The sequence below is a fragment of the Rhinichthys klamathensis genome, unplaced genomic scaffold, assembly GCF_029890125.1.
Source record: "Rhinichthys klamathensis goyatoka isolate OS25496 unplaced genomic scaffold, OSU_Roscu_1.1 h1tg000033l_1, whole genome shotgun sequence".
Taxonomy (NCBI): domain Eukaryota; kingdom Metazoa; phylum Chordata; class Actinopteri; order Cypriniformes; family Leuciscidae; genus Rhinichthys; species Rhinichthys klamathensis.
Window position 1 is genome coordinate 68 of NW_026606582.1, and position 144,179 is coordinate 144,246.

General features: G+C 41.5%; 3 protein-coding genes across 5 annotated transcripts; 2 read left to right on the forward strand and 1 right to left on the reverse strand.

Moving 5' to 3' along the window:
• The first annotated feature begins 12,642 nt into the window (after positions 1-12,642).
• On the forward strand, positions 12,643-28,486 carry sntb2 (syntrophin, beta 2). Its single transcript, XM_056245755.1, has 7 exons — positions 12,643-13,399; positions 17,334-17,535; positions 17,919-18,126; positions 20,599-20,741; positions 20,944-21,140; positions 22,215-22,393; positions 28,263-28,486. Exons 1-7 carry the CDS (start codon positions 12,853-12,855, stop codon positions 28,353-28,355), a joined length of 1,569 nt encoding a protein of 522 aa, XP_056101730.1. The 5' UTR covers positions 12,643-12,852; the 3' UTR covers positions 28,356-28,486.
• A 2,096-nt stretch (positions 28,487-30,582) lies between these two features.
• On the forward strand, positions 30,583-46,047 carry vps4a (vacuolar protein sorting 4 homolog A). 2 transcript variants are annotated; one of them, XM_056245756.1, is made up of 11 exons: positions 30,583-30,781; positions 32,807-32,918; positions 35,509-35,653; positions 35,743-35,804; positions 35,901-36,020; positions 38,080-38,236; positions 38,317-38,465; positions 39,289-39,370; positions 39,565-39,784; positions 40,951-41,091; positions 45,686-46,047. In XM_056245756.1, exons 1-11 carry the CDS (start codon positions 30,761-30,763, stop codon positions 45,785-45,787), a joined length of 1,311 nt encoding a protein of 436 aa, XP_056101731.1. In that variant the 5' UTR covers positions 30,583-30,760; the 3' UTR covers positions 45,788-46,047. The 2 variants fall into 2 exon arrangements, with proteins under 2 accessions (XP_056101731.1, XP_056101732.1); XM_056245757.1 differs by lacking the exon at positions 30,583-30,781 and adding an exon at positions 31,845-31,937.
• A 1,836-nt stretch (positions 46,048-47,883) lies between these two features.
• Positions 47,884-95,905, reverse strand: cdk10 (cyclin dependent kinase 10). Of its 2 annotated transcripts, none has more exons than XM_056245759.1 (13): positions 95,672-95,905; positions 94,558-94,630; positions 94,349-94,420; positions 77,365-77,467; positions 77,160-77,241; positions 69,177-69,244; positions 66,906-66,958; positions 64,832-64,901; positions 64,679-64,738; positions 60,341-60,464; positions 48,764-48,903; positions 48,506-48,558; positions 47,884-48,206 (listed from the first exon to the last, which is right to left on the reverse strand). In XM_056245759.1, the coding sequence occupies exons 2-13, from the start codon at positions 94,592-94,594 to the stop codon at positions 48,112-48,114; spliced, it is 957 nt and encodes a 318-aa protein (XP_056101734.1). In that variant the 5' UTR covers positions 94,595-94,630; positions 95,672-95,905; the 3' UTR covers positions 47,884-48,111. The 2 variants fall into 2 exon arrangements, with proteins under 2 accessions (XP_056101734.1, XP_056101733.1); XM_056245758.1 differs by lacking the exon at positions 95,672-95,905 and adding an exon at positions 94,727-95,035.
• Positions 95,906-144,179: the final 48,274 nt, after the last annotated feature.

A 144,179-nucleotide genomic window follows, 5' to 3' on the forward strand; every position in this document is an offset into this window, starting at 1 on the left:
ACCTTCATTATAACATTAGACAAAAGTTGCAACAATATATCAAATTATATCCAGTCAAGTCACCTTTATTTCTATAGCACTTTATACAATACAGATTGTTCTCTTACGAGAGGTTCTCTCGTATTGCGTAAGTGTAGCTTACGCTACGGGAAAGATTCATCTTCTCGAGATATTGAAGCCAAAAAATTATCCTTAATTTTGTATTCATTGTCAACGCAGTGCAGCAGCTAGCAGACCTAGAGCAGGCCATTTCGCGTGCTCATTGGCTGCCCTGCTGGCATCTGCTGCAGCCTACCAGTGAGCCCCGCGTGACGTCACGCCCAATAAAGGGCGCTCGCGCCTTCATAGCGTCACAACCCGCCAGAATGGGCGTGGCTTAGCGTATAAAAGAAGGGGCTGGAGGCTGACTTCCCTGATTTTTCGACTCTTCAGCGAGCTCTCCGCATCGCTGGATCAGAGAGAAGCCACCGCCGCCGTCGAACAGCGAACAGCCAGCTTAGGACAGCGCTGAGGAAGCCGGCCGTCTTCGCCACCTTCAGCCATCCGTGCGAGCTACGCTATCCGGCGACGTATCCTTTTTACATTGCAAAACTCTATTTCTAAAAGAGCGCGAGCGTCTTTTTAAAGATGCTTCGCACTTCCTGCGGCTCGTGCAGAGCCCCGCTCAGCGTTGGAGACCGCCACGTGATCTGCGCTCTCTGCCTGGGCCTGGAACATGCAGAGCTCGCCCTCGCGTCCGGGGGCTGCGAGCTCTGCGAAGCACTTCCGCTGTCGACCCTACGGGCTCGACTCGAAGTCTTCAACCCGGATGCAGCCGCTCCGTCCTCCGTGGGACTGCGCAGGAAGAAGCGCCGTTCCCTGAGGCAGCCGGAGCCCGTGGCCACAGCGACGCGCTCGCCGGAGGATCTCCCTCGAGCCCCGCTTTCGCCTTCCCCTCCCCGTCGCGTCTGAGGAGGAGGCCGAGGAACACGCCACGGGAGACTGCTGCTCCATCCTGGCATCGGACAGCAAGGAATGGTCGCTTCACTCTGGCTCCTCGTCGATCCAGGAATCCAGCCGTTCCCGCGCTGGAGCTGACGCGGAACTTATGCGCCTGCTGACGCAGGCCGTCGACCGCCTCGGGCTCGAGTGGTCGCTGCCAAAGGAACCCGCGCCGAACAGGCTCGACGGCAGCTTCAGCGAGCAGGCCCGCTCCGTTCCTGCCGGAACTTCATACGGAGCTGACGAAGTCTTGGAATGCACCATTCTCCTCGAGACTTCAGTCCCAGGCCTCCGCGTCGCTCTCCCAAGTGGACGGCGCCGCCGAGAAAGGGTACACGGCTATTCCCCCTGTGGAAGAGACGGTCGCAGCGCACCTTTGCCCGCCCTCCGCGAGATGGCGGTCTCGGTCAGCCCTCCCGTCGAAAGCCTGCAGAGCCACCTCCGCCTTGGTCGGCCGCGCATATGCCGCCTCCGGCCAGGCCGCGTCTGCTCTCCACTCCATGGCTGTGTTACAGATCCTGCAAGCCGACCTCCTCCGTGAATGGGATGAGAAGGGCCGGGATCCAGCTGCGGTTACAGATCTGAGAAGCGCGACGGATCTCTCTCTCCGTGCCACCAAAACCGCAGCTCAAGCCATCGGACGAGCCAGGGTGCTAGAGACAGGCCGAACGGCAGGACGGTGTATTGATATACGTGACCGTCGAAGGCGAATCTCAAAAATTGCCTGTGAGGGGGTATTATCTGAATCTGAAAATAGGCATCCTTCAGATCTAGAGAAATAAACCAGTCCCTCGGGTGAACGTGCGCCAGGATTTTCCTGGTCGTAAGCATTTTGAACGGTCTTTTCACAAGCACTTTGTTCAAATGTCTCAGATCTAGGATAAGTCTGAAGGCTCCGTCCTTCTTGGGTAGAAGAAAATAACGGCTGTAAAAGCCTGACTCGCGAGAGACGAGTTGACTGTAACAGAGAGGCACCTCTGGTTGACGCTCGCGGATATGAGGGAAGCTGAGCGAGCCACCTTCCTGAACGCGCCGCTCCCCCCCCCCTGGTCTCTTCGGCCCAGCGGTAAACGGGATCGTTGACCGTTTTTCTGAAGTGCAAAAAACCACGCAGGCCATGAACCTCTTCCTGCCGCGACGCTCGAGCTCCGCTACAGGCCGCTCTCGCGAGAAACAAAGCCAGCCTCCTGTACGAGCTAGCACCCAGCGTCCAGCGCAGCCCCAGCCTTCGCAGCGACGTCAGGGCGGCTGCCCTAGGTCGCGCTCAGACAGCCGTCACAGACCGCCGCCGCCCCCCAGGGGGCCTCGGCAGAAGATCACGCTGAAGTCTGAGCACGCAAAGTCCTCCTAACAAAGAGAGAGAAAAGACGTGCGTGTCCCGCCACGGCCGGACCGCCGTCAAAGCTTATTTCCCTGTCAGTCCCCTTCAAACAGGCTACTGCAGTGGTTCTTTTAGCAGCCAACGAGCAGGCACACAAACGCCGTTTTTACGGCGACCCAGAGAAATCTCAAAAAGAGTATTATGTCTGGTCCGGCTCACGCCGTCAGTGTTTTAAGTGTAGTGAAAGTGCCCACGCCCCAGTGTTCACCCCTACACACAAGCACTTCAAATATCGTGTCACCCACAGAGCACACTCTCATAAAGCGCAGAAAAGCCGCTCGAGTGTTGAATATAAGAAATGTGTCCACAGGTCTGTGCCCACTATCTGGCCGCTCTGTTACACGGTCAAGAAAGCAGGTTATGAATGTAAGTCCCGTGCCCGCCAGAGAGCGTTCACGCTTACTAACACAAACCTCCCCCCGGGCGCCGCCCGCGCGTTTAAGTGCTATCACAAAACGCAGGGCGTTAATAAGCGGCTCACATAGCTGCGTGGGAATCTATCCCGGGGATTTCAGAATGGGTGCTGAACACAATAAAGCAAGGCTATACACTTCAATTCATTCGCCGTCCCCCGCGCTTTCGAGCCCGGACCGCGACGATAGTGAATGCTGAAGTAGCACACCTACTTCACGCAGAAATAGCAAAGCTGCTGTGCAAAGGGGCTATAGAAAAGGTGCCGCCTTCTCTGAGCGAGTCAGGCTTTTACAGCCGTTATTTTCTTGTACCCAAGAAGGACGGAGCCTTCAGACCTATCCTAGATCTGAGACATTTGAACAAAGTGCTTGTGAAAAGACTGTTCAAAATGCTTACGACCAGGAAAATCCTCCCGCACGTTCACCCGAGGGACTGGTTTATTTCTCTAGATCTGAAGGATGACTATTTTCAGATTCAGATAATACCCCGTCACAGGCAATTTTTGAGATTCGCCTTCGACGGTCAGGTATATCAATACACCGTCCTGCCGTTCGGCCTGTCTCTAGCACCCCGTACATTTACGAAGTGCATGGACGCGGCGCTCGCCCCCCTGAGAAGTCAGGGGCTGCGAATAATGAACTATCTGGACGATTGGCTGATTTTGGCACAGTCAGAGACAGAGCTGCTATCTCACAGAACAGTGCTTCTCAGTCACCTGGAAAGCTTTGGTCTCACGGTCAACTGGACCAAGAGCTCATTACTACCCAGCCAGTCAATTTCCTTTTTAGGAATAGAACTGGACTCGGTGACCATGTCGGCTCGTCTATCGGCACAGCGCGCGCTCCGTGTTCGCCACCTAGCGGAAGGACAGAAGGACAGCTTTCTTCTTTCCAGAAGGACAGCTTTCTCCCTTTGAAAACATTTCAAAGGATGTTGGGCTGTATGGCATCAGCTGCAGCGGTGCTCCAGCTGGGCCTACTGCGCATGCGCCCGCTCCAACGCTGGTTGAATGCTCGCGCGTCCCGCCGAGCTTGGGTTTCTGGCGGTCAGAAAATCAGAGTGACTCAGACCTGCATAGCGGCTCTGCAGCCCTGGTTAGTGGCCGACTGGTACCAGCTGGGAGTGATGATGGGAACCATCTCTTATCGGAAAGTCATTTCGACAGACGCGTCCAACTGGGGTTGGGGCGCGCTGTTCGAGGGCAGACCGGTCTTCGGCCAGTGGTCAGACTAAGAGAGGTGTTTTCACATAAACTGTCTGGAGATGATAGCGGTCGAGAATCATACAGGACCAACATGTTCTTGTCCGCTCGGACAACATGTCTGTGGTATCCTATGTAAACCGCCAGGGCGGTGTCAGATCCAGAAATCTCTGCAATCTGACGGAACGCCTCCTTATTTGGTCTCAGATGCACCTGTGCTCGCTGAGGGCGGCGCACGTGCCTGGCCATTTGAACGACGGCCCAGACAAACTGTCCAGGGACAACGTTCCCCCAGGGGAATGGTCCCTGCACCCCCAAACGGTCCAGAAACTGTGGCGCCCATTCGGCAGGGCGGAAGTCGACCTATTTGCGTCAAAAGACAACGCTCAATGCTCGACATTCTTCTCGAAGGACGAGGACGCGCTGGCCCAGGTTTGGCCCAGCCTCCGGCTATATGCTTTCCCTCCGGTCTCTCTGTTACCACAGGTGATCAAGAGAATCAGGGAAACGCGCCACTCGGTGCTCCTCATAGCCCCGCGTTGGGAGAATCAGATTTGGTTCCCGGAGCTAGCACGGCTGTCACAGACAGCTCCGTGGCCGATTCCGGTGAGGGCAGATCTCCTCTCTCAGGCTCGCGGCACGATCTGGCATCCCCATCCAGAGCGCTGGTCTCTGCACGCATGGTTGATCAACGGGTACTCGTTGCCCTGCCAGAAGGAGTAATGAACACGATCCCGCAGTCTAGAGCCCCTTCCACGAGAAGGATCTACGCGTCTAAATGGTCGGTGTTCTCTGGATGGTGCACCGACAGAGGTCTGGACCCGCGGACATGCGGGATGGCGCATCTGCTCTCCTTCCTACAAGAGCTGTAGCTGTTGGATAAGGGAAGGTCCCCTTCCACGCTCAAAGTATACGTGGCGGCCGTGGCAGCGTTCGCAGAATCGACGCACGGCCAGTCATTAGGAAGACATGAGTTGGTCATCCGCTTCCTTAGAGGAGCTAGGAGGATGAACACGCCGCGCCCCCCGTCGGTTCCCATGTGGGATCTTTCACTGGTCCTAGAGGCCCTGAAAGCTTTTCCCTTCGAACCACTAAACTCCGTGGGGATGAAATATCTATCACTGAAAACCGTCTTTCTGACTGCACTGTCGTTAGTAAAACGTGTGGGGGACCTGCATGCGCTGTCTGTCAGCGCATCGTGTCTTGAGTTCGGGCCGAATGACTCTAAAGTCATCCTCAGACCTAGACATGGCTACGTTCCTAAAGTGATGGGCACTCCGTTCAGAGCGCAAGTTATCTCGTTGTCAGCTCTCCCAGCATCTGACAGCGAAAGTGATGTGAACCTCCTCTGCCCTGTCAGAGCGCTGAGGTTTTACATTACGCGCTCCGCCTCATTCAGGCGTTCGGAACAGCTGGTGGGTCTCATGGTGGATGCTTGGCGCGCACGGCGTTGACAAAGTGTTCCCGTAGCGTAAGCTAAACTTACGCAATACGAGAGAACCTCTCGTAAGAGAACGATACTCGGTTACTAACGTAACCTCGGTTCTCTCTAGAGAGGGAACGAGTATTGCGTAACCGGCCGTGCTCGCGCCACGAGCGACTTCGCTTCAGTCGTCGAAAAACCAGGGAAGTCAGCCTACAGCCCCTTTTTTTATACGCTAAGCCACGCCCATTCTGGCGGGCTGTGACGCTATGAAGGCGCGGGCGCCCTTCATTGGGCGTGACGTCACGCTGGGCTCACTGGTAGGCTGCAGCAGATGCCAGCAGGGCAGCCAATGAGCACGCGAGATGGCCTGCTCTAGGTCTGCTAGCTGCTGCACTGCGTTGACAATGAATACAAAATTAAGGATAATTTTTTGGCTTCAATATCTCGAGAAGATGAATCTTTCCCGTAGCGTAAGCTACACTTACGCAATACTCGTTCCCTCTCTAGAGAGAACCGAGGTTACGTTAGTAACCGAGTATCGTTTCAAAGCATCTTTACAGAGATAACAGGAAAATAATGCATTTCGGCGGTTGTTCAGCTGAAGTCAGTTCAGTGTTGGTTCAGTTCGGTTGTAAAGATCATCAATTATTAAATTAGTTCATCTATAAAGCAGTTCTGCACAAAATGATGTCATCGTCCAGTTCAGTTCTCATACAACAACAATACAGTCAGATCAATACTATTGTTTAATATTAATGTAATGCCTAATTACCCTAAAACGACCATAACACGATGACACAGCTCGAATAATACACAAGTTTTAACAGGAATGAATGGAAGTTTTTTTTTTTTGATACAATTTTAAGCTTTATAATTTTACCTCCAAATCTTCCAAAAAAAAACTTGTCCCCAAGTGCCTCACTGTAACCTTGATTTGTGCTTTTCTTTAAAGCAAAAGGGGTGTCAACTTTTTTGTGTGTAATCAACATTATGCCACAAATTCAGACGTAAAATTGAATTTGTTTCATAATTGCTAGTCTTTTCACTGTTATTGAACTGAATCAACACTGAACTTGAGCTGAATAAAGACACCATTGTCTTCTGTAGAGCTACTTTATAGTTCAATGGAATTTGTTTTATAATTAAAGACTTTTTCAATACTAATACTTTTGGTAACACTTTATTTATTATAGTGTCCTTGTTACACGTTACATGTAGTTATTTTAGTAATAGCTATAAATGATGCATAATTGCATGTAACTAACCCTAAACCAAACCCTAACGCAAACCCTGTAGCAAGTTCATATAGTTCATTAATATTGTCACGGTTCACCGTCTATCTTTGCACTACATTTCCCAGAATCCTCTTTGGCGCACCTGCAATCACTCTCCCCGGATTACCAATCACCTGCACCTGTTCACAATCAACAGCCCCATCAACCTCTGCATATAAACACTCACCACAGCCTCAGTCATGGTCAAGCCTCCAACAGGAACAGACCATTACCCCAGTTGCACCAGTTCTCTTATGCTGTCAACACCCGACAAGTAAAGTATACTCACCTGTGGATTACTAACCTCTGTGTCCTTGTTCCGATGTTTCCAGAATCCTTGCTTGAACCCGTGTATCCTGAGAACTAGTATTCCTCCTGAGTTCAACCTGCTTGTGGCTTCATCTATAAGAGAAAAGACAAGTATCACTGAACTGTGTTGTTTGACATTGGATAATCTGAAGAGGATCTACTCACCTGGAATCCTTCTCGCACCGTAATCTTCACCGAATTCTCCCTTGAACTCTGAAAGACTCACCATTGCACTTTATTCTAATTAATAAAGCTTTATGTTCATTCACTTACCTCTGTCTCCGAGCCTGTATCCTGACAGAAGGCTTGACCATTACAAAAAGAAGGCTTGACCATTACAAAAAGAAGAAAGGAAACCGAAGATGACCGAGCGGGAGAGAGAACATCCATTTGCGGGGACCCGGTTGGCCATATTTCGCGGGACCCGTGGAGGCCGCAGTAGAGGAGGTGGTCGAGTAGAAGCCCGACACCACTCTACATTCTGGCCTCTTTTCAACCCTGGGTTGGTGATGTCCAGTCCAGGGCTCCATCCGCCACCGTTCCCGTCTAGCCCAGAGCCCTCGCCGCTGGTCCGACCCAGCCCAGATCTTCATGTCACGCCAGCAGAGCCAGTCTTCCAGCCAGAGACCGTCCAGGCAGAGACCGTCCAGGCAGAGACCGTCCAGCCAGAGACCGTCCAGCCAGAGACCGTCCAGCCAGAGACCGTCCACTCAGAGTTTCGTTCCAGCACAGAACCAGCCCCAGGGGTTCCTCGCTTCCCTGTTGTTCAGCCTGAGACTCTCGTGTGGCCCCGAGCCCAAGCTGGTTTCTAACAGTAGGGACTTGGGGGCAAAACTGGCGGATCCGGCGCTCCAATCCGTGCGATCAGCGTTATTAGAATCAGTTTTCCCTCTCCGATCTTCAGTCCCAGGTCTTACTTCCACATCCAGCCCAGAGTTTCCTTCGCCGCTGGTTCCGTCCAGCCCAGCCAAGCCCTCACCGCTGGTTCCGTCCAGCCCAGCCAAGCCCGCACCGCTGGTTCCGTCCAGCCAATCCGAGCCCGTCGCCTGCCCGCCAGAGCCTGAGCCCGTCGCCTGCCCGCCAGAGCCTGAGCCCGTCGCCTGCCCGCCAGAGCCTGAGCCCGTCGCCTGCCCGCCAGAGCCTGAGCCCGTCGCCTGCCCGCCAGAGCCTGAGCCCGTCGCCTGCCCGCCAGAGCCTGAGCCCGTCGCCTGCCCGCCAGAGCCTGAGCCCGTCGCCTGCCCGCCAGAGCCTGAGCCCGTCGCCTGCCCGCCAGAGCCTGAGCCCGTCGCCTGCCCGCCAGAGCCCGCTGATCCTGCGCCAGAGCCCGCTGATCCTGCGCCAGAGCCCGCTGATCCTGCGCCAGAGCCCGCTGATCCTGCGCCAGAGCCCGCTGATCCTGCGCCAGAGCCCGCTGATCCTGCGCCAGAGCCCGCTGATCCTGCGCCAGAGCCCGCTGATCCTGCGCCAGAGCCCTTTCCTGCACCCAAGCCCACTGATCCTGCGCCAGTCCTGTCCAGCCCAGAGTTTCCTTTGCCGCTGGTCCTGCTTAGTTCAAAGTCCTCTTCACTGCTGGTCCTGCCCAGCCCAAGACCCTCTTTGCTGCCGGATCCCCCCTTTCCTGTCAATTTTCCCATTAAAATTTTGGGGGGGCGCCCACCCGAAGGGTCTTCACCACCGTGGCCGCCTGAAGGGTCTTCACCACCGTGGCCGCCTGAAGGGTCTTCACCACCGTGGCCGCCTGAAGGGTCTTCACCACCGTGGCCGCCTGAAGGGTCTTCACCACCGTGGCCGCCAAAGGGTCCGACAGCTCCGCCGTGGCCACGCCCACATCCAGCTCCGCCCTGGACGCCCGAGGGTCCGACAGCTCCGCCCTGGACGCCCGAGGGTCCGACAGCTCCGCCCTGGACGCCCGAGGGTCCGACAGCTCCGCCGTGGCCACGCCCACAGCCCGCTCCGCCATGGCCACGTCCACAGCCGGTTCCACCCCGGTTCCCCAAGCTACCAGCTCCGCCCTGGAGGCTTCCCGTCCCTGCATCACCATGCCCTCGTCAGCCTCCAGGGCGCCCACCCTCCCACCCCTTTGGATGTTATACGGCGCGAGGACGCGCCTTCGGAGAGGGGGGGGTTCTGTCACGGTTCACCGTCTATCTTTGCACTACATTTCCCAGAATCCTCTTTGGCGCACCTGCAATCACTCTCCCCGGATTACCAATCACCTGCACCTGTTCACAATCAACAGCCCCATCAACCTCTGCATATAAACACTCACCACAGCCTCAGTCATGGTCAAGCCTCCAACAGGAACAGACCATTACCCCAGTTGCACCAGTTCTCTTATGCTGTCAACACCCGACAAGTAAAGTATACTCACCTGTGGATTACTAACCTCTGTGTCCTTGTTCCGATGTTTCCAGAATCCTTGCTTGAACCCGTGTATCCTGAGAACTAGTATTCCTCCTGAGTTCAACCTGCTCGTGGCTTCATCTATAAGAGAAAAGACAAGTATCACTGAACTGTGTTGTTTGACATTGGATAATCTGAAGAGGATCTACTCACCTGGAATCCTTCTCGCACCGTAATCTTCACCGAATTCTCCCTTGAACTCTGAAAGACTCACCATTGCACTTTATTCTAATTAATAAAGCTTTATGTTCATTCACTTACCTCTGTCTCCGAGCCTGTATCCTGACAAATATTACTCAGTACTTAAAAGTACAATTACCATAACAAGGACACCGTATAATAAAATAAAGTGTTACCATAGCCGACTTTTATTTTCTGTGAAGCTGTTTTTAAACAATCTGTATAAATAAATGTGAACTGTGATTGAGCTTAACTTGTATTAAACAGAATCCCTAGTCATATCTTTTGCTACGTGACTGGAGATCTGTCATTATACAGAATATGTCATTATTTCGTGCGTGCGTGTGTGTGTGTGTGTGTCGTGGTTGTGTGTCTCTCAGTAGGGGGTCCTCTGTGTTCGGCTTCATCCTGAGAGAAGTGTGCTCGACTGCAGTCCACACTGTACGCCGCGGGCTGCAACCTGAGAGATGTGTGCTCGGTGCACTAGTTCCTCCAGTCGCAGAAGCTTGGACTTCATCAACAACACACCAAAACGAAATAAACGGACAACCTCGACATATACACAACCACATCACAGCCATGTGTGAGTGTATCAACAGATGTCTGAATCGAAGCCTCTTCACAGACTCTATACGAACTCCCTCAGAAATATTCTCCGTGTTAGACGATGTGAATCATTTCTGCCTGATCACCCCTCCTGCACTGTGTACATCTGCCCACAATACTGTCTGTGTAGATTAAGCGAGGCAATGCTTCACCCCCTTTAGAAGAAAATGGTGCAAAAGCTGTCACTGGGATGGTACCCTTTATAATATGTACACTTTTGGTACCAATATGTACCTTTGAGGTACTAATATGCACTCTTCAGGTACAAAGGTGTACCTTTCGAAAGAATAGCGCCCCAGTGACAGCTTTTGTACCTTTTTTTTCTGAGAGTTTTATGGTAAAAAAAGACAATCCTTTTGCTTGATTTTTAGCTTGAAAATGATTATAACTGATCCAGGACTGTCCATGCTTAGCAGACATCCTTATACAGGACATCAGCAAATGCATATTTCTAATAGCAAATGTATTTTTATGCTATGGGACTGGATCTATTTAGCACCAGAGTGTTATGTAATTACCTTGGGACTGGTTTGTGAAAGTGAAGGTGAGAATGAGGCAGATAATAGTATCTTATTCTCAGTGGAATAAAGTGGCCTTTCGATCCGCAGCTCGAGCTCATGTCTAACTCACTCTTATTTTGTAAGGTCTGCAAGTCTGCAATAAAACCAATGCCACAAAACTGCTGTTCTCTCCAATGTGCTTTTTTCCTGTTTCAGAGGAGACACAAGGGCCACATGTGGGTGTATTTTCTGATTATTGCGTTATATATTATTATATGTGTTATTGAAAAAGACTGGATGAATATCTCGTCTTTAAGCCACATTTTACCCCAAAATCAAAAGAAGAAAAAAAACTACATTAACTTATTTTTTGCTCAAAGATAACGAAAGATTTATTAATTTGTGGGTTTCTTTGCACACATACACAAGTGATGAAAAGGATTTACCATTTATTAACTGTAAATAAATTAACAATCTGTACATGAAAGCTGAGCCGAGCCATTTAGAGTATGAATAACACTTTAAAGGAAATGAGAACAGTCAACATCTTTTACTGAGTCAATATTATTTAGAGCTGAGCTGACACGTATGTGTTATATTGACCAGTAGATTTACCAAACATTTAACTTTAACACAACAACGCTTAGTTTCCTTCAGGCACAGATAAAAATAGATATTATGAATGGGACCATGATCGGCCAAACAAAATCTTACTGAAAGCTTTTTTTTTTTTTTTTTTTTAGATATCATTCTGTTTAGATTTATGGCTTTGATTTTCTCACAGTTTTAGAGTAAAATGTGTTTTGGAAAATATATATTTCATATAAAAATTGTGCAGTTTTCATCACAATAAATGTACATTTTAAAAAAACTTTTTTCAAGTTCACTTTTTAAACCTTTTTTTCACTTCAGCAATAATCTGCCAAGTGTCTTCTTTAAAAAGAGATCGAACTTAATAAACCCCAAAGCATTCAAGATTTATGACAGCTTAAGTTGGAAATTTCATTTTCAAGTCCATGCTCAAAAAGTGAATAATGGATTATAACTACTGCATAAATATAATTTAGTACCATGAAATCCCTTAAAAATACAAAATATTAAATAAAAATCATTACCGAACTAAAATATAGTACAATCATTTAATTGAAATACAAAAAAAATAATTAAAAAATCTGTCATTTTGTATTGTACATCCAAAATATGTTATTTGTTTATACATTGAGTTCTGACACCATTAAAGACGTTGTAATAGTCTATATAGCTAATATAGTCATGGTTTTCTCCAGAGATAGATATATAAATTAACTAAATTAATAACTTTTTACAACAAAAATGAACCATCACTGAACTAACTTAAACTGGACTATGATGACGCTATTTTTTTTACAACAAACTATGTTGCATTATTTTCCTGTTATCTCTGTAAAGCTGTTTTGAAACAATCTGTATTATAAAAAGCGCTATATAAATAAAGGTGACCTGACTTGACTAGTCAGTATCAATCTACTAATGCCTAAATAATAAGTTTCTTGGCAACAGCAACATATGTGTTAGGCTAATGAATTGTATTGCTTGGCAGATTAAATTATTTATTTGGTGCATTGTTAATATTAATTATTTATTTTTCATTAATTGAGCACTAGTGTATTTTACCTCATAACTATCGGTGTCGTTTTATAAAAAAATATTAGATTTGAATAAATTAATTTTCAATGAGAGAGGCGGGGATTTAAAAAAAAGTTTTTCTATCCAAAAGAAAAAGGCCAATAGTAAATAAAGCAATAAGGCCATTAATACGGCCATTACAATATTTAACCAAAATCAATCTACAGTGTTCTCCTTCCCCTGGTTAATCTCTGCTCAGCACAAACTCCAGCGGATTGTTGTCACTGGCTGTAGTGGGGAGGGAGGAGACATAGTTGTAATTCCCCGCCCCTCTCATGAATAATTAAATAGATACAAATCTAATAGTTAGCTCCCTTGTCCGATCTAAGGATGTTTTTATTTTAATAGTTTCTTCGTGCAGTGATCACAAATTCAAAGCGCTGCAGAGATAAAGCGATGTTTTAACTTATTAACAGACATAAAATCCGATCCTCTCGCTTCCTCTGGGGAAATGTGCGTGTGAGTGGGTGTGTCGAGAGAGTTTAAACTTTATGATGAGTTAAAGTTTGATCATGGCCGTGTGGACCCGCGCGGAGAAACAGGGTCATCTGGACCTGCTCCTGAGTGACCGCTGGGTCCGGGTCTCCGCGGAACTCACACGGGACACTCTCACACTGACGGCGGAGGGCGAACCGGGCGGGCCCGCGGGATATTCGGAGCACAACTCGCATTTAAGAAACGGCGTTTCCAATGGCAACGAACAGAACCGAGATGTTTTTCAGAGCCGCGGGCAATACGACAGCCCTGGTCGGTTCAACGGGACCGGTTCAGACTCAGAGTCCAGCGGTTACTGTGACCAGGCGGGGCCGGAGGGGGTTCGGAGGGTTCGGATAGTCAAGCAGGAGTCCGGCGGACTGGGGATCAGTATTAAAGGGGGTCGGGAGAACCGCATGCCCATCCTCATATCAAAGATCTTCCCCGGTTTAGCGGCGGATCAGAGTCGAGCCCTGCGCGTCGGCGACGCGATCCTGTCCGTCAACGGCAGCGACCTCCGCGACGCCACGCACGACGCGGCGGTGCAGGCGCTGAAGAAGGCCGGGAAGGAGGTGACGCTGGAGGGTAAGACGATCACTCGAGCCGCGGGGCTTCAGCAGGGCCGCACGAAGCGTCTGATAATGAGTGCCTAAACACAGTTGATCATTAGTTTAGGCATTATTTTGAGTTCAAACTGTTTTCAACTAGTAAACAGTGGTTAATTTTACTATTTTAAAAGAAAGATAATTCAGGTTGATAAGAGGTCCGAGTTACATTAACATTTGAAAATCACTCGCAGAAGTTTTGAAACTTATACAGAAGTACATGACTATGTCTTTTATGGTATTAAGCAGATAATCTATCTTGCTCCAATAGCAGATGATTATTAATGTTATTGTTTGCCCAAACATCCGGTGGGAATGGGATATAGAGAGAGGGAGATTGACAGTTGTACTTTGTACTTGGCTATCAAGCTAATCTTTTGTGTGAAGACATCTCTGTTTAAAGATTGTCATCATTTTTAATGTCTACAATTCCTATTTTTTTTATAGAATGCTGCAGTAGGCCTATTTATTATCAATTATTTCTCCGTGCACACATTTAATTTATTTTGTAATAAATGTGTCCTTGTTATCTTTAATCAAAACCAATTACATTAATTTAGTTTGCAACACCCACTTTCTACAATCCAATCGATTCTCAATGGACAAAATCAAGTTCACCCTACTTCATGCTTTTTATTGTTGTTGTTTGTTGATGGAAACATGGCTATTGACACCGATATAACAAATCGATTTGATTTCAAATCACAAGCTCTTGATTTCATTTTGATTTGTTTGGTTGTATATATGGTACAGCACATGTTAGTTTTTCATTAGTCTCTTAAAGAATTTTGTAAATATGCATATATGCATAACTCATTCCAAATCAAATAGACCACCACCAGTGCAACACAGAGATCTGGAGACTGACGGTGAAATATGTGGAACAGGTCCGCATGAGATGGGCTCTGCTCACAGTCACACATACATTATCCTCTGTGGGACTGGCCTAATTAAAATCTGAATTATATTTGATGGTCCTGGTGGATCTAATGAGATCTTAAAATGGCTTAGAAATGATCCAATGATGCTGCACGATACCAGTACTGGAATATTCCATCGAAAAACTGAAAAAGATATGCATTTAGGGGCGGCAGTGGTTCATGTAGGTTGTCTACAAACCGGAAGGTTGGTGGTTCACTCCCCGGTTCCACCTGAACAAGTGTCGAGGTGTCCATGAGCAAGACACCTAACCCCAGCTGCTCCCGACGAGCTGGATGGCGGCTTGCATGGCTGACACCGCCGTCGGTGTATGAATGAGTGTATGAATGGGTGAATGTGAGGCCAAATGTAAAGCGCTTTGGTGGCCATTGGGTCTGTGAAAGCGCTATATAAATGCAGTCCATTTACCATTTACAACATCGAGATGCTGTGTGACATTATTACACTGAGGTGAATCAGCAATGAGTGATTAATTCAGCTATGATTAGTGAGAAGGTGAGAGCTTTCAGAAGGAACAGGATACTGGCACTGACTATAATTCTGGAATTAAGAGAAATATATCCAGCGATAATTAGCAGCTTTCAATAAAAACATAACCCAGGACCATGCTTGGGTGAAATGTTGGTAGTTCAAGAATCAGTCTTCTAGTTTGAACCCACAACCTTTGGGTTATTGACCGAATTGGTCGCAAATAGGTGTTGTTGCTGCTAGATTTAAAAAAAAAAAATATTGGAGGGGTTTTAATCTGACCATAGGGTTTGAATTTTTTTTTTTTTTTAAACAATTGTGAAGTAGCTTTTTTGCTGCTTAAAAATGATAATTTTTCAGGGAATGTAACGCTCATGTTGCCAAAAATTGGTCATTATTATTAAAAGTAAATGGCTTTGCCAGTGCAAATTGCTGTCAGTCAGTGTGAGTGCACATCAGAGGGATATAGTCCACCCAAAATACATGAAAATCATTTACTCACACTCATGCTCGACTTACTTTCTTCCGGAGAACACAAATGAAGAAATTGGGATAATGTTTCCATCTACGAAACACCAGACTGTTGATGTTTGAGAAAGCACAGCCACCCTCATTCTTGCCCTGCAAATACTTGCACGCGTTCATCTATCCAAACTGAATTCCTCAAATGTCTTTGGCCCAGCCAAGTGTTTTTCTGCTCAAGCATCATTAAGAAACTATGTTCGTGTGTGTGTCTGTGTTTTTTCTTCATACAGTCCTGTATGTTCAAACTTCTGTAACAATTAGCTATATGCTTTAGCTTTCCAAACATTTAAATATAATGTAAGAATTCAAGTATTTTATGTCGGTCATTGATTTTAATGTGGCTTTTGGATCTTAAAGATGTTAAGCTTTCCAATGCATGCATGCAAACACACAAACACACATCATAAAAAGTAACTACTGTACATTCCACAAAAAGAAGCGAAGTAAAGCAGTTTTTAGGGAGTAATGCAATATTGTAACACATACAATTTAATAGTTGCATACCCCAACACTAGGGGTGTAACAGTACACAGAAGTCACGGTTCCGTACGTTCTTTGGTTTTGGAGTCAAAGTTCAATACGAGTTCGGTCCAACAGGAAAAAGCAACAAATCCGCAATGCTAGGTTTCTTTTCACTTATTTTGCACAGACAGTAGTGCACATTACAGTTTGTTCCACCTAGCGGCGTTTAGTCCCCCCTGAGGTAGTGGTACGTTTGACCGAACTGTTTGCTTGTCTTTATTTCTTATTGTATAGCTTCCTTTACTTTATACTTCTACTTTAAGTGAGGGTTAATGGCGCACATCCAGCCGGTTGTTCTCTCAGAATAAACCCCCGACAGGGTGATGAGGACCCCGACGCCAAGCGGAGTTCAAGTTCAAACTAGACGGACATTTAAGTGATACGGTATACAGTCATAACACTTATTACACTGCATTTCACCACATAAATAATTATGGAGATAAGAGATATTGATTTCAGATTAAACTGTTAAAATCGCACCTGTTTGTTATCCTTTAATCCAACAGTGTACTAAACAATAGTCACAAAATGGCACCAGCTGCGTATGTATGAAACGAGAGAGCGAGTCCACGATACTGGATGGCATAATTAAATAACTACACAAAATATTGATTTGACTGAGTTTTAATATTTTATTAGCTCACCAAATGCAAAACTTCCACGAAGAAAAAGCGTTCCTAGCGAGCGTGTAGCGCTGCTGACTTCAGTGACCCGGATGAGCCTGTGCTTCTGTGTTCAGCGGCTGTTATCAGGGAATAACACACCGCCGGAGGGCGCGATTGACTTATCTGAATCAAGTATTCCACAGAGCCGTGTAATAATAATGGGTATTGATCATTAAAACTGACATTTAACAAAAAGAGACAGGGTTGTGTTATTTTATTTTATTATACATGTCCGCAGTGAAGATCATCAGTGAGGATAATCAGTGGATTGCCTGTGACTGTTCGTCGTCTGACTGTGTACACCGAATACATGTACCGTTACAACACTGAATATATATTTATTCCTAATATCTTTATTATTAATCCGTATAGTATCTTTATTCCGTTCATTTCTTTTGTTTAAAATAAAAAATGCATGACATGTACAATCATCCTCAATATAAATATCCACATCCTTCCAAAACAATTTCAAAATTTTCCAGAACATGCTCGAAAATAAAAACTAGATTTGAAGTTGAACTAGATTTGTCATTTTTCCTTATTCATGCATGTCTCTCTTTGGTAATCTAATGCTTCAATAAACTTTAGGCAGTAGCTACAATACGTTTATATAATGCAGTATGTATGAAATGGATTAGTGTGTGTGTGTGTGTGTGTGATTAGCCCAGGGTTGTACAGTGCAACCTATACAGTATGTGATGAAATGAGAGCCTTGTCAATGAATGCAGTGTTTTTCTTTTGGATGTTCCTGATTTTGAGTTGTCAGTTAAGGGCGGCTGTATGTTTTGTGTGCAGTGAAGTACATCAGGGAGGTGTCTCCGCTCTTTAAGAAGTCCTCTATGAGTGCAGATCTGCCTTGGGATGGACATCTTCAGTCTCCAAACCTCAGCGGCAGCGACGAGTCGCCCAAGAGCAGTGTAACTCGTGACAGAAAGGTCATCCCACTTAAAATGAGCTTCATCAGCCGAAACCTCACCATGCCTGACCTGGAAAACAGGTGTGTGTGAAGTGTAAGATTACAAAAGTTACCAAAAGCAGGATTTTGTTCCTAGGGGTGGCTTTGTCATTCTACCGTAGCAGCTACATTTGAATTTGAATCTCATAAAAACATATCCAGGTTATGTTTCACACCGAAATGAACTCTAGCTTGCTGTGAATTATTAGTTCAACCAAATATTATTCATGATATTACAATAATGACAGTATTTGCTTATTACAAATAAAAATAGTGAAATAAATACATAGAAACTCAGGTATTATTTTGTACATTCAAAAACATGATACTTAACTCATTACTTTCAAGAAGTACTGATTATATAATTACTTGTAACCCTAGCACTGGAATGATAACCGTTTTCAGTAATGCTGTGTTTCGCACAGGTTGTTGGAGCTTCACTCTCCGGACGGCCAGCACACTGTGGTGTTGCGGTGTAAAGACGGCGCCACTGCTCACTCCTGGTTCACGGCCATCCACACAAACATTGCTGCCCTATTGCCACAGATGCTGGCCCACATCAACTCCTTCTTGAGCAACCCTAGCGCCAACACACACTGCACGCTCAAACACATCGGCTGGCTGGCAGAGCAGGTATCTCAAACACACATATATACACTGAATGTCTCTGAGGTCAATCATGACATGCAGCTCAAAAAACATGTCAAGTAAATGGTCACTTTACCAAACCTTTTGTGATCCTCATTAACATGTACAAATAATAGCTGATACAGTCTAGTAAATGTAGATATACCATTTTGGCTTCTTTAACTCTTTCCCCACCATATTCACAAAACTTTAATGGCCCCCAGAATATTTTGTTTTATGAATATGTAAACTAAAAGTCAATGTTTCAAAAGAAAGAACAGCATAGAACCTTTTTTTCTAGCTTCATTTGTTCTTTTTTTTTTATATCTGCACTTGAATGTGGGTAAGTTTCATATAAAAGCAAAACATAACTACATTTTAAAGCTGAGAAAATCGTGTATTAGTCAAAGACTTCCATCTGGTTCAGAATGATGATTAAAACATAGATTGAGTAGATCGAGTCCATCATCAAAAGCTTGCTCCGTCGTGCATCTCTTTGTGGGTTCGACATCTTCCTCGGTAGGGCTGGGTGGTATGATCACAATTCTTTTTCACAGTAAGTATAGTCATTTATATGTAGTTATTCTGGAAAATCGATAAAAAGGGCTTTATATAATACATAATCTCAAATACTTTAGAAATTAAATCACTTCACCTTGTTTGATCTTTCTTTTACACTGTAAATTATTTATTTGGTTTACTATATTTATATATTGATAAATATAGTAAACGAAAACACTCAACTTTTAGATGAACTGCCCTCAACTGATTGATATTAAATACAACTCGTTGGTGCAATTTAATTTTGAATAAAGTGTTGCTGAATTATTTTTAAATCTCATGTTCTTGTTTTACTTCATCAATCAGTTTATAATATCTAAATACTTTATATTAAACTATTCTATTCTTAATAAATGATATTTACTTCCATTTAATTTTGTAGGATATTAGTAATATTAGTTATATTGTTTAAATGTGTTCCCCGGGACAGTTCTGCTTATTATACTGTGTTTTTAAGGGGCTTGTTTTGCTCTTTTTTGTGATAACTGGCAACCTTTCACCTTTCACCAAGAGAGGGACGAGTTCAGAAGTAACTAGAAGGAGCTGTATGCAAACTGAACAGAAGCTTCTGTTAGTCTTGACTAAGTAGTTTAATTTATACACACCTTGTAATCTGCGTCATTATTTTACTGTAACCCTGTGAAGACTGACACCGCCGCTCAGCCTTTCATATTCACCTCTCAGTGTGTGAGCACTTTTGCATCATTAAAATGCGATCGGTTAATTTGAGTGTCAAGTTGAGAGATATGTGTCGAATCAAAGGAAGATTTTATCAGCTGGTTCCAATCAGTGGCCGATTGGAGTTAGACAAATATAATGTGCGCTGTTTCTCAATATTTAGTAATTTTGCCTCGGATACAGGATTATGTATATGGAGGTAAAATAAGGCCAAATGTTTTTGAAACAAAAAAGCTTGTTGAATTGCACTAATTGAAAAAAATATGCATTGCAATAAAGTGCTTGCATTCTTATAAAGGGCTTACATTTTTATGTGCTGAAACTCAACATGGTTTAAGCTGTGAATATTCAAAACATTTCACACACATTCTCATTATTAAAAATTCAATAATCCGTACTCACCTTTCAGATTTCACTTCCAAAATATTAATTCTGTTTAGAAATACAACCTATAATATTCGACAGGCAATTTTCGGTCAATTTTATTTCACTTTACAAATTCGCTTCTACAAATTCAGTGGTTTAAATTCAACAGAAAAATTCAACATTTCACATCCGGTAACTGCAGGAAAAGCAGAGTTATTTATGTACTAGAGTTGTTTATTTGATCAAATATCAAGAATCTTGAAGGTGTGCATCATGCCTGACACCTACATGAACACTTTACAGTTAGTTTTATGACTGTAAGTCATTCTTCTTAAATGCTATTGAGGTTAGAAACGTGTATATGTCAATGTCGTATGTCACTTTAGAGACGTCTCAAACGAATGTATATCACTGGGAAACACTAAGCATGAAACTTTGCGCGTTAAATTCATATTCTGAGTCCATCTGATCATGAGCTGAGCACGCATCGCATCAGATTATATATTTATTTAATTAAATCACAGCCTTTTGCAAATTGATGATGGCACCTAGCCAAATCATGCATTAATTTTTAGTTTGTTTGACATGCTTTGCCAAAGCAGTAACGCAAAATACAACATTAGAGACCTTTTATGTTATTATGAGAAGTTTAAAAATACTTTTGAAACCAGTCTATCTAATGAATGGGAAACACTGGTGTGTGTGCAGGTGAAGTTGGATATACAGTACTTGTATATCGAATTTTTTTTTATATAGAGCTGTGTGATAATATATTTGCATATAGTAATGTTCCAAGCAAGACAGATTTTTCCTTTGCATATGGAAACAGTATGGATTATGAATTCAGTGGCTGATTGTTGTGTTTGTGTTTAGCTTGAGCTGGATGGCGGGCGGCATCAGCACAGACGTGTCATCATGGCGCTCACGGAGAAAGACATCTTGCTGTTCCAGTCAGTGCCATGGACGTATGAGAGCTGGACCTCTCCTCTCTTAACACACCCACTACTCGCCACACGGTACAACTGTAGCTTTAGCAAAGTTTTAAGCATTCGTAATTTAGTATTTCCACCCTATCTGTGACCCCTCCATTAAAACAGGCTACTTAGCATCTTTTTTAAATTGTCTTCCCAGCCTTTTATTAAAATATAAATAAGTTTAGCCTCTGAATAAACTCACACTGTTCTGCCTTGGCTGTTTTGTGTTTGGCTCTGTCCACAGGCTTGTTCACTCAGGCAGCGTCCGCAGTTCTCCGGCTCTGGGTGCAGATTTGGTGTTTGCTACACGTACAGGCACAGGTCGAGGAATCGAGTCTCATGTGTTTCGTGTGGAGACACACTGGGATCTGTCCACATGGACACGTGCACTGGTGCAGGGCGGACATTCGGCTGCTGAACTCATCAAAGAGGTTTCCATAGGTGGGTGTGTATGTGTGTGAATATACAAATAAGAAAGCAATCCACCCTATGCTAAGACCCACTTTAAAAACTTTACAGACCAATCCTACCTTAGCAAACATGGCCATCCCTGTATTATTATTAGACACATTTGTATTGTTTTTGTCATTATGTAAGTCCATAGAAGTATGAATCATTTTGGCATGAAATGAAAATTCACCTTATCGATTTTCTAAATTCATGTTATAGATCTTATTGTGAATGATTCATTTAAGTTTCCTTTTTTATTTTGACCTCATAATCATGAAAAAGCTCGATCTTCTGGTGAAACTGACAGACTTCACTCTGGTGACATAAGCAGGACTTCTCCAATCATTTAGTCCACTTAAACCCCGCCCCTGCAAGCTTGTGATCATTTGCCTCAAGTTTTGAGTGCAACACCCACATCTTAACATCCAATCAACAACAGCCTCGGTTGAAATGTTAATAGGTTAATGTTTATTTATTTAGTTTTGATTGTGGTTATGATGGTTTATAAATGTTCTCTGTACTCATACCAATTGCACTGAAATGATGCAGGTTTTAATCACAAGACTTTTTGTAATTTAACAATTAATGAGTGACTGAATTAAAGGACAGATAAAATGCATTTCATTCATTCATTCATTAAAATGTACTTTTAATGTTATACACTGAATGGATATTAATCTTACAAGAACCAGAATAAAGTGTAAGTCACACTTTATTCTGGTTCTTGTAAGATTAATATCCACTCAGTGAGTACAACATTTTAAGTACATTTTATTGAGAATTCTGTTTTTCTTTGAAAAGTCCAAATTCATTCGCGTGGGATGTTCTGTAACACTTGTCTGAGTTACCATGGGGCTTATATTAGCACAGGGATAACTGAGTGGGAAAAAAGCTGGATTGAGAGATCTTTATTTTCCTGTGGTGTGGAACAATAGCTGGCTGGAGGAAATGTTGGAAATATTAAGTGTTTTCCTTCCTGAGTTCCAGCCAGGTAATGAAATATAAAGTCACATTAATTCACCCTCTCATGGTTCATATCTGTGTATGTTTGTCTGCACTCCTCAGGCTGTGTGTTGAACGGACAGGACGTTTGTCTGATCCTGCATTATGAAAGAGGTTTCACCGTGACACGGGAATCTGGTGAATCTGTGCTGTTCCACTTCCCTTATGAGCGGCTCAAAATGTCTGCGGATGATGGAGTCAGGAATCTTTACCTGGACTTTGGTGCTCCAGAGGGCGAAATGGTATGGCATGAAATACATTTACCTGTGATGATGTCGTGAGATGGACATACAACTCTGAAGTCCCTAATGTCATTAAGAATGAAAGTCTTCTGGTCTACTCTGACTTCTGATCTATTGAGATATATATGTATATATATATTTAGGGGAGTAACGGTACACAAACATGACGGTTCGGTACGTATGGGCATTTTAACTGTGTGATAAATATAAGCAGTACGGCACAACGGTTCATATGTTCATTGTCTCTAAATTATGACCAGAAATGGATAAATATTAAATCTGCTGTTTAAATCAAATAAAGAATCAATGTAGAAGAATAGATATTATGTGCAAACAGCGGCAAACTCTGTATATTTGTGCAGTGTGCGCATGTCAAAAAATCTATTCTGATTTGTAGCTTGTGACAACATTTGTTTAGCGTTCATGTAAACACTACATTCAGATTCATCAATACATAATCAAGTCATAAACACTCAACAATCCTAAGCAACTTGTGTTTTTGTTGTTGCTCACTCTTTTTTTCCATTTTCGGCAGCAACTTTTCATATTCTTTATCCTGGCTGAAACACTTTTGTTTCAATCTATAAGAATAATATAATCAGCCTATGTTATAGTTTAAAGTTAAAGGTATTAATATTAATAAGTTGAGTCTTATGTTTATTTGACAGTGATTTCACATTTCTTGTTTACAGCTAAATACAATAGAAGATTAACACATTTATTTGTACCATTTTTATTTCTAAAATATTATATAGTTTTATAGGAGGAAGGTTTCAGAGACTTGGCAAATACATTTTTCAGACGTTTGTAGGTACAAACATTTGTTGTGGACGTTCTTGGCAGTTTTTCTGAGGCTTTTATATTGTTCATATCGATATCGTAATTCTACCGTATCGACCGAAATTAAGAAATATATCATGATATGAATTTTGTCCGTATCGCCCAGCCCTACTCTAAATGCATCCTTAGTTTCCTGTGCAATGAAGGAAATTCATCGCGCACCAGTGACGACAGGATTTTTTTTTAGAGAAATTGCCTAATTACAGGTTTAAACAGAAACATATAAAAGTTGAAACACTTATACATATGTAATGTATCTTATCTAAATATCTAATGATGCAAATGTAAAAATAAAAACATCCTTTAAATAGGTTCACATGTTGACATATCTTACTAAGATGCAATTATATATAGTTTATATTCTACTATATACAGAGATGGACCATTGTGAACATATTTAGACAGTTTGTGAACCTGTTTTGTTTTCAGAGTTTAATATAACTTTCTAAAAAGTCCAGTACAAACGTTACAGTCGCTCATCAAGGGCAGCTGACACAGTTGCTAGGCGACAAGAACAATCCTCCGTATGCCAGACCGTCCCATTTAACAACGCTTGTTCCGACCTTCATGGCCTTCGAAGTCTGTGTCCTTTAAAGAACGCAGCCTCTGAACTGGGACACAGCTATAGTCTTGCATCCATTTTGACATGCTTTTCGTCAAATTAATGTGTGCGTTATTTGAGAACGGTTTGTTTTATCAAAAAGCTTTTGATCATTTTTTTGGCCAGCATGTTCTGAAGATGATCAGAGCCAATTTTACTGAAAAATTAATGAGCTGGATATGAATCTAGGATAAATTTGAAAAATGTATTTTATTTATTTTCTGTGGACATTTTTTTATCAAATCATCTTGAGAGGAAATCGGAGGAGACATAATTTAGTTTTTTAGCCCTTAGGATTCAAAAGTTGTTAGCATAAACATGAGAGCTACTTTGGACAGTTGGTGGCGCTAGAGGGATTGAATTAGAGACTAGGTTAATGTTGATAGTGCACTCTATCATGTGATCATAATTTACGCTATATGGTCAAAAGTATTGGGACTCTTCATTTTTTAATTTAGTTGTTTCAATCAAACCCATTTGTGATAGGATGCCACCCTTGCAATAAGTCAGTTCGTGAAGTTTCATCCCTGTTAGAAATTCCACAGTCAACTGTGAGTGATATTATTGGACAGTGGAAGCATTTAGTAACAGCCACAACTCAGCCAAGAAGCAGAAGACCACGTAAAGTCACAGAACAAACTGGTCATCGAGTGCTGAGGTGTGTGGTGTGTAGAAGTCACCAACTTTCTGCTGATTCCACTGCTAAAGAGTTCCAAACTTTTATTGGCATTAATATCAGCACAAAAAAACTGAGGCGGGAGCTTCGTGGAATGGGTTTCCATGGTCGAGCAGATGCATGAAAGCCTCACATCAACAAGTTCAATGACAAGCGTCGGATGGAGTGTGTAAAGCACATCACCACTGGACTCTGGAGCAGTGGAAACTTGTTCTGTGGAGGGACGAATCACGCTTCTCTGTTTGGCAGTCTGAATGGTCTGAGTTTGGCAGATGCCAGGAGAGCGTTACCTGCCTGACTGCATTGTGCCAAGTGTAAAGTTTGGTGGAGGAGGGATTATAGTGTGGGGCTGTTATTCAGAGGATGGGTTAACTTAGGACCCTTACTTCCAGTGAAGGGAATCTTAATGCTTCAGCATGCCAAGACATTTTGGACAATGCTATGCTTCCAACTTTGTGGGACAGTTTGTGGAAGGTCCATTTCTATTCCAGCATGACTGTGTCCCAGTGCACAAAGCAAGGTACATTTAAGACATGGTTGGCTGAGTTTGGTGGGGATGAACTTGACTGCTGACCCACACAGAGCCTCAACACCTGAGATGAACTGGAACGGAGATTGCGAGCCAGGCCTTTATGGAGTTAATATTGTGCCATAATTAAACAAACAAATCCAGCATTTTGCAAACAAACTCGATCTGCTTTGCAAAGTAAAAATCGACTCGACTCTACTCGTGTCCCAGTAATTTTGTCCATATAGTGTGTGTGTGGACTCATAATCAACATTTCAATTTAGATGAATCGCATGTCATAGGATATCACGGACAATTTAAAGAGCATATTGCAGGTAAAAAAAAAACCTAAATTAATATATAACCTTGTATGAAAAGTTAATGCAGGATTTAAAATGTTTTAAAACGACATAAGGTTTCTTGGACTGCTCGTAAAAGCTTTTTTTTTTTCAGCATCGTGTCATTTTACGTCACGCCAGGGAGCCTCAGCCTCAGCTCAGTGCAGAGTAGGCTGGTATTCAGTGAGAGCGTCGTGAGTCAGTGTGTTTTTGGTAGTTTTTGTATTTCAATTTATCATCGTCATGGTAAATTATTGTGTTTGTGGAGGTTGCAAAAACTCCAGCCTGTCAGGACATCGAGTCCACAGGTTTCCATAACAAGAAAAAGGACGGTGCTGTATGTCTTTCGTGCCTGGTGCGGTTTGTGCAGGTGAAGAGACGGGATTTCTCTTCCGCATCGGCTTCGAGAACCGCGGTCGTGTGTAGCGTTCACTTCAGATCGGAGGATTATCATCCCGGCGATATGATGGAGTTCAACATGGGATGCCAAAGCAAGAATATTGATCGTCTTATACTGTACCAATGGCATCAAATAGTGTGATATAGGTAGTCATGCCCTTAATAGAGGCAGCTGGTAATTGAAAAACAAAATTACTCAGGTTGTTTAAATATTCAAATCTTTAATTTTCTGTTTATGTTATAACCCAGGTGAAAAATATGTATTAAAATTGTACTTGAGTATGTTTTTAGTAGAATACAAATATACTCAAGTATAGTTTTTATACATTTAATAGTATATATCTATCTACCCTAAACATACTAATGTCTGCTGGCCTGATATACGATGGTAATAATCTGTACAATATTGTGAGCACAGTGTATATCGTTAGCGAACAAGCTATCGTATATCTATAAGCTAACACTGGTCTCTCACCAAGACACCTGTCCTGTTCTCCACTGGTTCTCCTCACACCACAACTCAATGTGTCTCTGACCGTTCTGTCTAACATTAATCCTGGCCTGTCCCTACTCTCTTGGCAGCATAGCAGGCTCATAATTGTATGGCTGTGGTCCGTCATACGAGCAAGTATTTCCTCAGCGTCCGAAATGTCATTGCGATCCATTGTTTTCCTGTTGTTTGAATCGACCGCTCTCCCGCCCGTTACGTCACGCCCGCCACGCCCAGACGCGGAAGTAAAATTTTCTCACAAAAACGACTCCAGAAACTTCTGTAGCATATTTATAAGTATATTTGAAAGAAAATCTAGTTCCTACATTATTTTTCTATACATTGACTCGTTTGGTCCTCTAACCTGCAATATGCCCTTTAAAATGAATGTGAAGATATCATTTGCAGCTCAAAGCTTTATTTACCTGAAGCATTTATCTTAAGGTCCTTTTCATTTGATCATTTATTTCTATAATATGTAATTATAATAAAAATAAACTTTATTTTATATAGAGCCTTTAAAGCAGTTTCTTAAGGCACTTTACTCAATAAAAATACAAAAAGAGGAAAAAACACAGATAGAAATACAAAGTATACAAAAAACAAGAACACACTACAATACAAAATAATTAAAACCCCCAAGAAAAAGTTAACCAAAAAAAAAAGTGTTTTTAGATTGGATTTTAAAATGCTTAGATTTTGTCCATCTTTAATATGAGAGTCTAGGAGCATATGATGAGAAAGCCCTCCCGTACAGATCGCAAACCTTTAAAACAGTGTTTTTGAGTAGGGATGCACGATGATGTCGGGACAACATCGGTATCGGCCGATAAAAGCTTAAAATGACCATCATCGGCATCGGCCGATATGAATATTTCTGCCGATGAGTCTTGCCGATAGGGTGGCGTGTTTCCTATGCGCACGTGACGCGAACGAAGCATGAGCGCCAGCAACTTAAACTTCCAACTAGGGGTGTGCGTCTCACGCGGTTTTTGATCGTGGACGATTAAAATGTCTCCACGATCTGCTTTTAAAGAAAAATCATAGTATCGTGCATTCTATCAGTTCAATTCTGGCGCCTTCATCTCAACATACTGTACAACGCGACGTACATTCACATCACATGTAAACGCAGAGGTAGAGTTACACTCACGGGACACCGCAATTCACAAAAGTTCATTGTTTGCATGTGCGTCAAAGTCTTGCTAGGTAAACATGTCATTCACGTGCTGATGCGCTGTTCTAACATCCGCTTTTCTGAGCGCGTTACACCCGACGCTCACAGGAACTAAAGCCGTCACAGCGCCTGCATACTGGACTAATCTTTCGAGTCTTATTGCGCTGATACTGTCAAATACACACACGGTTTACATAAACAAAGTTGGTTATGTCTAAAGTGAAAGCAAACAGAGAAAATCTGCTTGTCAAATGCGTGTATATTAGACGCGTCGCGTTACTCGCGTGCAGTTCTTAAAGAGACAGTAATAATATTCTGCCGCTTGTCTTTAAAGAGATACTGCACCCAGAAATAAAAATTCTGTCTATCTAATGTTGTTTCAAACCTGGATTCATTTCTTTCTTGTGCTTAAATATACTATGGAAGTCACTGAAGTACAGCAACTGTTTGGTTAGCCACATTCTTCCAAATAACTTTTATAATTTCAACAGAAGAAAGAAACTTGAGAGAGTAAATGATGACAATTTAAATTTTTGGGAGAACTATCCCGTTAATGTTAATAAAACAACAAAACACAGAGGAAATCACTCACTGCTCTTGACTGAGAACATTAATAGAAGCTTTAATAAGCTTTTTTTGCACTTAAAAAAAAATACAAATATATCGGTATCGGCATCGGGCAAAATTAGTTTGAAAATATCGGCATATCGAATATCGGCCAAAATCCTATATCGTGCATCCCTATTTTTGAGTGAACCGTTGTGCATAAACACTTAATGTGAAATGTTTTGTAGAAAGGAAACTAAAGTTAGGACTTTTTTCTTTTTTTCTCTTCTGTAGGTGTTTGAGCTTCACTCGGGGCCGAAGCCTGTGGTCTTCGTGCTTCATTCCTTTCTCTCCGCCAAACTGGCTCGCTTGGGACTGCTCACATAAAATCTACAGGAGATGATCGAGGTTCATTTATTTCATTGGTTTATTGACAGCTACTATTTTACTTAAGCAGTGTTTTCATTGTTCCACTTGTCCTCTAGCCGACATATGTGTTCAGTTGTTGTTGGTGTTTGTGTGTGGCTTTCTAAAGCAGAATACAATCTTATTTTCCTCTGATCAGGAACACCAGTTGTGCCTTTTCATCTAGAGTCAACAAGCTTTTACAGATATTTTTTGAGGCTTAAGATCACAGTAAAGCTTTGCAAAATAACCAAAATGAATATTATTCTTGTATTATCTATGTTGTTTTTCATGTAACTCTTGTATTTATGTTTATATGTATTGCATGGCAAAGACTGTTACATCTATGTGTTATAATCTTAAGGAATGTCGTTTGAAAATGGCAGTAACAGACTGCTGTTCATGCAAATATGGAGAAAATGAAGCTTTAAATACATTCTCTCATTACTGACCAAAAATAACCTCCCTAAAGCTAAAATTCTCCTCTATAAGGTGTTGAATAGGATTAATTAAGTTCAAAGAATATTTTGAAATCAATATAAAGTATAGGAATGTTTTATATCTGTTATATCTGAACTATTTGTTCTCATTTATGACCAAACCAGCTCCAGGCCTTGATTATTTTTGTCCTTTTCCACTGTACATTAATGTACTGCTACTCGATCCGCATTAGATAAGTGATTAGTCCTCATTACGGGATTCCCAACTCACTAGAAATCTGCAAATATCAGACAATTTTCTGATTTCCATGTTCAGAAACTTTGAAATGAAAGAAATTATGGAGAAATCATTTCTATAGTAATTTAAATTTTTTCTAGATATAATTAGCTCTTAAACAACTTAGCCTTTCGTGAGTACAATCTTTATAAAACAACTTTTATTTGTCCGGTTATCATGCAAGACTGAGAAGGTCGTGGGAATTGGTTGGTCAGAAGGTGTTATTAGCACTGATATATGTGGTTTGTTTTGGCAAATTTGCTTCGTCTGATCAGTAATATCAATTATAGCATCATTATATATTCTTTATTAACATATTAGCTTTTTATGTATTGCATGTAATGCAAACTGAGTTTGAGCTCATTATCTCCTGTAGTAACCAATCTTTTCAGCCTTTAGACTTTGTAAAAGCAATCACAGACGCCATATTGGGGCAATACTGAAAACATTCCTTCGAAACCTTCGTTAGACAACATGCAGAATGGAGGCAGTGTGTTTTTGTAAGAAGAGAATATGAACAATATGACAATGTATAGAGGTATTAATGTCTTTTAGATGATTGTAAACCGCATTCCTTCACAACCGTTGCACAAGGTTAACCGAAGCAATATTTTAGCACAAGAGTCACTCCACAAGTAAGATGGTTAGGTCCTTTTTTTCTTTTTTAAAGGACCACAGATACAACCTCTGTGATGTGTTTAAGTGCCCTTCAACTTTTATAGTCTATTGTACGTACTAATACAATAAATATTTGAAAATGAGAGGGAGTGAATTTGTGAAAATTCAAGTGAATTCTTGTTCACATGGAGACCTTCTTGGTTTCTTCTAAAGTGTCTATTAAAGTAAAAGATGACACTTTTGGCTGTAATTACCGATTGTGTTTCGCTCTCTGAGGTTGGTGATCCCTCATAGTTTTGGACCTCTTATGTGCTGCCTCATTATTTTCATTAATGTTATGATGTCAGACCTCTTACTGAGACCCATTGCATTGTGCATTGTCTTAACTATGAAACTGTGTTAAAAACACTTGGCCAGGTTAATAAATTGCACTTGTGTAAGTGATATGTTTGGACCTGTCATCAGCCTAATATTTGACATGACAATGAATGTACTTTATAGACCCATAGATACACGCCTCATTTCATTATTTGTGTTGGGTTTTGAGTCAATATATTGATTCTTCTTTATTTTGAGGAAATGTTTAAACCAAAGTTCACTTGTGGCAGCTTGCAGTACACAATCAAATGCAAAAAAGCTAATTTGTTTGTGCGTGTATGATAACTCAAAGCCTGTAACCAGAAGCTATGCATTATGTCTGTATGTAGATTTCATATATAAATAAAACATCCTAATTAAAGGAGTGATATATTATATTCAATTCCGTTACATGACATTACTAATATTATATTATATGATATGATATTATATTATGTGATATTAATTATTAAGCTATGGAACAAATGTGTACAGCCTTTGTTTCCGGGGACAGTACTGTAGTGAACACTAGATGGTAGCAACTTCCTTTTCTAGGCTTACTTGTACCACATAATGAACCTTCATTATACTATTTTATACTATTTTACTGTTGTCGTTATTTAACGAGCAATTTAAATATATTATAAATAGTAATAATAGGACGCCGTACTGAAACCGCAGGCGCGTGAGATGAAATGACAACGTCAACACTACAGGTGAGTTTACATTAGCTTTAGCTTTAGCATATCCTCATCATTATTTAATAATATTATTTACTGAACATTGGCTGAGCAAATAATCTGTAATTACTGCTCGTTCATAATTCACACAAATTAGGGGCTTTGAACAGTTGTAAACATGATATCAGAAATCGGTGGAGATATTGGAAAATAACAAGCTACCATATAAACAAAACCTCGTTTCAGTTCATATTAATTTATAAGATATTGAATTTAAGGCTGAACTGCATTTTGGAGCGCTATCAAGCGAAATATATTTGTAAATGTGCAATGCATTAATGCTTTTATTTTTTGAATGGCTGATGTAATTATATGACCAGTAATTTAGGCCTTTCTATCTGTCAATCTGTCGTTCTACAATTTAATGACAGCAAATCAAATGTACACACTACATGCAATTGCTGAAATTAAATAAGCATTTACACGTATTTAAAATTTTCTTTACACAATATTTTCACTCCGAGAAAATAAGAATAGAGAGACAATATGTAACCCCATTCTACAAAGCTGTTGGGTTCTGACACACTCTTGTCTATTTGGAAAAGGGCCATATATAAAGGTAATACAGTGTAAGTTAGATGTACACAGAATTTCTGAAACTTAATATACACAGAAATCCTCCCAAAACATTTTGAAAAAAGAAATTGAGCATAATTTGCGAGGCTAATTTCTTTTTTAACTGACACTTTGATTTAAGACAAAATTTGGACTGAGACAAAAAGTTGGGTGAGTATTGCTTCCAATGTATTAAAAATACCTGGCTTCTGGCTTAGAATAGACTTTTTAGTGTCAAGTCAGGTCACCTTTATTTCTATAGCAGCTTCACAGTGATAAACAGGAAAATTAGGCTATGCATTTTTTGGCTGAAGTCAGTTCAGTGTTGATTCAGTTCCGTTGTAAAAGATCATCAATTATTAAACTAGTTAATTTCATTTATAAAGCAGATATGCAAAAAAATTATGTCATCATCCAGCTCAGTTCAGTTCTCATACAACAGCGTCAGTACAGTCAGATCAATAATATTGTTGAATATTAAGTGTCTATCAGGTGACAGAATGGAGAAAAAACCTTGGGAGAAACCAGGCTCAGAAACCAGTTCTCCTCTGGCCAACGAACGAACACGGTGTGATAAGTGAGAATACTTCTTTACAAATGGGTCTGTCAGTTATGGCTCCAGGAATAAATTGTTTCATTTGACCATTTTTGTGTCCAAACCTGATTATTTTTGTCTGCAAAGAGGAACGTCTGATAAACAAATGATGTTTAAACTAGGAGTTTGCCTAATTTCTCTCAATCAAAACAATTGCATAATTATAAAATTGTATATTAGACCCAAAAAATTTACCCACAGGATTTTTTTTTGTTTGAAATTTGAAAAAGTGTATTTTTGAACTCAAAATTCAAGATTTTTAAATGATTGTTTATGTAAATAATTTGTTACATTTCTAGTTTCAACAGAATTTGTACTGTAAAGATAAGCAAGCCAGAGTTTTGTTTTGTTGGGAAAGAACTGTGCAAATACTATCTGGTCTTATAGTATGGTCTTAATATAACCAATACAAATGTGTAAAGTTTACCACCTCTCACATGTAGCCTCACAAAGAGCCTAACATCTTTGGGATTTAACTATCTAGGCCTGGTCTTAAATATTAATATACTAATATGAAAGTTGTTTCTGGAGGTATAGGCACACCAGTTTTCCTTTAATATACTTATAATCTTTATTTACAGTCAAATGATTTTGCAAGCTTTATTTTTAGAACTTGACTCTTGCTTCAAATACCTTCAAGAAATAATAAATTTCTTAGAAAATATTTGATATCATTTGTTTTTCTCTAACCTGGAGGGGAAAAGAAAAGATTAAAAAAAAAATTCATCCACGGACCTCTGGCTGAATTGGCCTGGATTGACTGTTTATAAATAATATTTTGGTCTGTCATTTCACCGAGCCTTCAGTAACTCTATTTCAATCAATAACTCTAAGTGTCTTTTCTTTTTCAGAAAGCGATTGAGCTGGTGACTAAAGCCACAGAGGAGGACAAGGCCAAGAACTATGAGGAGGCGCTGAGACTCTACCAGCACGCCGTGGAGTATTTTCTGCACGCCATCAAATGTGAGTCAAGCTTATTGCTGAACTACATCTGAGAGAATGCTATTCAAAATTAAATCAAAATGGACCCTGTTTACTCTCTAATACACATTCCTGATCTTATTTTGCACAGTTAAAGGTGCAGTAAGCAATTTCTGAGAAACACTGCTGATATTTGAATATCCAAACAAACACACCCCCCTCACTTAGTTTCTCCGCCCCCAAATTAACCAACATGCAATGCAACACAGTCTCCAGCAGCAGCTCCAGACAAACAATGACACTCAAAGCTGTGCTGTTACTATAGCTAACTTTACAACTACAGCATAACTTGTTTCTGTGAAACAGACATAGCAAAATCAATGTTACTCACGTTTGAACTAGAAACAAAGTAACCTCTGAGTCCATTTTCCTGCTCTCTAACGTCTCTCTAGCGCTGGAAAGCTTTTCTTATATAAACGCGGGTCCTAAAGCTCTTGCCTGATCATAACTGCGTTCACACCGGAAGCGGATAGCGCGTCAAATTCTTGTCTACCGCGTCTAGTTTGACGCTTGACAACTTTGTGTTAATTCGCGCGTCAAGAGTGAAACTGACGTTGGCGGCCATCTTTTTTATTTTGATCGAGCATTCATCGGGAGAGTCACCGCTCTGTATTTGCTCTGGAGAGCAGAACAGCGGCGTAGGGGTCATCGTCGCCGTATTTGTGTCCACCAGACCCTTCGGAGGCGAACCCAGTTTGGCGAGTTTAACCATTTGCTCGCTCCAGGAGCTGCGCCTGGATGACGGCCGCTCTCAGCGGTACTTCCGCCTGTCCCGCGCCCAGTTTGATGACCTGTTGTCCCGCATCGGAGCGAGGATCACCCTCGCCCTCACCCACCTAATATGTCATTTATTTTTGTGTTGATGATAAATGGAGCCAGCCTCCAAAAGTGATTAACCTGTCCTGTGATTTTTTCTCTCTCACACAACACTGTCCAGACGCGAACTTATGCACTATAGTATGTTGGTTGTCTTTACATTATAATAATATTTCATATAATCTAGATATGGAATAAATAGCATTCAATACAAAATGAATGTCTCATATATTGAAATCAAGTTTTATGTGATAAAATATTTGCTTTGTTGTGCATTAGAACCACACAGGCATTTAGTCATATTACAAAATAATTTATTGAAGCATCCGGATACCTCACCACGTGACAGCAGCAAGCAGCTAGGCTCCTGATTGGTTAACGCGGCGCGAATTGACGCCAAAGTTCAGATTTTTCAACTCGGGCGGCAGACGCGAATTCGCGTCAAACGCGTGAATGCACAAAAAGCACTTAAAGTCCCCGTGAACCGGAAGTTGCAAACGACTTTTCTCCAGTGTTGTGACGTATTTCCGAGAGAAACGGAATACTAAATGAGGCAAAATAGTGGGCGTGGCTTTTTTTCCCCAACTAGCACCTGATTGGATCTAGAAAAGTAGGTGTTTTCATGCAGCCTGTCTACTGTCAGTTGGAGGGGCGTGGTTACGGATGTTAAGCAGACACCCAAACTGTCAAACCTACGTCATCAGGGAAGGTCCTCCAATGCAGAGGGGAGGGGAAATTTCAGATTTTGATTAAAGATTACGAAGCCAAAACATTTCTTTGTGTGGATTGACTTACATGGATGAATTGTTCACCACAAAACGGTGAATTTAGGCAAACAAAGTAAGTATGGTCAATTTTGAATTCATGGGGACTTTAATAAAATCATTTGCGCGTAACACGCCAGACGCTCAATTTGCGCCATTCGCGCGAACTTGACACGCGAATGAGGCGTATTCGCGTCTACCGCGCCGCGATCTACGCCTCATTCGCGCTGCAGGAATTTTTTACGCGCGTAACGCGTCTTTGCATTGACTTAACATTGAAATCACTTGCGCCTGACGCGCTATTCGCGTCCGGTGTGAACGCACCATAACCCTTCTCTTTCCAATACTATTTTTGACCTTTTCTCTTTGGTTATATCTCAGTTAACTCTCTATCTGCAGTCTTTCTACAAATGTCCTGCTGGACTGTATTCGCCCCGACTGCTGTCTGGCCTACGGGAGTGTTTTGGTGCTTTTTACACAGCCAGGACTATGTACAGACACAATATATTTTTTTCAGCACACACATTGAACAGACATCTAGCAAATATTCACAAAATTGTTTGTTTGGGTTTTGATTCGAAGTTTTCAACAGCGTTTCACTTACTGCACCTTTAATCGGTGCACAATATTTAAAAAAAGAAAAAAAGTCTCCGCTTCTGACACACCTGGGCCTCGTGGGCTACTGTAATGTTAAATGGCAGATAATGAGAGACTTGAAAAATAAGTGTTACCATTTGGAAGGTAGATGCCAGTGTTGTTTTGAGACTCCTGCAAATCCACTGCAAACTCATATCAAAAAGGCTTGTAAGGGGCATTTCATGTTTACTTAAGTCATAAATTATTTCCTTTCTGGCATTTTGGGGGTTTAAGTTTTTTGATGAACGTTAGATCAAATTGTAATTACACTTTCTCAAGATTCTAAACGTGTAAATGTAGCATTTCTTACGAAAGATTTTAAGAGATCAGGCACCTTTGATCCTTTTGTGTCTCAGATGAAGCACACAGTGACAAGGCAAAGGAAAGCATACGTGGGAAGTGTATGCAGTATCTGGACAGAGCCGAGAAACTCAAGGACTACTTGAAGAACAAGGACAAACAGGGCAAGAAACCAGTGAAGGAAACACAGAGCAATGACAAGTACGCATTTATTATTTGTTCTGCTGGATGTTGTTGATGAATTGAGTATAGTGCATCCACTCACACTGATTGTGTGTGTGTGTGTGCAGAAGTGACAGTGACAGCGAGGGAGAAAATCCGGAGAAAAAGAAACTCCAGGAGCATCTGATGGGTGAGTCCGTATGTCTTGCTTAATTTTTGTTAATGCAAAACAATACCCACCTGCTGTTTTGATCATAATGATGGAATGTTATTGATGTTTCTTCAGGTGCGATTGTGATGGAGAAGCCCAATGTGAGGTGGAGTGATGTGGCTGGACTGGAGGGGGCAAAAGAAGCCCTGAAGGAAGCTGTCATTCTACCCATCAAATTTCCACACCTGTTCACAGGTCAGTCTGTGTCTTAGAAATCAAGAAAAATCTTAGCGTTATGTAGTGGTTTTTTATCAGGAGAGACCGAGGACGATTATAAACACACAGCTTTCTTTCTTGTATTAGATTATTTTTCATTTTAAATCAGAGGTCTTCAAATATGCCCCTGGGGACCCACTGTCCTGCAAAGTTTATTTCCTGCTTCAGCACACCCGTCTGGGGTTTTTCAATCCTGAAGAGTTTGATTGGCGAGTTCAGGTGTGTTTGAATAGGGTTGGAGATGAACTGTGCTGGACAGTGGCATTGTGTCTGAATATGCCGCCTTCCATACTGTATAGTAAAAGTGAAACTGGCATGTGAAGGCCAAGTATTGATACTCATACCCATACTCTGAATTTGAGTAGTGAACAGACACACAGCAAACCGTGGACACACACATACCCGGAGCAGTGGGCAGCCATCTTTTGCTGTGGCGCCCGGGGAGCGATTGTGGGTTTGGTGCCTCGGTCACTTCCTGCCGATATTCAGAGTCGAACCCGCAATCTTCCGGTTACCAGTCTGACTCTCAAACCATTAAGCCACGACTGCTGAAAAACAGTGTGTGAGTCGAGTAGTATGTCCAAATTCAAAGAATTCACAAAACAGTAGGTGAAAAATCCCAGAATGACCTACTACTTCTGCCGAATTTCTGAAGTGTGCATTCGATGGACATGTTACGGATTTGTGAATGGCAGTAAAGCGACACAACCGACGCTGTAGGTCACATGACAATGACAACATTGTGTATGTAGTGTCTGAATTTCATTCATACTATATAGAACATATTTTTTTAACGGTCACAAAGTAAGTTTCAAACCAAATGTAGTACGTACTATACAGTATGTGATTTCAGATGCAGCACGGGTCCTCAGGAGCAGTGTTGAAGACCTCTGCTCTAAATATTTAAAGTCCCCCTGTTTTATCCCCCGTAAAACTCATCTTTGATCACCAAAATGACATTAAAAAAAAAACAAATTCCTGTGACAATCTCAGTCTGCCTTCTAACAATCATCAGAAACGCTTTGAACAATGTCAGTGGAGAAAGGCATATTTGTTCATCATAACATCGTAATATACATCATACACCCGCTATATTACTGAATCTACCCGATTTTTCATATCAACAGAAAAATACACTGGGATGAACTGCTTCTCTCGAGACTCCACCGCTTAAGAGAATAGTAATGATATGCTAAAGCCCGCCGGGACGTTGTTCTGATTGGTTACAAGGTAGTTTGTGACGTCAGAAACACCAGCGATTTCAAACCGCGTATTTGAGACGGTCTTTGGTTCACTGCAGTTTTAAAGAGAAAATACTCAGCAATGCTGTTGACATGAATTTGGTTTGTCTTAAAGCATAATAAAAACACCACATAGACATAAACAACATTAAAAACTAGATTTTTACCACAGGGGGTCTTTAAATGTGCAGTTTCTGTTGGCACACATGTACACTAACACTACCATTCAAATGTTTGGGTTCAGTAAGATTTTTAAAAATAAATTATTATACTTATTAAACAAGGATGAAGGATGTCAGTGAAGACCTGTAAAAGCTGTTCTTTTGACTTTTCTGTTCATCAAAGAATCCTGAAAAATGTTTTTACCACATTTCCCAAAAAATATTAAGGAGCACAGATGTTTTCAAGTGTGATGATAATAAGACCTGTTTCTTGAGCAACAAATCAGCATTAATATGATTTCTGAAGGATCATTAACACTGCAGTAATGGCTACTAAAAATACAACTTTGCCATCACAGGAATAAATAACATTAGCATAAATTACATATTAAATTAAAAAAACAGTTTTTACTGTTTAAGCATAAAAGAATAAGAGACTCTTTAATTTCAAAAACATGAAAAAGTCCTTGGATGGTAGTGTATGTTTCTTATAAATAATCTGTGTTATAAATGAATATGGGGTTTTTTTGTACCTTGATGTCCTTGTCATTTTTAAGCTCATTCTTTTAATGATTCAAGATGCTGTTTTTTTTCATTCTTTTAAAGACTATAATCTGTGTGTACATTGTGATGCAGGCAAGCGCACCCCGTGGAGGGGCATTCTCCTGTTTGGGCCGCCCGGCACTGGGAAGTCTTATCTTGCCAAAGCTGTCGCCACCGAGGCCAATAACTCCACCTTCTTCTCCGTGTCTTCATCTGATCTCATGTCGAAGTGGCTCGGCGAGAGTGAGAAGTGAGGTTCAGTCTCTGCTCTCGTGTCTGACCGTCTGCGTGAGGTGCAGGACTCTCTGAACCATGTGTTCTGTCTTCCAGACTGGTGAAGAATCTGTTTGATCTGGCTCGCCAGCACAAGCCCTCCATCATCTTCATCGATGAGGTGGATTCTCTCTGTGGATCCAGAAATGAGAATGAAAGTGAAGCTGCTCGGAGGATCAAGACGGAGTTCCTGGTGCAGATGCAGGGTGAGAAACACTCGACGGCAGTGTGTGAGCAGTGAAGAACTAGTTCAGTTGATGCGGTCGAGCAGCTCTGTTGCTCAGCAGTTGAGACGTGTCGTCGTCATTTTGCACTCCCAACACAAATGACAATATTACTGTTGCTGGAGCATCTGCATCGCACAGCAGACACCGTAGATTGACACTAAACCCTTAGAACGGTCAGATCATGTATCATTTGTTAGCATTCTTAATATATTCTACAGTATATAGTAAATGTATACCATGGTAAAGAAAGTTATAAAATATATATTTTTGCATCACAGTGGTTCTAGTAAATTTTGATATTTCAAAGAACTTCTCGATTTGTTTTTATTATTATAAAAAAATGGGTTAAATGTAGTTATTACTACATATATATAATTACGCTACAACAATGAGAAATATTAAGCAACTACATGTACTTACTATAGGGTTAGGCTAGGATTAGGTTGAGGGTTAGTTACATGTAATTATGCATAATTTACTGTTGTTACTATGGTAAGTACATGTAACAAGTAACAAGGACACTGTAAAATAAAGTGTTACCCACTGTGGCATTCAAAACTTAGACATTTTTGCACATTCACTCATTAATAAGAAGAGACTGATCAGATACAATATGGGGGGGGGGGGGGGAATACGAAAGGTGTATACAGGTTTTTAATGTAGTAGGACTTAGCGAATACATTTTAAACATGATAAAAAAATATATATTGACCCACATACAGAATGTTGCAGGATTTCCTCATAATTTGCTATAATCTGTCTTGACATTGTGTAATGGTTTGCTGGCGTCTCTCTTTGGCAGGTGTTGGTAATAGCAGTGATGGGATATTAGTTCTCGGTGCTACTAACATTCCCTGGGTCCTTGACGCTGCTATTCGCAGGAGGTCAGTGTAATGAATGTAAAAACAAAGATCATGTTTTATGTCATGATCATGTCTGTTACCTTAAATTATATGTTTATCTCTGTAAAGCTGCTTTGAAACAATCCATTGTTAAAAGCGCTATTTAAATGAAGATGACTTCACCTGACTTGACTTTTAAAGCAGTGTTTAATCTGCACTCCCCGTGGTCTGTGCAGGTTTGAGAAGCGCATCTACATCCCCCTGCCCGAGGAGCCTGCGAGGTCGGCCATGTTTCGCTTGCACCTGGGCAACACTCCTCACAGTCTGACCGAGGCAGACCTGCGGCAGCTGGCCCGCAAAACAGACGGGTACTCTGGAGCCGATATAAGTGTCATAGTACGAGATGCTCTCATGCAGCCGGTCAGGAAAGTGCAGTCCGCCACGCACTTCAAAAAGGTAACCAGTTATCAGCGGTTTCATCAAGTTCATCAGGTATGAAATAAATCTGTTCGGGGTGCAATAGATTGCAGTGGATCCGTGATCTCATCATAGAGTGAAATTTTATCGTTTGGACGTGTTTTGTCTTGCCAATTTACACATTCACAATTTTAAACGCGGAAGAAGAGGCGAAAATCGGGACTCGCGCGTTATCTGTGTGCACAGCCACCCAGAGAGAGAGAGACTGTTACACTGTTTATTTAAATTTAAGTTGTTATAATATTTTCTTCTAATATTTTGATGTTTTCTTTATTATTTTTCTATGTATTCCCAGCTTTGGCAATATTGTATTATTTACAGTCATGCCAATAAAGCACTTTTGAATTGAATTGAATTGAGAGATGCATTACAGATAAGCGCTCGGACACACACGCTCAAAATACCCGTCTCAATCCCCGTCTCGGCAAGTATTCTCTCGGTTATGTCATAAGTGAACAGTTGTGAAAGAAACCGGATGCTTGTCAGTTTATTCAGTCTTAAAGTGAAGCCTAATATTCCTGCTGATGTCTGTCATTAATGTTAATAAAACAATGAAATACAGCTTTACAAAGATGAACTTGTTTAATTTCTACAGTGAACAAAGGGTGTTATTTTACGTTTAGGATTAACGTATATATAATTTTTTTTTTTTGCTGACCTGAATAATGATCCGAACCATGGCTCAAAAACCGTAAATGATCCGAACCGTGAGTTTTGTGATCAGTTGCACTAGTTCCAGCTATAAGCAGCTCTATTATTCTACTCAATTCAAATCGATGTTGTTTCAATAACTGTCAATGTTGCAAATTGCGTCAATTATAAAACGACTTCAAAGGCAGCTCTGCAGAAGACAATAGTGGCATCATCCATTCAGTTCAGTTCAACATCAATTCAACTGATGGAATGAGAAGAACTGATGCAAAAGGATGATTGAATTGTACTATTGCGTATCTGGTTTGAGACCGCTAATGAATTAACAACACTGCATTATTGTGCTCTGCATTATTGCATGCATCAGAGGGGAAAATGACTTACTAAAAGACATAATTAGTGTGTGGCTTTTAAATGAAATGTTAAATCTTTAATATCAAACTCGGTGTTCTAGACCTGTAGTTTAAGGGTGTTCTGCTCTGTTTGCTCAACAGGTGCGAGGGCCATCTCGCAGTAACAGCTCTCTGATGGTGGATGACCTCCTGACCCCGTGTTCTCCCGGTGACCCTGAGGCCATAGAGATGACCTGGATGGATGTACCAAGTGACAAACTACTGGAGCCCATAGTATGCATGGTGAGATCAGTTACTTCTTTTCACATGTAGCATGTCTCTGAACTCAAGTCTGGTCTACTTAGCACATTAGAAGTGCTAATTATTTCACACATATATAACCATAGAAATTAAGGATGCACCGAAATGAAAATTCTGGTCCGAAACCAAAAATTCTGGATGCACTTGGCCAAAAATGCTTTTTAAATGAGCTTTTTTGTATAAATGTATTAATATTAGACTTTTTAATGAAATTCAATTATTCTATTCTATCTATTTTAATGACACTGAATTTAAAATGTACAAACCAATAAAAAAAGTACAGTGTGTTAAAAGTAACACACTAAAATTGGACAGAAAATATAGTAACTCTTTCCCCGCCAGCGTTTCTAACAAAAGTTGCCAGCCACCACCAGCGTTTTTGCCCATTTTCACAAAAATTCACGGCCCACAGAATATTTTGTTGTATGAATATCCAGTCCCTCCAGAAAAACGCGATTATGCGATCGCTGAATTCAATGCAAAATCAGCCAAAGTCCGCATATTTATGCGGGGGTCGCATTTTTTCAAATACTCCGCAATTTCGCCGCATAAATTGCTGATTTCCGCGCAAAATATGCGGGGCTTGCATGATTTCATAATCCCCGCATTTTCGTCGCAAAAAAGTCACATATATCTTAGCAGAAAGTTGGAAAATGTTGCGTTTGCTTCACACAAGAGCAGCCACTTCCCCCTGTTGCCATGGGAACGCTATGAAGTGACGTAATTACGCGACGTGAACATCATTGAAAAGCTGTAAAACAGGAGCACACTTTATTTTAAAATATTTCATTTATTCATTTTTACTGAAGTTGTAGCATATTCCTCTAGTAAAGCTACAGAACTTGTTTGACTCAGCAATGTTTTGTAAGTTTGATGTGTTTATTAAGGTCTTGTAACGCGTTGTGTCGGGAAGAAAAATAGGGATAGCTCACAGCTGAAGTGATTGCAGAGGCCAGACAGACTCACGGAGGCGATTGGCATCTCACAACTCGCACTTTATTCGCAAATCGAACTCGTAACTGTCTGTCACACGTTCTACCGTCCACGTCGTTACTTAATAAACAAAATAAGATAAAAGAAGTAGCATCAAACAGAAATTACCCGCACACATGGGGTGTTCGAGGCGCATGGCACATATAATACTGCAGACAGTTAGACAGGGAGCGCGCAGCTCTTAAAGGGGCCACACCTTATTTCCACTCGTTACAGTCTGAAATAAAACAAGATGAGAAATTAAATATTTCCAGCACTTTCTGTGATGTAGTATGCTTGCTTATCATAGGAAGTAATAAGAAAGGACTCTTTACATTAAGGTAGTAGCCTGGTGAGAACAGGGTGTTGGGGGAATCACTTTTTTTTCCTCTTTTTCATCAAACCGCAGTTTTTGCAAGTTCCCGCAATTTTTGCAAGTTCCCGCAATTTTTGCAAGTTCCCGCAATTTTTGCAAGTTCCCGCAATTTTTGCAAGTTCCCGCAATTTTTGCAAGTTCCCGCAATTTTTGCAAGTTCCCGCAATTTTTGCAAGTTCCCGCAATTTTTGCAAGTTCCCGCAAATTTTGCAAGTTCCCGCAATTTCATCGCAAAAAATTGCATAAATATCCCGCATATTCCATCGCATTTTTAAAGAAAACAGGCCGCGTAATCAACGATTTTTGCCCGCAACAATCACAAAAAAACTCCGCGTTTTTCTGGAAGGACTGAATATCTGAACATGCAATATATCAAAAGAAAGAACAGAACCTTTTCTTTTAAACTATAAAAAAAAAAATTATTCTAGCTTCATGCATTCTTTTTAATCAACACTTGGGGAAAAAAAAGCAACATTTTGAGCAAAAAGCTGAGAAAATCATGTTTTTGTCAAAGACTACATCCAGATGGGAATCAGAACGATAATCAAAACATAGATGGAGTAGATCGAGTCCATCAACACCCCAAAGCTTCACAGTCCTGCAGCTCGTCCTGGGTCGACATTTCATTCAGTAACATTCGCCGGTTTTGATTTTTATACGCCGTTTAATGTTGATAATCGTGTTATTTTACATATGCATATGATTACATATGATATTGCTCGTTTCTTCTTCTTCTTCGCATGTGTTTTGATCCGGAGATTCAGTATATATTCAGAAGATGTGTAATAGCGCCCCCTACCGTATAACACGGAAAACCTGAAAATTCTGTCAATGGCGGGGAAAGAGTTCATATTAAATATCAATATATTATTCTTTATTCAGTTCTATGCAACAGAATCAGATTTAACAGGTTATTCTTTTGACCAATTATCCAAATAATGTATAGTCCTATTTTTATGTGAGCAGTGCGTAGCGGATGAGTGAACGAGAGGGTAGCGTCATTTCACCAGCGTTGCCCAGCACGGCTAGACAGTGTGATGGATTTTCTATCCTCAAACCTAACTATTTTAGATTTGTCTCCCTAAGACTAACTATTCTAGTAGCTATAATTTATACGCTAGCGCGTCTAATGACGTTAGCTACGTTCACACATCAGCGAGTCTCCAGTCGACTACAGCATCCGTCTAAATCTCCAGCGAGTCTCCAGTCGACTACAGCGTCCAGAGCTGATAATCTAACTTACTTGTTCTATGCTTGTTCTTGCTGCGCAGCTTTAATGACAGACAGACTTGAGTAATTGTCCTTTAAATGTTCTTTATTACGGCCAGGAGTTCTCGAGCATTTCTCAGAGAATCTCCCAAGAATAAACAAGGCCGGAGGATCTCAGACAATTTCCATTGAGAATCCCCCCGAAAACACGGAAACAACAGTTTTTATACAATAGGGAGGTATGGCATAATGACATTAATTTGATTGGTTATTCCTTCTGTTACTGGGTAAGAATTTCTTAACGATTACTTCATTGATCACAAGTTCTAACTTAGTCATCTGTCTAGTCTCATTTCCCATATTTGTTATTTATACACACAGTCAGGGGTTCGACACACATACATTCATGTAAAATACAGAACGTCTTAGAACATTGTTTTAGAGATTTAGCAGGTTAAACAAGGTCAAATATTAAAACATGGTTTTCTTAATATTCAGCTTAAATTTTCCACCACAACAGACGGGCTACTGCAAACAGAAACAAGTCTACTACTACATAGAAATTTCATGTTGACGTGTTATTTGAGCAGACTTTGGCTTTCTGGCTCTCCAACTAAAGCTGGTGTGTGGTGAGCGTGAGCGCACTGGCGCCGTTGTACTGTGGCTGCCGTCGCATCATCCAAGTGGATGCTGCACACTGGTGCTGGTTGAGGAGAGAACCCCTGATATGATTGTAAAGCGCTTTGGGTGTACAGTAGTACATATGAAAGCGCTATATAAATGCCTTATTCATTCATTCATGAGCATGAGCGGCACATGAGTGGAGCTTCGCATGGGCCGTGAGCAGAATATTGAGCGGACCGCTAGCGCTGAACACTGAGGGGCGCCGTATATTTAAAGAACTGTGAACTGTGAAAGATCTCTTGACTACAGGCGTGCGATATGTAGTCTACAATAGTATTGCAATTGCAATCATTTCAAAAATACTAATAATAATTTCATATTTTAAAGTGCCCCTATTATGTTATTTTAAAGGTTCCTAATTTGGTTTTGAAGGCCTCCTATAAGGTTTACATTCATCCGAGGTCAAAAAACCCTTTCATTTTCTTATAATATACATTGCAGCATCATTTCTTTTCTCAGTGCCTGAAACACTTACTCTCTAAACCCCTTCTTTCCGAGAGCCTGCTCTGCTCTGATTGGTCAGATGGCCCAGTCTGTTGTGATTGGTCGACCGCTTATAGTACGTGTCAGAAACGAAACAATTATTTCATATCTGAACTTCTGCTCTTCCTCAGCACTAGATACACAGCGATACGAACAGTAACGATGGTGTCGGTTTAACCGGAGCAAATTGCACCAGTCTTATTTGTAAGTTCATACAAAGTGGATTTGCTTTCACAGTGCAGAAAAACTCGACATGATGAAAACACAAACTTTTCCAGGCCTCAGCTAAAACTACAGTGTTTGAGGAGGGTCAAAGTAGTTCACAGGCAGCCAGTGAAGACCATAAGCAGACATTATGCAAATCTTTTACACACCTGGGTTTGTGGAGGAAGTTACAGAAGACTGTCAGAATTACTGATGTTTCAGGTTTTCAGAATCGGTTCAATCAGACAATAACTCCATTTATCTGCATTTTGATGCTTGAAGACCTTTTACATTCACACACAACTATATTAAACAGCTATAAGGTAACATCCAAAAAAAACATAATAGGTGTATTTTAATATTCAAAGTTTTGTTTAAAACTTTAATCTCATAGCATTATTTATGCAATTGTAATGGAAGTGTAAATACATCTAAATGCCTTATATTCATCTTCTGTGCCACTTCTGCAATGTGAAAATACTTGTGTAAAGAACTTTTATGTCAAATTCTTACATTTAATCTACAAGATGATACATCTAATAAAGTTTGAAAATGCCCTGGAAATCAGTTTAAGGTGGCAAATACATAGCTAATTTATATACATGTACATGCGCTGTTGTGTAACGGAGTTTGTGTGTGTGTTTGTAGTCTGACATGCTGCGCTCTTTGGCCACCACACGCCCCACCGTCAACAAAGAAGACCTGCTGAAGGTGAAGAAGTTCACAGAGGACTTTGGACAGGAGGGCTGAACCACCAACCTCATGCTTTCAGCTCTAACATCGATTCATATGTAGCTGTCCCAACTCAACCCGGACAACCACTGCAAACTGAACAGCAGGAGCATGTGATTAACATCTCTAATCGCCCCACTCTAACATTAAACTGATTAATGTGATGTTCAGTAATCCAGAAGCATGAAGCTCACTGTAAGTTGTTTTGTTTACATGATCAAATTTGTTGAAGCGTTCATTTTATGAAGTTGTTTTGCGTGTCTGCCCTTTGTTTCGAACGGGCTGAGTATTTATTTTAATTTATTCTCAGTACTTTGGATTGTTTTGAGCTCCTGTAGTGACAGATCACTTTAAGCTTTATCAGTATCTATTGTGTCCAGCTCGGTATTGCAGCACTTTAATTTCTGAACAGATCTGGGTTAATCTCACCGAGACACTGCCTGGGTCACTTTCACCCCTCAATTAAAAGGAAGGAAATGTATTATTTATGCTGATGATTTTTATCTCTACATATAGAAATTGAAATTTGCTTTATGAAAAGTGTCACAATGCAAGAAAACGAAAAAAATCTTAAAAGTACTAAAATAGGCTTGATCTTTTTTATTCATATTGTAAGCAAAGAAAATCAAGCCTATTTTCCAGATTTGTTCCCTTTTGTGTCTGGGGTGAACACATTTGCCCTGGCCATGTGTTTGACAGCCTCACCATCAACATTTCACTGTGTGTTACTGATAGCTGAGGAAAACCACGCTGACCTGATAAAACATGACTTTTAAAACGATGTGTGCAGCTGTATTTACTTCAACCAATCCAATCTGCTTAAAATGGATAAACTGGTCTTCTAACAATAGTTGTTACATTAACAATTTTGATTTAATCAAAGGAAAATTTTCTCTGAACATGCTGTGTATGTTTTCAGAAAGGGAAGATAAAATGTTTCGGAAAAATGTAGAATGCTGTGAAGTAAATATACAAGAATTAAAGGGTCCTCATGGTGTTTTAAACCCATAAGACTTTGGCTAATCTTCTAAACACAAATTAAGACATTTTCCATGAAACCTGAGAGATTTCTGTCCCTTCTAATGAAAGTCCAGGTTACCAAAACTAGAAAGATTAAAAAAGTTTATAAAGGTGTCATAAAACGAATCCATATAAATCAAGTGATTCAATGCAAGTCTTGTGAAGAGATATGATTGATGTATATGATGAACATTTAATTTAGGCTTTTATTCCTGATGAAGACCTGAATGTTGTGCTGTTTATTAATAAATGTTTTTGGAGCTGTAAACTCTGTGCGAACATTACTCTTTTTTTATTCTTATTTACATACACATGCATACATGGAGCACATTAAACATGAAGCGTGTGTGTGCAATGAAAACCAATGAGGTTTGTCCTAGTGTGAGTGTGTGGTCTTTTAAAAAAAATTATTATTAATAAATGATTACATTATATCTGTTCATTAAATAAAGTGTAAAACCTGTACATATGAACATACAATCAATGCCTTCATAAGCTTTCTGGATTTGGTTTCCTGGACATTATATGACAGAATCTTCTCAGGTTTCATTAAAAATATCTTGTTTCGCATTTCTAAGATTAATGACAATATTATGGGTTTGGAATAACACGAGGGTAAGTACATGATAGAATCTTTAGTTTGGGATTAAATGTCCCTGTAAATGTGGTGTACCTATCCACGTATTCATTTTATGTGGCAACCAATTAGGATATTCCACAAAATCAGCATTCTTGCTGATACTGATATTGTGCTGAAGTTATTACATGTGTAGATGTATATATATTTGTTTTACTAGAAAGCATTCATGTGAAATTCATTACTTTCTGCCAAGCTTTATCAGAGAAATACATTCCATTACATATATCCAATTAATTCTGAGAATAAAGCTGCCGGGACACACACCGGATCCATCGTGTCTCGTACACTCAACCATACTTTTCAAATCATAGTTTTTCAAGCTCATTCTAGGCCATTGGTTTATCAAAACTACATTTCCCATGAATTATTCTGTTTCCTACATTAACAAAAAACAGGTTAAGCACACAATCAACCCAGCAAAGGTTACGTTTTTATATAAATAAATCACATTAGATTGTATTTAAAACAGTTTTTTTAATATTTGTACAAAAAAATGCAGCAGCATAATTTAAGTATAACTAGCTTAACAAGGATATTTGTATTATTTACAATGTATCTTGTGTCTGTAAGTCTGAACATGTAATTTGCTAAATACCTTACAGTATAAGAACACATATTTCCATTTGGAAAGTGAAGCTCGTTTGCGATATCTGACGCTGTCACTCATCAGGCTTTCAGAATATCATACTTTGCTTCTTTTGGACTGGCTTTCATTCACAGAACCACCCCGTTTGTTTCTGTGGTGAGGAAACGTGGGCATCAGCTCTGGTTCACACGCTGCAGACAAACAATACAGAGAAATGTGTACGCATTTTTTAATATTAGTTCATGTATTAGTAAATGTTTAAATTAACATGATGGCAGTCAAAGGTTGTATTTGTTAACATTAGTTAATGCACTGTGAACTAACATAATGAACAGCTGAATTTTTATTAACTAACAATGAGCAACAAATTTGTTACAGTATTTATTCATCTTTGTTAATGTTAGTTAATACATTAACAAATGCCAACCAATGAGCCCTTATCATAAAGTGTTACAGAGAAATGTGTAAAACTAAATAAGCCTGTACTTACGCAAGGGCTTTTCCTTAAAGTATGAACTTTCCAAACAATCTTTAGCAGTGGCTCTATAAGAAACAGTGCGATATTAAACAGAATGTAAATAGATGTTTATGGTCCTAAAATTATGTTTATGTGACAAAAATCATGTTCTGTTTGTCACTTATAGATTTAAGCTAATGTAACATTTAAAATACATTTCTAAATAGAAAAAACACATATCTGATTAAAAATAAAGCACCCTAAAATAGTTTTTCCACGTGTCTACTGTACCTGCGCTGTGGGTTGTACATGAACAGAAGGTTGAGCAGTCTCAGACCAGCTTCTGATAACCAGGTGAACTTGTTCTTTAAGTTGTTGTAGGGCTGCTTCCTCAGACTGTACTGCCCAACCAGAGGTAGACGCGAGAATCCCTACAATTCACAACAAACTCCACATTTAAAGACCCCCTGTGGTGAAAATCAAGTTTTTAATGTTGTTTATATGTCTATGTGGTGTTTTTAATATGCAATATGCTTTAAGACAAACCAAATTCATAAGTCAACAGCATTGCTGAGTATTTTCTCCTTAAAACTGCAGTGAACCAAAGACCGTCTCAAAAACGCGGTTTGAAATCGCTGGTGTTTCTGACGTCACAAACTACCTTGTATCAGATCAACGTGCCGGCGGGCTTTAGCATATCATTACTATTCTCTGAAGCGGTGGAGTCTCAAGAGAACCAGTTTATCCTGGTGTATTTTTCTGTTGATATGAAAAATCGTGTACATTTACCAATATAGCGGGAGAATTATGTAAATGATATATATTACCAATATAGCGGGAGAATTATGTAAATGATATATATTACGATGTTATGATGAACTATGGCTACGTTCACACTGCAGGCTGAAACAACCCAATTCCGATTTTTTTGCCCCATGCGACCTGTATCTGATCTTTTCATGACAGTCTGAACGACACAGATCCGATCTTTTCAAATGCGACCCAGGCCACTTGGGTATGTGGTTCAAATCCGATCTTTTGAAATGCGACCTCAATCTGAACGGCCAGGTCACATGTATCCGACCCGCACGCCATTGATATGCGACAAACGTCATAATTCTGCATTGAAGTAGGCGGGAATGAGAAGATAAACAAGTTAGCTATTGTACGATAGCACGCACCTGTAGCTAGCCACTACACTCCAACGCGTTGCACTGTTATGGTCCGCCGCAGACGTGTCTCTTCCCGTGACAGAGTTAATCGAAGGTGCTCAAACATAATCGAAGGTGGATCTGGTCATTCGGAAGTTACTGATGAATTCTGTATTAGTGAAGCCACTCCGCACTCCGCACCCACACAAATAACTTTAATATTGCTAAACGAGCTCCACTGTTGACATTCACGTTTAGCTACTTCCGCAAACAGACGTCGTTGACCGTTGAGTACTCTTCTGCGCATGCGGGTCACTTCTGGGTCATTTCACGTTCACACAGGAGATCACAAAAGGTCGCATTTAATTGGAAATGTGAACGCCTTGCAAAAAAATATTTTTTTTTCAAAAAATCGGATTTGAGCATTAAGCCCCTGCAGTGTGAACGCAGCCTATATGCCTTTTCCCACTGATATTGAGTGTTTCTAACGATGCTGTTTTTTAGAAGGCCGCTGTCCGACTCTGAGATGGTGAACGGGAACATAGTTTGTGTAACATTCGCAACACATTATTAGCTGTTTGATAACGCTAATTAATATGAATAGCCTTTTGCTTGAATACGTTATGTGTCCGACGTTGTAGAGAGCGATACATAAAACACGTTACCGTTCTAATACATTGACTAGTAGACAAGGCTGAATAATTCACTTTTCCACTTCTTCTGATTCAGTTTCTGGTTCAAACATACAGTATATGGTTAAATTAAACCAGTATTTCCACTTGCCGTTGTACAACGTTTACTATAGTAAATTTGACAAGAGTGGATCTCTGAACTCGTGTGATTGAGTGGCTCATTTGCATAATCATGAATCCGCGTATACTAAATGAAGCAATTACCCAGCTAACAGGGAACGTTCCCAGAACATTCACTAACGTTCTTTAAAAGTTGTGTAAATGTTAGTACAAAACGTTATTAAAATAATGTTTTCGGAACGTTCATATAACGTTATTAACGTTCTTGTAACGTTGAGAGAAAACGTTCTTAGAACAATGTTCTTGGAACGTCTTTATGACGTTATTTGTGATTGATGAAAGTTCTCATTACGTTGATAGAAAACGTTCTTAGAACAATGTTCTTGGAACGTCTTTATAACGTTATTTGTGATTGATGAACGTTCTCATTACGTTGATAGAAAACGTTCTTAGAACAATGTTCTTGGAACCTCTTTATGACGTTATTTGTGATTGATGAAAGTTCTCATATCGTTGATAGAAAACGTTCTTAGAACAATGTTCTTGGAACGTCTTTATGACGTTTTTTGTGATTGATGAACGTTCTCATTACGTTGATAGAAAACGTTCTTAGAACAATGTTCTTGGAACGTCTTTATGACGTTTTTTTGTGATTGATGAACGTTCTCATTACGTTGATAGAAAACGTTCTTAGAACAATGTTCTTGGAACGTCTTTATAATGTTATTTATGATTGATGAAAGTTCTCATTACGTTGATAGAAAACGTTTTTAGAACAATGTTCTTGGAACGTCTTTATGACGTTATTTGTGATTGATGAACGTTCTAATTACGTTGATAGAAAACGTTCTTAGAACAATGTTCTTGGAACGTCTTTATAACGTTATTTGTGATTGATGAAAGTTCTCATAACGTTGATAGAAAACGTTCTTAGAACAATGTTCTTGGAACGTCTTTATAACGTTATTTGTGGTTGATGAAAGTTCTCATAACGTTGATAGAAAACGTTCTTAGAACAATGTTCTTGGAACGTCTCTATGACGTTATTTGTGGTTGATGAAAGTTCTCATAACGTTGATAGAAAACATTCTTAGAACAATGTTCTTGGAACTTCTTTATGACGTTATTTGTGATTGATGAACGTTCTCATAACGTTGATAGAAAACATTCTTAGAACAATGTTCTTGGAACGTCTTTATGACGTTATTTGTGATTGATGAAAGTTCTCATAACGTTGATAGAAAACGTTCTTAGAACAATGTTCTTGGAACGTCTTTATAACGTTATTTGTGGTTGATGAAAGTTCTCATAACGTTGATAGAAAACGTTCTTAGAACAATGTTCTTGGAACGTCTCTATGACGTTATTTGTGGTTGATGAAAGTTCTCATTACGTTGATAGAAAACGTTCTTAGAACAATGTTCTTGGAACGTCTCTATGACGTTATTTGTGATTGATGAAAGTTCTCATAACGTTGATAGAAAACGTTCTTAGAACAATGTTCTTGGAACGTCTTTATGACGTTATTTGTGATTGATGAAAGTTCTCATAACGTTGATCGAAAACGTTCTTAGAACAATGTTCTTGGAACGTCTCTATGACGTTATTTGTGATTGATGAAAGTTCTCATAACGTTGATAGAAAACGTTCTTAGAACAATGTTCTTGGAACGTCTCTATGACGTTATTTGTGATTGATGAAAGTTCTCATAACGTTGATAGAAAACGTTCTTAGAACAATGTTCTTGGAACGTCTCTATGACGTTATTTGTGGTTGATGAAAGTTCTCATAATGTTGATAGAAAACGTTCTTAGAACAAGGTTCTTGGAACGTCTTTATTACGTTATTTATGATTGATGAACATTTTCATAACGTTGATAGAAAACGTTATTAGAACAACATTCTCAGAACATACTAATGTTATTAGTATTTTCTGAATGTTATATTTAGGCTATCATAAAACGTTCTGGGAACATGTTATTTGCTGAACATTCTCATAATGTTAAGTACACTTGATGAAGTAAACAGCATAGCTGACTTACAGATTCAGTTAACATCCACAAATGAATAAGCGCGACGATTCAGGGAGCAGCTATACAGTGAACTCTGAGAAAACGCTTGAGCAAACAGTGTGTGAATTGGTTACTACAAATGATGGCAAAGTGCCCGTGCAAAATCAGTTGTTGATTGTGTTTTTAGTAATTGTTGGTTTGGTGTGTTTGAGTGCTCATTGTTACAATTACACAGTAAAAGTTCAGTGACATTTTTATTTGTGCATGGTATAAGCAAATACAGATACTGACATAATGACATACACATAGTTTTTGTCAGAATGTTTATTTTTAACGATATCTTTTGCATTTCTAATCCAAACAATGTCAAACTTGACACTGCACTTACTCATGCCCGTAGCAAGAAACCTGTCAAGTTTGAAATCCATTGGACAAACAGTTCGAGAGATGTGTGGTTAACAGACAGACAGACAGACAGACAGACCTTTCTGTAATTTATAGATATGCTATTCACATTATGTGAAGCACTGTTAAATATATTGAAATACATTTTGAAAATATATTATTTCAAAAATACATTGAACATAAATCTTTTAAATTGTTCCTCATGTTACATCTGTAAATGTGTGTACATATTGTGTATTTTCTTAAAATATATCCATGCCTTAAATCATGTTTAGTTTTTAATAAATGTTTTTTGCAATTTTATTTCTACACCACGTTAACCATTTATATAAAGCTATATAATATTATAGCCTATTATAACCTATTATATAAATGACTTTGTGGTAAACATTGTTTTACACTCAATGCTTCATATTCTCATTCCGTTTACAGTTTGGTGATGGCCATGAGCCTATACACTTAATAATGTTAACCTCACATTTCAGGATATTTTATCTGATTATCAAATAATTCCCTCGATCAAATCTTCTTTAAATGCAGCGTGACTTCTACATTTTTTAATATGCGCGCGCACTGAACATTCGAGTTGCATTTGAACATTTGAACTGGAGTTACCATGGAAACGGGCGGGAGCTCATCTTTGGCTCAACTGACGACAAGCAGCAACTCCGTCTCTCACTGTTGGTTTCGCTAATTTCAGGTAAGTTTAGTCCCCAAAATTACACAAATAGTACATAAAAATGTTTCAGACACATTCTTTCATGGAAATAACACGCTTCCGTTGAATATTTACTTTATAGAAATGGTTTAGTGTCTTCGGGAAACGTCCGTTAGCATCTCAACTGTTAGGCTAACGGTAAGTTAACTAACTTAGAGGTGACGTTAGGTTGACTAGACTTTAGCTGTAAGTTTAGGCTTTAGGCTTTTAATCTTGATTCGAGGTTTTGTAAAGGTTTTAAATGCCATTTATGCCTAGTATTAACATGAATGTCACGCAACCGCTTAATTCACAGGTAACGTTAAGTTAACGTTAGTTTCAAGTCAGTTGAATCAACGTTTTATATGAATATGCTCTTTTAATTTGACGTTAAGCATACAGCCGCACACACATACGTTACACACAGTTGAATAACCTTACTACAAAAAATGTATATTCCTTGTCAAGCTACTTTTTTTTTTTTTGATGGAAGTTTTAATTTTCAGGTGTAACGTTAGCTAATCCTTTACAATGTGTTATTGAACCTTTCCATTGTATAACCTTTCTCCATTGAAACAATCTCCATTGTTAAAAGCGCTATATAAATGAAGATGACTTGACTTGACTTGACCTTTGTAAGCTACATTTTAATATTGTGTGGTTTAGTATTTATAGTACTCAAAGCACAGCCTAAATAACTTAAGGGTTAACATTTATGGAGTAGCCACACTGTTATTATTAAATGTTTATGAAATAATAAATCACCGTAACATCAGTCAATCTGTTCACTTTACAGACGGGGCATGAAGAGACTGGACCACAGACTGGACCACAGTGCTAGTTTGGCACCCCCACACTACTTATATTTAAGGGTTAGTTCACCCAAAAATGAATATTTTGTCAGTAAGTATACACCCTCATGTTGTTCCAAAGACTTCCATTCATTTTCAGAACACAAATTACGGTAAGATATTTTTCTAGGCAATTTCATTCTGCCAGCCCAGGAAGTTAGTAAAGACATTGTTAAAATAGTCCAATGGCGCTTTTCCACTGCATGATACGGTTCGGCTCGGCATGGCTCGCTTTAGCTCGGTTTGCTTTTCCACTGCAGTTAGTACCACTTCAAAGTGGGTGGGATTATAAAGACTGATCGTTTATAGTTTATCCGCTCCTCGGCAACCAACGAGATGAACATCTGCACTTCGTCCACTGAACACTATTCAGCTATTTATTTTTTGGAAGTTTTTTTTCTTTCTTTTTTCTTCAAGCAAGTAGTTTTAAAACAGGTGCTACAGCGGTGACTGTTACGGCCGTTTCACACCGCAAGCGTGAGCGGCGCTTGAGCAGCGCGTCAGCGTAACTACATCGTCACTGCAGCTGCAGACGCGCGAGAGTATTCACACTGGACGCGTCTGTACAGTGTCACTGCAGCGGCTCCAAAGCTACATATATAAGCGAGCAATTCTTTACAAAGAACTATAAATTTGTTTTTAGAAGTTGGTCATTTATAAAATTGATAGTCTTGAAAGTTTGTTATGGGGAGGTGTACAACATTCGCATATTTAAATGGTAAACAACAAAACAACACATAATCTTGTGCCCCAATCTTGTCGTTTCAGTCATACTTTCGATATGTTTACAAAGACTGCAAACTCCACGGATAAAAACAAGCAAATAAAACGCACACTCTTGTTTGATTTGGGTTATTGTGCCAGCCTATGTAGCTGTCTGTGTATTACATAAACTAAAAGAAAGTTTATATATAATATTTTCTGGCTAGTTTACTTTAGTTTAGTTTTTTATAATACACCATGCTTTCATACAAACTGAATAATGCAAAACAAATTTAAATGGGTAGCCTAATCTTCTATAAATATTTTTGAGTCTTCATTTTCTTTTTTTGCCTACTCCAGTTCTTGTTTAAACTCACTAAAAATTATTATGTGCATTTTGGGCACTTTTTGTGTGAAGTCATATTTATTTTGTCCATCAAAAGTGAGCTTTCACTTTAATTGAGCGTCAGCAGCGCAGCAAAAATAGACTTGGCGCCGAAACCCCCGCTTCACTGCTGCTCACGCGCCGCTCCTGCTTGACTCATTGATTAACATGCACGCCGAAAAAAATACGCGCTGCTCACGCTTGCGGTGTGAAACGGCCCTTACTGGCTATTTAAATCTAGCGGGTTTGATGTCTCGCAAATACAATGACGCTGGTAGTGACGATTCTGTCTGACCAATCAGTGATCTGCAGTGTTTTCACGTCACATTTTAGTATCGGTACAGTATGCTTGGAACCTCAACAGAGGTGGTACCATTTAAAGCGAGCCGTACCATGCAGTGGAAAAGCGCCAAAGCGTGCCGTGCCGTACCATGCAGTGGAAAAGCGCCACAAGTGACTTCAGTGGCTCAATCTTAAGTTTATCAAGCGACGACAATAATTTTTGTATGCAAAAATAACAACTTTATTCAACTATTAATTTTCTTATGTGTGGGCCTCTGAGTGAGTTCACAAAATTGCCGCACTACATCGAGACCCATCTACGTCATCTTCTCAGTTCTCGCTGTCTCGTGAACTCTAGGGCTGGGACGATACACCTATCTCCCGATTCAATACTATCACGATACTTGGGTGCTGATACTGCTGATATTAGGATTTTTTTTAGGATTGCGATTCGATATTGCGATTTTTATTTTATTTTTAACACTAGACCATCAGAAAAAGTTAAATCATACACTTATACAGACTGTACAGGCTACATGATGTATAAGATGAGTCATATTTACAAAAACAATTCATCACATCTCTCTGACTTATTTCAGAAGCATCATACGATAGTACTACATTCTCTTAAATAAATGATTAAATAAATACATTTTGTAAGTCACTTGTTAAACAATGTAATCGATAATTATTTTATGCGTTATTTTAAGCTGGTTTAGGGGCCGATCACACCTAAATGCGTTTTTGGCAGTGAGAGGCGCCTTTTTTCAATTGATTCCCTATGGCAGTGCGCGTTCTGTACGCTGTTTATACACCCCAGGCGCCTCGCGTTTAACCGCCGGTTGCGCCTCACGTTTTTGGAGTTAAAAAAAAATCAACTTAGAGCAGTAAATGCGCTGTCCTCTGTTTTTTTTCCACTGTCCAATCGAATGAATGGAGAGGCGGGTCTTCCGTTGTAGTTTTGAAAGCTACTGTTGCTTTGAACGCCGGAGAGTGCGATGATGGAGGATAAACTTGTGGTGCTCTCGGGGGTTATCAGGAGCTTAACGACTTCACAAATCATAACTACCACAATGTTAACAGAAAGTAAACAAAGTTAATAAAAGGCTGATTTGACGTTTACTTGAATGACAGGACAGCTGTTTCTGTGTTTGCCTACCAACAAAAAATGCAGTTCACTGCTCGTTCTGTTTGATTGGGTCAGTGCTGTCGCCTCGCGTTTTCGGACCGGAAAAACATTAGGTGTGATTGGGGCTTTACTCTATTTTGATCGCTATCATAGACATCAGTGTTTATATTTTTTTAAATTTAAACTTTTATCCTAGTACTTCTATTAGGGCTGGGTGATAAAACGATAACAATAATTATCGTGATATAATTTTTCTCGATAAAACGATATCAAGAGGTCGATAAATGTTCGATAATGTGTATGCGCCAAAAGCGGAACGAAACTCATTTGAACCGCGCGCGCCTCACGGACCGTTTATCCGCTCGGCTCAAAGTCCAAATGGCAGCGCAAGCTCACTAGAGCAGACGTGTTTACTCCGATCGTCTCGCTCAAGAGATCCAGTGAGAAACACTTGAATTCAGCGAAGAACACAAATGTCCAGTTTAAATCAGTTTAAAGGCAGATGAAACACCGCTGACAAACAGGAGAAACACTGTGCGCAACGATATAGTCAGAATCTGAATTGAAACTGAATCCATTTAGCCTAGCATGGATTTACTGTAAGGTTAGCCTAGTAATATTAACTGCACCATGAAATGTGGGATATACATATTGAATTGTATAATATTATTAATGTAGACAATGTATTAAATGACTAATGGAATATAATTACAGTATTTAATAATGTATTTAACTGTTAGGCTACTGTTTTTCATACAAATACCATAGAAACCATAAAGTTACATTTTGCCATGATAGTGAGGTGCTATAGGCTGTACCTGGCTTTATCTGTGGTTATCATGATCTAAATGCACGATACTGGATGACCAATGGTTAATTTTAATAAAACTCAAACAGTCAGAATATTACATTTTACCAAATAAAAATGTGGTCCTTAAATAAAAAACAAACAAACAGATGTTACTGTTTTTGTTAATGAACATAAATTTAACATAGTCGTATTAGCTTGAGTTAGGATGTAGATTTACTGTCAACTCACTGTCAAATATGCATTTCGAGACAAAACATGTAATTTGAATATTGCAGCCTGCACTGCAAACTGTGCTGAAGAAATATTTTTCTTTTCAGATATTTATTTTGTTAAGGAAAAATGACAAATGTTTGAATGTTCTACCTCAGATTTTTAAAACCACAACGCTCTGGTTTATACAACTTTCACTTAGGAGCAAAAATCTGCCTTTAAACTTGAAAGAAATAAAGATTTGACGTTTATCGTGATAATTATCGATATCGACTGATATAAAAAAAAATATCGTTTGTGATAATTTTTTTTTGGCCATATCCATAACTTCTATGATAATTTGAACTATTGTATTACAGAAATAATGATACTATTAGGTTGAAAAGACAGTTTGTGAAGCTGTTTCATGACGTCTCTGGGTCAGCACAGCTTTAAAAGTTGCGATATGATTTTGTCAAAGGTTTAATAGACAGACGAAATGGAAACAAATCGCGTGGGTGATTGAATCGAGATCAAGTTTTTTAAAGATGAATCGTGCAGCTCTATTGTATTATCTCTCTGTATATGAGTAGCGCAAGGGCTTTTCAATGCATTCAATCTCACGTCGCTTTCACGCGTCCACTTGAAAGGGATATTACGTTACTCAAAGATAACGACACATTTCATTCTCTGTTGGAACGAAAGTGACTTACTTTGGTCAACCTCGTCTATAAGCAAGGACAAAAATAAATTTAATTTGAATTAATATCGATTCTTTAATAATAATACAAAAAATAAATTTTAAAATTGAAAAAAGAAGAAGAAAAAAAAACGTGATACCTAGGTGAATCTATTTTTTTCTCCCAGCACTAGTGAAGTCACTCAGAGGCCCATACGGAAGAAAAGGAATAGTTGAATAATGTTGTTATTTTTTTATTTATTTTTTTTGTGCACAAAAATGATTGTCGTCGCTTGATAAATTCGCCAGAATGAAATTGCCTAGAAGCCTACGGAGGAGTGAGCCAGCTTTCAGATTTCATCAAAAATATCTTAATTTGTGTTCTGAAGATGAACGAAAGTCTTACGGGGTTGGAATAACATGAGGGTGAGTAATTACTGACAGAATTTTTAGGTGAACTAACCCTTAAAAACGGTTTTCATTTCATTTAAATGTTTATATGAAAATATTTGTTGTTGTTTTTTTAAGCTATAATGTAGCGTTTAAAATGTATGATAATCATGAAATGTTCTACTTTTTGATGTGCTGTAAAAGTGTGTGCTTATAATTCACATGGTTGTGTTAATAAAAAAAATTAAGTTGAACGAATGGTGCAGAATTTTTTTTCTAACCTTAAAATGTAATTTTAACATGAAAGAAAGTGGACATTTTAATGTTCTTTGATTGTTGTATTGTTAATAACATTTTTGGGGAAAGAACGCTGCAGGAACGTTATGCTTACCTTAAGATAATGTTCCAGCAACGCTATGTCAATGTTCCAGCAATGTTAAGATAATGTTCCATGAACGTTATGCTAACCTTAAGATAACGTTCCATGAACGTTTTGCTAACCTTAAGATAACGTTCCAACAACGTTTTGCTAACCTTAAGATACTGTTCCATGAACGTTATGCTAACCTTAAGATAACGTTCCAACAACGTTTTGCTAACCTTAAGATACTGTTCCATGAACGTTTTGCTAACCTTAAGATAACGTTCCAACAACGTTTTGCTAACATTAAGATACTGTTCCATGAACGTTATGCTAACCTTAAGAATGTTTCAGCAATGTTGTGCTTGCTAACGTTCCAGCAACGTTATGCAAACTTTAAAATAATGTTCCAGCAACGTTATGCTAACCTTAAGATAACGTTCCAACAACGTTTTGCTAACATTAAGATACTGTTCCAGCAACGTTATGCTAACCTTAAGAATGTTTCAGCAATGTTGTGCTAACGTTCCAGCAACGTTATGCAAACTTTAAAATAATGTTCCAGCAACGTTATGCTAACGTTCCAGCAACGTTATGTTAACCTTAAGATAACGTTCCAGCAACATCATGCTAACGTTCCAGCAACGTTTTGCTAACATTAAGATACTGTTCCAGCAATGTTACGCTAACCTTAAGATAACGTTCCAGCAACATTATGCTAACGTTCCAGCAACGTTTTGCTAACATTAAGATACCGTTCCAGCAACGTTAAGCAAACTGGACATTTCAACGTTTTTAGAACATTTCAAACCAACGTTCCCACAACGTTCTTAGAACATAATTTTGTTAGCTGGGTACATTCAAGCTAATTTAAGGTATGAAGAATTTTTTTTCCACAGAGAAAAGAAAAAGAAAAGAAATGGTGATCAAAAATTTGTTTTAAGGTATACAATTATTGACTATGGGGGACTTAAATACGTTGATACTACAAGCTAAACGCTTAAAGTATTTTTTCACTTCTAAAACACACTTCCTACATTTATGGATCTCATTTTGAAGCTAAACTCAGTACCGGCCAGATGCTCTCGTTGGGCGTTCCCAACAGCTGTACGATCAAATCCACCTGCTGGATCTCTGAAGCTCCAGGTAGAAGAGGCTTATGGGCAAGAAGCTCAGCAAAGATGCAGCCAACGGCCCTGCAAGAGGAGAACATAGACATCTGTTCATGAAGACTGAAAAGATTCTGCTCTGGTTTTCACACACACACACACAAGCGGTATTTTGATCTCTCTTAGGCGATCCGATCACAATTGGCCAGACAAGACAAATCATAGACCTTTTAACATGCAACTCAAATGTGTCTTCTGTGACTTTCTCTAATCAGATTTTGAGTCTCTGATTGCATACATTACTAGGCATAACTGTCACTGTGTGTTGATAAAGCATTTAAAATGTGAATGTTTTGTGAAGTCCTAAGTATATATGCACTTTTTTGTTGTTGCAATTAGGTGTTTATTTTCATGTCACCAGCCATGTTTAAACCCGTTTAGTGGAGTGGTTGACTGCAGGGGTGGAAAGAGTACTGAAAAAAATATACTTAAAGCTGCAGTCCGTATCTTTTCCTCTTTGTCGCCATCTCTCTGTTCGAAATCTGTAACTGCAGTGATTCGCGGAATTATTATCTTTACGTGGGTTGTAAATCGGCATGAAACAGCGCGGATGAACACAGTGCTTTGAGGCGAGTGCTGCTGTCAGTCACCGCGCTGTGTGGATATACTGTCATACAGAATCACAGATTCACTTTTTGAAAGTTTGACCAACATAAGAATTTTCATAAGAAAATGTCTTCTGAACAAGTAAGTAACATCCATTTTTGTTCTGACCAACTAAGGGGGAAAAAGCATTCGACATGATAAGCTTCGTTAGATTTAATCAACGCGATTTACAGCAACCGTGCAAATTATAGCCTACTTTGTTCTCAAATTGTTCATGTTAACAACATCAGCATTGCGTGACTAATGTTAAATTTAATGTGTTTTATGGTTACCTGCGTAGTTCAGAATTCATATTCTCCATAATAGCAAAACGAGAAAGGCACAACAAAGGAAACTCCATAACTGTGTGAATTAAGAAAACGTACTGTTACACGATTGAACTATTGAAATGTCTTACTTGTTCAGCAGAAAAAAGCCGTCTCTTCTTCCGTTTTGAACCCCTTCAAAACACGGAGTTCACGCACTTTTCAAAAGCCCCGCCGATGTTTAAATCCACTGTGTTCGCATGAGACGGTTTCTTTCTCTTTCTCTAGCCACCTTAAATCCGAAGTACGAAGTCTTTTGGGTTTTATAACTGCTGAATCTCCAGTTGACACTGATGATTGTTGTTTGGATCTTTCTGGATGCCATAAGTTTAATTATGTAAAGTGCTGCGAGAAAAGCCTATACATCTAAACATCTCGTCACGCGCAGTATAGCCGGCTAGCCGAAACTCCTTCTTTATGTGTACGGGTGTGACGTAATGACGCAAAGACATGCTCGAATCTCCCGCGGAAACCCACCAGTACCACTGGAATTAAAATCATTATTACAAGCTAACCGTTTTGAATCTAGCTATGGCAAGCAGATAGTTTTGACCACTGGCAGAATACGTTTTTTTTTATATAATTATTTTGGATTATTTTTAACTTAAAAAAGTTACGGACTGGAGCTTTAAGTAAAAGTACCAATCCATTACTTTACAAAAATTGTAGTTTGGGAAGAGTAAAAGTACTTGTCCAAAAACCTACTCGAGTAAAAGAGTTGCTTATTTAAAAGTACTCATGAGTTGTGAGTATTGAGCTGCGGATTCTCCACCCTTATAATAAACACTGTGATCACTGTGATTCACATTCTCCTTTGTTGAATGATAGAGATTCTTCATTCTTTCTGACAAACTACAGTTTTAATTTTGACTTTTGTAGTATTTGCCTGTTATTTTAGACACAGTTTATCACTGATAACAAGTAATGTATTTTACAAAGACGAAAAAGTTACTTTCAGTATCCTCATCATCATTTTAATTCATGTATAAAAAAGGTAAGTCATTTTAATTAATGAACATTGAAATTTTATGTGCAACAATAAGTCATTCAATATTCATTATCAATTTGTAATTCGTTACTTCACACCCCTGGTTGACTGACAGGTGATCACATGTTTCTGACAATACATCATCTATTTAGTGCTGACCACCTGCAATCAGATCACCGGAGACAGATCTTAACACAATGCGTCAACACGGTCACACTTACACAGTACATACCACAGAAAGACATTCACATTTTTATTTCACTCTAATGCTAAAACTATTTAAGACAATTACTTTATAAATTAAAGCAATTTAAAATAGTCATTTTTAACATAAATCATTACTACTTTTCACCCTTTACGCATTTGAAGTGCCACACGCAGTTTGGAGAGTCTCTGCTTATTTACGATAAAGGGTAAATAAAGAACTGAGGATTTTAAAGGGGGTCTTCCCGAAAGTGTCGTTGTTCATCTAAATGAACAGAAGGTAACTTCGCTTTTAGATGCTGCTGTGTTAGCAGATGAATTTATCTTGACACACCGAAAAGTCTTTCCATCTCTTCGGCCGTCGAACACTCAATTTACTCATTCAAACACTGTGACACAAGATTCAACACATGTATTCTCAGGTGCATCAGGAGACACTGCTTATTCAGACAACAGATCTGCCCCTGGTGGAAGAGGCCGACGTGTCTGTTTTTACTGCCTAGGTCCAGATCACTTCATTGCCGACTGCCAGGCTTGGAAAAAGAAGAATGTAGATGGTAACTCTAGAAATGTTGCTCTTATACAAACGATGGCGTGCTATCAACACGCATAGTTTTTTGGCGTGCTATCAACACGCATAATCGCTTTTCAGCGTGTTTATCAACGCCTTTGACTTAACGTTATATTACTGTATTATGTAGATATATGACCTACCCCAACCCCGTCCCTAAACCTACCCGTCACTGGGGTTAATACCATTTATGAGTGTTCCCCTACCATCCTAGGAAAAGAAATATCGCTCCACAGATGTAGATATAGATTTTGCTTCGTTTCGCTCGGACATTTAACGGCGTACACATACACGCGGAATCACTCGGACGTTTAATGGCGTAGACATACACGCAAAAGATTTCGGCGTGGACATACACGCGGATAGCTCAAAATGCGTATAGATAACACGCCACTTGACTTGAAAGTGGCGTGTATGTTTACGCAAAGTCATGATGTCATGTTGCTTTGATTCTTATATCATCTGGTGTGGTCTTCACTCTGGGACAGAGGAATTGAAGTGTGTTCTTGTTTTTTTTTTTTATGTTAATTTTACGTTTTCTTTCCTTTGTTACTTCTCCTTCCGACCCCTAGACAGTTAGGGAACGTAACAAGTGGGTGTTTCTTATGTATTTGAGGAGCGGAGAAGAGTGTCTTGCATTTGTCGTTGAGTCACAGACAAAATAGCCTGTGCGTAACGCTTCATTATAATGTGAGATTTTGGCCAAATGACAGAAAAAAAAAAAAAAAAAAAAAAAAAACGAGTGCCCACATAACTACAATAATCTTCATAACCTTTAAGCTGATGAAAACGTGATGTGATGGACTGACTTTCTCAGATTCAGCCGTTCTAATGACGAAAAAACTCGACATTCACCAGAAAAAAACGTTGTCTTGGCATATGAGGCCCAAGTTCAGCCGTGACCCGTTGGGGTGCCACAATTACACAGCTGAACAGCTGGTACACACCGCCTCGGCCCCTCACCGCAAAACTTGAATGTGTGAGTGCAAGCACGCTTCCTTATATACCTGCTTCGCGGGGCGGGGTGTGCGATGCAAAATGTCCATTGGCTTGTTTAGTTTACACTCGAAGGTTGATTGGGCTGTCAGGCGAGATCCCAATTCGTCAGTTCAGTTCTGACGTAACGTCTCCATTCCCTCCTTTAGGGAACGGGGGTTACATTGACCTAGACCTTCTTATAATTATAGTCTAATGACAATAATGGAGATGCACTGTTAAATAATAATAGCAGTAAGAGTAATAATATCAAAGCTGATGTAAAACAAAAGGGTGGTAGGTACAGAAGGTGACTTAAATATATAAAAAATATTGATCACACTTTCACATTTTTTTCTTATACCTATTTTTACTGACTTATTTGTTTCCATTTTGTACTCAGTGACCAATGGTACCATTTCCATTGACGGCTGCCTATCTGAAATACTGTCTCGAGACACACAACCAAAAAGCTTATGTCTTTAAAGACTCTCTGTTCCTTCTGCTTCTTTCCACTGTGTCTTGACTAATATCTAAAAAGGTAATCTGATTACACAAGGCTTTGTTCTGGCACTGTTTGTACAGTTCTCACCACATGTCCAGGGCAGTCGTCTGAGTTTTGGTCCCTAGGAGGAGCTCTGGTGCACGATACCTGTGAAGAAAACATTGTCAGTAATGGAAAGAGGGATTTGATGGATTAGCGGGATGATAGAGAGACTAATCAGCCTGAAGTTTATCTGCTTACCACAGAGTGACTACTCGAGGAGTCATGGGCTGTAAAGGGATACCATAAACACGCGCCAGACCAAAGTCAGCTGAGGAAAAAACATCAGACATCCATCACTGACAGAAAACAGAAGTCCACATACAGAGTAGCTCATTGAGTTCCTGATTCAGAATATGTGGGTGAATCTCATAAAACCTGCCAAGTACATTGTCTAGGTCATAGTTCAAGTAGTTTGGGGGGTCCAAAATTGTACTTGTAAGGATATGTGTACAGTGGACAACAACACACAGCTATAGTTAATTAAATGATCTTGCGTCCTCCACATAGTATTTTAGATTACGTATGGGACAGAGGACTTCTCTTACTTAGATATTCAACTGTAGCAAGCCCACTGATCTGCCACTTAACATTATATTGAGCAAAGCCCAACACAACGGCAGATCTACAATATTAGCCTAATACCAGTTCACACATAGGCTTATCGCCATGTTGGTTGTAGTGGGTGACTTACTACCCAACAAGCTGCGGTATTAAACAAGCTAGCAAACAAGCTAGGTAACGTTTTAATAGCCAGTATAGCGGACTCATTACATTGGAAAAAATACATTGGGTATCATCATTATTTTATTTTATTTATTGATGACTCCGCATCATCTGTATTAAATAGAAAATAATCACTTCATCCAATGTTTAAAGTGAATAAAATAAGCCTAGTTCCACAACTACTGAGAACTCTCCCACTGGACTTGTGTGGGTAGGTGAGGTAAGGGTTGCCAGGTTCACAACAAAACCCTCCCAATTGCTTCTGTGGGATTACAAATTTAAGAATCTGTTTAAGATCTGCTGATCTTATGTCCTTACATAACATAACATGAAAAACTAAGGTAGAGTACATTGAATTTAGCATGTAAGGTTACGATGATGATATCAGCGGTTAAGCAAAGTTTCCAGCAAGAGATTCCTGCCAGTCCTGTTCTCTCTATTGTAAGTTAAATGAGTCAGATTACTGAGGCCCCATCCACACTACTGCGTTTTAGTTTAGAAACGGATAATTAAAACGAATACAATCTCCGTCCACACCAGCGTTTTAGCTGCGTATTAGAATTGATCACCGTCCACATTAAAACGACTGAAAACGCGGATCACGTGACCATTCACCAACACTGGGCATGGGTGTGCCGGTGTAAACACAACTTCATTGATAAAATTATCCCACCATGCTCTGGGTTAACCCCAAACCGACGCTCTATGTACGGTCAACGCCGCCGCTGCACACAGGAATTGTCACAGATCGCTCGAATAATAGCTTGACTCCGGCGCATGTAGACGGTTATAGCGCTGTAAAATGCAGAATTTACTTGTACAACAGGGAGGTGCAAACGTAGCAAAAGGTCTCCGTTTTTAAAGGAAAACGCAGTAGTGTGGACAGGGCCTGAGACTCTCACCCTTTGTCTTTAATGGCTCTTGGAGCCCCTGTCCCAGTCTTTGAATGCTGATTGGATTAGGATTGGTAGCACTCTAGAGTCTGGGGTGGGTTCCTATAGCTGTATACTTCATTTGCATGCTTTGTTTAAGGTCGTCACCCAGGTGCTTTGTCTCCATTTCTAAGCACTGCCCTCTAAATGTATATAAACTACAATGTACACAGCCTTAGTTAGACTTGATGACTGCAGCTACCGACAGCTCGTGTTCTCAATAAAGAATCCTGCTGAAGATTCAACCAAGTCTCCTGGTCTTCGCTTCAGAGTTTTTTCTACACTACTCAAAACTAGCCCAAAACTAGCGTTCCGGAGGGAAAAATCTGTTTTTTTTGGCAGGGTTCCCCTGGTATATCCCCTGGTGTCGATTCAACCCGCGGACTTCAAAAACAACCTGGGGCAACACTGCAAAAGTAGCCCAATTCTGCAGGAAAACCGCAGATTGTAACCCTCAGATGGGGTAGGTCCAGACCCTCATGTGATTTCCACCTAGGCATTAAGATAATCAAGCCTACTTGCAAGAGCATTTTCACATTATTCATGCCAATTAAATCACATTTTCCACTCATTCTCTAAATTTTATTAATAAAAAAAGTGTATTTATATCCACTCACCTATCTTAACACAGCCCTTGTCTGTCATCAGTAGATTGGACACCTTCAAATCCCTTTAATAAAAATCATAAGCATCAACATGAGAAATAACGAAATTCATCATTTGAGTTAGGGCTGGGCGATAAAACGATAACGATAATTATCGCGATATAATTTTTCTCGATAAAACGATATCAAGAGGTCGATAAATGTTCGATAATGTTTATGCGCCAAAAGCGGAACGAAACTCATTTGAACCGCGCGCGCCTCACGGACCGTTTATCCGCTCGGCTCAAAGTCCAAACGGCAGCGCAGCGGGAGCTCACTAGACTAGAGCAGAGCAGACGCGTTTACTCTGATCGTCTCGCTCACGAGATCCAGTGAGAGAAGCGCTTGAGTTCAGCGAAGAACACAAATGTTTAAAGGCAGATGAAACACCGCTGACAAACAGGAGAAACACTGCGCGCAACGATACAGTCAGAATGTGAATTGATACTGAATCCATTTAGCCTACCATGGATTTACTGTAAGGTTGGCCTAGTAATATTAACTGCACCATGAAATGTGGCATATACATATTGAATTGTATAATATTATTAATGTAGACAATGTATTAAATGACTAATGGAATATAATTATAGTATTTAATAATGTATTTAACTGTTAGGCTACTGTTTTTCATACAAATACCATAGAAACCATAAAGTTACATTTTGCCATGATAGTGAGGTGCTATAGGTTAGGCTTTACCTGGTTTTATCTGTGGTTATCATGATCTAAATGCATGATACTGGATGACCAATGGTTAATTTTAATAAAACTCAAACAGTCAGAATATTACATTTTACCAAATTAAACAGATGTTACTGTTTTTGTTAATGAACATAAATTTAACAGAGTAGTATTAGCTTGAGTTAGGATGCAGATTTACTGTCAACTCACTGTCAAATATGCATTTCGAGACAAAACATGTAATTTGAATATTGCAGCCTGCACTGCAAACTGCTGAAGAAATATTTTTCTATTCAGATATTAATTTTGTTAAGGAAAAATGACAAATATTTGAATGTTCTACCTCAGATTTGTGAAATGTTCACCTGTTTGGCAAGTGTTTGTCATGATATGTTCTGGCAATAAAGAGGTAAAACCACAATTAACGCTCTGGTTTATACAACTTTCACTTAGGAGCAAAAATCTGCCTTTAAACTTGAAAGAAATAAAGATTTGACATTTATCGTGATAATTATCGATATCGACTGAAATAAAAAAAATATCGTGATAATTTTTTTGGGCCATATCGCCCAGCCCTAATTTGAGTTCCACATTATTCATACTGGATAATCAGTAGTGTCCGTCAAAAGTTTGGAAACATTACAATTTTTAATGGTTTTGACAAAGTCTCTTCTGTTCACCAAGGCTGCATTTATTTAATCAAAAATACAGTGAAAACAGTGAGTAATACTACAAATTAAAAGAACTGTTTTCTATTTGAATGCATTTTAAAATGTAATTTATTCCTTTGTTCAAAGCTGAATTTTCAGCATCATTACTTCAGTCTTCAGTGTCACATGATCCTTCAGAAATCACTCTAATATGCTGATCTGCTGCTCAAGATACATTTCTGATTATTATCAATGTTGAAAACATCTGTGCTGCTTAATATTTTGGAAATTGTGATGCTTTTTTCAGGATTCTTTGATGAATAGAATGTTCAATGAACAGCATTTATTTGCCTTTATTAAATATATGTAACATTACAAATGTCTTTACTGTCACTATAGATAATAGTATGAAAAAATGTATAAATACTGTGTAAAATGTACACAGTAAATGTAAATTCTCTCTCTTTTTTTTAATAATTTTACCACACATTTTTGAATGGTTTTAATGTTTCCACGAAAATGTTAAGCAGCAAAAACTGTTTTCAACATTGATAACCATAAGAAATGTTTCTTGAGCAGCAAATCAGCATAATAATGATTTCTGAAGGATCATGTAACACTCAAGACTGGAGTCATCGTGTAATTTATTCATCACAGTAATACATTACATTTTAAATGTATTCAAATAGAAAACAATCATTTTAAATCATTTTAAACTCTTTTTACTGTATTTTTGATTGGTGCAGCCTTGGTGAAAATGTTGACAGGTACAGTAACACTCAGTAGCAGGGGCTCTTAAATGTAGAAAAGAAAATTATTTTTCACTAAGTGTTCACTGTGCAGTTGATGAAATAGACTGAAATCTCTTACTGAACAGAACAAGCTTTGATTAATATGAGTACGCTCTGACCTGTGAAGAATGAAGTTGTGATGTAAATACTCCAGTCCTTTAAGCAGCTGAAGAACTATACACTTCACCTGCGAAAGTCAAACATAAGATCAATACAGCTGCAAGCAGCAATTCCGGGACCAGAGGACAACAGTGCCAGATCTATAACCAATTAATTCAATTAGAGATAGCATTTCCAATGATAATTGTAATAAACATCTTGCTAGGTGTCCTCGACATTGAATTATTGATGCATTAAATGCAAACGGTTTGACCTATCAGAAATTCTAGAACTTTTAACAAGCATGATCTGAAGATGGTCACAATTTGGTGGTTCATCAAAGTAGGAGCCTCATTCATAAACACGCATACAATCAGATTTGATCCTAAATTCCATGGCTTCCATCCAGCATCAAAAGTGAGGAACAAAACGGGATTTTAAAACCGATGTGAAAATGTTCTTATGCCTATGCCAGCAGAAGAGCATGCATACAAACTTTCTAACATCATTTACTAAAATGTAAAGATAAATAGAGAATCATGTCCAATATGCACTAATATTATTATATGCACACATGAGCAACATTAACTGCTTTGTGATAATTACAATCACTGAAATGAATTCTTTCTGTTTATGAATATTCTTGTGTGTGAATCTACACATGCACACGTTGGCCAGAAACCGGGCCATGATGATGAGTGTCATACTCCTTATGAACCATAAAGCGAAATTCTGTATTCTGTAGATGGAGTCGAAGCGCTTGTTCACTTGAATTAAAAATGAACTGCAATTTATTAAGAGGGATGCAGTTAAGAACTTTTTTGAACGTACAGCTGTTTTATAAATCATTAGTAAGAACATTTCGAAGACTGTCAAACATCCAAATATAGGATGATTTTAAATGAGGCCTTATGTTTTCATTGAAATACTTGTGTCACTTTAATCTGCATGACCCAATGAATTTAAAATGAGGACTTATTTTATAAAATGATATGCTTCCTCTAAATTTCATAGGTACTTTCAGAGCATGGTGCTGATGACACATACCAAAGAGTTGGTAGGGCTGAAGAGCAATATAGCCCAATAAAGATCTTAAAGGGTTAGTTCACCCAAAAATGAAAATGATGTCATTAATGACTCACCCTCGTGTCGTTCCAAGCCCGTAAGACCTCCGTTCATCTTCGGAACACAGTTTAAGATATTTTAGATTTAAAAGAGTTTTCTATGAAGGTAAAAGAGTAGCAATACTCAAGAGCACGTAGATGTGAATTTGAGAACTTGTACAATAAATATTCGTACTTGTATGTGAACATTTACACTCACAGCTCCAATGTGAAAACCTGTAAAATAAAAATCTGAAGTTGAATGTTGAAATTTGCACTCGCAGACAATAGTCACAAACCTGTATTCTGAATTTGACAAGTAGTCACAAATGTGTAAAATGCCATTCACAGAAATACAATGACACGCACAAACATGTAAAGTATATTTGCACTTCTTCTAACATTCAAATTCGCAGTACAACCTCAAATTGGCACTTGCAACTTCTCAAATCTGTCACTGCAAGTTCAAATTTCGCGCCTTGACTTTTGCTACTCTTTTCGCGATATATGAGGTGCTAAACTAACTTGTCCACTTGTAACTCAGTAGTGGCGAGAGAGAAAAGGGGGCAGGAGCGGGGGTGTTCAAAGGAGCCGTTTTATTGGAGCTTATTTATTTATAGCCAATGAAATGGGACTTCTATTGTACGCGATGATGTCACGAAACCCGGCTCCTCGTGGATGTTCTGAAACGCTAACATGGCTTAACCCTCTGGGCTTCTTCGTAAATGGGTTACACTTAGCTTCCTCCCGGTCAAAAACGGGCGAAGCCTTAAAGGGGTCATATAATGCCATTTTTGTACAAGCTAATATGATTCTTTAGGGTCTAAATTAAAAGTTTGTAATATACTTTAATTAAAAATTCTCATTAGTATTGTAAGAAAACAGTTATTTTACCTGGTAAAAAACAGCTCTGTTTTCAGCACGCCGTTTATGACTTTAAATGATCATGAGCTTTGCTCACCCGCCTCTCTGTTCTGTGCGTACACGTTTGTAACACAATAACCATAACGCGTTGTTCATTATAAACGTGGGATTATGAATTATATTGAGAACGTCGTACATAGAAAACATGCCGTAATGTACCCTGAGTGTAAACCTTAGACGCATTCATCGTGAAGCGTGCAGCTAGCGATTTGCAAAGATATAAATATTAATATAAAGGTTAATAAAACGTTACACTCACTTCAGTTGTTCTAGAGGTTCAGCAGGAACACGAATAGCTGGTACCGATCCTTTATTCAGGAGCAGCTTCTTCAAACCAGCTTTATACTGACCCTCCTTTATAAAGCAGTCTGCTGAGAAATGATTCGCGCAAACATGAGAGCATTGACGTTGCTCGTGGGGAATATTCCCTTCGAAAACAAAACTCAGCCACTGCGTCTTCAGCGGTTCGAATTTAGGAACATCAAAATTACTGCTGTGTTCGTTATTACACCCAAGAACAGAACACCACAATCGCTTAGACGCCATTCTGCTCATAGACAGTGCTCCAGCATATCAACAATGACCGCGCCGGTCCGCGCAGACTATGATTGACATTGTCTGTGTTGAAACCCGGCTGTCAATCAACAATCGCGGGAGGGGCGTCCGACCGTGTGACGTCACACGGTCGAACGGCTCGATTTGAGGCAGGGGAAAACATATAAGGAGATTAAAACAAAAACACTGGATAGATTTTTATCATTAAATGATGGTTGTGTACAGACACTGCCAACACACATTTCAGTACAATCAACTTGAAAAAGTGCATGTACCATTATATGACCCCTTTAAACTTTAACTTTATTTTTTCCCAGGATAACCAATCAAATATATGTTTGTTCTATAATATTTTCTGATCATTATTTAGATTTTTTAGAGTTTTTTATGATACTTTGCATTAATTATATAATTTTTATGAGCTATTTTTTCCATTAGAATTGATATATATATATATATATATATATATATATATATATTATATATTTATATAAAAAAAAATTCAATAAATGCAACATTTCACATCAAAATAGAGTGCCAGCCTAAAAAAAAAATGTTCAAATAGAAGAGCGCCATCTAGTGGCTTTACAAAATAGTTACATGTGTGCAATGTCCTGTACCTGCCTATAGCTTCCTATATAAATACATAGAAAGGCTTTTTGATTCCTTTTGTTGTTTAAGACATGATTTCTCTATCTTATTCGTTTTTTTTTTTTAATTTAGATATACATTTAGATATTCTAAAAGACGACTACTTTATTTTTTTAACAAATTTTTTTAGGTAAGTATCAGGTTTTGCATTATGATTACAATCAAACTATAGCATTTGGTTAGAAAGGGAACACAATGCAAACATTTTTGTTACTCAGTATTTGATCATTCAAATAATTGAACAAAATTAGGGATGGTTAGTGATAATTCAAAACACTTTATACAGACATTTTGCAATGAATTGGTATTTTATATTAATTTTAATTCATTAATTTGATAATTTTGAATGATATTATCAAACTTAGCAAACAATAATGCATACTACAGAAAAGCAGATGAGCACAGAATATGAACGCAACACGTTAAATTAAGACAGTGGTATTAAGACCAAACTCAGGAAACACCATAAACAAAGCATACAGAAAAGCAATTGAGCAGAATATGAACGCAACTCGTTTAATTGTACATTAAGCATTTTCCTCTCATAGAAAACCAAGAAAACGCTTAATGATGCTTAATGGACCAACAGTTATAAAAAAAAACTAGTGCTGGGCAAGTTAACGCGTTATTATCGCGTTAACGCATTTATTAATTAATGCCGACAATTTTTTTATCGCGCGTTAACGCAGTTTTTTTTATTATTATTATTTTGAAAGTCCGTTGCTCACTGGCTCTGAATACACATAGGCCTACAGCCAAACCATGATCACAGGAGGGGTGGGATGTTGGTCAGCCAGCAAATAACCCACCCAAACAAGCAGTGGAGGGGCTTTGGCAGGTTCTCTCAGGTGAACAGAAAGGGAGAGCGCTCCGCGAGTGAATGACAGGCGCTCCATGGTAACCATGCAACGGCTTCTGTGCGCTACGCAGCTGTAGCCTTTTTAACTTAAATTAAAATTATACATAACTTTACCTGATAGGCCTGCGTTTAGTTCAGCGGGGATGCTCTGCCATGTGAATTCCCTCCTGTTGATGTCCTGATAACTATTTAGATTCTGGAAACTCACAAACAGCGAGCCAAGGATCAGTCTCTCTTCCAATGATTTGTGCTGCGCGTCGTGTACAAAATTCAACTTCGGCAACGCGCGGGCGCGTGCGTGAGGCGAGCATGACCGCAACAGTTTCACAGGAACGCACCCGCTTGTTGCTGCACCTGTGCTCGACCACTTCACCTCACTCTAGGCTGATTTATAATTCTGCGTCGGACCTAAGCCGGAGCCTCTACGCTATAGACTACGCGTTGGTTTTCATTTATATATCTGCGTCCAGCGTCGTTGTCCGCGTTGACGCGCAATTACACATGCAGAGGGAGAGTGTGAAACCCGGGGAGAGTGTGAAACCCGGGGAGCGGTTCTAGCAATCACAGCGCTTGCAGTACGCGAAGAATTGACGTTACATTTTTTGAGAGATGCACGTCAGGGTACGCGCGCTACACAGCTACGGCGTGAGTTCGACGCAGAAGTATAAATTGGGCTTTACCTCTGTTTAATGTAATCTTACGTGGGAAACCATGGCATGCCATGACCAAACCTAAGCTTCTATCAGAGAAGTAACGTTGGTCGACTTATATCTGTAGTAGTGATCATGACCCTTTAACTAGACTGTTTCTGCTGCTCCCTGATACAAGATACCTGTTCAGAAAAAAAAAAAAAAAAAAGAAAACTGGACTCTTTTTAACAAGCTAGATAAAAGGTAATGCCCTGGCAGTGGCAAATAGTTTTGTTTAAATATTTGATTTGATTACGTTAATGTTTAAGTTGAGATTTACAAGAAATATTGTATTGATACTGTGTAAAGGCAATACTGCTGGTATAAAAGCACCTTATTTGTTTAAAGTTTTTGCAAACCACATGTTATTGCACTTTTGTAGCAGTACATTAAATCAAAAGTGCGCAATACACTACTTTAGAATTCATTATTCAATATTGCGCGTAACAACGCGATTAATCGCAAGAAAATCATGCGATTAATCGCGATTAAATTTTTTAATCGTTGCCCAGCACTAAAAAAAACACAATTCGTTATACATTATTAATAAAACACAGGCAACTGGTTTATTTCCACTCAACACAAATTTGCTTTCTTTCGTCATATTCTGTGCTCATCTGTTTTTCTGTAGTAGCCTATACTATACATTATTAGTATGGTGTTTACTAAGTTTGATAATATCATTTATGTCTTTTAAATCAGTCTAATGCATTAAAGACCCACTCCGATGAAAATAATGTTTTTCTAGGTGTTAACATGTTCTTGTGGCATTTTTCTGATGTTAGAGGACATATCTTGAGAAAAATAAGCTCAAAGTTGTATTTCTGAGTATTTCTACATTCAAATGGCTGTGAATCAGTAGCAGACGCTAAAATGCCGGCTAAAATAGACTGGAGTTGTGACGTAGTAACTCCACTGGGCGTCTCCACACGCGACATCTTGGAGTGAAATAATGATCGGTGATAACTTTGATTAACTTCGGATAATAATAATTAACGTGTATATAATACTGTTGCCCCACCGGTATTGGGGGTGTAAGCTAGCGGGAGAGACAGAGCTCTCAGCAACAGGCAGGGGGAGGGTCGTCTCCGTGCCAACGGCTCCGCCCACAACGCAGAGGCGAATTGCTAATGAGCTACTGCCGCTCTGCTGAAGCGAAGTCCCAGAAAACGGCACAGGTTTTGTGATTTTGGCTAAAAATGGCATAATCATAATTTAAAGACCACTGGGAATGTTTAAAAATAGCTCAAAATATGATCGGAGTGGGACTTAAAGCCCATAGCCATGTTAGCGGTTCAGAACATCCACGAGGAGCCGGGTTTCGTGACATCATTGTGTACAATAGAAGTCCCATTTCATTGGCTAGGCGGCAACCAATAAAACGGCTCCTTTGAACACCCCCGCTCCCGCCCCCTTTTCTCTCTCGCCACTACTGAGTTACAAGTGCACAAATCAGTTTTGCACCTCATATATCGCGAAAAGAGTAGCAAAAGTCAAGGCGCGAAATTTGAACTTGCAGTGACAGATTTAAGAAGTTGCAAGTGCCAATTTGAGGTTGTACTGCGAATTTGAATGTTAGAAGAAGTGCAAATTTGTATTACAAGTTTGTGTCTGTCGTTGTATCTTTGTGAATGGCATTTTACACATTTGTGACTACTTGTCTGCAGCTTCAAATTCAGAATACAGGTTTGTGACTATTGTCTGCGAGTGCAAATCTCAGCGTTCAAGTTCAGATTTTTATTTTACAGGTTTTCACATTGGAGCTGTGAGTGTAAATGTTCACATACACGTACGAAATATTTATTGTACAAGTTCTCAAATTCACATCTACGTGCTCTCGAGTATTGCTACTAATTTACCTTCATAGTTTTCTGTCCCTCCATTGAAAATGTATGTACGGTATACTGTCCTTGTCCAGAAAGGAAATAAAGACATCATCAAAGTAGTCCATGTGACATCCGTGGGTTAGTTAGAATGTTTTGAAGCATCGAAAATACATTTTGGTCCAAAAATAACAAAAACTATGACTTTATTCAGCATTGTATTGTCTTCCGGTTCTGTTGTCAATCCGCGTTCAGTGCCGCTGCTGACGTAAGACGCTGCTGACGTGTATCTGGTGCGTCCGTGTATTCAGGTTCAAATAAATATGGCTGGGCAAAAAAAAAGCAAGTCTTCTTCTGTGTCGAAATCCTTAGACATGTTTGCGAAGATTGTATTGTTTTGTTTTGTTTACTCCCTCAGAGACTGTAAACGAAGCTCGGGCGCACCAGATAACACGTCATCAGCGTCTTACGTCATCAGCATCACTGAACGCGGCTCGACAACAGAACCGGAAGACAATACAATGCTGAATAAAGTCGTAGTTTTTGTTATTTTTGGACCAAAATGTATTTTCGATGCTTCAAAACATTCTAACTAACCCACTGATGTCACATGGACTACTTTGATGATGTCTTTATTTCCTTTCTGGACAAGGACAGTAAACCGTACATACATTTTCAATGGAGGGACAGAAAACTCTCGGACTAAATCTAAAATATCTTAAACTGTGTTCCGAAGATGAACAGAGCTTGGAACGACATGAGGGTGAGTCATTAATGACATAATTTTCATTTTTGGGTGAACTAACCCTTTAAGAGTACTCACAATATAGCCAAGATAATTTTCAGATTTAATGACCTGTAGTGCCGTAACTGCTCGGGTATCTTCAGGGTGTCGTGGCGATGACATATCAAACTTAGTTTCAACAGGGTACATCAAACATTCATCATTACAGCCTGCTTCGCATTCAGCCCCACTTCATGTTTGTTCTCGGACAAATTCATTGAAGTGTATATGAAAACGGTTGGTATAATGAAAAGCTTTTAATAACTTTTGATCATGATGGCCTCAAGATGCTCAGCCATAGGAAAGAGCTCAAAAAAGCATGTCTATTTAAAAATTCTAAATGGCAGAAATTCTGGTTGGGCACAAGTTGAAACCATAGTATGCATTTGACTAATTTGATAATCTTATCTGTATTGCACATTCATATTGATAAAACCATACACATGCCGCAGACTGTTGCTTCTATGTGTTTAACCTCTACCTTATATTTTGTCTCTGTCCAGTATTTGCAACAGCATAAGAGAATTCTTACCATGTCTTTAAAAACCTATTCTGATTCCAGACTTATGGCATAGCATTTCAGTGTATGAAGATGAGGTAGTTCATCAAACGCACCTGAGCTTCAGAGAAAGGTGACTGCATGTTCTCCAGCAGACTGGCGAGATCTTGCTCACAGTAACTCATCACCAGAAAGAGGCTGATGTTCAAAATAATAAGGCATTATGAAATAAGACACGGTATAACAAGACTTAATTACAAATACATTTCATACAACTCTGTTTATATCTGTGAATGAACAGTATATATTTTCTTTAGTCACCTCTCTAAATGGCTTCCCACCACCACCTCTTTCAGCTCTACAATGTTTGGGTGTCTCAGTCTGATCAGCAAGTTAATTTCCCTCAAACTGCTGATGGGAATCCCTAAACATAGATAAACAAAATAAATACCATACAAGGTTTCTGTTTCTACAGATGTAAAATATAGTTCAGGTGTTTCCTTGGGAGTGTTGTATATTAACTATATTTGTATATATTTTTTTATAAAAATTTAAAAGTGTAAAATAATTGGTTCATGTTACATTTAAAGGGATAGTTCATTACTCACCCTCATGTCATTCCAAACCCGCAAGACTTCCGTTCATCTTCAGAACTCAAATGAAGATCTTTTTGATGAAATCAAAGAGCTTTCTGTCCCTCCATTGACAGCTACACAACAACCACTTTACACTTCAAAAAGTTCATAAAGAGGTCGTAAAACTAATCCGTCTGAATTGAGCAGTTAAGTCCAAATTTTCTGAAGAGACTTGATCGCTTTATATGATGAACAGATTGAATTTAGGCTTTTATTTACTTATAAACATTCATCAGTTATGATAAACAGAAGCTTAAGCATGTTCACTTGACGTGCAACAACCAAACAGGTTCATTCTCATGATACTCAGCACGTTTGAGCTTCTGCAAGAACCAATAAGGTTCATTCTTGTGTTACTCAGCACATTCTTGTGTTACTCAGCACATTTGAGCTTCAGCAAGAAGTTTGTTCTTGCACGTCAAGCAGGTTCGGTTGAGCTTCTGTTAATGTTTGCTGATCAATGTTTATATGTGAATAAAAGCCTAAATTAAATCCATTTATCATATCTTCAGAAAATTTGGACTAAACCGCTCAATTAATATGGATTAGTTTTACAATCTCTTTATGAACTTTTTGAAGTGTAAAGTGGTTTTTGTGTAGCTGTCAATGGAGGGACAGAAATCTCTTAGATTTCATCAAAAAGATCTTCATTTGTGTTCCGAAGATGAACGAAAGTCTTACGGGTTTGGAACGACATGAGGGTGAGTAATTAATGACAGAATTAAAGTTTTTGGGTAAACTAACCCTTTAATGTGTATTATTTACTCAACCTCATACACTAATTTCAAACCTGTACTTTTTCCATGAAACACAAAAGGAGAAATTTAGCAAAATGCCCAAGCTGATCTTTTTCTCGGTTCCACCTGACCAAGTGTCGAGGTGTCCATGAGCAAGACACCTAACCCCGGCTGCTCCCGACGAGCTGGATGGCGCCTTGCATGGCTGCCGTCGCCCGTCGGTGTATGAATGAGTGTGTGAATGGGTGAATGTGAGGCAAATGTAAAGCGCTTTGGTGGCCATTGGGTCTGTGAAAGCGCTATATAAATGCAGTCCATTTACCATTTACCATTTTTCATACAATAAAAGTGAATGGACAATGGGGCTATCAGACACCAACAAGGACAAAAAGCACCATAAAAGAAATCCATATGGTGTGTGTGCTATACTCCAAATTGTCTGAAGTTAGGGTTAGCATTGTGTGTGGACACAAATTTACAAATCTTGGCTTTAGTCCTGACTATCAAACTTCCATTCTCACTTTCACATTAAACCCTCCTCTAATATTACCACCTCATTATCTTTTATGACACACACCAAAAACTTTCAAGCTGACAGTAATAAAACCCCTTACCAAGAAACCACAACTTGATCCTGGAGAATTAGCTAATTATAGGCTGATCTAAAACCTTAAAAGTAGTAGCATTACAATTAAAACTCAAAAACGGTTAATTTTTTTGCTTAGAAACAGCATCAGTGAAGAAATTTTGTCCAGATTCATGCCTCATCAGACTGTACTCTTATTGGCTCATCTCCTATCTAATACTGTAAGATCTTAGCACCGCCATTGAAACTATAGACCACAACATTTAGCTGTATAAGCTTGAGAATTATGTTGGCATTTGTGGATAGGCATTAGCATGGTTTAGATCAGTGGTTTTCAATGCTGGTCCTGGGGACCCACCGCTCTGCACATTTTGTATGTCTCGCTTATCTGATGCCTACGGACAGATTAATCTACAGACAGATTTCAGCAATCCTTTAAGATCATTACAAATCACACAGTACGACATGGATCTAATAAACTTGGGTGCGACATGTATGTAGATTGTACGGTGATGACACCTACTGAATCATAGGCTACGACGCAAGTTAGTATAGAAAAATAAAACGGAATCAGCATGCGCTAGTGGTAAACAAATATAGCTAGATAAATCGCACTTTGGCACTTGGGGTTATGTCAGTGTTTCCCACAGGATTTTGTGAAACTGAGGTGGGTGAACATCGGTCTCTCTAGGGGGGTCTGGGGGCATTGCACCCGGAAGAAAATTTTGTAAAAGTTAAATTCATCAATCTGGTGCACTTTGAGAGTTCAAAACTCATTTTCAGAGTGCAAATTGAACAAAATGAGATCTAAATCAGGTGTGCTAAATAAAATAGACATGCAAAATGTGCAGAGCGGGTCCCCATGACCACGACCAGGATTGAAAAGGTTTAGATTAGGTGTGCAAAACTCAGTTCCAGCCCTGTAGAGTTTAGTTCCAGCCCTGCTCCAACAAACATACCTGTAGTTTTCGGGTAAATTCCAATTGGAAGTGAGCATCCCAATGCCCTACTCACACTGAAGGGCAGAACCCTTAAAGTGGGAACTTTGGAGAAAGCAGGGCACTTGTGTGTCATAAGAAGTTGTTTGGAACGAACTTGACGAAGGGAGCAACTAAAGACCACATAATTTCCTCATTAGCATCACATGGATTGTTATCACTACAAAGCTAGGCAGCGACAACAGGAATATCTTATTATTATTATATACTAGGACTGCACAATTATGCGCAGCTTGTCAGTGAAGCACAGCTCTGTGATCAGTAGTAAATGCTGCTCCATCTTCAAGCCTTCTCGGGTATTGTCAAAATAATAAAGTATATTTATACTTCAATGCTAATTGACAGCCTTTATCTCTGTATAGAATACTATGAAATAATATGCTGTTTGCCTTATTCTGAGTAAGAAGCCACATCATCTCACAGAAGGATGTTTTCAAACACTCAACTGACGTTATGAAGTGAGTTTGGACTAAAAACGTCTCAGGTTATTTGACTGTAACCCTGTTCCCTGAAAAAGTGGGAACGAGATGCTGTGCTGAGCGCTATGGGAACGCTTTGTGTATGACTGGCTGTGATTAATGTGTGTAAGACGCCAATTAAATTGGCCTTGAACCTCTGTCGATGACGTCACTGGAACAATCGCTTGTCAGAGGCTACAAATAGATGTGCAATAGGTGACCCCTACAGGTATCACTTTGTTTGAAGAGACGTCCAGGCACATCCTCAGTGCAGCAATGAAGCGCAGCATCTCATTCCTGCTTTTTCAGGAAACAGGGTTACAGTCAAGTAACCAGAGACGTTCCCTTTCAATAGCTACTCTCAATGCTGCGTCAAGCACTATGGGAACGAGAATACCCACGTCGCCGCACTGGTTGTTTCTGGATCCCTCACGGTTGTGTAGTGTGTGCTCACAAGCCCGGAGTAGCATGAACACCCAAACTATAAAATCTTTTAAATGTATGCGGAGAAGACCAGCCTGCCGCATCACATACTTGTTATAAGGGGGCATGCCTTGCCAAAGCATTCTACCCTGGTAGAATGGGCCCTCATTTCTAGAGGCGAAGCTTGACTGCGTGCCTCATAGGCTAGAGCAATGGCATCTCTCACCCAGTGTGACATTGATTGCTTGGTGGCAGCCGCTCCCCGGTTACGACCCCCTTAGCAACCGAAAAGCTCTGACTCCTGCCACTGGCTAGTGCGGTGGACGCAAGTCTGAAGAGCACAGACTAGACTCAGTCAGTGAAGTTTCCCCTGCTCCAGACAGAAAGCTTCAAGAGTGATCGGACGTACGGTCGAGTAGTCAGGGTTTCACCATTCCCTGGGCAAAGTCTAAGCAGGATGACGAGGTCGACAGAGCCTGCAAGTCCCCAATTCTCTTCAATTGCCATCAGAAAATCATTTTTAGAGTCAAAAGCTTGTCAGGTGCTGACTCTAGAGGTTCGAAGGTGGTCTCAACCAACCCTCAAGGACTATTGCTTAGTCCCACAAGGGGATTATAACTTCTCCTGCAGAAACTCCAGTACTAAAGCAATCTGGCAGTTAATTGGGTCTGCATGACATGCAGTACAGAACCTTTCAAAGACACCCTATTTAGTGGTATAGATTCTTCTCGTGGAGGAAGTCCTAGCACTGAGAGTTAGGGGTGTGCGATCTCACGATTTTTGATCATGGACGATTAAAATGTCTCCACAATCTGCTTTTGAAGAAATATCGTAGGATCGTGCATTCTATCAGTTGTTAACGCAGAAGAACGGGACACTGCAGTTCACAAAAGTTCATTATTTGCATGTGCTTTAAAGCCTTGCCGGTTAAACAGATGTGCTGTTCTAATATGCACTTTTCTGAGCGCATGGCGCATAGGCTACACCTGAAGCGCACATGCACTAAAAGCCTGGTTACTGGACTAAGTTATCTTTCGAGTCTTATTGCGCTAATACTGTGAAATACACACAAGGTTTACATAAACAAAGTTGGTTATGTCTAAAGTGAAAGCGAACAGAGAAAATTGTAAGAAATCTGCTTGTCAAATGTGCGTATATTAGACACGTCGCGTCTTAACCTTAGCACAGGTTTAATAGTAAACATACTGCCGCTTGTCCTTAAAAGGGATAGTTCACCCAAAAATAAAAAATTTCTGTCATCATTTACATCATTGCAATGTTGTTCCAAACCTGTATTAATTTCTTCCTTGTGCTGAACACAAAAGAAGATATTTTGAAGAATGTGGCTAACCAAACAGTTGCTGGTCCCCATTGACTTCCATAGTAGGAAAAAAATATACTATGGAAGTCATTGGGGTACATCAACTGTTTGGTTACCCACATTCTTCCAAATAACTTTTATTTTCAATAAGAAAGAAACTTATTCGGGTTTAAAACAAATTGAGAGAGTAAATGATGACCATTAAAATTTTGGGGAGAACTATCCCTTTAAATGTTAATAAAACAACAAAACACAAAGAGGAAATCACTCACTGCTCTTGACTGAGAACTTTAATAGCAGCTTTAATAAGAATCAATGTATAATTTATACAGTGAAGTCAATGGTGTGTTTTATTTTCACATTTGTTCATTTAATTACTTTATTCAATGCAACTATTAAATTCATACTGTAGCTGAAAAAATAAAGCACTATTTATTTCATTTGTATATTAAGTTGTGTATTTGTAATGTGTATCTTTGTTCTTAATTTTTAATAACAAAGAAAATAATGACAAAGATTTGTTATCGCCACTTTGGCCTAAATGTCTGCTCATAGATTATTTTGTCATAGATTATGATCATATACATTTTTTCATTTGTTGTTTTTCTTAATAATGATGTTTATAACACAAGAGTAATTATCAGTTCAACACACAGAAATTCTACTTTTTTTCTTCTTTTTTTTTAAATCACTGCGCTGATATCAGAATCGTTGCCGGCCGATACTCAGAATCTTTGGTATCGGATCGGAAAAATGGTATAGGTGCATCCCTAGTCAAAACGCCATTTATTGTTTGAATTTCGTGATAAAATGGACAGAATTTGAAAGATGACGCTTTGTGTCTTTTTAGAAGTAAAAAAGCAAAGAGCTATTTGCAATTATTGGATGAGAGGCACGCTACAAATAGTGTTTAGTATAGGGAAAAACTGCAGACTTGGTAACCCTCGCTTGAACTACTTTCGTATTCATCATTTAATTCCTCAGCATTAACCCCTTAAGCCCTGAGGACCTTTTTAGAGTTGTTTTTTCTGAGTGACACACACAAAACTTAAGACTCATGACTCCAAAACTATAGCAAGGAGAGTCAAAAGGTAGGTATCATTTGATAAAACACTTTTACATTTTTTTGGAAAATATAAATTACATTACATTTAGACATTCTCATGCCGAGAAACTGCTGATAAAAGATACATTTTTTATTATGATTTTGCATATCTTTCTTTCATATCTTGACATGCAATAACTTGGGAAGGAAATTCGGTAGGGGGAAAGTTTCCCTAAATGTGAGCTGCTTCTGGATCAAATTTTGTGGTGATAGCATAAAGTAATCAAAAGTTACACTAAAGTCCTCACACATTTGGAAGGCATTTATAAAACTGTTGTTCTCTTACGAGAGTATCTCTCGTACTGCGTAATAGCTTACGCTAGGGGAAAAACTCTTTTCCACGAGATATTGAAGCCAAAAATTATCCTTAATTTTTTATTAATGTAAAACGCTTTGCAGCAGCAAGCAGACATAGGCGAAACAGCTCGCGCGCCTATTGGTTGCTCTGCAGCAAATGCAGCAGCCTATCGAGAGAGACTCTGCGTGACGTAATGACCAATGGGGGCAATTCGCGCCCATATCGTCACGTCCCGCCAGAAGGGGCGTGGTCTCACCCTATAAATATGCTCGTTAGGCTGGTACAAGCTGATTTTTACCTCTTCAGCGAAGCACACGCATCGCTGGATCCGGAGTGAGAAGCCGCGCCGTCGAAGCAAGCCTTTCAGCGGGACGAGGTCTGGAGTCGCTGGCCTCGCCGCCTTCAACTGCCGTACCTGCTGCGCTTTCCGGCGTTCTATATCCTTTCATACTCTGTGTGTATTTACTCTGTTGAGAGTGTTTGCTCGCTTACTTGACGCGACTCACACTTCTCTCACAAAAGAGCTGCGTCTTTTTAAAGATGCCTTCCTGTGGCTCGTGCCGCGCCCCGCTCAGCAATGGAGACCGGCACGTCATCTGTGTTTCCTGCCTGGGTGAGGATCACGCGGCCCTCATTGCGAGCTTTTGCCTATGGTGACTCTGAGGACTCGCCTGGCATCATTCTCCGAGCCTTCACCGCAGCCCGCCGTGGTGCCGCGCCGCAAGAAGCGCCGCGCCCAGCGCGCTCCCGAGCTTTCTCCAGCCCGCCAAAGCTCGCCGGTTCGCCCGCCAGCTTCGCCGGCTTCGCTCGAGTCGCTCACTGATGGACAACGGCCGCCGCCTGCCGCCGCGTCCATCCACGAGTTTGACGAACCCACCGAGGCGTGTTCTCTTCTGGCATCCGATAGCGAGGATTGGGCGAGCTCCGTGGATCTCCCCTGCGCTAGCGTTTCCCGCCAGACCACTGGTAAGAGAGCCGGCATTGAGACTGAGCTGATGCGTCTGCTCTCTCAGGCCGTGGAAAGCATCGGCCTCGATTGGGAGGCGCCCACGCAACCGCCGCGCAACAGAATGGACTGACGCTTTCTCGGGAATGACGAGGCTCCGACAAAATCGCGGCCCGCGCCCTTCCTCCCGGAACTTCACGAGGAAGTGACTAAATCGTGGAACGCCCCCTTCTCCGCCAGGCTGCGTACCTCTGCTGCTTTCTCCTCGGTGGATGGCGCGAAGGACAGAGGATACCTTTCTGTTCCTCCTGTGGAACCAGCTGTAGCGTCTCATCTCTGCCCGCCCTCCGCTGGACGGCGCGCTCACACGACGCTACCATCTAAAGCCTGCCGAGTGACGTCAGCCATGCACGGACGCGCTTACACCGCCGCCGGGCAAGCAGTTTCAGCGCTGCACACTATGGCTATCCTGCAGATCTTTCAAGCCGACCTTCTCCTTAAATTGGACGAGGAAGGACCCGGAGCGATCTGCGTGGCGGACGTGAGAAGCGCTACAGATCTCGCTCTTCGCGCTACTAAAGCCGCTGCGCAGGCCATAGGACGAAACATGGCCTCTCTCACCGTGGCTGAGAGACACTTATGGCTGACGCTGTCCGAGATGACGGAAGCCGAGCGCTCTGTGTTCCTCGACGCGCCCATTTCACAAGCGGGCCTTTTCGGATCTGCCGTCAAAGATTTCGCGGACAGATTCATGGAGGTGCAAAAGACTTCGCAGGCCATGAAGCACTTCCTTCCGAAGCGCTCGAGCTCCGCTGCAGGCCGCTCAAAACAGCCGTCTGCTCGCAGTTCTCAGCCGCAGCCTGCACCGCCCGCCGCCGCCGCTTCACAGCGCCGCCACGCCCGAGACCAAAGACCGCGCTCTCGCTCTGCTGGACGCCGCCCCCCTCAGCGCGGGCCCCGGCCGAGGATTGAGATCAAGCCCGAGGCCTCAAAATCTTCCTAGCCATTCTAGGAAAGCGACGGTGTTCAGATCCCGCTGCGGCCGGATTTCCACCAAAACTTCTCGCTCGGTCAGTTCCAAACATCGCGACTGTCCCAGTGTATTTCGCAGTGAGCCAGCCGGTGTCTCAGCCCGTTTGCCTGCGCACAAAAGCCGTTTTTACGGCTACCCAGATAAATCCAATAAAGAGTGCATTTTCTGGTGTTCCGGCCACGGCCGATGGTGTTATGAGTGTTGTAAGAATGCCCACCCAGTGCCCATTCCCACACACAGACACAGCCCGCCACGGTGCAGGGCTAGCACAAATAAAATCGACTCAGGTCGATTGTGCAAACAATGTAGTAAACGCGCCCATGTCACCATGCCCGCTCACACTACATGCTGCGTGTCCCTTGGTTTCTGTAAAAACGAAACCAACACACATTCAGTCGGCCATGACTGACAATGTTTTGAGTGTAATAAATGTGCCCGCAGCCCCGCGCCCACATTTTCTCACAGACACGCCGATTCCTACGGGATCTTCCCCGCTCGCTTTTTCTGCACAATCTGCCATAAAAAAGCTGAGCGCGGCCAGGCCGCCCGCTGTGATCAGCGCGCCCCCCGCCTCGAACGCTGTAAACACGGTGTTGTGTTCCCAGTATGCCCGGGCTCTCGAGCTGCCGTTTTGCCGCGACCAGAGCCCGGATTTCATTCTGCCTCTAGCTGTTCACGCAGATGAGTGGTCAAAGCTTCCCGGGGTATCAGAATGGGTTTCTGCACAATCTGCCATAAAAAAGCTGAGCGCGGCCAGGCCGCCCGCTGTGATCAGCGCGCCCCCCGCCTCGAACGCTGTAAACACGGTGTTGTGTTCCCAGTATGCCCGGGCTCTCGAGCTGCCGTTTTGCCGTCTGCCATAAAAAAGCTGAGCGCGGCCAGGCCGCCCGCTGTGATCAGCGCGCCCCCCGCCTCGAACGCTGTAAACACGGTGTTGTGTTCCCAGTATGCCCGGGCTCTCGAGCTGCCGTTTTGCCGCGACCAGAGCCCGGATTTCATTCTGCCTCTAGCTGTTCACGCAGATGAGTGGTCAAAGCTTCCCGGGGTATCAGAATGGGTGCTGAACACTATAAAGAGAGGCTATTCGCTACAATTCGCTCGACGCCTTCGATCGTGTCGAAACTACGGTGAAAAACGAAGTGTCTCATCTACTTCGTGCCGAGATAGCGAAACTACTGAGCAAAGGGGCTATAGAACCTTTATCTCAGGCTCAGAGCGAAGGGGGCCTATACCGCAGATATTTTCTGGTACCGAAAAAGGATGGGGGTCTCAGACCCATTTTAGATCTACGACAGCTGAACCGAGTGCTTGTCAAACGCCAGTTCAGAATGCTTACGACCAGGAAAATCCTCGCGCAAGTGCGCCACGGGGACTGGTTTATGTCGATAGATCTAAAAGACGCCTATTTCCAAATACAAATAGCGTCCCATCACAGGCGATTCTTGAGATAAAAAAGCTGAGCGCGGCCAGGCCGCCCGCTGTGATCAGCGCGCCCCCCGCCTCGAACGCTGTAAACACGGTGTTGTGTTCCCAGTATGCCCGGGCTCTCGAGCTGCCGTTTTGCCGTCTGCCATAAAAAAGCTGAGCGCGGCCAGGCCGCCCGCTGTGATCAGCGCGCCCCCCGCCTCGAACGCTGTAAACACGGTGTTGTGTTCCCAGTATGCCCGGGCTCTCGAGCTGCCGTTTTGCCGCGACCAGAGCCCGGATTTCATTCTGCCTCTAGCTGTTCACGCAGATGAGTGGTCAAAGCTTCCCGGGGTATCAGAATGGGTGCTGAACACTATAAAGAGAGGCTATTCGCTACAATTCGCTCGACGCCTTCGATCGTGTCGAAACTACGGTGAAAAACGAAGTGTCTCATCTACTTCGTGCCGAGATAGCGAAACTACTGAGCAAAGGGGCTATAGAACCTTTATCTCAGGCTCAGAGCGAAGGGGGCCTATACCGCAGATATTTTCTGGTACCGAAAAAGGATGGGGGTCTCAGACCCATTTTAGATCTACGACAGCTGAACCGAGTGCTTGTCAAACGCCAGTTCAGAATGCTTACGACCAGGAAAATCCTCGCGCAAGTGCGCCACGGGGACTGGTTTATGTCGATAGATCTAAAAGACGCCTATTTCCAAATACAAATAGCGTCCCATCACAGGCGATTCTTGAGATTCGCCTTCGAGGGCCAGGCATATCAATACACAGTCCTGCCGTTCGGCCTGTCCCTAGCACCTCGTACATTTACGAAGTGCATGGACGCGGCGCTCGCACCCCTGAGACTTCAGGGCATGCGAGTCCTGAACTACTTGGACGATTGGCTGATTCTAGCTCGATCACGATCGGAGCTCATAGAACACAGGGCCGCATTACTCGAGCACCTCGAGGAGCTGGGCCTCACAGTCAATTGGGCGAAGAGCTCACTGTCTCCCAGTCAGAAAATTTCCTTTCTGGGAACCGTGTTGGACTCGCTGTCCATGACAGCACGCCTGTCACCAGAGCGCGGGCTAAATATTCAGCGCGGCGCGAAATCCTTCCGCCACGGCGCGATAGTTCCGCTCAAAAGGTTTCAGAAAATGCAGGGGCTGATGGCCTCAGCAGCCTCTGTACTCCAGTTGGGCTTGCTCCGCATGCGCCCACTGCAAATGTGGCTGAAAGCGCGGGTTCCACCCAGGGCATGGACAGCGGGTCTGTTTCGCCTCAGGGTCGACCTTCAGTGTGTTTCAGCTCTGGAACCTTGGAAAATAACCGACTGGTATCAGTCAGGTGTGAGTCTGGGGACCGCTTCGAGTGTGAAGGTGGTGTCTACGGACGCCTCCACCTCGGGGTGGGGAGCGCTGCTCGAGGGCAGACCGCTAGCTGGCCTGTGGTCAGAACGGGAAAAGCTCCTTCACATAAACTGCTTGGAGATGATAGCAGTCGACAAAGCGCTACGGCGTTTTTGTCCCCAGGTAACAGGCCACCACGTCTTGGTCCGGTCGGACAACATGTCAGTGGTGGCATACATAATCGCCAGGGCGGCGTCAGGTCACGAAACCTTCACAGGCTGACGGAACGCCTCCTGGTCTGGGCTCAGCACAACCTGCTCTCACTAAGAGCAGCGCATGTGCCTGGTCACCTGAATGTGGGACCAGACAGACTGTCCAGGAACAATGTTCCAGCAGGGGAATGGTCGCTGCACCCGCAGACGGTCCAGCTGCTGTGGAAAACGTTCGGCAGAGCACAGGTGGACCTATTTGCGTCCCACGAAAACGCTCATTGCCCGGAGTTTTTCTCGAAAAGCAAGGACGCGCTGGCTCATGTTTGGCCCCGCTGCCCCCTATATGCTTTTCCTCCTGTCTCGCTCCTGCCTCAGGTGTTGGAACGAATCAGGGAGAACGGATGCCCAGTGCTGCTCGTAGCTCCGCTCTGGACAAACCAGACGTGGTTCCCTGCCCTGATGCAGCTGGCCAGCACTGCCCCATGGCCTGTACCATTGAGGAGAGACCTCCTCTCTCAGGCGGAGGGCTCGATTTGGCACCCTCGCCCGGGGTTGTGGTCCCTGCACGCATGGGCCATCAACGGGTACCCGCTAGCCTCCCAGAAGGAGTGTTAAACACGATCGCTCAGGCTAGAGCTCCGTCTACCAGGCGGCTCTACTCCTCGAAATGGTCTGTTTTCTCTGCATGGTGTCAAGCCCAGAGCTTTTCACCTGTGGAATGCGGGGTTTCGGAAGTGCTTTCCTTCCTTCAAGAGCTACTGGATAAGGGCAGGACCCCATCCACGCTCAAAGTATATGTGGCGGCCATAGCAACGTTTGCAAAACCGGTGTCTGGCCAGTCGCTGGGGAAAAACGACTTAGTCGTGCGTTTCCTTAGGGGAGCTCGGAGGCTGAACCCTCCCAGGCCCCCTTCAGTCCCGACGTGGGACCTTTCCACGGTCCTGGAGGCCATGAAAGGCGCCCCGTTCGAGCCGATCCAGCTGGTGGACATGAAACACCTGTCGTTCAAAACAGTGTTTCTCATGGCTCTCGCTTCAGTGAAGCGCATAGGGGACTTACAGGCGCTTTCAGTAAGCACGTCGTGTATGGAGTTTGGGCCTAATGACTCGAAGGTCATTCTCAAACCAAAGCACGGGTATGTCCCGAAATCCCTCAATACACCGTTCAGGGCCCAGGTAATTTCCCTGTCCGCCCTTCCGGTTCTCAGTGAGGAGGAGGATGCGAGTCTCCTTTGCCCCGTCAGGGCATTGAGAGCTTATGTGTCACGCTCGTCTGTTTTCAGACAGACGGAGCAGCTTTTTGTTTTGTTTGGCGGCCGTTCCAAGGGACTCGCCGCCTCAAAACAGAGCCTATCCAGATGGATAGTGGATGCCATTGCGCTCGCTTACTCTGCGAAGGGCCTACAGTGCCCCTTGGGTGTCAGAGCGCACTCCACGAGAGGCGTGGCCTCTTCGTGGGCGTGGTCGAGTGGGGTTTCCCTGCAAGATATCTGTACGGCCGCGGGCTGGGCCTCGCCGTCTACATTTATAAAATACTATAACCTGGAGGTACCCGCCTTACAAGCTAAGCTGTTGGCGGTCTAAAATTCAGTGCTATCTGCCCCGCTGTGCGGCCCAGATGCTGAGTTTACTGCAGCCCCATGAGTGTTGACACACGTATGGCCACCCAGATCAGGCTGAAGGCTTTCACCCTGGCTGCGCGTTTTATTGTCATATGATAGCCCCGCTGGGTGCTTTTTTATAGGGAATGACGCTTCCAGCCTCTCTTCCTCCACTCTATGTGAGTTTATGGGGATTATGCACTACATGAGCCCTGGGCTTCGGCCCCCGGGACTTTGGTGTTGGATCCCTGTACGCACGGCGTGTTGCATTGTGTTCCCCTAGCGTAAGCTATTACGCAGTACGAGAGATACTCTCGTAAGAGAACGTACTCGGTTACTAACGAGTACTGCGTATCTTGCCGTGCTTGGAATACGCTCTGGTTCGCTTCAGCGATAAAAACCAGCTTGTACCAGCCTAACGAGCATATTTATAGGGTGAGACCACGCCCCTTCTGGCGGGACGTGACGATATTGGTCATTACGTCACGCAGAGTCTCTCTCGATAGGCTGCTGCATTTGCTGCAGAGCAACCAATAGGCGCGCCAGCTGTTTCGCCTATGTCTGCTTGCTGCTGCAAAGCGTTTTACATTAATAAAAAATTGAGGATAATTTTTGCCTTCAATATCTCGTGGAAAAGAGTTTTTCCCCTAGCGTAAGCTATTACGCAGTACTCGTTCCCTCTCTAGAGAGAACCGAGGTTACGTTGGTAACCGAGTACGTTTTCTGAGTGACATACACAAAACTAAAGACTCATAACTCCAAAACTATAGCAAGGAGAGTCAAAAGGTAGGTATCGTTTGATAGAACACTTTTTACATTTTTTCAGTACCAGACTCGCTGTGAAATGCCTCTTTTTATGAACGAGTTAACTCGTCAAGGGTGTCTTTCATTTCTGGGGCCAGTGTAATCTGACTCATAATCCATCTCGCCAGAAACGAGATGCACTGTCCTCTGCCCGAATCGAAGAGGCGTTCTTCGAAGTCAGGCAAGAGGACAGCCCGATCTGGAGAGAGAGTGAGCGATAGGGACGGACCCGTCTCTCGCTCCTCAGCCAGATCGACTCGCGAGCGTGAAGCACTGAACAGTTCACAGTGCTCACTATCTCCGTGCTCCAACGCAAGAGCAGCATGCTCTTCCCCAAACACACAAAGCAAAACTGGTGTGTGTCGTATTCAGGCATAGGCTGTGAACACAGAGAAACACACCGTTGACCTTGAGTGACGCTCATTTTCCTCTTTACGCTGTAGACACAACTAGATTTCTGCACACTGCAAGCTGGAATCTAACTCCTGACTAGAGAGTGACAGAACAAGTGTAGCACACACAGAACAGTCTCTGAAAACAAAGAAACCTGTACAGCGCACCTGTTGCACATCTATTTGTAGTCTCTGACGAGCGCTTGTTCCACGTCATCGTCAGAGGTTCAAGTTCAAGGGCAATTTCATTGGCGTGTTACACACACTATTCACAGCCGGTCACACACAAAGTGTTCCCATAGCGCTCAGTGCAGCATTGAGAGTAGCTTTTGAAAGGGAACATGTTATTAAATGTTGTCTTTATTTACAAACCTCTTGTCCAACAAATGTTTGGAAAGTGTTGCTTTTTCAAATGCAAGTTATAAGCGAGTCAATCTTGCAGTGCTTTCAGATGAAGCAGCGTTAACTACAAATCACAGAGTCTGTGTCTTTGCAGTGTGTGGACAACCACCATACAATGAAAAAAATCCATTCACTCCTTTTTTTAAATCCTAAAAAAGCCTAAACACTCTCAATAATCAAGCCGTTTGGATTTTCTGAGCAATATGATGTCATATTGCTCATGCTCCGCCCACGACCGCTGACCGTAGTAGCGTATTTCCGCCCTCAGCCATTTGTATACTATCCGCCAAGGCAGCACTTGTCTTGTGTCGACAGCCCCACGGAAGAGACAGGTGGGGTGAGCAGTTGCTCATTATCATTTAAAGAGACATGCACAGAAACGAGTCGCTGTGAACAGAGCTGTTTTTGAGGAGGTAAAAAGGGTGTTTTACACAACCATTGAGGAATTTCAACCAAAGTATGTTACAAACTTTACATGAAGACCCTAAAGAATCATACCAACTTGTGGAAAATAGGCATCCGATGACCCCTTTACACACTTTACATAAAGCATTAAACACATTTCTTACTGTACCTATGAAACTTTTTAAAACTTAATATGAAATGCATGACGACAATGTGAGTAATAAACCACACCAAAACAAAACAACTCTCCCGCCATAATCTAGATTTAAAATGAATCGTGAGGATTCGCCACCCTGGGTCACATGACCATAAACGATGGCCATAAAATAACTTCCTTGAAGTGACCATCTCATGTTCCCTTCACTAACGGAATTGTGGAAGGGCCCTTCGTGAAGGGATTCGGTTGTTCAGTTTCTTTGGAGCGCCCCTATAAATGGTGTCCCCTTCCCAAAGTGCCCTTTAAGGGTGCAAAAATGCTGTTTGGAATTCGCCCTTGAAATAAGCCTGAAAGACATGATAAGCTGGATCAAGTGTGTTTAATTAGGGTTGAAGCTAAACTCTGCAGGGCTGTGGCCTCCAGGAACTGAGTTTTGCACCCGTTTTAGATCCTACCTATCTGATAAATCATTTGTGCCAACAAACACAGAGATCAAGCACAACTGAGTGCAACAGGGATCAGGATTTCACAGTATCTGCTTCCCTGGGAGAGATTTTCACCACATATCCTGTAAACATGCTAGAATATAATTTGTCACTTGATGGTTGTATCATCACATCATCTTCTACAGCTAAGAATGTAAATACGTTATGTTTGATAGCTATTTGCTTTTGATAATCACATTGTAGAACCACTAATCAATGTATTAACTTCAAGATTATTGCAATGCTTTATTGGGTTGATGTTCTGCAAGCTCAATATAAGCTCCATTTGGTTTATAAAATGCAGCTGCTGGAGTGCTTACTAGATCCAAGAAATATAAATAATAAAAGATAAACTAGCCATTTTGCCCCACCCAATTCTGAAACCCATTTCAAATGTCAAGTCAAGTCACCTTTTTTTATATAGCGCTTTTTACAATACAGATTGTTTCAAAGCAGCTTTACAGAGATAACAGGAAAATAATGCAAAAAAGTTTATTTTCAGAAGAAAATAGCATCACAGTCCAGTGATGTTTCATTTTTGTTTTAAAAAAAGTTATGAATTTAATGTAAATTTTCGCCAATTCTGATGCGTGTGCAAAGTTTTGTGAGTTTTAGAGCAAGTTTAGGCCCTCAAAAATGCGATTAACTTTGAAGAAGAAGAAAAAGAAGAAGAAGAAGAATAAACAGAGCAATTCCAAGAGAGTCCTAGCACCATTGGTGTTCGGGCCCTAAAGATAAATATCACAATATCAATTTAAAATTGGGGGATTAAAAGACTGAAATACTACCGTAGCTCCCTGATAAGAATGCTTCAACATCAAATCTTATACCAGGTTCATGTTTTTGAAGCTTACACGGAGATGATAACGTTTTCAAAAATTGTCAAAACTTGTACCTTGGAACCCATTTCAAAGCTTGCGTTCTCGAGCCACGAAACACTGTTGTCGTGCAAATTAACTGCCAGAACGCGTTAAAAGTTTTCTGTTTTCAGTTAAAACGGTGTGGTGTAAGTTAATAACTAATGTTAATAACTAATGTTAAGTTAATAACTAATGATTTTTACAATGGAAGTGAATCAATCAAAAACTAACTTTAGCTAGACAATATAACCTTATTCTAGCTGCTGTAAAGCCAAAACAATCTCTGTTACTTTAATTTCCTATTATCACAGTAAAACAGCTTTGAAACAATCTATATTGTTAAAAGTGTTATATAAATGAAGGTGACTTGACCACAAAATTAATAATTTTCTATCACAGTAAGGATAGATATCACATGTAGCTTTATTGTGAATAAATTGACTTGTATACATGCAAGAACCATTGCAGTTTCTTCTTTTTCCTATTTGGACAAAATTGCTTTCAGATGAATGCAATATGGTCCACTTTCATTGCATGAAATAGAGCAGTAGCCTAAGAAAACATTACACGATCTTCTTTTGTTTCATGGAAAACGAAAATCATACAGGTTTGAAACGACATGAGAGTGAATAAATTCTGACAAAATATTATTTTTTAGAATTAACTATTTTCCCTTTGAAGTATCAAACTGACCATCTTTCTCTTTATCCATTCGCACTTTCTTCAGCGCAACAATTTCATTTGTCCTTGTATCACGTGCTCGGTCTGTAAACCACAAACAATCACTCAATCAAGAAATCGATTATATTTCTGTATGACATATGACAGATATAATGATGCATTATATTATTTTCATTGATATAGCTGCTATGAGCATTATTAGTCCTGCTTGTGAGACTCACACACGATTCCATATGTTCCCTCTCCAATCCGATTCATCTTCTCGTACTCCTTCACACTCCTGCATTTCCCCAACTACACACATCACGCACAATTACTGCAATACATGTTTATGTAACTCTTGTTTTATAATACAAATACAGCTTATATTTAAAACACAGCAGGTCTTACCCGTTCACTGTGGGGTATTACAAACGTCTTGTTTGTTTTTAAAGATTTCAGCTTTAAAGGCTCTAGATCTGTTTCTGCTGTGCTTTCCATCTCCAATCACTCCAGATTCGTCCGGATCAATGATTAATATAACACTTTAATGTTTCATTACTGTAAGTTTTCACGTAAAGACAGAACAAATCTAACCTAGTAAATTACATCTCAAGTAAGAAGCGGAAGTGTAACTCCGTGAAAGCTTACAGTCGCTCATTTGAACTTCCACATGGACAACCGTCAGCGTTTAGTGGGTTTATGTTCTCGCACAATACAAATGTAAATCTGATTACTGAAAATAAAAATAAGACGCTGATATAGGGGATCAGGCAGTACATTAACACAGATACTGAATAAAAAAGCGACTTCAAACAGAGTATTTGTAATTGATTTAGTTGTTTTTGAGTTATTTTTATTAGGCATATGTCTCATGACATTTTTGTTGTTTAAATAACAATTGATGGTAATTCAAGTAAGGTGTATAAAATGGATGGAGGTAGACGTTAGGCTATGTGTCTAAATTATTCATTTTTATTTTATTATTCTAGTTTAGATACAATTCAGCTTTCTAAGAAAGCACCCAAGAAAACGCTGTCACGTCTACATTAGTGGATGGCCAAGCTTCTTCTTCTTTTTTAAAATATTTTTTATTGGCTTTGTATTGAATCGTTAAATGGAAATAGGATTTCCAAATGTACCCGTACCAGTCCTTGAAATGAATACAGAGCTGTTTTGAGTACTTAATGCCACTGGTGACGTAAACCAGTCCTGCGATGAGTGTCGCCCAGTGGAGCATTCTGCTTTCGAACCTTTGACCCTCGAAGAAGGAAATATAACTTTATATGGAAACAAGTAATTAGCTCGGTAACATTTACCCCCATGACTAAAATAACTAACATTTTTATTTCATACCTCATTAAATCAGACTGTGTCTTTGATAAAACGACCTCGACCAACAACCACAGGACTTCCCATGGGCCGCGGCTCTTTATTAGCATCCTCTATTTTCAGACTCACTGGCCTTTCCAAAAGGTTTTCTCGAGATGGAGTTGTGATGATGATTATAGGTACAGCAGAATTATTTAATGATGAAGGTGGTGGTGAAGATGATAATGATGATGGATCATTGCTGAGAGACTCCTCTACTGTGAGAAAGAAAAAAAATACAGTTTTATCTTTCTTTAAATCAGCATTTTACAAATTATTAACAGTGCAACCACCCATTAATTAATATATAAGCCCAATATTTATATATTAAATATTATATAGTGGCTTAATATATAAATTTAAATTGATTGATCAAAAATTGATTCACCTAATGTAAAATATTTTACAGTAGGCTATTACCATTACATTATCATAATGTCATATTTGAGTGTGTTTGTTTAGGTTTTCTCTAATCACACTGAAGTGCACACTCCTTTAAATTGGATTACTGGGAAATTTACGTCAGAAGAAAAACATTATAGATTAACCTAATTAATCTGACACAGCAGGACAGACAATATTGCACACAGTAGTTAAAAAAAATTAGTTAATTCAAATGAATGTCTAAATGGATATTTGAAACTGTCACCTCCTATGTCTCGTTTTTGAAACATAAAGCCGATAAAATGGTCGTTTTACCTGGGACTGGGAGAACCTGCTTTCTTGGTGCAGAGCCCATTCCCCATCACGGAACGGAATTATTCTCTCTGTGATAATTCTGTTTATGAATATTTCTTTCTCCTACTTAGGCATTCTCGCACCGGAATTCTTCCTCCGAAACGGACGGAATACTGTAGACTTAAATACACTGACAGTCTCCTGCAGACGCAATACTTCTTCAACTGCACCACCACACAACACAGCTAAACACACAGCCCGAGCAGAGACTCCCCGAGTACGGTAATCCGATGCCTCGAGCAGGTTCTTTTTTAATGAATTAAACACATACACGATTACCAAAATGAATGACTCATGACTCGGTTCTTTTTAGTGCATCAAAAACAAATCTCTCACTATGTTTAACTATGTGAACATTTATTTTAATTTTTAGATTAGTTTGTTTGTGTTTTTGTAGTAAAGACTGCATCAAAATGTTGGATTTATGCCGCATTTAAAAATACCATGAAAGTCATTCGTGTAGCCTAAACTTTTTAATTTGTGATGACGTATTAGAAATGTTGAACCTAGTGGCCCATTAGTGTGTCTTGGCCAAGGGGAGATCAGAGACAGCCCCCCCCGTTTTTTTAAAATTATTATTATTATTATTATTTAGTTCATTTTTATGTCTGTTGTATCTGTAAGATTTTCTTCTGTTAAGTTATTTCCCCTTACACACCCAGTAATACATGCACACACACACACACACACACGTTTATGTATGTTATTTTCATGTTTACATGTTAATGTTTATGTATGAGACCTTTATGTTTTTTTGTTGTGTCAGTTACTTGTATGTATTGGATTACATAATAAAAAATAAAAAAAATAAAAAAATAAAAAGAAATGTTGAACCTATAATTTAAACACGCATAGGCTACTGAATGCAACAAAAACTAATGGACGAATTTATGCTTGTGCCTGTTTCACGGAAAGCATGTCAATTATTGAGAAAAATAATTCGGTACTCCTCCGAGTAGCTACTCTTGCTTAGTCAAGTAAAAAAGTTTAACCCCGAAAAACTCACCAGGCGATTTTTCTGTTTATGCAGATTTATATCTGCATAATCAATAAGCAGGTATAGCCTAACCTTCATTTATAGCCTATGGGCCTTGTGCTTTTTACAATAAAGATTGTTTCAAAGCAGTTTATAGTAATAATAGGAAATTAATGCAACAAAGATTGTTTTGGCTGTACAGCAGCTCTAAGTCATTGTCCTGTTTAAGTAAGTTTTTGATCTATTCATTTCCGTTGTAAAAATCATTATTCAATTTTGACACCGTTTTCAACTGAAAACAGAAAACTTTTAATGCGTTCTGGCCGTTCATTTACACGTCAATGGTGTTTTGGTGGCCTGAGAACACAAACTTTGAAATAGGTTTCAAAGTGCAAGGTCTAACCATAGTTGTTTCGAATCGATTTTACACAATCATCATGATTAATAATTTGCATAAATCTGAACAGGACAGCAATTTATCAGTTCATTAACACATTACAACATAAACACGCTCATAAATAACAACAAAATAATACAGGCCTAGATTAGAATTATAGCTTTAATAATAAATGTTATAGCTTGCGCATCAAAACATGCGCGCATGGACCACTGCAGTCACATGGGCTGCATCCTAAATCACGTTCTCTCTTGAGTAGGTTGGCTACTTATTTTGAATAAGTAGGCTAATTACTTCACAACCGCTAAAAAAGTATGTTTATATGAGTGTGTACTGTAGTATGAATGTAATCCGGACATAGGCTACTACATCATGCCGTCATTATCACATGACCTGCCACCGTCAGTTCCGTCACTTCACTGCCATTCACACATCCTCTCCCGTGGCCATCTGGGTACTTTTTGCCTGGTCTTTTATGAGCACTGTGAGTTCGGACCAACTTCTTTTGTCAAATCACTACTACACTGAAATCACTATAATTCTTTACTATAGGTAGAAAGCAGTATAGTGATTTCAGTGTAGTAGTGATTTGAGATGCAGCCATGGATTACTTTTATGATGTCTTGACTTTACCTTTCTGGGGCTGGAAAGTGGTAGTTGCATAGGCTGTCAATGGAGGGACAGAAAGCTCTCAGATTTCATTAAAAAAATATCTTAATTTGTGTTCCGAAGATGAACGAATGTCTAGCGGGTTTGGAACGACACGAGGGTGAGTAATACATTATAGAATTTTAATTTTTGGGTGAACTAACCCTTTAAATGTGTATTATCACAGAAGACACCAAACTCTTGGAAGATAGCTTGCATTTTTGACTTGTTTATTTTTGCCAATCGTTTTACTCATTTTACTAATTTGAATGGGTCAACTCCTCACTTTATATTTCATAAGATCCCAATGCAGCCTATATTGCTTAGTAATTAACCTGTTTAATTACTAGTATTAGTAATTAGTATTTTCCAATTATTCTTAAGACTTCACACTTAAAATCATCATTTGATAATAATGAATTGTTAAAATCCAGTATTCACTTCTACTTCATTAATGGTGATAAAAATGTGAATAGATTTATGGTCCGTAAAACATGTAGGATCAATAGTAACGTTGTCTAAAGGATGTCAACTCCTCTGATATTAACCATAAATCTATACGAGATTGCATTGATAAATCACTATTCTGCCATGTATATACATACGTTTTGTGGGGTTAATTTTTCGCCAGACATCAACAATAATAATAACAACATATTTTACTCATTTGGGAGGCCAACTGAGTATTTGCCACCTTCTATTTCCCCCCTGAAATCTCCTTTGAGAATAGCGACCTCTGCTGATCTATTTGTACCATGACTATCCTAACACCACTGGCTCATCCAAAAATTCTGATCAGCCCTTGGATTATGCTTTTCTTGTAATTAATAAAAATTAGCCCTTTATCTTTCAAGAAAAAAAAAAACATTTCTGTTATTTGCGGGTGCCCCAAGAGAAACTAATGAAAAAGTCAGGATTAGAAATAATTTTAACCTTGGTTTATAAGAACACCAATTCCCGGTCAACCCTTCTGTTTAAATAAAAAATAAAACATTCTATACAGCCTAATTTGTATTGAGAAAATAAAAACAAGAGAGAAAAAGAAGATAAAAATGAAACGCGGGGACAATAACTGCGACCCTGTTTTAACTGTCCAGCACAACCTAGAGTTTTCAGGGTTTTTTTTTTTTTTTTTTTACCAGAACACAGAATTTCATTAATACGTCACATCCACTGTCGAACTTCAAGGGAGAAATCTGCCTTTATTCCTTTTTTCTCTCTTCTGGCGCTTTGTCCTCTAAAACAGCAAATTCATTAGTTCTCCATTTTGTCATCTTGTAGTAGTAAAATCTGCATCCCATCCACACAAGCCTTCGCTGCAAGAAAGAACGGCATCTTTCCAGCTTTTCTGGTGCACTCCTCTGGCCACAACCGCTGTCTCGCTGCTCTGTCAGTGTCTTCCTATAATTGCAATTTCCCAGTTTTATAATGGCAATGGATTGCAACCAACAGATTATTAACCTCCAGGGGGTTAATAAAGGCCTTCTGAAGAAAAACGATTGTGTAAGAAAAATATTAATATTTAAAACTTTATAAAGTAAAATAGCTAGCTTCCAGCCAAACGAACATACGGATTCTACTTAAGTCTAAAGCGCAACTTATACGAGTAATGTGACGCACTGCTGATATTTACGCTACGCCATGACGCACTACGCTACTTCTGACGTCATAAGTTTCGTAAGTTGCACATTAGGCCCAAGTAGACTGCGTATGTTCGTTTGGCCGGAAGCTAGAATTTTACTTTGCTTCAGAAGGCCTTTATTAACCCTCCTGGAGCCTTTAGGAGTTTGTTTATGATGGATAGATGCACTTTTTGAGCTTCAATCTGTTGATCCACTGCAATTATAAAACTGGGAAGAGCCAGGATATTTTTTAATATAACTGATTGTATTCGTCTGAAAGAATAAAGTCATATACACCTAGGATGGCTTGAGGGTGAGTAAAACATGGGCTAATTTTTATTTTAAAGTGAACTACCGGTAATCCTTAATACTCAGTTCTTTGCTGCCCTCCAGAGGATATCTGAATAATAACAGGCCTGGTTTGCTGGTTCTCACTGTTGAGCCTGCCTAGTCAACGAGCCACATCAACTGTGCTCATGTTAAAATGTTGGTACGACAGCACAATGACTGTGACTGTGACATGACTCTGCGCCACGGCTATAGGGATGGATTATGACTGGCAAAGGCCCTGGGGCCAATTATCTGGGGCCAATTCTGCACAGTGTGTTAGTGAATACAGGACTGACAACTCACACATATTCAGTGTGACATTCAATTGACACTGTTAAAAAGGGACACGGACAGACAAGACAGAGCAGGTAAGTTTTGATATGAAACAAAGTCTCAGCTTTCAAACTCTTGTCAGTTTTATTATGAAATTCAAACAACAAATACCCTTTTGGCTCTTTTAAATGTGACGTGACAGATTGCTGTAGCTCCTCAGTTTAAGTGGCACGTGGACTGATCATCTCTTCCTCTTTACTAGTAATTAATAGTAAAAAAAAAAACAGCAGTACAACTTGCCGAAATGTATCGTCTCATGTAATCGATCAATAAGTGTTTCAACTGCGAAAAGAGGTCAGTTAAAGATGTCGCTGGCACAGGATACCTGGGCGATACCGCGTCGACTAGCATCTGAGGTAGAGCCAGACTGCCCGAGGACTGAGGCGATGCCGGTGTGATGGAGAACTGAGGCAAGAGGAGCCCGCTGCAGCTGTAGGGGTGGAGGAATGTAGCATATAGCGAAAGATCCGCAAGTCCATGGCGGAGGTGGTGTGACGACTGACCATGGGGAAACGAGGGAACCCGTAAGACCCAGGGTGTCTGGCGGAGCCGACGGGGCGAGACGATCTGAGTCCGGAGGCGAAGCCACTGGATCGATCTGCTCAGGCGCTGATGGTGGTTGCAGGACCTGAGGCTCGACGTGAATGCTTGGCATTGCAGGAGATGGTGAAGGGCTGACAACCTCCAGCAGAGGTGGGGCTGGAGGACTGGCTGAGGCAGAGGCAGACGGAGGCAGATGGAAACTTAACAGGGTCGAAGGTAATAATATACGGTTTAGTCCATGCAATTCTCAGGGCTGTTTAGAAACAGCAATGAAGGTTCAGAAGAAATAGATAAATCAGAGTTCAAACAGGTAGCTCTCTATCTGCGGGGGGCTCGCACGATTCCTCCGATGTCGTAGGTGGTGAAAAAGGCTCTGGGTCAGGCTGTGTTCTGGACCGGGGGTAGACACTTTCCAGACATCTGATGATGGAATCCCTCTAGTTTAGTCCAGAGGTGCCTAGGAGGTCTATGGCATGGTGGTAGTTAGCCCCAATCCAGAACAAAGACTTCAGGGTCTATCGTCAAGGGGGCTGGAGATGGCAAGACAACAGAAGTTTTTGGTAAAAAACTAAAAATCAATACCCTTCTGGGCAATCACAGAAAACTTGGCTGCATAATCCATCTTTTGGGTCGGTCGATCTGTCACAGAACGATGATCTGTGAAGACAAAGGTAGACAGGATCCAATATGAAGTGATTAATAAAACAATAAATACAGGAACAGACAGAAGGTTTAACATTGCGTGTGTGACACAAGGTTAGACACACAACATGCAAACATCAACAACTGAATACTGAACACAGAAGAACTAAATACACAGAGGTAACAAACTAAATGATGTGCAGCTGTGGTGGAAGATTAGTGTCCATGGGAACAGATGAGTGGCGGGAAACAAAGACAAGGAAACGTGACAAATAAAAACTAACTGAAAGTCCATGAAAGTGAAACTAAAGCTGAACAAAACTGAGGAAGTATGACAGTAACATGTTGTTACTCAACTTAATGAAATTCTGTTTAGTTTCCAAATGTTTTGACAATCACAATACACTGTGATAAGGTTCAAGATACGGAAAGAAGAAGACAGGGTGGGACTTGTGCTTTTATTCACTCATAAATATAAACAAACAAAAGGTGTGCTCACTGCGCTTCCATAAACTCTTTCTCTGCACAGACAACGTAGCAGTTGCAGCTTCCCAGCAGTACGAACAACACGCACAAGCTATCAGTCCTGTCTCTCTCTCCCAGCTTCCCAGTTCCCGGTGGATTTATCCGGTCTCTCCACTCCAATTATTCCAGCTAAAGTTAGTTTTGATCGGTTCACTTCCGTTTCAAAGATCATTAGTTATTAACTTAAGGGCCGCTTACATGACACCATTCTAACAGAAAACCCTTTACGCTCTCTGTTCATTCGGACAACAACAGTGCCTGGTAGCTCGAGAACGCAAACCTTGAAATAGGTTCCAAGGTGCAAGCCTTGAAGAAAAAAAATGTGAAGATTTTTTTTTTAATCTCTGCGCAAGCTTTAAAAACGCAAACCTGTAAAAAATCTGACGGCGTGCATATGCGCATTACGTGTTTAGTCTATAGGTATGCGCGTTTGAATATATATGTGCGCAGGTGTGTAGTCTTTCTTTACAAATTGACCTCAACAAATTACTTGTCTGGCCTTAAAAATGTATAATACAGAATTATTTATCGCTTCCGAGTAGCCATGTGAACCGGAACTATTTTGACAGCGTTTTATCTGTACAGAGGTAAAAGGAAGGGAAGGAGGCCTTCACAGGGGAGAGACTAGTTGACACTTCAGGACTGCGTTGTCGTCGTGTCCAGACTCAGGTCCTTCATCAGATCTGGATACGGCCTGGATCCGGCGGACTGCGGTAAACCTCGGATAAACAGAGAGACTAATATTAGCGTAGAGGCCATCCTTCTTATGATGAGTACATCAGGATTTATGAGGAGTGTTCCCGGTTCCGGCTGACCTAATCTATGCAGCCTAACATTGAATTATAGAAGTTGATGATGTGTTATGTATATGCTAGGTCAAAGAGATGTGTTTTTTGTCTAGATTTGAACTGACAGAGTGTGTCTGCTTCCCGGACAATGTTAGGAAGACTGTTCCAAAGTTTTGGTGCTAAATAGGAAAAGGATCTACCACCTGCAGTCGATATTGATATTCTAGATATTATCAACTGGCTGGAATTTTGAGATTGCTATAGACGTGAAGGACAATAATGCGTTAAGAGCTCGCTCAAATACTGGGGAGCTAAACCATTTAGTGCTTTATAAGTAATCAGCAATATTTTAAAATGTATACAATGTTTAATTGGGAGCCAAAGCAGTGTTGATAGAACCGGGCTAATATGGTCATACTTCCTGGTTCTGGTAAGAACTCGAGCTGCTGTGTTTTGGACCAGCTGTAGTTTATTTATTAAGCGTGCAGGGCAACCACCCATAAGAGCATTACAATAATCTAGCCTTGATGTCATGAACGGATTAACTAATTGTTCCGCATTTGTCATTGAACCACGCCCCCCTCGCCACATACACTGGGTGCTTCTCAATTCAAATTGATGCTTCCTCGTTTCCTCGATCCTCTGTCCTCCAGCCTGTGACCCTTAAACCGATCGAATTCAGCCATCTTGAAGGACATTATGAGCGAGGATGCACAGGTGTGTATGCGGAAGTCTTTCTTGTCAAGAAACCTGATGCACGTATAAATTCTTATCCCTCTTCGCATCGGTCACAATTTTCATGTATGCTTTACCTATGCAGTTTAAATAAACTATTTATCACACATATATCAACAGGGCATATTAAATAACCAAACTTTAACAACATAAGGGCAGATCCTTTGAATGCAGCTGATGACGCTTTGAAGTGATGCTTGAGTGATCAAGAATATTCCAATATACAAATTAGCTTTCCTTCGACTCCTTCGTCCTCCTTTCCTTTCCTTGCAGCCTTCCCTCGCATCCTACAGGGGGCGGAGCTGAGGCGTGAGGAAAGGAAGCGAGGATGCACAAATTAGAAATGAGAAGCACCCACTTATTGTGATGCAAGTTTTTTTTAGCTGATTTGCATAGCAGAGAGATATTATGGAAAAAAACAACAACAGTGAAATGCACAATAGTAATCCCAACTCAAAGTATTATACTATAAACCAATTATACAAATTACCCAAAAACCAATACAAAAAAAAAAGAATATATATAGATATAGATATACACTCACCTAAAGGATTATTAGGAACACCATACTAATACTGTGTTTGACCCCCTTTCGCCTTCAGAACTGCCTTAATTCTATGTGGCATTGATTCAACAAGGTGCTGAAAGCATTCTTTAGAAATGTTGGCCCATATTGATAGGATAGCATCTTGCAGTTGATGGAGATTTGTGGGATGCACATCCAGGGCACATTCCACCACATCCCAAAGATACTCTATTGGGTTGAGATCTGGTGACTGTGAGGGCCATTTTAGTACAGTGAACTCATTGTCATGTTCAAGAAACCAATTTGAAATGATTCGAGCTTTGTGACATGGTGCATTATCCTGCTGGAAGTAGCCATCAGAGGATGGGTACATGGTGGCCATAAAGGGATGGACATGGTCAGAAACAATGCTCAGGTAGGCCGTGGCATTTAAACGATGCCCAATTGGCACTAAGGGGCCTAAAGTGTGCCAAGAAAACATCCCCCACACCATTACACCACCACCACCAGCCTGCACAGTGGTAACAAGGCATGATGGATCCATGTTCTCATTCTGTTTATGCCAAATTCTGACTCTACCATCTGAATGTCTCAACAGAAATCGAGACTCATCAGACCAGGCAACATTTTTCCAGTCTTCAACTGTCCAATTTTGGTGAGCTCTTGCAAATTGTAGCCTCTTTTTCCTATTTGTAGTGAAGATGAGTGGTACCCGGTGGGGTCTTCTGCTGTTGTAGCCCATCCGCCTCAAGGTTGTGCGTGTTGTGGCTTCACAAATGCTTTGCTGCATACCTCGGTTGTAACGAGTGTTTATTTCAGTCAAAGTTGCTCTTCTATCAGCTTGAATCAGTCGGCCCATTCTCCTCTGACCTCTAGCATCAACAAGGCATTTTCGCCCACAGGACTGCCGCATACTGGATGTTTTTCCCTATTCACACCATTCTTTGTAAACACTAGAAATGGTTGTGTGTGAAAATCCCAGTAAATGGAAGCTTTAGCTTAAGTTCTGTCAGGAATACTCAATTAGCGCGCCATGTATTACCTCATCCCTATCCAATCAGGTGTTAACAGTCACAGTATATAAGATTGGTACTTACACTTGTCTGAGTTCGCAGATGCTGACGCTGCCATTCATGCTCTCGTTCAGTCGCCAGCCAACATGTTTCAGGACACGCATATTGTTCTATTATTGAGTTCCGACGATGGATATGTCCCGCCGTATCTCCTGCTACACGTCGAGGTTCCCGCGTTCAGTGCCGCATCTCCCCGTATGCACAGTGGTCTTCGGAGAGTTTTTTGATCAGCCAAGGCCTCTCATGAGAAGTTCTGCTCTCTAGGCCTAAAACACCCTGGGTAACCAATCAGTTTCCATTTTCACGTCATCAAACGCCTCAACAGCGTCAGCTCAGTCAGGATAATCCGGCAGGAAGAGAACTATGTCAGTCTCAACAACTTGTCCAGCAAAAGAACCTCGCTGTCTGCACGGGTGCATTATCCCGCAGATCACCGATCCACCGACATGAATCAACAACTCTGCAAATCACGAGAGGCGATCTTCTCTCGCTGGTTCAAGTTCAAGCTCCACTTCCAAGGCTTTCAAGTCGGTTTTTCAAGTTTGGTAGGCGCTTCCACCAGCCACTGTTAATATGTCCCCTCTATCACGATTAAACTTCATCCAGGTAAGTATTTCTCCGTTGCTTCCTACACCAGCGGCAGAGTTCAAATTGGTGTCCACGGTGACGTGGCGTACGTGTTCATAATTACTAACGTTACTGATCTGCAGACTGCAATGGGGCCGGTTAGCTCGCCTTAAAGGGGAAATGTTCATAGCAAGTGTAAGCAAGTTTCGCGTCACCGCCACAGTACAGTGATCTAATAATATCAGCGTTGTCAAAACACCCGCAATGTTGGAAACTGCACAATGTATTATTTTTACAATGGAGATGAACGTTCCTGTAAACTGTGCAATATATATATATATATATATATATATATATATATATATATATCAGCGTTGTCGATACTACGCTCTTGTGGGCAGTTTGCAAATACCCACTAACAACTGAGTAACTGATTTAAAAATAAATATATAAATAAACCTGAGTTAAGGAGAGCAAGTTGTTCATTTGGCTGTTATGTATACTGTAGTGGATATCTCTACAATGGCAAGTTAATTACGTATTTACATAAGTGTTGTAATTTCATAAACAACTATTTTCAACATATTTAGGCCTACTTTAAATTCATATTATAAGTCCCTTAACGAAAATTAGATCTACAATATTGGAAATGTGTACAATCGGTGTAATATTCAACCTTTCCCGGTGACTACTTAATCCACTGATATGCGTGATAGAAATATTTTATGTGATGGGTATTTCCACATTAATGTACAGAAAAATGCAGACTAAGGATGCTCCTGTCAAAGGCCACTCATCCTTTGCAAAAACCGTTAACTCAGTAGAACTAACAGTCATATTAGTTTTATCAAGTCAAACCAATCAACAGAACTAATCAGTGAAGGAGACTCGAGTGGCATTGTCTTTGCTCAACTGTATGATTTACATGTTCATGTATCTTTCTATTCAAGAGTCTCAACTGTTGTTGTGGCCAGCGATGAATGGGGCTATTTCTGCAAAGAGCAACTCGGGAGCCACGTCAGGCATATGCTCCGCATCTGCGCCATCACCATATAGTGGTGATGGCGCAGTGGATAAGACACATGCCTTTGGTGTGAGAGACCCGGGTTCGAATCCACTGCGAGACACCAAGCAACAGCAGAGGACAGACTCAGGGAGCACCATGTGTCCCTGAGCAAGACACTTAACCCCTAGTTGCTCCAGAGGCATGTGACCTCTGACATATATAGCAATTGTAAGTCGCTTTGGATAAAAGCGTCAGCTAAATGAATAAATGTAAATGTAAATCTGAGAAAAGGATTCTACGCTCAAAAGACAACAGATCAAGTATCATTTAGGTAATGATAGTAGCTGCTTGACAGGACGCCGTCACCTTACTTCAGGTAAGTAACGTAGTAAGAAGTCAGATTTAGTCGGTTTAAGAATAAAAAAAAAATTAAAAAAACACACTTGACAAGGGCGCATGTCCAATCACAGATTCGGATATCTAGATCAGTAAAGGCTAGATGAATCTTTTAAGCTTACTCAAGGTTCGTTTCGTCCGCTCTTCACAAAATCATCCTATAGCGGTCGTTAGCATCCTTAGGGATTTGGCGTGGTCGCAAAATATATTATATCGTTGTGCTAACAAAGCATGGTTGTCATCAAGGCAGATCTTATTGTTAGGCGATCTTGCCATTCCTGAGACGTTAATTCGGCTATCAGTCGTCTTCAATTTCATAATTAAGGTTGTGCTTATTCCTGCCAATGCAAAGCCATAGCTACGCGCTTTCATTCTTTGTTACAGGCTTTCAGACGGCTTTTGCCGTTCAGCAACCCGGATCCTTCACCCTGCCCTCCTCTAACAGAGTTTGTTAAATTAGTAATGTTTTGCTTTTCTATTCAGATTCCTGTTTTCACATCCTGATCACGGCCGATTGTTCCTTCCTCGTCTACAATTACGAAATCGTAATTTAATATTTCTTCCATTCATAGTTTGCTCGCAGGCATTCAAATTCACGCAAGTATTTTAATACTAATTATCCAAGTCTGTTCACCATACCTTCTCTTTGTTTGCTACTTAAGGCATAGCCAAGACCTGTAGTAAACCTCCGATAAACGCCTGCCAATCTCATTGTATCACAAAGATAAAAATGTGTATAATTGTGCCCCTTTTCGCAAGTTATGTGGTGGGTCTCCGGTGTGTATGCGGGGTTTGGCTCGGAATGCCCCACAGATAATTTTGAATAGCATGTTGGAATGGTCATTCGAAGGTGATTAAGCATATCGTTTTGTCTATCCCTTTGGATGTGGCAGGGCTGCTATTCCCGGCACAGGGGTCGGAGTTTCAACAGCTCCTTTTGCAGCCTCGATTACCTCTCACCAACAATTTTAAACTTTTTCGCTTTGTTCAACCAGGATCATTCAAGATGGAGAGACTCAAGAAGTGTCAACATATAGACAACATTCCGGATGGTCGTTGATGAATTATGTAGCTATCTCTAGTCACTAATTAGCTTATTCTGTCTCGATTTTCTTTAAATCATGTCCCGTGGGCAGGATTCATGTAAATTTAGGTTGTGATGCACTAACCCAGGAGGAATTTCGTTAGCTCCTCTCAGCGCTGTTGTAGTCTTTAAAAAGCAATTCTTAAATGAATTTCTCCCATTGCTTGAACTTCGAGTGTTGTAACCTTGAAGATGTTGGTTATGCTTATACGGCAACATTTCACACTAAGTAAGTTAGAAAAGCAAAATCCATCCAACTTCCCTCTATTACTTCCTGTCCGCAATGGTCTCTTTTCTATTGGTATTCAGATTGTAGCTGTCTGTTACAGCGTCATGGCTCATGCATCCAGGGGATTCACTCCATGAGCTAAATACTCCGATTTCCCCATGGTCTTTTCTGTTTGCGTTTCTCACCTAATTTCTTTACTCCCTTTCTTAAGAACTCTAAGAATGACTCTCAAGGCTCTGTTTCACTTATCTATTTATTAATTAGTTATAAATTCTGTCCCTTCTCATCTATGATTAGTTTCTTTAAATTCCCCTCCATTTATCCTAACTAAAGTAGCACTTCTCTCTAAGCCAGTTCAGGACTCATCAGTTTCTGCCCTCAAAAGCTGCTGTTTACCCCCCTCCCTTTATACCGGTCATTCGTTCCGGATTGGGGCAGCCACCACAGCAGCCGAACGAGGAGTGTCTACATCAGCTATCAAAATAATGGGAAGATGGTCTTCCTCAGCTTTTGAATCCTACATAAGAACTGATTCAAAAAATATCATTGAAGCCCAGCAAGCTCTCCATTAATAATCCAGGTAAATCCTCTCGCAACTACTGGTGGTGGTGGTACTACGTTATCCACTTGAGCGCAGTTCAAATTGCACTATCTGATAAAGCCCCTCTGTACTCGTCTCTGTGTTTGTGTCTTGTCCCGCGGTGTCTCCGCTCGTCTTCTGTCTTCACGTGATCCTCCTCGGCCACTAGTTTAGCCGTGGTCCGTGCAGGCTATCATAGCTTTGTTCTTACGGTCCATCGCGGCCTGGTCCGTCTGGTCTAGTGGCCTTGTTTCGTGAATATTGTCTTTCATGTGGCATTAGCGGTCGGTGTGGCTCCTAAGCGGTCTCGTCTCTGTGGTCTCCCATGGCCGTGTGGCCTATCGTGGCCTTGTCCTCTAAGGTCCATCGTGGCCTCGTGACCTCTAGGGGTCTTGGTTTTATGTGGCTTTATGGCCGTGTCTATGATTAGCTTGTTATGTGTGGCATATTGAAGCCTGTCTTACATGTGGCCATCCGTGGTCTGTGGTCCATTGCGACCTTCAGTGTGGCTTAGCAGCTGTGTCTTATAGGCTTGTCTTCATGTGGCATTAGCGGCCGGTGTGGCTCCTAAGCGGTCTCGTCTCTGTGGTCTCCCATGGCCGTGTGGCCTATCGTGGCCTTGTCCTCTAAGGCAGCCTTTCTCAAAGTGGGTGCCGCGGCACACTGGGGTGCCCCCTGACTGTGTCAGGGGTGCCGCCAAAAAATTACGTAGGCTAAAAAAAAAAAAAAAATCTAAAAAAAATCTGACATTTCATATATAAATATATTTACATAAATACATTCTTCTTCTTTTTAAACATATGAACGTATTAATAAAATTGTAAATTCATTTTAGATAAATATATATACGAAAATATATACGGAAAAAAAACGGTGTTGCCTACGTGTTATCCTCTTTTTAAAATTTGCACCCTGTTGACTTATACGGGGCAAGTTTTAAACCTGCTTTTAGCCTCTTAACAACCTTAATGTGTCATTACAAGTGCACAGCCATATGAGTGAACACGGTGAATCTGACTGCAGTAAATGTGAAAGATATGAATAAAAATGATGTTTATTCAGCCAGCTGCTCACATACCCGTATTTTCTTCCTGTTTTCGGTCGAAGTCCACAGTAGGCGATTGTCGAGTGCGCGCGCGCGATCATTGGTAACTAAGCAACAGTGGAGACTCAGACTGTCAGCTGTCAGCCGATGACGGTGCTGTATGGTGTTCTGAGAATATCAGCTCAAATGGATAGTTCATCCGAACCAGATGTTGAACACACGGAGGAGGTTTGATCGCGCGCGCGAACTCGACAATCAACTACTGTGGACTTCGACCGAAAACAGGATAAAGAGATTATTCCTGCCTTCGTGAAAGCTCGGATCACAGTTAAGACTGATATATCAGCCCAGGCATCCACGATCCATTGGCAGATAGTGGCGTAAGTCGCCCGGCGCTGTCTCCCCGTCTTGGTGAACGTGTGTTCACCATCCATGTATAAGGCGCTCCGAATTATAAGGCGCACTGTTGTTTTTTGAGAAAATTAAAGGCTTTTAAGTGCGCCTCATTGTGCGGAAAATACGGTATATAAAATTAACCATAAAAATCCGTCTCACAAGACCGAAGCAAGACACACACAACTTGACGCAAGTGACGCAGCGGCAACCCATAGCAACGCGTTATAGCAACAACACCTCAGACTGACAGAAACGTAAAAATAAACGTGAATTTAGCCCACTTTAGTTTTGTACACATTGTCATGTTAATTATAAGCAAATCATTTTTTTTATTGACCACAATATACCAAAAGGTGCTATAAAATTGTTATTATTTACAGTTCGTATTATGCCCCTTTCATTACTGTTCTGTCTAAATAAACAGGACATTTGCATTTACATTTGGGTTATGCAGTGTTTTTAAATTATATTTTACACTGGGGTGCCTTGAGATTTTATGCACTTTTGAAAGGTGCCCTGACTGAAAAAAGTTTGAGAAAGGCTGCTCTAAGGTCCATCGTGGCCTCGTGACCTATAGGGGTCTTGGTTTTATGTGGCTCTATGGCCGTGTCTATGATTAGCTCGTTATGTGTGGCATATTGAAGCCTGTCCTACATGTGGCCATCCGTGGTCCGTGGTCATCGCGACCTTCTGTGTGGCTTAGCAGCTGTGTCTTATAGGGTTGTCTTCATGTGGCATTAGCGGCCGGTGTGGCTCCTAAGCGGTCTCGTCTCTGTGGTCTCCCATGGCCGTGTGGCCTACCGTGGCCTTGTCCTCCAAGGTCCATCGTGGCCTAGTGACCTCTAGGGGTCTTGGTTTTATGTGGCTCTATGGCCGTGTCTATGATTAGCTCGTTATGTGTGGCATATTGAAGCCTGTCCCACACGTGGCCATCCGTGGTCCGTGGTCCATCGCGACCTTCTATGTGGCTTAGCAGCTCTGTATTATAGGTTTGTCTTCATGTGGCATTAGCGGCCGGTGTGGCTCCTAAGCGGTCTCGTCTCTGTGGTCTCTCATGGCCGTATGGCCTACCATGGCCTTTTTCTATATGTGGCTATCAGGGCCTGCGGTCAAGCTGACCTCGTGTTTATGTAGTCTATCATGGCCTGTGGTCACGTTGACCTTGTGTTTATGTGGTCTATCATGGCCTGCGGTCAAGCTGACCTTGTGTTTATGAGGTCTATCACGGCCTGTGGTCAAGCTGACCTTGTGTTTATGTGGTCCATCGTGGCCTGTGGTCAAGCTGACCTTGTGTTTATGTTGTCTATCACGGCCTGTGGTCAAGCTGACCTTGTGTTTATGTGGTCCATCGTGGCCTGTGGTCAAGCTGACCTTGTGTTTATGTGGTCTATCATGGCCTGTGGTCAAGCTGACCTTGTGTTTATGTGGTCCATCGTGGCCTGTGGTCAAGCTGACCTTGTGTTTATGTGGTCTATCACGGCCTGTGGTCAAGCTGACCTTGTGTTTATGTGGTCCATCGTGGCCTGTGGTCAAGCTGACCTCGTGTTTATGTGGTCCATCGTGGCCGTGGTCAAGCTGACCTTGTGTTTATGTGGTCTATCATGGCCTGTGGTCAAGCTGACCTTGTGTTTATGTGGTCCATCGCGGCCTGTGGTCAAGCTGACCTTGTGTTTATGTGGTCTATCATGGCCTGCGGTCAAGCTGACCTCGCGTTTATGTGGTCTATCATGGCCTGTGGTCAAGCTGACCTTGTGTTTGTGGCCTATCATGGCTGTGGTCAGGCTGACCTTGTGTTTATGCGGTCTATCATGGCCTGTGGTCAAGCTGACCTCGTGTTATGTGGTCTAGCATGACGGTCCATTGGGCCCGGTTCTATATAAATATATAAATAAATAATTTTGTAAATAAATATTGTTCATCTTATCTGTATTCTCCTTTCTCGTTTCAGGAACCGCAGGACCCACGACTGGTGGGTATATTTATTTACAGTTCTTTGGGGGTGGGCTCCGTCCTTGTGGAATTATTCTTCCACTTCTCTTTGGGGGTCGGCTGCGCCCCCGCCTTCATCTCAGGCGGGACATGCAGATTCGGCTAACCTCGCTTTGCTCGCTAAGGACGGGGCCTACGCCAAAGAACTCATAAATTTATGCTTGCTGAGCTGTCAATAAATGTATATAGCCATTCAATTTATCTCCCGAGTCTTTCTGGTAGAAATGGAAGCTTTAGCTTTAGTTCTGTCAGGAAGACTCAATTAGCGCGCCATGTATTACCTCATCCCTATCCAATCAGGTGTTAACAGTCACAGTATATAAGATTGGTACTTACACTTGTCTGAGTTCGCAGATGCTGACGCTGCCATTCACCTCCATCCTCCCCAACCACCACCAAGACGGTACCTTCCCCTCCATCCTCCCCATCACCACCACCAGGATGGTCCCTTCCTTACCTCCAGGGGGTCGGCTGCGCCCCCGCCTTCATCTCAGGCGGGACATGCAGATTCGGCTAACCTCGCTTTGCTCGCTAAGGACGGGGCCTACGCCAAAGAACTCATAAATTTATGCTTGCTGATCTGTTAATAAATGTATATAGCCATTCAATTTATCTCCCGAGTCTTTCTGGTAGAACTGAGCAGATTGTGAAATACTCAGACTGGCCCGTCTGGCACCAACAACCATGCCACGCTCAAAATTGCTTAAATCACCTTTCTTTCCCTTTCTGACATTCAGTTTGGAGTTCAGGAGATTGTCTTGACCAGGACCACACCCCTAAATGCATTGAAGCAACTGCCATGTGATTGGTTGATTAGATAATTGCATTAATGAGAAATTGAACAGGTGTTCCTAATAATCCTTTAGGTGAGTGTATATGAATATAAATACAAAATGAATAGTAATGATATGAGCCTGAAATGTTGCATGCAATGAATGAGGTGATGCTTATATGACACAGTCCATTAGTAATAGAAGAAACCTTGTAGACAATGTAGATTTAAATAGTTAAACACTGGTAAAAGTCCAAACCAAGTTTGATAATCCACATACAGTAGCAATCCCAGAAGCAAGCAGAAAACAGTCCTTATTATTGTGATTTATATACACTTTTGTTGACACATGGGGGGACATTCAAATTTAACATTTAATTTAATTTTAAACAATAATATTGATCTGCCTGCATTGACACCATTATATGAGAACTGAACTGAGCTGGACGATGACATCACGATTTTCTCCAGAGTGGCTATATATATAAATGAACTAAATTAATAACTTTTTTACAACAAAAATGAAACATCACAGAACTTACTTAAGCTGGACTTTGACGCTATTTTCTTCTGGAAACAAACTTTGTTGCATTATGTTCCTGTTATCTCTGTAAAGCTGCTTTGAAACAATCTGTATTGTAAAAAGCGCTATATAAATAAATGTGACTTGACTTGACTAGGTACAATGCAGGTAAATTAGTCTTTTCTAATTCCAAAATTGACTATGCGGTAGCAAATGCACCATGTGGTACAGCTAAAGAGGGTAGGTAAAAGGAGTCATTCTACAAACAAAATATTAACAAACATTAGTATAAACCCTTGACAACAATTATATACAATGTATACAACGACTCTGTTAATATAAAAAAGAGGGACCTTACTTTGAGCATACAACGGTACGTTTCCCAGTCAGTACATCAGTAAAGATAAGGTTACTAGAGGGATGCTATGCTTCCCTCTTACGAAACAGCTCTATCTTCTTCTTCTTCTTTGGATTTTTACGGCAGCTAGCATCCAGCTCTATCTTCTTCTACTACCTACCTGTATTTAAACTTAACATAAAGGGACAATCATGTCCTCCAATGGTGGGTAGTAGATTAACACCATAAGTAACATTTAACTAGTACATATCGAATCCTGTGCTCTCTTGGAAAGTAGTATTGATTGCAAACCTAAATTTGGGCAACCATAAATCCCATTGGCAATGCTGATCTCCCACGTATGAAGCAATCATTGTTAGGTTGCTATTGATCCGTTGTGTCATATTCGTTTGGGGGTGATAGGATGTAGTCAATTTTTGTATTACTCGCACTGTTTGCAGATTAAGGAAAGTAGCTGTGAGGTAAACACTAAACAAGCAGGGGTGCCCCATTGAGTAAAAAATCTACTGATTCTGGCTATTTGGGAATCTTTCACCACTCTCAAAGGAAATAACTCCACCCACTTGGAACAGTAGTCAACAATAACTAAGAGATTCATTTTGTTTGACACTCTTTGGGAACGGACCCATCAGATCAACCCCAAGCATGTAACCGGGTTCGACAATTGGTGTAGACTGTAGATATCCAGACAACTTGGTTAACACAGGCTTATACACTCACCTAAAGGATTATTAGGAACACCTGTTCAATTTCTCATCAATGCAATTATCTAATCAACCAATCACATGGCAGTTGCTCCAATGCATTTAGGGGTGTGGTCCTGGTCAAGACAATCTCCTGAACTCCAAACTGAATGTCAGAATGGGAAAGAAAGGTAATTTAAAGGGGTCATATAGTACCATTTTTTTTACAAGTTAATATGAATGTTTAGGGCAGTGCTTTAGGTGGCCCAAAAGAGGTGGCGGTACTCTATTATTATAATTTTTTTTTTTTTTTTTTTTTGCTGACTCCCCTCCTCCCCTGAGGTAACAACAACTATATTAAAGGGGTTTTATATAAACAGCAGTCAACAGACGACCTTATAAAAAATAATAAATCATTTTATTAGTTTGTGGATTTGCTTTAGCTAGAAAGAGCTACTGAACATGTGCAAAATGGTATTGAAAAAATACCCTTAGAAAGAGCTACAGTAAAAAGAGCTACTGAACATAAATAAAATGTAAAAAATGTGGATATGAATCCAACTGGAAAAACTTGTGAAAAGATATATTTTGATTAGTCAAATAGCAAATAGCATATAGTGAAGCTCTATAGCCATCTAGTGGTTAAAGTGATTTTTATTTTATTTTAAAACTACATTTTCCAAAAAATGGCCAAAAATCTTACATTAAACCATGTAAAATTATCCATGTTATCTCCATGAATGAAAGTTAGAAATCTTGGTCTTTTATAAAGTGAATTTGACATAAAAGTCTTTTTTTTATAAAAAAAAAGCTTATTTAAATAAATATTTATTTATTTATAGAAATTTAAAAGATATCATAAATCCTCCAAAAACTGCACAAATGTTGAGTAAAAACATTAATAAACAGAGTAAAATTACATTTGTAAAAAAAAAAAAAACTTTTATTCTGTTACAAAATTAAATGTTAATACCAGTCCCGCCCACAGCCCGAGAGAGCTTCGGTGCCGGAAGTAAATTTCCCATTCATTTCTCCCATTGACGTTTTAGAAAAACCGTATCTAAAGAGTTTTAGAGCATGTCTAAGGATAACCAGCTACGGCTGAACTCATAAGCATACAACATATCATTTCGAGTGAAAAAACGAAGAGAAAATCCAAATAATTCAAAGGTCCAAGACTGTGTACATATTTTCATTTCCGAGCGAAGGAACTACTCATCCCATAAACCTGAAGCCACAACTGCGAAAGAGCCTTTTGAGCGACTTCCAAATCTGACGACGGCCACGCGAACTTTTTCCTTCAGTGAATTTTATGTAGTGAATGTGCAGGAAACTCCTTTTCTGATTCTGATTTAATGAAGCTTATATGTAAAACACCTTGAGCATCTGGCTCGCTCATAGGCTGTACTGCGGCAACTGCACATCCAATGGCGCGGGCGCCTCTGACGTGCGACCAATGAGCTAGCCCTACGTCATTACACGTTCTTCAGTCTTCACGGAGCTTCGCGGGGTTTATCCAGACAGTTACACGGCACGCACTGTGATGCTCTCTTTGTATAACCCTATTCTTTTACTGTCTATGATTTTAACAAATGACTGATTTTAACCGAGCAGCTAACACTGACAGCGGCAAAAGCGACGCATGCGCTTTTCACTTTCTCAAGGGTGTATGGGTAATGTAGTCTCTGCTCTCGGTGGGACGAATTAGGAGGCGTGCATTGTGAAGGGAGCTCTGAAAAGCGGCAGCGCAGCCAAAGGATTAAAACAGATGTGCAAATGAGCGTACCGGTACGCTAAAAGCACGTTCTGGGCGCACGGAGAGGTGGCGGTACGCTCAAGAGCTATATTTGGAAGTGGCGGTACTGAGTACCGGTGCGTACCGGCCCACTTAAAGCACTGGTTTAGGGTCTAAATGAAAACATTGTAATATACTTTTATTAAAAATTCTCATTAGTATTTTAAGTAAACACTAATTTTACCTGGTTGTAACACTCATATGCTAGGCAGTTGACTGCGGATGCTATGTAGCAACAGAAGATGGATCGTCACGGAGCCTGGGTTGTGAATGAGTACAATGGAGTCATAGATTTTAGATTTTAGTGTGTGTATTCAGTAAAAAAATAAGAAAACAAACAACATGAACAAAATGTCGTCAATGACACATACAAAACACAATGCGACTTAAAGTTCAGTTCAATGGCAGGATGATATGCTGCCGACGAATAGGGAGAAAAAAACAGAAAGGAGAGGGGAAAAATAAAAATAAAACCGCAATGTGTATCACGGCCGAGACAGAGTCCGGTCAGAAGTCAGTTAATTACTGGTTGAGCAATAATAATCCAGGTAGGTTCAGTCGCAGTGGATGTATAGTCCGCTTATCCTACCACATATAGATCCGAGTTCTTTTGGCTCGCCATCTCGATTGGAGTCCTTGAGCTGGGACAGTCGAGAATTCAAAAGTCCATAAATGAAGAATGGGGATTGATTGGTCCAGAAAAAAAACCTGACCTAAGAAGGCCAAAAATACAAATTAAGAATTCCATTCAAAAATAAAATAACATGGTTACTTAAGTAACTAACCGTAACAAAATACTAAAGTTAATCAATGTATGCATAACCATTGCTGCTTAATGCAAGGCAGTTTAGTAAATAAATATCATTAATATCAATAATAGTAGTCAACTAATCTAAATGCAGTCATTTTCAGAATCAGAACACATACTCAAAATTGACATTCAAAATGATAATACAAAGTGCACCTTCAAATTCCAATAAACAAAAATATTAATCTCCAAATTACCCAAAACACTAAAGCAAAATTTGGTATTCGTGAAAAGTATTGCGCAATATTCAAGAAAAAAGAAATATGTAGCTACGTTAAAATCAACAGGCTTCAATGACCACCAAAACATGTAGCCATTTCAGCAGCAATCACGAAAGTGACAAAACACTCTCAAAATAGAAATAATGCTCCAAACAGGCAAACATACTAGCAAATTAAATCGATGCCTACAATTCAGCTTTCATAATATAACAGGTAAAACATTTACCTTTGAAATCGGAATGATTAACGCGGGGTTAATCTAGCGGAATCAGACAGGGCTCTGGTTGAGAAGCGACAACAACTATAGTCAAAATAATGCTTTGGTGAGCAATCACACGACTGAACTGGACATATTACAGTTGATTAACGGATGGCAAAAGACTCACCGAGTATTCAAAGCTTGAATGGCTAAAGTTGAAGCCAGTGGCGTAACGAGCCAACACCGGGCCCTTATGCAGGATTATCAAGGCGGGCCCCCTACTACAACACGTGATGACGCAATGTCCACGAGTAGGCTTTTGCATGCAATACGCAAGGAACTGTTTACACCTGGCCACTTCATGCTTTTTCTGTGATCGTATAGCTATCCGATCGTGAAAAGACCAGGTGTAAATTCCCTTCGAAACGCATTCGAGACGGATTTGAATCCGGTCGCTCAAACCACTTCAGGAGGTGGTCTGGGCCGCATTCCACACGACACTGGACAAGTGTAAATGCATCTGGTTGTTGAAACCACATATGTCAATTTTACTCCTCTAAAAATGCTAAAAAAAAATAAACGTGTGAGAGCGTGTTATAGGCTATATGTCATAGTCAGATATGACGACGCTTCTGCAACAACACACATCACCGCAGATGAGCATCTATTCATCAAGCCAACGCACAAACTATCGCAAATCAAAGTGAAAGTAAGTCGCAGACGCTCGCTTAACACACAATCATCTTCATTAAAAGTAAAGAAACGAAATGATCTTACCAGTACTGTTGCCGCTCTCTCTAATTGCGGTCTTCGATTTAGAAATTTTAGCTGATGATCAATAAAATGCAGCTTATCTGTTGCTTTCGGTGACGTGAACTCTATTAAATCTGCATATAGCGCGGAAATTGAAGATCGGATTTATATCTGTTTTGCAAAAACACATTTATGTGACCAGCTGTGCACGCGAAGTGGCGCGCGCGTGTAACGTTAAACAGCCGACCCGGGGATTCCCCAGTCCCAGCTCAAAACAAATTACACCAAAATCCATGATTGTTCGTTTCACACATGTATTTAATGATCTGTAAAATATGTTGTTGTCATTATTTATTTAAAACAAAATCGTGATAAAGTAAAATGCGATCAAACTAAAAGTAGTAATATGCGATAGGGGGCCCCAGCTGTCAATCAATATCTTCCAGTCAAGCGGGCCCCTGATTGGTCCGGGCCCGTAAGCAACCGCGTACCCTGCTTACCGATAGTTACGCCACTGGTTGAAGCACTTTGTAACTCTGTTTAGAGACGCCGAACAGACCATGCCACAGCCACAGTGGAGAGAAAGTGACAGAGAGAAAGTGAACTCCGTGACGCGCAACTTTGAGGAAGTTGGGAGTTCGGGGAAACCGCAGGAAGTGGGCGGCCCGCCAAAATAAAAGACTTAACTAAATGCGGGTTACATGGTCAAAAACAGCTATGTTTTTTTTATGTTTTCAGCACGCCGTTTCAGTGCATATGCCTTTAAATGATAATGAGCTTCGCTCACTCCGCCCCTCTGTTCTGCGGGCGTTTTGATACAACGCACGTGGAGTGTTGCCTTGACAACAGTTGAGGGTATATTTTGGAGAAAGAATGGCAGCGGGAGTCTCTGAGGACACATCTGTGCAACCGTATCAATTTGAACCGGAGTCGGACCCGGAACAAGATGACGGCCCCGAAGAAGTTCGACAATTAAGGCTCGAACAGGACATTTCTGAATGGTTGGTTAACGTAATGTCACTTTTTGATCTATTTTTGTATGTACTGGCAGGGTAGAGAAGTGAGATACGAATGCTATGTGTTTACTGATGTATAGGTTAGTTCATTGGCAGATTGACGTTACAACTAATGGTCATGAAAAACTTTTTTTTCGCGATTTGCAAAGATTAAAGGCAGGGTAGGCAGAAATCCCCCAAAATACTTTTTTCCAAATTTGTTTAAACTGTCTTTATATATCAATGCATAATTAAAATGTAAATAATCTGGAAAAGAAATTATAAAAATCGAGTGTCTGTAGTCCTCTCAGGACTGCAATAAACACAGCTCATTATTCCATTCTGGGCGAAAGAAAATATTGGCTGGGGCGACTGTCACTCTCCCTCGCTACCATGGATACCACCTCTGCTGATACAGGAGCAGCCCAAATGCGCGCACCCGTTTGAAGAGGCACGGAAGCTTGTAATAACAATTATGGCAGAGCACAGTCAAAATTCTCAGTACCTGCATACAGGCAGCGAAGTCAAACAAGTTAAAAAAAGGAAGACAGTATTTGAAAAGGCTATGAACAAAAAGTATTTGGATAAATCAAGAAATCATACGAGAGTCAATATCGGCGTGGCTTTCCAGCGGTGGCGACAACTGAGGGATCTCAAGGGGCTGAAAAGTGACTCCATGATGGCATTATTTCTGCTGGACAGGTAATCTCGCTGTTTTCATTTTGATGGCATTTATTTTTTCATGAAGCATGTATCACTAGCACACGTAGCTACCTAGCTACCCAACGTTCCGTAGCATAATAACTAACGTTACACTGGCTTAGCTATGACAGTGTAACTTTGGTGTCGACTGTTATAACGTTACTGTTAGTGACCCAGGGTTGAGACGATAAATAATCAATAGGCCTATCTGCAGTTGAAAGCTGTTTTGTTTCATTTCGCCAAATCTAACTTTAGGTTAAAAAGTTTAGGGGATCTATTTTTATACCTAGCTTACCCTCTGCCAAAACTTTGTTCCTATGTTCACGTGAACTCTACCTGCTCCGTTTTTTCACGTTTGGTTTGTTGTTATATGCTCTACATATGTTTACTTTTGTCTTTATGTTGTATCTGTATGTGTTATACAATATATGTTGTGTGTGTGTGTGTGTTATATTATCTTCTGTCTGCAATGCAGTTGTGAGAAGGTGTTTGAGTGTATGTTACTCAGTTTATCTGTAAACAATACATCAGAGCCAACAGTGCTTTCCTCGTGGAAGCTCTTACATGCAAAACACCTGTATATGTTATGAATCTTACAAATTCACCTTCATCACAGTGTAACTGATAGTAACGACAAACGTGTATCAATGAAGCCATTTATAGCTTTGCCTTATATTGAGTTTGATTCGGTTACAAGGTTAAAGCGTAAAGCCTTGTTTAAACTCGACGCGTCTGTATGAGCCCAAAGGTTCGCGCGGCAAAAATGACATGATTGTAACAGCGCGCGCGCCTCCGCATCCCCTAGACACCATTTACTACACACAATAGGCTTTTTTTCTCTGATTTTGAAAACTCTTCGCGATCGACTTAAAATGCTTCCAAGATCGACTTGTTGACCGCGATCGACGGGTTGGTGATTCCTGTAACATACTGTTTTACGGTCAATGACAAGAGTACTAATCAGCTGTCTCACGAACGTAACCAGCACATTTATCCCCACATAGCAAAGCCATAACACAGCGAGGGAGAAGAACTAAGTTGCATGAAACAATCCAACTACATATTTTACACCACTGACAAGGGAAAAGTCACTACTCACGGTGTTTATGGCTAGCTTCTAGCTTTCTGCTGCTTCTCTTTTAAGGTAGTGACGAAACACGCTCTGTAGCGCTGTGTGTTCGCTGTCGGCTACGGTAGAAACGTGACGTCACAATATGTCGACCTTCATAGAAGGGGGTGCCCGCGTTTATGTAGATATAAATGTCTCATTCTAAGGTAATAAAAACATTACAGTTTATTAAGTAAGTTCTTTATACACCACAGAAAACATGTGATATTGCATTTCTGTTAATAGACACTCAACATTTTTACACATTGCACCTTTAAATGTCCCCAACTAAGCAAGCCAAAAGCCAAGGCAACAGTGGCAAGGAACCAAAACTCCATCAGGTGACAGAATGGACAAAAAACCTTGGGAGAACCCAGGCTCAGTCGGGGGCCAGTTCTCCTCTGGCCAACGAGCGAACAGTGTATGATTATGATTCAGGCAACATTACAGGTCAGAAGTCAAATTGGATCAGAACATTCACAATATTATACAATTCCATCTGGTTGGAGGTCGGCGTCATCACACCGGTATGGAGACGAGTTTGTAGAGGTGTCCATGAGGCCTTCACAGTGCTGATGAGGCTGGCACTTCAGTGATGCGTTGTGGTCGTGTGGTCACCATCTGATATGGATACGGCCCGGATCTGGCTGACTTTAGTAAACCTCGGAATAAATGGAAAGACTGACATTAGCGTAGATGCCATTCTTCTCAAGATGTAATGAGTACATCGGGTGTGTGGGCGACAATCTGAAAGCCAAAATAATTTGTCGGCCGAGAGACTGAATAGGGGAAACTAATTGCCAGATGCGCTTGCTCAATGAACCTGAATCCAAAGACTGCGTTTTGTAGATTAATTTGTGTTAGAAATGAACAAGGTTGTGTGTCCAAAACATTCCATAGTAATTTCACTGGTATACGAAATGGGGTCCAAACGGCATTAAACAAGTGTGTTCTACAGCGGTCAACAAAATAAGACTTCCCCCGTCATCCCCTCTCTTCCTCCCGAACCCCACAGGTGAGAAGATGATATAGTCTCACTTCCTCCACCACCAGGTGCCTTAATTACCGTAAGTAACCAAAAGAATGTGTTCATAAAATAAACAATACCAGGCTCTTACATTCCGGCCCCTAATTATTACAGCTATCACACAGTAATAATTACACATACAATACACATGCAGGGGAAGGAAAAATAAGTAAAAAATTATTAATAGTCCATCATAAAAATTGAGCCAATCTTCGGGCTTCTCTCAGAAGAAAAAAAGTAAAAAAATAGTCCAGTCAATTCAATCAAAAGTCAAGTACAGTAATCAGGATTCAGCTGACTCCTGAAGAAGGCAGATCTTGGTCACAGGCCTGCATATATGGTTGGTTTGGGTCTTGATCCAGACTTGTCTCACAAGTCCTCTTCTGTCTGGCAGCACTTCAGTTATCCTTCCGATGATCCAGGAGTTGCGGGGCGCAGAATCATCCACTACAAGAATGATGTCTCCAGGAATGAAATTCCGCTTGATCTTGGTCCATTTTTGTCGTTCCTGCAGTTGTGGTAAATACTCCTTAGTCCACCTTTTCCAAAACAAGTCAGCCATATATTGGACTTGCTTCCATCTTCGCCGTGCATACATGTCCTCTTTCTGAAATAGTCCAAGAGGTAAACATGGTTTGGTTTTGAGAAGCAGAAGGTGGTTCGGAGTTAATGCTTCCAAATCGTTGGGATCTGTCGATTCCTTGGTGATGGATCTACTGTTGAGAATTGATTCCACTTCACAGAGCACTGTGCAGAGTGCTTCCTCGTCCAGACTTTGTGTCCTTAAAGTAGAGTTAAGGACCTTTCTAACAGAACGAATCAACCTCTCCCATGCTCCTCCATGGTGTGATCCAGTGGGACGGTTGAAGATCCATTTAATTCCTTTTAACGAGAGTGCATCATTGATCTGTTCCAAGTTCCATCCTTCAATGGCTCGTCTCAACTCACGCTCTGCGCCGACAAAGTTGGTGCCATTGTCTGACCACAACTCTTTGACCTGTCCTCTTCTTGCGATGAAGCGTCGCAGTGCATTAATGCAGGAATCTGTGTCTAATGATGAGGCGACTTCAATATGTACTGCTCTTATCGCCAAACACGTGAAGATAACTCCATATCTTTTTACAAGACTCCTACCATGCTTGACCTCGAACGGACCAAAGTAGTCAACTCCGACATGACTGAAGGGAGGTTCTTCAGAAGAAACTCTGTCTTCAGGCAAATCTGCCATCTGCTGTTGACCTGCAACTCCATGTAGCCGCCGACACACCACACATCTTGCCAAGATCTTCTTTATGGAACCGCTAACACCAGGGATCCAGTATCTCTGGCGTAGTCTTGACAACATGTGATTTCTACCTCCATGGCCGACCTCTCGATGAATGTGTTGTAGAATGAGGTCAGAAATATAAAGATCTTTAGCTAATATGGCAGGATGTTTCGCCTCTTCAGGCATGGCAGCCTTACTTAGCCGTCCTCCAACTCTTAACACACCATCTTCCAATATTGGATTGAGTTTGTATACATGGCTGTTTATTTTTACACCTTCTCCCTTTTGGAGGCAGGAGAACTCTTCTGAGAACCTTTTTCTCTGACAAAACATAATTATTTCAATTTCAGCTTCTCGGATCTCTCTCAATGAAAGATAACCACCGCAGAGCTTATTCTTGAAATCACACATGTCCTTGGTGAGGCCATCTTCCTGTTGAGTTGCATTTGACACAGACCGAGTAAGACTTGCAGTGACCTCCTTCGTTCTTCTGAGATTCAGAAACAAAGCCTTGAATCTTAGGACCCAGCCCATCACTCTTGTTAGACGTGTCCAAGATGAGGTACGATTGATCAAACAAGTCATAGTGTCATTTTCATCCCTAATTGTAGAGACTCCAATTGCAGCTGACACCTTGACCTCCCGGTCTCCGGGTGGAAGCTCCTGCAATTCATCTGGGTTATCAGGCCAGTCTTCTTCTGGTTGTAAGAGAAATGAGGGACCAGAAATCCAAGTTTTGTTATTTAGGAATGGTTCCGCCTTCGCACCCCTGGAGGCAAGATCTGCGGGATTGTGTGCAGTGTTCACAAATCTCCATTGAGATGCATCAGAAACCTTGAGAATCTCTGAGACCCTGTTTGCCACAAAGATTCGAAATCTTGAAGTTTCATTCTTAATGTATTTTAACACAGAGGTACTATCTGTCCAAAAAACAGAGTCTTGAAGCTGTAGTCTTAGCTCCTTTCTCCACAGTTTGTCCATACGAGCTGCTACAACAGCAGCTATCAACTCTCTCTTCAAGCTATCAACTTTAAAGGTGCCACCCTGGATTTTCCCATTATGAAGGCGCTGTGTATCTGAGAGTGTTCATTATCCAGCAGCAGATAGGTAACAGTACCATATCCTTCCTCACTTGCGTCGGCAAGTGAGGAACTGAGCAAAATGCAAAATGATGCAACTGAGCAGTGGCTACTTCTCCAAAGTTCCGAGGTTTTAAACATCTTCTGATGCTGAAGCCTTCCAACTGATGTAACTCCTTCAACCAGTCTATCCATTCCTGGGCAACCGCTACTGGTATGAAGTCATCCCATCCTAGCCGGCTCCGACACAGATCCTGGAGAATTCTTTTAGCAATACAAACCACAGGAGCTAGGATCCCCAGAGGGTCATAGAAAGAGCTGACGGTTGAAAGGATCCCTCTGCGGGTCAATGGTCTCTCCTGAATTGTTATGCTGAACATAAAGGTGTCGGACTGGATGCACAGTCCAGTGCTGTGCCCAGTGCTCTCTCAACTGGTAGTGAGTCATGGTCCAGATCTAGGTCTTTAACTTCCTTTGCTCTCTCCTCCTCAGGTATTGAGGCCAACACACTGCGACTGTTGCTTATCCATTTCGTTAGATGAAAGCCACCCTTGGCACAGATTGCTTTGAGGCCTTTATAGAGGGATATAGCTTCCTGTTCTGAGGCTACAGAAGCAAGGCAGTCATCCACATAGAAACTGTACATGATGGTCTCAATCACTTGCTGGCTAAAGTCATCTTTGTTGTCTTCTGCACACCTTCGTAGAGCAAAGTTAGCGCAGCTAACTCCTCCAAACACTGACTGAGGTCTCCACAGTCACTGAAATCTCAACAGATCTGCATCCTCCTCTGGAACTTGAACCTGATGAAACATCGCCTCAATGTCAGACATCAGAACAACAGGCTCTTTCCTGAACCTGGTCAGGACTCCAATCAACATACTAGTTAAATCGGAACCATTCAGGAGTTGTGCGTTGAGTGATGCGCCTTGAAATGATGCTGCACAATCAAAGACAACTCTGATCTTTCCTTTCCTTGGATGGTATACCCCATGGTGTGGGATATACCAAACCCTTCCATCACTGCGTTCCAGATCCGTGGTTGGCACTCTCTCTGCATAGCCACTAGATATAAGGTTATTCATGAAAGCAGTGTAGTCCTTATGGAATAATGCGTCTCTGACAAACCTTCTCTTCAGGTTAAGGGTGCGTTGTTCTGCAATATTACGGTTGTTAGGCATGCTTACCTTTCTGTCCTTCAGGGGTAAAGCAATACTGTAATGGCCATCAACTAATTTCACAGTACTGTTAGCCATTTCTAAGAACCTGCAATCATCCCTTGAAAGTCCTAGCTGTTCCTCATGACTGCACTCTGGAAAGTCTGTCTTAAACTGTTGTTTCCAGAGTTCATCAAGTGTTACAGCAGAAATTCTGTTGATGGTAAATGCAGACTGATACACACCAGGTTCATCACAACATTCTCCACCAAGGGGTCCATTTACCGTCCAACCAAGCATAGTCTTGATGGCATACGGCCCTTCGTCCACACTTCGGATGATTTCAAGTGGTTCCAAAGCTCTGGCTACATTCATGCCTATCAGAAGCTCAGGGATTAAAGTTCTCCGTCGCTACGACGGATTTCCGTTAATTGCAGCGAGTCTATGACGGATATCCGTCAATTGCAGGGTTCCCGTCTGTCCTTATGTCTTAAATTAACTTTTCATAATTTTAAGGCCGTAAATAGGCTTTCATTTCGCAAACAGTGTGATAAATGTCTTAATTTTAGTTTGAATAGGTCTTAAATTAAGGAAAGATGATGCGTATTCACCCTGCTGAGGGGGGATGTGATAAAGCCTGGAGTGGAGCAAAAGCACGTTCCTCTCTCCACTCTAAGCATTCTGTAATCACTTTGCTCATGGTCCACTCCGGTTTTTCAATTCCCGCTCACGGAAAAACTGCTCCCTGGACCCTGTTCACTCAATCTTGTCAGGCGAGGCTACAGCTCGTTTGCTGCGGTCCCATGATAGAAAACAGAACGCGGGTCAATATTGGTCGTTTCTCAATACCAAGTATGCAAACTTCGGACTTGCGTCCTTGGTAGTTCGGACTTGCCAAGTTCGACTCAGGAGAACAAACTCCCGAGGACGAGAGGACGCTGCTAACAGCGCGTTCTTGATCGCGTCACTCAGCACGCGGCTACTCCGGTTATCAACTCTGCCTTTTTTCATCAACACCACTGTGCCTCTTTTCTTTTATAAATGAACATAATTATTATCATAAACATATAAATGGCCACACAAATGTGGTTCAGGCAACGCACATTGATTTATCATATAGTTATAACAACACAAAATATAGCTAAAACACAAACCTGCTTCTTTTTGTTTTCATTTTAAAAATATGAAACATTATTTATCATTAAAACTGACATTTAACAAACAGACAGGGTTGTATCGTTTTATTGTATTATGCGTACACATACAGTGAAGAGAATGCATAGTAATATAATATTTTATATATTTTAGAATATGTAAAATTACACAACCATGTCTCTTTTTTGTTAAATGTCAGTTTTAATGCTAATATCCCGTTCAAAAGTAGTAGCCTAATAGATAGGCTATAATAAGCTATACAATGAGAAATAAAGCAAACAATTCAATTAAACATAAGTCAGCTCTGTAATAGGCTACAAAGTTAAAGTTAAATATAGCCTACATAATAAAGTTATAAAACTTCACTTTGCCCTCAGCCAAAACAATTTGCCATGGCACAAACTATATATTAATATAGTTTAGCATTGTTTGGTCTCATAAGATAAATAAAAACATGCACTGAAAAGTTATGTAGATGGTTGATTATTTGTCAAGATAAGTAATTGTTTTTCATAGATTAAAATAGCTTTTAAATTACTCAATATTAGATCGGTTTTAAACATCTTCCCTTAAAACGCTATTGGTCTCGACTATTTAAATAAAGTTACAGGAATATGACTTGGCCTGAAAAAAATTTCAGTCAGAAGAATTTTTTTCACTTTAATCCCTGGAAGCTCCACATCTGCATCTATCTCAGGTAAGTACACATGTTTCAAATGAGGCCATTTATACAAATCTTCCTGTCGTGGGATGTTACTCCTATTCACAGGCATCCTAGGTTGTGTGAAGATATCTGGCATTTCACAATACCAGCCACTGTCCAATCCAGCCACTTCCAAGTCCGACACAATACAACTGTCCACAATTCTCTCTTGGCCCATGGTGCGCAAAAGAATCTTTGTTTTTCTCCCGGAGAGATTCAATCTATCCATCAAACCCATTGTGCAGAAGGATGCTGAACTGCCCTGGTCCAAAAAGGCATAGGTCTCCACTGTCCTTTGCCCACTCTTTGATTTAACCTTTACTGGTACGATGGCCAGCTTGAAATCTTGTTCTCCGGCCCCAGTAAGACCACTGGTTTGGACTGCAACCAAAGAACTGCCCACTGCACTCTCTGAGTTGCTCTTACCTTTCTCTGCATCTGCTCTTCTGTCCTTGTGGTGGATGTGAAGCATACTAGGGTGCCTTGAGCCACATGTTTTGCAAGAGAGACGTTTCCTGCACTCCTTACTGATGTGACCAATACACAAACAGCCAAAACAAACTCCATTCTTTTTCAGGAAATCAATCTTCTCAATTTGAGCTCTCTTCTCCAGCAGAGTACACAACTCCAGCATGTGTCCACCTTTGCAGTACAGGCAAGTCCTTTCAGGTAAATGTCCATCTTTAACCTTATATTCTGTTAGTGTCTTTTCAATTGTGGTAGCAGCAGTGGCAAAGCTACTTCCCTTAGCCCCTGAGCGAAGTGATCTTGTCCTGTTGCCTTCTTTATTTGCCACCAACACTGGTACGTCCTGTAGATTTCCAAACACAGGATCGGTCATGATCTTCACTTGACGCTCCATAAAAGTCACAATATCAACAAACATAGCTCTCCAGCGATGCGTTTCCTGGATGCCACATGACACTGTTCGCCACTTATCTCTCAGTTTGTAGGGTAATCTTTTAATCACGGTGATCATGATGGCAGGTGTATTCAATTCACACAAACTATGAACCTCTTCCATGGCATTGCAACATCCACGCAAAAACAGACTTTATGCATGTAAAGCCTTTCCATCTTCTGGCTTAATCACTGGCCACAAAGAGACCCTATCCAAATAGGCAGATGCTATCATATGCTCATTTCCAAAGTGTTCATGCAGTAAAGTCTTTGCCTTTGCACAGCCTGAGCCATCAGTCAAATGTTGACAGCTCCTGACAAGTTGTTGTGGTTGCCCCCTGGTGTACTGTTCCAGAAAATGCAGGCCATCTTCAGCATTATCAGTCTTTTCCTCAATTACTTGTTCAAAAGACCGCATGAAAGTATGGTACTGTAGAGGGTCACCATCAAATATTTGGATATTCCTTTTAGGCAGCGATAAAAGACATTGCTGATGCACCAGCATTGATGTTATCTCATTCTGTTTTTTCATTATAGACAACATGTGGTTCTGGTCACTGTTAGTGTTCGTGGAAAAGGACGTACGGACATCACCATGATGAGACGCTGGAGGCGGTGTTATATTTCTTGGAATTGTGCTCTGTCTCATAAGCTCTGAGGGCCTCTGCTGGAGATGGATGGTATTGCCTGCTCCTTTCGGTTTTTGCCTCCCAAGCTGTAAATCCACAATTTCCATTGCTGGTTTTCCCTTTTCAAGTTGTGGAACAAAAGTATCTGCATCAATGTTAAGAGTTTCAACCGTTTTTCCCCTTTTCTTAAAATATGACTCCATGCCATTGGATCGGTGAGAAACAGCACTCCGCACACCAGAACCCGAGATCCTTAAAACATTAAATTTAGCCACTGATGCAGCTATATCAGCGTTAAGCTGAAGTTGTTCCTTTTGTTGTCTTAGTTTCTCTTCCTGCTCCTCAAGAGAATGTTTTTCCTTCAGCAAACTTTGACGGGCAAGCATGAGCAGCCATTTCAGCCTCTGCTCTTAGACGTGCAGATGAAGTAGTGGAAACATTTGACTTTGAACCTTGTTTTCTGCTGCTTAGGTTTGATATACTGTCACGTGGCAATATGTCATCCTGATCATCATGTTGAGAAGATGGATGCCGTTGTCCCCTTTTTACATCATCATGAATCTCAATTTCATCCCCTAACAGAACTTCCTGGTCACACTCAACGTTATGAGTTACCTCTGAACGAGGCCTGTTGGTTTCTGAAATCCACACTCTGGCATCCTTAAAAAACGTACTCGGTTACTAACGTAACCTCGGTTCTCTCTAGAGAGGTAACGAGTACTGCGTAATAGCTTACGCTACGGGGAAAACCTCTTTTCCACGAGATATTGAAGCCAAAAATTATCCTTAATTTTTTATTAATGTAAAACGCTTTGCAGCAGCAAGCAGACACAGGCGAGACAGCTCGCGCGCCTATTGGCTGCTCTTGCGGCAAATGCAGCAGCCTATCGAGAGAGACTCTGCGTGACGTAATGACCAATGGGGGCAACTCGCGCCCATATCGTCACGTCCCGCCAGAAAGGGCGTGGTCTCACTCTATAAATATGCTCGTTAGGCTGGTACAAGCTGGTTTTCATCGCCGAAGCGAACCAGAGCGTATTCCAAGCACGGCAAGATACGCAGTACTCGTTCCCTCTCTAGAGAGAACCGAGGTTACGTTAGTAACCGAGTACGTTCTCTTACGAGAGTATCTCTCGTACTGCGTAATAGCTTACGCTAGGGGAACACAATGCAACACGCCGTGCGTACAGGGATCCAACACCAAAGTCCCAGGGGCCGAAGCCCAGGGCTCATATAGTGCATAATCACCATAAACTCACATAGAGTGGAGGAAGAGAGGCTGGAAGCGTCATTCCTTATAAAATAGCACCCAGCGGGGCTATCATATGACAATAAAACGCGCAGCCAGGGTGAAAGCTTTCAGCCTGATCTGGGTGGCCATACGTGTGTCAACACTTATGGGGCTGCAGTAAACTCAGCATCTGGGCCGCACAGCGGGGCAGATAGCACTGAATTTTAGACCGCCAAAAGCTTAGCTTGTAAGGCGGGTACCTCCAGGTTATAGTATTTTATAAATGTAGACGGCGAGGCCCAGCCCGCGGCCGTACAGATATCTTGCAGGGAAACCCCGCTAGACCATGCCCACGAAGAGGCCACGCCTCTCGTGGAGTGCGCTCTGACACCCAAGGGGCACTGCAGGCCCTTTGCAGTGTAAGCGAGCGCAATGGCATCCACTATCCATCTGGATAGGCTCTGTTTTGAGGCGGCAAGTCCCTTGGAGCGCCCGCCAAACAAAACGAAAAGCTGCTCAGTCTGTCTGAAAACAGACGAGCGCGACACATAAGCTCTTAATGCCCTGACGGGGCAAAGGAGACTCGCGTCCTCCTCCTCATTGAGAACCGGAAGGGCGGACAGGGAAATTACCTGGGCCCTAAACGGTGTATTGAGGGATTTCGGCGCATACCCGTGCTTAGGTTTGAGAATGACCTTCGAGTCATTAGGCCCAAACTCCATACATGACGCGCTTACTGAAAGCGCCTGCAAGTCCCCTATGCGCTTCACTGAAGCGAGAGCCATGAGAAACACTGTTTTGAACGACAGGTGTTTCATGTCCACCGGCTGGATTTGCTCGAACGGGGCGCCTTTCATGGTTTAGCCTCCGAGCTCCCCTAAGGAAACGCACGACTAAGTCGTTCTTCCCCAGCGACTGGCCAGACACCGGTTTTGCAAACGTTGCTATGGCCGCCACATATACTTTGAGCGTGGATGGGGTCCTGCCTTTATCCAGTAGCTCTTGAAGGAAGGAAAGCACTTCCGAAACCCCGCATTCCACAGGTGAAAAGCTCTGGGCTTGACACCATGCAGAGAAAACAGACCATTTCGAGGAGTAGAGCCGCCTGGTAGACGGAGCTCTAGCCTGCGCGATCGTGTTTAACACTCCTTCTGGGAGGCTAGCGGGTACCCGTTGATGGCCCATGCGTGCAGGGACCACAGCTCCGGGCGAGGGTGCCAAATCGAGCCCTCCGCCTGAGAGAGGAGGTCTCTCCTCAATGGTACAGGCCATGGGGCAGTGCTGGTCAGCTGCATCAGGGCAGGGAACCACGTCTGGTTTGTCCAGAGCGGGGCTACGAGCAGCACTGGGCATCCGTTTTCCCTGATTCGTTCCAACACCTGAGGCAGGAGCGAGACAGGAGGAAAAGCATATAGGGAGCAGCGGGGCCAAACATGAGCCAGCGCGTCCTTGCTTTTCGAGAAAAACTTCGGGCAATGAGCGTTTTCGTGGGACGCGAATAGGTCCACCTGTGCTCTGCCGAACGTTTTCCACAGCAGCTGGACCGTCTGCGGGTGCAGCGACCACTCCCCTGCTGGAACATTGTTCCTGGACAGTCTGTCTGGAACCCACATTCAGGTGACCAGGCACGTCCGCTGCTCTCAGTGAGAGCAGGTTGTGCTGAGCCCAGACCAGGAGGCGTTCCGTCAGCCTGTGAAGGTTTCGTGACCTGACGCTGCCCTGGCGATTTATGTATGCCACCACTGACATGTTGTCCGACCGGACCAAGACGTGGTGGCCTGTTACCTGGGGACAAAAACGCCGTAGCGCTTTGTCGACTGCTATCATCTCCAAGCAGTTTATGTGAAGGAGCTTTTCCCGTTCTGACCACAGGCCAGCTAGCGGTCTGCCCTCGAGCAGCGCTCCCCACCCCGAGGTGGAGGCGTCTGTAGACACCACCTTCACACTCGAAGCGGTCCCCAGACTCACACCTGACTGATACCAGTCGGTTATTTTCCAAGGTTCCAGAGCTGAAACACACTGTAGGTTGACCCTGAGGCGAAACAGACCCGCTGTCCATGCCCTGGGTGGAACCCGCGCTTTCAGCCACATCTGCAGTGGGCGCATGCGAAGCAAGCCCCACTGGAGTACAGAGGCCGCTGAGGCCATCAGCCCCAGCATTTTCTGAAAACTTTTGAGCGGAACTATCGAGCCGTGGCGGAAGGATTTCGCGACGCGCTGAATATTTAGTCCGCGCTCTGGTGACAGGCGTGCCGTCATGGATAGCGAGTCTAACACTGTTCCCAGAAAGGAAATTTTCTGACTGGGAGACAGTGAGCTCTTTGCCCAATTGACTGTGAGGCCCAGCTCCTCGAGGTGCTCGAGTAATGCGGCCCTGTGTTCTATGAGCTCCGATCGTGATCGAGCTAGAATCAGCCAATCGTCCAAGTAGTTCAGGACTCTCATGCCCTGAAGTCTCAGGGGTGCGAGCGCAGCGTCCATGCACTTCGTGAATGTACGAGGTGCTAGGGACAGGCCGAACGGCAGGACTGTGTATTGATATGCCTGGCCCTCGAAAGCGAATCTCAAGAATCGCCTGTGATGGGACGCTATTTGTATTTGGAAATAGGCGTCTTTCAGATCTATTGACATAAACCAGTCCCCGTGGCGCACTTGCGCGAGGATTTTCCTGGTCGTAAGCATTCTGAACTGGCGCTTCACAAGCGCTCTGTTCAGCTGTCGCAGATCTAAAATGGGTCTGAGACCTCCATCTTTTTTCGGTACCAGAAAATATCTGCTGTGTAGGCCCCCTTTGCTCTGAGCTTGAGATAAAGGTTCTATAGCACCTTTGCTCAGTAGTTTCGCTATCTCGGCTCGAAGTAGATGAGATACTTCGTTTTCCACCGTCGTCTCGACGCGCGCCGTATTACGGCGGGGACGTTGAGCGAACTGTAGCGAATAGCCTCTTTTTATAGTGTTCAGCACCCATTCTGATACCCCAGGAAGCTGTGCCCACACTTTCGCGTGAATAGCTAGGGGTAGAATGAGATCTGGGCTCTGGCCGAGACATAGTGACGGCAAGAGAGCTCCGGCGTGCTGTAACGCAGACACTGTGTTTACAGTGTGTGAGGCGGGGGGCGCGCCGATCGCGGCGGGCAGCCTGGCCGCGCTCAAAACCCTTATTGCAGTTTGCTGAGGGAGAGAGAGCGGGGCAAGCCCCGTGGGGCTTAACATGTCTGTGAGTGAATGTGGGCGCAGGACAGCGGGCACATTTACTGCGCTGAAAAACACCGTCGGCCTGAGCTGACTGAATGCGTGTTGGTTTCGTTTTCACAGAACCCATGGGACATGTGGTGTGTAGTGTTTGTGGGCACTGAGACGTAGGCACATTCACTACATTTAGTGCACAATCGACATGAGGCGATTTTGTTTGTGCGAGCCCTGCATTTTTGCGGGCTGTGTTTGTATGTAGAAATGAGCCCTGGGTTGTGGGCATTTTCAATACACTCATAACACCATCGGCTGTGGCCGGAATACCAGAAAATACACCGTTTATGTGATTTATCTGGGTCGCCGTGGGAACAGCATTTGTGTGCAGGCAAGCGGGCATGGTACTGGCTTGCTTACTGCAAAATACACTGGAACAGTCACATTTTCTGGAACTGAACGAGCGAAAATTTCAGTGGAAGTCTGGCCACGGCGAGACTGAAACACCGTCGATTTCCTAGGAGGCTAGGAAGACTTGTGTTGGTTTCGTTTTACAGAAACCGTGGTAGTGTTTGTGGGCACTGGGTTGTGGGCACATTCACTACATTAAATGCACAATTGACATGCGTCGATTTCATTTGTGCGAGCCCTGTACCGTGGCGGGCTGTGTTTGTGTGTAGAAATGAACACTGGGCTGTGAGCATTTTATTACACTTATAACACCATCGGCTGTGGCCGGAAAACCAGAAATACAATGATTACATGATTTTTCTGGGTCGCCGTGGAAACGGCCTTTATGTGCAGGCAAGCGGGCCGTGGTACCAGCTTGTTACTGCAAAATACACTGGAACAGTCGCATTTTCTGGAACTGAACGAGCGAAAAGTTTCGGTGGAAGTCTGGCCGCGGCGAGACTAAATTTTTATCTGCTGCGAGAGCCGGGATCGAACACGGGTCTCTCGCGCGAAGGCTTCGGGTTCCGCCACAGGGAGAACTACACTAGCGCAAGCAGATAAGAGAGCGTCATCACAGTTTTGTGTGTGTCGGCGTTTGTATGCAGGTGTGCGTGTTATACAACAGGCTCATTGCTGCAATAATGACATTTTCAGCCGCTCAAACCAGGAGCTGAGAAATGTTTGAGAAATGGAGATTAGTCCGGCCTCGGCGGGGACTAAAACACACTCTTTTCTCATTTGCCGGTGACGCACGCCCATGGGGGGCGGGGTAGATTTCTTATAACGTAAAGAAAGCTAGCCACGGTTTTAGGGCTCGCGGTCTTGATGCTGGCCCGTTTCCTTGACGACTCGCGGACAGAAGGCGGAGGTCCACAGAGCCTGTCCACGGCCTGAGAGAGCAGACGCATCAGCTCAGTCTCAATGCCGGCTCTCTTACCAGTGGTTTGGCGGGAAACGCTAGCGGAGGGGAGGTCCACGGAGCTCGCCCAATCCTCGCTATCAGATGCCAGAAGAGAACACGCCTCGGTGGGTTCGTCGAACTCGTGGACGGACGCGGCGGCAGGCGGCGGCCGTTGTCCGTCAGTGAGCGACTTGAGCGAAGCCGGCGAAGCTGGCGGGCGAACCGGCGAGCTTTGGCGGGCTGGAGAAAGCTCGGGAGCGCGCTGGGCGCGGCACCACGGTGAAGGCTCGGAGAATGATGCCAGGCGAGTCCTCAGAGTCACCATAGGCAAAAGCTCGCAATGAGGGCATCCGCCGTCAGCGAGCGCGATGGCCGTGTGATCCTCACCCAGGCAGGACACACAGATGACGTGACGGTCCCCGTCGCTGAGTGGGGCGCGGCACGAGCCACAGGATGGCATCTTTAAAAAGACGCAGCTCTTTTGTGATGAGAAGTGTGAGTCGCGTCAAGTAAGCGAGCAAACACTCTCAGCAGAGTAAGGATACAAAGTGATATAAAAGGATATAGAATGCCGGAAAGCGTAGCAGGTACGGCAGTTGAAGGCGGCAAGGCCAGCGACTCCAGAGCTCGTCCCGCTGAAAAGCTTGCTTCGACGGCGCGGCTTCTCACTCCGGATCCAGCGATGCGTGCTTCGCTGAAGAGATGAAAATCAGCTTGTACCAGCCTAACGAGCATATTTATAGAGTGAGACCACGCCCTTTCTGGCGGGACGTGACGATATGGGCGCGAGTTGCCCCCATTGGTCATTACGTCACGCAGAGTCTCTCTCGATAGGCTGCTGCATTTGCCGCAAGAGCAGCCAATAGGCGGGCGAGCTGTCTCGCCTGTGTCTGCTTGCTGCTGCAAAGCGTTTTACATTAATAAAAAATTAAGGATAATTTTTGGCTTCAATATCTCGTGGAAAAGAGGTTTTCCCCGTAGCGTAAGCTATTACGCAGTACGAGAGATACTCTCGTAAGAGAACCCTTGGCTGTTTTCAGTGATGCTTGTGAACCATGCATTTTGTCTCTCCTGTTCATCAGGAGGATTAGGCATCAAAGATGTGTGCAATGCAGTGGCATTTTCAGATAATTGCAGCAGGACATCAAACTGTGCTTTAACTTGTGAAGCATTTTGATCATCTCTCATGAGCTCTTTGAGAGACAATATCTGGCTCTTTAAGTTGCCTACTTCCTTTTTACGCTGTTTTTGAATTGACTCAATCCTGCTTGCCAGAGCCTTTTCGGTCAGAGTGATTTTTATTTTCTCCATATTAGATGAAGTTGAACCAGCCCTTGATCCACTCATTTTGTGCATACACACAGATGCAACTGATCATCGCAGTATGAATCCAACGTAAAGCCAACGAGACCAATAGCCACAGCGATTACATGCAGGCACGATTAACCAACGCGCTGAAGCCACACCACACACACATAAGCCAGCTGTTCGCTCCAAGCAAACACGATCGTGGCAATCGACCCGCTCCAAACAACAGCAACACCAAACTTCAAGTGGCAGTAACCCGTTCAAACACCATCCAAAACAAGCCATAACAGTACGAAACGCAGGTTACATACCACTGTTTGTGTGCGATGCTCTCGCGCAGCCGCCGTTCTCCAGCATTTTCAGATGGATCCGTGTGTGTGATCTCAATGGCCGATCCTGTATCTCCGTGAGTGAATAACGGCCTTCCGTTTGCGTGGTTTCTTTTCCAAGTTTATCGTGATTTTGTTGACAAATGTGGGCGACAATCTGAAAGCCAAAATAATTTGTCGGCCGAGAGACTGAATAGGGGAAACTAATTGCCAGACGCGCTTGCTCAATGAACCTGAATCCAAAGACTGCGTTTTGTAGATTTATTTGTGTTAGAAATGAACAAGGTTGTGTGTCCAAAACATTCCATAGTAATTTCACTGGTATACGAAATGGTGTCCAAACGGCATTAAACAAGTCAAGTCAAGTCAAGTCATCTTCATTTATAGCGCTTTTAACAATGGAGATTGTTTCAAAGCAGCTTTACAGAGATAAACATACAATTTACGGTAACAGAGATTGTTTTGGCTTTATAGCGATTTTTGAATAATGTTATTTCCAGCTAAAGTTGGTTTGATTGATTCACTTCCCGCAAAATTATCATTTGTTATTACATTAGGGGCCAATAAGACGACGGCGTTCTCTCTAAACAGACTTTAAACGCGAACCTGTGACCTGATGGCGTTCACATGCGCATTAAAAATTGATTCTATAGTTAAATTCGTTTGAATATGTGTGCGCAGGTTTGTAATTTCCCAACAAACCATGCCTAAACAAACTACTTGTCTTGCCTATAAATTTGATACAGAATTTTATTTTATCACTTCGAGGTACGCGAACCGGATTTTCAACAACGCTTTATCTGTAGAGTGGGAAAGGGATCCTCCATAGGGAGAGGATAGTTGACACTTCAGCACTGCATTGTCATCGGGTCCAGGCGAATCTCCTTCGTCAGATCTGGATACGGCCTGGATCCGGCAGGCTCCAGGAAAACCTCGGGATAAACAAAGACACTAAAGTTAGCGTAGATGCCATTCTTCTTATGATGTAACGAGTACATCTGGATTTAAGGGAAGTGTTCCCAGTTCCGGCTGACCTAATCTATGCAGCCTAACATTGAATTATCGAAGTCTATAATGTATTATGTGTATGCTAGGTCAAAGAGATGTGTTTTTAGTCTAGCTTTGAACTGAGAGAGTGTGTCTGCTTCCCGGACAATGGTAGGAAGACTATTCCAAAGTTTTGGTGCTAAATAAGAAAAGGATCTACCGCCAGCAGTCGATTTTGATATTCTAGGTATTATCAACTGGCCAGAATTTTGAGATCGCAATAGACGTGAAGGACTATAATGCTTTAAAAGCTCGCTCAAGTATTGCGGAGCTAAACCATTTAGTGCTTTGTAAGTAATCAACAATATTTTAAAATTTATACGATGTTTAATAGGCAGCCAATGCAGTGTTGACAGAACCGGGCTAATATGGTCATATTTCCTGGTTCTGGTAAGAACTCGAGCTGCTGCGTTTTGAACTAGCTGTAGTTTATTTATTAAGCGTGCAGGGCAACCACCTAGTAGAGCATTACAATAATCTAGCCTTGATGTCATGAACGCATGAACTAATTGTTCTGCATTTGTTAATGAGAGCATATGGCGTAATTTAGATATGTTTTTAAGATGGAAAAATGCGGTTTTACAGATACTAGACACGTGACTTTCAAATGAGAGATTGGTATCAAAGAGCACACCCAGGTTCCTAACCGACGACGAAGATTTAACAGAGCAGCCATCAAGTGTTAGACAGTATTCTAGGTTATTACGTGTGGACGTTTTTTGTCCAATAATTAGAAACTCTGTTTTTTCAGAATTTAGTAGTAGGAAATTACTAGTCATCCAATTTTTTATATCGGCTATGCATTCCGTTAATTTTGTGAATTGGTAAGTTTCGTCGGGGCGTGAAGAAATATACAGCTGAGTATCATCGGCATAACAGTGAAAACTAATTCCATGTTCCCTAATGATATCTCCTAATGGTAGCATGTACAGAGTGAACGGCAACGGTCCTAGTACTGAGCCTTGTGGTACGCCATACTGAACTTGTGATCGATAAGACATATTCAGTAGAGATGGATTCATCTCTACTGAATCTGCGCATGCGCGGGCGGTGTTTGTTTGTGTTTAGAGCTCCGTCGAATTGATTCATTAATCCTTGATTTTCTTCTTTACCACTCATTTATTAACAAGCACTTTCTATTTTTATATCGTGTGAACCTATCCTCGATACTATTCCCTATTAGAAAAACAATCGGATTGCTTTGATATCGCTACTTAGATCCAACTTTGCGAATCTCGGCTACTAGCCTTTAGCCCGCTAGCATTTCACGCGTGGGCTCGCGCCTATTGACCGTCTGATTTTACACCCGTTTCACTGAAAGGATACAGGTTATATCCAGCATTCCAGTCCTAAATTAGTAGTGATATTGGTAGTATCACTGTTAATTTACTGTTCATCTGTTATAATGGCGAACATATCGGATGTGTGTCTAACGTTACCTCTGAGTGCAGGTGAGGACACATTCGAGCTGATGTCGGTGCGATTGGAACTGGAATCGGTGGAGAAACAGATCCGTGGTCTGCTGGAGAGGCAAGCCGAGCTGCGGGATCGGCGATCAGCGCTTGAAACGTCACGCGCCGATGCTCACAAGTCAGTGGTTAGTAACTTTTTGACTCCGACTTCCTCTACTCCGTGCGTTTCTCTGCCCAGGAGGACGCGATCATCTCTGGCTTCATTCACTCCGGCACCTACACAACACCATGGACCCTGGGTGATCCCACAGCGGAAGACACGAGCCAGGACCAGAGCAAGAACCTCTCCGCCCCTCCCGGTCTTCGAGATCTCCACCCGGAACCGCTTCTCCCCTCTTCACGAGTCGGAACGCGACGACGCCGTGATCATCGGCACTTCCATGGTCCGTCATGTCCGCGCTACCTCAGGTAAGGGTAAGGTGCGCACTCACTGCTTTCCTGGTGCTCGTGTTCTTGATGTCGCCGCACAGGTTCCCGAGATTCTGAACGGTGACGAGCGCGTCGGAGCCGTTGTCCTCCATGCGGGAACGAACGACATCAGGCTGCGGCAGACGGAGGTTCTGAAGAAGGACTACAGGAGCCTGATCGAGGCGGTACGCAGCACAGCGCCTGAGGCAACGATCATCGTGTCTGGACCGCTTCCCACGTACCGACTAGGACAAGAAAGGTTCAGTAGACTATTTGCTCTAAATGAATGGTTAATGTCATGGTGTAATGAACAGAAACTGCTCTTTGTAAATAATTGGAATCTGTTCTGGGAGCGACCTAGGCTCTACCGTGCTGATGGCCTGCACCCCAGCAGAATCGGAGCGGCTGTGCTGTCGGACAACATCTCCAAGACGTTGCACACCATCTGACTAGTAAGTCAAAGTCCAATTCACAGTCTTTGCTGTCCCAACTTAATTGATATAAGTAGTGTAGAACATTATATAGAAACTGTGTCTATTCCTCGTGTAGTGAGGCCAAACAATAAATCTAGTGTAGGATCTAGGAAAAATCTTATTGTAATTAAACCAGAAAATCTAAATATCAGTGAACAAAAACAATTTCTAAAACTAGGTCTTCTAAACATTAGATCGCTCACACCTAAGGCGGTTATTGTAAATGAAATGGTCACAGATAATAGCTTCGATGTACTTTGCCTTACTGAAACCTGGCTTAAACCAAATGAGTATTTCGGTCTAAATGAGTCTACTCCGTCAGGATATTGTTATAAGCATGAGCCCCGTCTGATCGGTCGTGGCGGCGGTGTTGCAACAATCTATAGAGATATTCTTAATGTTACTCAGAAAACAGGTCACAGGTTTAATTCGTTTGAAGTACTTGTGCTAAATGTTACGCTCTTAGATGTAAGAAAGAAATCCCTATTATCTCTAGCCTTGGCTACTGTATATAGACCTCCAGGGCCCTACACTGATTTCCTAAAAGAGTTTGCAGACTTTCTCTCAGATCTATTGGTCAATGTCGATAAAGCAATAATTGTTGGAGATTTTAACATACACGTAGATAACACAAATGATGCGTTAGGGACTGCGTTTACAGATTTATTAAATTCCTTTGGGGTCAAGCAAAACGTCAGTGGTCCCACTCATCGTCTAAATCATACACTAGACTTAATTATATCATATGGAACCGATCCAACCGATATAGATATTATACCGCAAAGTGACGATCTCACTGATCATCACATGGTAACTTGTATAATACGCACTGCTGAAATTTGTCATGTTGCGCCGCGTTATCGACCAGGCAGAACAATCCTTCCAATCACTATAGATAGATTCTCAAATAGCTTACCTGATCTATCTCAGCTGCTCAGTGAACCCAAACAAACAGATGAACTAGAGGAAATGACCAGCAGTTTGAGCACCATTTTCTCTAGTACATTAGATATTGTTGCACCAATTAGATTGAAAAAGGTTAGAGAGAAAACTAAAGCACCATGGTACAATAGTACTACACATGCTATCAAGAGAGAAACTCGTAACTTAGAGCGTAAATGGAAACAAACTAATTTAGAGGTCTTTAGAATCGCGTGGAAAGACAGTGTGTCACGTTATAAAAAGGCTCTAAAAGCAGCCAGGGCTGAGCATCTCCGCAAACTAATAGAAAATAACCAAAATAATCCAAGGTTTTTATTTAACACCGTGGCTAGACTAACAAATAAACAGACATCACCAGAGCAAAATATTCCGTTACAGTATAGTTGTAATGATTTTATGAATTACTTCAATGAGAAAATAGAAAGCATCCGAAATACAATTGTAAATGTACAATCCTCTATGGTGTCTTGTGATTCAGCCTCAATTATCGTCCCTCAAGAACAACTACACCGCTTTACAACTGTAGGACAGGAAGAGCTAAATAAACTTATCATTGCATCTAAACCAACAACATGTTTATTAGATCCAATACCCACTAAACTTCTGAAAGAAGTGTTACCTGTAGTGGAAGAGCCTCTTCTTAATATTATTAACTCGTCTTTATTTTTAGGTCATGTTCCAAAAATATTCAAGCTGGCAGTAATAAAACCTCTCATTAAGAAACCGCAATTAGATCAAAATAACTTAGCAAATTACAGACCCATTTCAAATCTTCCATTTATGTCTAAAATATTAGAAAAAATTGTGTCCGCTCAATTGTGTTCTTTCTTGCAAGAAAATGAGATATATGAAAAATTTCAGTCAGGATTCAGACCGCATCATAGCACAGAAACTGCGCTAGTTAAAATTACAAATGATTTACTTTTAGCTTCTGACCAAGGCTGTATCTCAATACTAGTTCTACTCGATCTTAGCGCTGCGTTCGACACTATAGATCATAAAATACTCCTGGATCGACTACAAAACTACACTGGTGTTCAGGGACAGGCATTAAGCTGGTTCAGATCGTACTTATCGGACCGTTACCATTTTGTCTGTTTAAATGGGGAAAAATCGAAGATAACGTCAGTAGACTATGGAGTGCCGCAAGGATCGGTGTTAGGCCCTCTGCTATTCTCAATATATATGCTGCCACTTGGTAATATTATAAGAAAACATGGAATTAATTTCCACTGCTATGCTGATGACACTCAATTATATATTTCATCACGACCAGATGAATACACTAACTTATCTAAATTGACAGAATGTCTTAAAGATATAAAATGCTGGATGACGTGTAATTTCCTGCTACTAAATCCAGATAAAACTGAGGTATTACTTATTGGTCCAAAAAACTACCCACAAAATCTCTTACAATACAACTTTAATATAGAAGGATGTCCTGTTACCTTATCGACTACAGTAAAAGACCTGGGTGTTATACTAGACCGCAACTTGTCTTTCGAAAATCATATTTCGTATGTTACAAGAACAGCCTTTTTCCACCTTAGAAACATTGCTAAATTACGTAACATGCTATCTGTTTCTGATGCAGAAAAGTTAGTTCATGCATTCATGACCTCGAGACTAGATTATTGTAATGCTTTATTAGCTGGTTGTCCTGCATCTTCAATAAACAAGCTACAGTTAGTCCAAAATGCAGCCGCTAGAGTTCTTACTAGGTCAAGAAAATATGATCATATAACACCGATTCTATCATCTCTGCACTGGTTACCTATCAAGTTCCGTATCAATTACAAAGTACTACTACTGACCTATAAAGCCCTAAATGGTTTAGCTCCTGTGTATTTAATGGACCTTCTATCGCCCTACAATCCATCGCGTTCTTTAAGATCCCGAAATTCGAGGCTTCTGGTCATTCCTAGGATATCTAAGTCCACTAAAGGAGGGAGGGCGTTCTCACATTTAGCTCCTAAACTCTGGAATAGCCTTCCTGATACTGTTCGTGGCTCAGACTCGCTCTCCCAGTTCAAAACTAGATTAAAGACGCATCTCTTCAGCCAAGCATTCACATAATGCTTACCTTTTATACCACTGTTGAATCAGATCGACTGCATTAATATTATGAACAGCAGCTACGCTAATTATTTCCCATCTGCTTTTCTGCTGTTATCTCGGGACGCTAGTCCCGAGGTAAATAGCGTTCGTCAGCTCCAGTTTGTATCCAGCCTCTCACGGAGACTTCAGACGCTCCAACACCTGCGATGAGACGACTCGACGCCTATGAAGAGACGACTCGACGCCTGTGAAGAGACGACTCAACGCCGGCGATATGTTATGCCCTAAATTAATACATGATGATTAACTAACTATATTATTCTATGTACATTTCTGAAATGCACTTTCTGTAAAGCTGCTTTGAAACAATATGTATTGTGAAAAGCGCTATACAAATAAATTTGAATTGAATTGAATTGAATTGAACATATCTTTATTTACTGCTACAAACTGATAACGGTCAGATAAGTATGATTTAAACCATGCTAGTGCAACTCCACTAATGCCAACATAATTTTCGAGTCTATTTAAAAGAATGTTGTGGTCAATAGTATCAAATGCAGCACTAAGATCAAGTAACACTAATAGAGAGATACAACCACAATCGGATGATAAGAGCAAATCATTTGTGACTCTGATGAGAGCGGTCTCGGTACTATGGTACGGTCTGAATCCTGACTG

Bases quoted from the DNA above. Each gene is read 5' to 3' on its own strand.
- sntb2 (XM_056245755.1), top strand. From the start codon at position 12,853: ATGGCCGTGTGGACCCGCGCGGAGAAACAGGGTCATCTGGACCTGCTC. The intron at 18,127-20,598 runs GTATCTCAAACA...GTTTGTGTTTAG, and splicing joins TCGGCTGGCTGGCAGAGCAG to CTTGAGCTGGATGGCGGGCG. The intron at 22,394-28,262 runs GTATGGCATGAA...TCTCTTCTGTAG, and splicing joins GTGCTCCAGAGGGCGAAATG to GTGTTTGAGCTTCACTCGGG.
- vps4a (XM_056245756.1), top strand. From the start codon at position 30,761: ATGACAACGTCAACACTACAG. The intron at 39,785-40,950 runs GTAACCAGTTAT...TTTGCTCAACAG, and splicing joins CCGCCACGCACTTCAAAAAG to GTGCGAGGGCCATCTCGCAG. The intron at 41,092-45,685 runs GTGAGATCAGTT...GTGTGTTTGTAG, and splicing joins TGGAGCCCATAGTATGCATG to TCTGACATGCTGCGCTCTTT.
- cdk10 (XM_056245758.1), bottom strand. From the start codon at position 94,816: ATGGAAAGCACAGCAGAAACAGATCTAGAGCCTTTAAAGCTGAAATCT. The intron at 94,421-94,557 runs GTGAGTCTCACA...TGTGGTTTACAG, and splicing joins GGGAACATATGGAATCGTGT to ACCGAGCACGTGATACAAGG. The intron at 48,904-60,340 runs GTACTGAGTTTA...TGTGAATTGTAG, and splicing joins CCAACGAGAGCATCTGGCCG to GGATTCTCGCGTCTACCTCT.